Genomic DNA, 132,637 nt, shown 5'->3' on the forward strand with positions numbered 1-132,637 from the left:
AAATCTCTCGCCGGTAACTGCCCACTGAAATACCAACTCAAGTTCACACATTCTCACTAGCGGACAAATTGCAAAAAGCAGACTTTAAGGCTAAGAAAAAGATACTAAAAAGATACAAAGATACATTCGCTAGCGCTGGCCAAATGCAAATGTGTCAATTGCTTCAGCCGGACATTTATTTGGTATTTATGCATCTACTCGACTGCCAGCCGAAAGATGGGAAAATCCGACAGACTTTTTGGCCAACTCGTGAGCCGTATTTGGCATACAATATTTTGACAAACCAAAGGATTCTTCACCTTTTGCCGCAGCCGCCAAGCGGGGGAGATTGCTCGTGCAATGCACTGGGAAAAGAAAGTTTGTGGCTCCTTTACTTAGGAAGTTTTTAGAAGGTTCTTTAAGAAGGGGAAGTAAGATTTCTTTCCTAAGAAGGGTTTTTTGATATTTTACAAATCAAATTTAAATCTAAACTTTGTCTTTCATGAAGTTTCTCTCTGTGTACAATGCACCTTAAGTCTTAGATCAGTGGATCTGCTGTGAGTTGTGAAACCGATTTCGGCGAGAGGTGTTTAGTTTTTTTTCGGCAGTGACTGGCATAAAAAAATCCTTGCCATCGGTACCTTCTATTTTAAGAATTTTTGTCCAAAGAAAACCAAAAAAAAAAAAAAAAAAAACGAAAAGAAAAACAATTTGGCAACGATCTCTTACCTTGGCACAATAACGTCGCCATCATCCAGCACCATCATCATCATCATCATCATCATTATGGTTATTATGATCATCATTTTAGTCATCAGCGATCATCATCGAACATTCGACAGTTGCAACTTCACATTCAGATTCAGATTCAGATGCAACTTGTGGTCTTGCAGTTCGCATCGCCGCTCATTTACATGCACTCACTCGCACTCGCTTACCTCGCTGGCTTAAAAGCCGGGCCCAAAAGCAACTTGGCCGAAAGTTCGGCAACATCTTGGGCAGTCATGAATATATGGCACTGAGGGAAAAATCGAAGATAAATAAGAAAGTAAATGAGAAAATTATAGATAGTTAGGATAAGGTTTATTATATAATCTTCTGATATTCTTCTGATATTCAAAGTTTAAAAATATTTTTCAAAAGAAAGGCAACTTGTTGATACTTTTTCGTGCAGTGCATCTGCTCGACTCCAGCCGCCTAAAACACTCATCATCATGTCGGACAAACAACCTTGTTGCCTCTTGGCTGGAGTGTATATGGAGTGGGGTATGGCTTGGGCCATGGTCTCTAGTCTATGGTCTATACCATAGAGTACGTGTATCGCATGTTGGGCCATTCGGTTACCTTCTTTCCTCGTCTCCTGGTACTCGCCGCCCTCTCCCCTGGCTACCACTAAAGCTTCCTCATGGCGCTAATGTGGCCGTACTTGCTAAATCGTATAGCTGGGCATAGCTTGTGCACTGCTCCATTAAAGCTGCAAAACTAAAACCAAAACCAAACTTAAAGCCGAAAGTCGAAGTGGTGGCTGTAGCCGCGGCCCAAAACCAAAAAGCCTGCCGCTTATGACAGGCGATGCCGCCGCTCTTTGCCCCACCGACATGCAACTGAACCAGCTGGCAACAAGTGAGAATTGTGATCAGAGAATGTCAGATTGCTAGTCTAGGGAATACCCTGTAAAGAAGTTTTGAGTATAAAGTAGAGGTTTATAAACATTCGAAGATGTTCTAAAGATGATCTTGGCTGGGTAGGATACAATATGAAGGGCATATAGGATATGGAATACGGTTTCTTATTAAGAGTTTCAAGATTTATATTTTCCATATTGATACTTGACCTTATATACCCCTGAAGCTTATTTAAAATAATGGTTATAGAAGCGGTGCGCGAAATATCTCGACATGAATACAATCTTTTAATGATCGTGTGTGTAATTTACAAACATGTGGGGATGGGATGGCGATGCACGCTGCCACCGTCTAAATCGGATTTGGGATTCGAGTTGATCTCTCTCGTTTTGGATTTGGTTTTTGTATAGCTTAGAGTCGTCCATCATCTGACCTCCGTTCGACTCCAATACAATCACTCATTTAGCAGGGCCAAGTTGCGGTCGCTGCTGTTGTTGCTGTTGCTGCTGTTGCTGCCGTTGCAGTTGCAACTTTCGGTTGCAATGCACCTTGATTCTGGGCATCAGTCACCCACTAAAAGCGACTTGGATCCATCTCCATCTCGCAGTTCCACATCCCAAAATCCTGGTCGCATTTCGCAAGACGTTCGTTCACATGCCACTCAAGAAGTCGTGGCAGTGGATAAGTTTCCCCCCCCCCCTTGTTTACCCTCCTTGTTATCCCCCCAAAAAGTCATCAGAGAAAGAGAGAAACGGAGAGAAACAGAGAGACCCAAGATGGATTTGAACGTTTTGGGCAATTACAATAACTCAATTTGTACGGCCAGGCAGGCCAATCGTTTTGTCAATTGTTATTGCTGTCCCGCTCTAGAAGATTTCCCGGGGGATCCCCAAAAAAAAAAAAGAAAAAAAAACAACCTGAAAAGGGGGTTTAAAAAGCTGGAAAAATCTCAGCTCTGGGGAGTTTGTTTTTTCTTTTATTTTTTCCATATTATTTCAGTCTCTGTTTTCATTTTCAATTAGCCGCAGAGCAGAGCAGAGCAAAGAGAAAGGCAAAGAGAATGGTTGGACTTAATGGGGTCCGACTGTAGGCCAAGCGATTGATCAATCAGCCGAAAGATGGATGTAAATTCTACACAAGCTTAGTAATTGATTGATTTAGTTTTTTGGGTGTTTAGTTAATAGAATTAATTAATATTAATTTTATATTTTCTGCTTAATGAAAATGAACTTTCTTTGTCCATTTTCCTATAGCCTGGCTAATCTTACATCATAGCCAACTTTTAGATTTCTTGCTCATCCATTCAGTAGCTGTAACTGACCCCTTCTACCAAATCTCCGCCTCAGCTGAACTAATTTCATCGACATTCGCACGGCCTCTAGAGAGCTTTGAAGCTACCTCGAGGCGATCCTCGGACCTGATCTTCTGTTTGTTTCCCTGTCCAATATTGTTATTGCATTTGTATCCCAAATCCCAAATCTCAAACCCACAACCAAAGTCATATCTTTAGCTGTATCTGTATCTGTATCTGTATCGACATCGCGTATCTGTATCTATGACTGTAGCAGCGTTTAGGTCGAGTGTCTGGCGTTTAGCATTTTCAATTTACATATTACACGGCGAGTTAAACAAGCGAAAGATTTGTGGTTGCCCGTTCAGTCGATGGAGTGCACTGAAAGAAATGAAAAGGTTAATGAGAAAATGGGGAAAAATATTTAGGAAACTTAATGGGTTAAGGGTTAAGGTGATATTCTATCTTTTAATTAGGAAAACTTCAAAAAAGTTAAAGAATTTTCATCTTAAGTGGAGATTTTTATGTTTTGTTTTTTTGATAACTTTAACTTTTCCCTTGCCATTTTCCTTTTCACTTCCATCAAACTTCTTAAATATATTTTTTGATTTCTTAAATATTTAGTTTTATATTTATTTTGTGTGTGATTTGTTGGACTGATGATTCCGATTGGGCCACCGAAATAAAGCCGAAAACGTAACAATTTATTGTGACACAAGGTAATTGCCCCGGGGCAGATATTGCTCTGATGTTGCTGCTGTTGCTAGCTGTTGCTAGCTGTTAGCAACTTGCAACTTGCAACTCGATAAGGGCATTGTACTTAGTCCGGCAAATTCGAGCAGAGCATCACTGTCCCATGGAATTGGTGGAAGAAGGCCAGAAAAAAACAAAAGAAAAGAAGAAGTAGTAGTAGATGGGGTGGTGGACTCTCTCGAGTGGGCCAGAAACGGTCATCAGGGCCGAAGATAGATCATGGGGCCAGTTCAGAACCAGCACGATGGCTTCTACTTTAGCTAGAATGAAGAAAGAAGCAGAAGAAGCAGCATCAGCATCGAAGAAGAAGACATAGAAGAACTTATTTGGTGTAACAATTATTTCGTGATTTAATTTCGACCTTTAGCGACCAATTTAATCGATCCCCACACAGCCACATTGCTGCCATAGCACCATTGTTGGCTGCCCAACAGCGTTACCCGAGTTACCTTACCTCAGTTACCTGACTTACCGCAGTTGCAGTTTCAGTTTTGTGGCCATGTGGCCTGGCTATATGGCCAAGACTGGGAGTGGGCATTCGGCACTAGGCACTAGGCATTCGGCACTTGGCTTTTGGCGCTTTTAGAGGAGCTGCAAGTAGTAGGAGCTGCAGAAAAGTGGGAGCACAAGTTGGACGGCCCGCGTGGTTTGCCTTCATTGTGTTTCATTGCCCCGCAATTCGTGCGCGATATTCTGCGGCAAGCCTAGCAGCCCACGGCCAGTTATGCACTGTAAGAAAAGGGGGTTATGGGGGATATTACAAAAAACATTTTAAGTTTACGATCGATAAAGAACTTAACTTGATGTTCGAAAAGCTTTTACTCTTTAAAGTTAGATATGTTAGCTATGTTTTTCGCTTAGTGTAGCCTGCTCCCAGCAGCGTGCAACAGCGGCGGCAGTTGCAGTTGAAGTTGCCCACGGGGGCGGATTGAGGCCGGAAAGGGGGGCAGGGAATTTGGCTCGGACTGGCCTGGACTACAAGTAAGTAAGTTCCCACGTCTCCGCTCTATGGCAAGTGCCGTCTCCCTTACCCCATCTCGTACCCTCTCACTTGCTCCTTCCTTTTCTTCTGCTGGGCGACAATGTCCCCAGAAGCGTTTCGAGCGAAAAATTTAAATTTTTCGCACCGAGCGGCTCTTTGTTTTAGTTTGGTTTCTGCTTTTGATTTTGATTTTGATTTTGCTTTTGGCTCTTGGCCGTGACTTGGTGGGTCAGGTTTTGGTTTATTCTGGTCAGCCGATCTGGCCGCTAATAATTGCCATTGATTTGAATTCAGAATGTGAATGTGGATGTAGATCATGGGAGCAGGAGCCAGCAGAAGCCGACGTCCAATTTGTGAAATTACATAAATCAGCTTTTATTTATTTTGAGATCGGGAATGATGGGGTTTGGGGTGTCGTGTTTTTGGCTTCCTGCCATTGCCATTGCCATTGCCATTTCTATTTTCTATTACCATTCCCCTTGTGATTCTCCAAAAACCCAAAAGTGCAATTCCAAATACCCATTCCCCCTGATTTGCCCAGTTCCCGCCATTGATTACTTATTTTCCCAAATAAATATGCATAGTAAATTGGCCTCCTCGTCGTTTTGTGCACAAAACTCATTTGAGGCTCTCTGCGGCTTCTTTTTTTTTGTTTTAGCAGTTTTCCTATAGTTTTTCCTTTTGTTGGCAGCGGTTATCGAGCGGCCATCTCGGAGACAAGACAAACACACTGAAACGGTGGCTAAAAGTTAAGTCCCCTTTCTGAGATTCGGTTTCAGTCTGGGATCCATGATGATGCTGCCCGGCTCTGAGTTATCGTTAATCGATCGCCGGCCTACACTAAAACCAAATCGCATATAAATAATTGAAAAGCAATGGGCGTGAGTTCAGAGACCCAGAACTCTGAAGATTCTAGCAGATATTCCAGCAAGCTAGATAAGCCAAGGTAATTTTAAGTATAGTTCAGTGACATGTGTTCTGGTACAGAGGTTTAATTATTCTTGGTTAAATTGGAAGTAAGCTTATTGTTAATTAGTTTATAAAAAGGTTAGTTAATAATCCAATATTAAAGAAAGAAAGAAGATTAATTGCTATCTCCATTTCGATAACCTAATCGCTGGCCATTTGCAACAATTTATGGCCTTCATTTGTCTATTCTTCGCACATTTGTCGTTTTAAATCGCCTACATTTATCGATTAATCAACTCTCTGACTTCCATCGCTTTCAATTACCAATCCCACCGATGACCAGTTGTCTGTTGCCTGAAGTTTACCTGGGAAAATGCATTCCCATTTGTGTGCAGGTTGGTGGTGAAGGGGTGGAGGCCACAAGGATTTATGAACTCGTAGTCGGAAGTGATTAGAGATCCCCCCTAGAAAAAGTTTATATCTTATATATATTCAGAGAGATCTGTAGAGAGTGTGTATGTCCGAGTCCATGTCCATGTTTGTTTCGTGTTCGATTGACACGTTCCAAGACCGATTTCCCCCCCCCTGGATTTTCCCCCTAAGTTTTTCCACAACTGAAAGTTAACAAACACCACGCAGAATGGGAATGCCAATGCGAATGCGAATGTTGGCAATGCGCAGACGCCGAATTCATTCATTGAAGTGGATCTCAGATCCTCGTGGATGCAGTGAAGTTTGGAGTGATGGTGGTGGGATGGTGCAGGGGGGCAATCCGTTGGAGTCGTGTCTGTGCTGAAATTGAATGAGTTGTGCGCGTGAGCCACGATCGCTCTTCGTTTGCAGATGGGTCAAGAGTGGTGCGGTGGGAGTTAACGACACGGCAAGAAAAAGAAAAGTAAGAAAAAATATTTAAATATAAGGAAAAGTTCAAAGTAATAAGGAAAATATGGGAAGATAGCTTTTAATTCTTTCCTTAAAAGTTTAAAGAAAAACCCAAAACTTGATATTTTCCTTCCTCCTGCTTTTCTAGCAGTGCCCTCTCTTGGCAACTGTAACCTGCATTTCATCTGCGTGTCGGCCGGGGTCGCCGAAAATCGAGCACAGTAGTGATTCCAATGATTTGAAAACATTGCCTGTGGCAACAATGAACGCGTTTTGCGAGTGCTCACTGTCCCTAACCCCCCCCCATAGTAGAGCGTGTGGCGCATCGTTGTTTGCAAGCCGCTCGCTTGCTCGCCTTTTGGTAATGAAGAATTATTGTGGCTCATTGTAAATGTCTCTAATTATGGTTCATTAATCAATAAAATTGTTTGAGCCGTTCGCTAGGATCCATCTGAATCTGGTTTTTGGTAAGCACGGATATGGATCCACCTATATGGATGGATACTATGGATCTTAGGTGCCTCGAGGTACGCTGGTGTACGCTGTGTATGTTGTTCGCCTGGCGAAAATTATGTTTTGGCGCTGAGCACGCCGAGTGCTTGATGTTTGTAAAGTTGAACCAAAATATATATATATATATATATGTATATATATATTCCAGCATGTATCGACACATGTCTGCATGTTGGGCCAAATCGTGATGCTTTTCGTAGTGGACACACGTTGGTTAGAGTTAGTCTTCAAGAGAGTATAACTTCCCCTCCCAACACCCCCGCCCCCCACCTTGGCTAATATGCCATGTGTGGCAGGCTAAACTAAGCCTGAAATTGCTCGCTTCAGTTCCGCTGAACTTTCTTATCGCCCTGCATTTAATGGCCTAATATGAGTTCTACACACATTGACAATTGTGGGGCCGCCGCCGTGGCCAGCGCCAGTTGATAATGGCCAGGCCCTAACCCTAAGTTCTTGCCCCTTTTCGCTCCTCTCTCCTCTTAGTTACTTACCAGTACCCATTACCCATTACCCATTAACCATTACCTAGTACCAAGTCCAAAGTCGCACTCCTTCGCGCTCCACTGACTGACTCAAAAAAAAAAAAAAAAAAAAAACAGAAAATAGCCGGAGATCGGGGAAGCAAGAAACTCAAAGAGCTCGCTTATGTCGCAGTCCAACTGTCATTTCTAAGGTCTATTGTCTGCACTGAGAGAAATATCTTTTGGTTGTTTTTTAGTTAAGAATTTTATCCATAAGATTCAGGAAAGTTACCATATAAGGAAATCGATTGTCGAACTGCTTTTAAACTTGGAAAAGTACATTTCTGTTCATTTTCCACTACAGAAAATTATGGTTTGATTTCTTCTTATTTTCACTCCAAACTGAAAGTATTTATAGTACTTATAGCTAAGTCAGTAATAGTCCAAAAGTGAAATGTAATAACTTGTTGAGTTTGTTTTTCAAATTCCTATAAAACTGCCTTCAAGCCCTAAAAAGTACAATTTTTTGACATTTTTCTCAAAAAAAAGACGATTTTGGGCTTTAAAAAATCAGGTTTTTGGCCACAGCACAGCCAAAACTGGGCCAAATGAGGAATGTGATACCTCGTAGGGCTCGTAACTTGATTGCCATGATTCCCAATTGGTTGGCACTCAAATCTGGGAAACTTCATTTCGGGCCCATTTTTGAAAATTTTGATGATGGTACCCCTTATCAAAAATGCGAAATTTGGGCCAAAATTGACTTTCCCAAAATCGAAAATCGAGTGATAGGGGTAGTTAGTATTGGTCATTAGCAACACAAAACATTCGTTCTTTTGGCTGTGCGTCTTGTTTTGACCGAGCTAGAGCTAAAAAACCGAAAATAATATTTCAAATTTCTGTCAGAAATAGGTATTTCGATTTTTTAGCCATTAATTCAGAGCTCGCACAGAAAAAACAGAACAATAATGATAAAAGCAGGTATAGGGGTTTTAAGTTGCGGTATTTAGCTAAACAAGTCAGTCATTGCTTTAGCTCTGCGGCTGTTTTTGACAAAGTTAGAGCTAAGCAACTGCAACTATGACGGAAGCACTGCTGTCTAACGACGTACACTCGATTTTGGGCTGAAAAAATTCAGTTTTTTAGCCATAGCACAGCCAAAAATGGGCCAAATGAGGAATGTAATACCTCGTAGGGCTCGTAATTTGATTGCCATGATTCCCAATTCGTTTGCCTTTAAATCTGGAAACTTTTAATTTTTGGCCATTTTTCGAAAAAAAAGACGAAAACAAAAATGCGAAATTTTGTAAAATTTTGAATTTCCCAAAATATACCAGACAGTCACATGGATCGAAAGGTGAGGTCTTTAGCTGCTCAAAACAGTGATTCCTTTAGATGTGCGTCTTGATTTGACGAAGTTGTGAGTAAAAAACCTAAAAATATATTGCAAAATTTTTCTCAAAAGTCGAAATTCTACAAATCAGAAGTCCAGCCATTTTCGTTACCAGAAAAGGCAAAGGCTTTGTCTGTGTATTGAAAACCAAATTGGGGGCATTTTAATATGTATACCAGCCTTACTTTTCGTTCAGTGTAGTGCTAGTTTTAGTTCCATTCCGCCAGAGATCACGGCGCGTTGGCGTCATTCGCCATTCGGCGAGACCAAAAAGTGTACGTCATGCACATTTAGACAGTTCCGAGAGCACGGGGGCCACCACCTCGCCCAGTACAACCCAGCACAGGCCAGCACAGGCCAGCTCAACCCAGCTCAACCCAGCTCGCTCCATCTAAACTGGTCGGGTCTTCTTCCTTTGGATTCTTCTGGATGGCAGTTGGCATAAGGTAGATGACACCATCCGGGGTTGCAACGCTCTTGGCGCTTTACCGGCGTGAAATTGGTTTAACCCACTGGTCACAATTGCACGCACAGCCACAAAACAGATAGCCGAGAATACTTTGGAGCACATTAACATTAACTGAGCCGCGAAAGCGACAAGGGGCAGCCAGCCCAAACCGACCAGGCCAAGACCAGAGCTACCCCGTTCCCCCCCTATCACCACACATCTCCACATCTCCACCTTCACCTCCATCTCCCTCCTCCTCTAGCTCAATTTAGTGTTATCTCTGTCTCGGTATCTAAACATGTGTGTTTGCTTTCGGCCCGGCCAAAAACAACTTGGCGGCAACTGTCCAGGTTCCACTGTATGACAAAACTCAAGTGCGAGTGCCGAGTCGCATTTAAGTGGAGTCGCGGAAGTCATTGCACTTGCAATTAGCCCTACCTTACCTTACCTTACCTATACCCCAACTCCTTTCAAAAAGTTTGTTCAAAACCCCATCCCCGATCAAAATTAGATGGAGCAGTCATCATATGGGTGAAATGACGTCGGTTAATCGCTCTCCGAAAATCTAGAGAGTCCGATGAGTGGGCCAAATAATAATACTGGCCTGACTTTGAAGTTAGTTTTTGTGTTTTTTTGTTTTTGTTTTGGGAAAGGGCGGGTTCGTACTTAGCCAAATTGCCTTTAAAGTGTTTTACATATGCTGGTGGTCTGATTAAATAAAACAATTATATGAGGTAGAAAGATTAAGTGACCTATAAAAGGGTACAAGAAGTTAGCTTTAGGTCAGAATATAAAAAAAAAATAATATTTACTGAGAATTATATAAGAAAAGTTTGATAGTTTCCCCAAATGACAGAGAAATCGGCATAATTAAGACCACACTTTGGCCCAAACTTGGCTAAAAGATCACCTAGATATTAAGTTGACATTTTCATTTGGCTTTCCCTTTGAGCTTTTTGGTTTTTTTTTGCCTTTTTGCATTTCGCTTACCTCGATGTTTTTCCATATTTTCCATATTTTTTCGTATTACCCATTCCCCCATCTGGTTAGAAACTTCGGGGCCCACTTTATCGGGCCATGGGCATCTGGGCATTTCCAGTCAGCGCTTAGATGCGCTTAGCCTGGCTAGGAGTGATTTTTAATAATCGCCGCCGTCTTGGCATGGTCGTAGTCGTATGTAGACGCATCATCATCATCATCATCATCAAGGCTTTTGGGACCGATTAAACGAGGCAGCGTCACCTGCAAACACTAGGCAGTAAAAAGAGAGAAAAAACAAAACAAAATAAATATTTCTAAACAGTTAGTTACATTAAGAGCCGCAATGAAAACAGTAACTCACTTGTAAAAAAATAATTTGACTCGCACTTGGACTTTAATTTGCCGCAGAAGCCAAAAGGGTACACAGAGAGAAAGTTTTCCTACAAAAAATAATACAACTTAAAGGGTTTCTATTACAAATATTGTTAAGTTTTATGAAAAGTTCTTAAACTAAGTTTAGTTAACTTTCTTTTTTCTAATGAAACATTTTCTTGTTTTTCTAGAAAATCAACTCATTTTTTCTCTCTGCATTGCTTGTCTTTTTCTTGTTTTTGTTAGGAGTGTGGGTACAGGGCATAACGCTCTGCTTTCCAGGGGTGTGAGAGGGGGTGGATTGGTGGATCCGAAGCTGAATCTGAATCAGAGGAGAAGGTGGTGGTGCTAGTGCTAGTGGTGGCGACTTGGGCCTTCGAAAGGCGACAGTCAGCCAAGCGATGGGGCAACAACAAAGCTCGCTAGGCAGCCACTCACACGAGAAGCGTCTTCGCTTTTGTCTCTCCGCTCAGTTCCGATCTTTTGATGATAATCAGCGGCTGTCCTCAGCGGTCCCCCAAGCTGCCACAACCAACCGCCAAGCAGTAACCACTAGGTGAACCACTCCCCCTGCTGCTGCCGCTGCTGTTGCTGCTGCTGCACCACCACTGAACAAACATTTGCTTTTGGCTTTTCGGTGGGCAGCGAGCGTGGAAACAGTTTTGGGAAATCACATGCGACATTTGCTCAGGAAGAGGAGCAGGCAGCAGCAGCCGGCAATCTTCCACAGATACAGATACAGATGCTCCGCTGGGCAGGCACGATTTCCCCTGGGGGAACCCCTCCAATGAAAGAGGGAACCCTCCCTCCCCTTCTACCCTAACTGGGTAACATCAACCACCCGCCCTGTGGACCCCGTTACATGGCAGCCATACGGCGACAGTGGCACAGCTACTGAACTGCTGAAATTGTTGGATTGTTGGATTACTCGGCGACAATTTGCTTAAAAAATAAATCACGAAAAACGCCAGAACAAACCACGACGATCTGGGCAATAAAATGCCCAGCCATATTAATAATGGCTAGGCCGAAATGGCAACGATCCTGGCCAGATTGGGTTCAGTTTTTTCCAGTTTATAGTGAACTAGAAGTTAGATGGGACTTATAATATGAATATTAACTATCAATCATAGGGGTTATAGGGGATATGATTTTCCTACTTTTAGGCACCCAAAAACCTTAAGCTAAGAGGAAAAACGTAATCTGTTGCTCTACAAGTTTAGATATCTTAGTTAGGTCAGGGATAGTTTGAGCTCTTAAGCTTGGATCTAATTGAGTTTCTTCTAGAGTTTCCCTGATAATTTATCAATATCAATTAATTGCTAAGCCATGGTCTCGTTAGCCATCCATTGTCCGCCGCCCACTGATGGCTTACCGAAAAGTTTTAGGCTCTGGGAAATGTGAAGTGAAGGAAAACTGCGGAGGTGTCAACCATCCTTTCCTTCCCCCCCCCCAAACCCTGGAAACAGTAGCACCTGGAGAAAAAGTTAAAGTTAAAAAAAGAGGAAAAGATCTGAAAGACGTGGCACATAACGTCTGCGGAATTGTCAAATGATTTACATCCGACATATGTATGCTAAACTCACGAATCTATCTGCGGCACGATTAGGACACAAGCTCACAGGCTTCGGGGGCTCTCTTGGATTTAAGATTTTCCGATGGTGGTGGTGTGCAGCATGCTCGTGTCGCACCACTGACTATTCGGTGGTTACTTCTTCAACGGCTGTGCTGGCCAAAGAGTTTTAGAAAAAAAAGCCAAAAAAAACCACAAAAAATAGAAAAGAAAAGAAAAAAACTAAATCGTAATCGTGGTTATGACAAATTTCGATGCACCATTCGCGTAGTCAGTCAGTCTGTCAGTCGGTCGCCGGCAATGTGGGTGCTTTACTGTACCGCCAGCGGTAATACCTCTCTCCCACCCCCCACCTGCAGCCCCCTATCTAAGTAATTGGGACCTTTCTCACTTTCACGCGCACAAATTATACGGTCGCGCAATTTTTGGTGTCTGCCCGAAATAATGTACGAACTTTCTTATTTCAGTTGCTCGACGTCTCCGGGCCCCCTTCAGAAAATATAAAAACAAAAATCCCTGGCCCCTTAGTTCCTCCAACGATCCCTACCCCCATCTCCATCCCCATCCCCATCTCATTGCTTCGTGTTTGGCTAGTCATGACTTCCGCTCTGCACTTTGGCACACATCCAGACAGCCGGCGATGATGCCCCATTATGTGGCATGTAGAGCGATGCAGTTCCCTGCACAGGAAAAATATAAAGTCAGCAGTTTAAGGGCCTTATGAGATTTCTATGAATTTTTTATAACCTAAGAGAGAAATAAGGAGTAATCTTAATCTAAAAAGTTATCTTACAATTTAAGTAAGAATTTTGTAATATTGATCAAGAATCAGCTCATTTCTTGCAGTGTATTAACTGATTGTATTGCTGTGGCTGCTACCACAGTGGCAGTTGCAATGTTCTGCTGCCCACACAACAATCGCTAGCTAGACTAACGCGAGATGCCATCGATTGAAGTCCATTCGGGTGATTAAAAATTCCCCCCAAAAAGCCAAAAAAAAAAAAAAAAAAAAAGGTGAGGAAACCACCCACTCATCATCTTCTCAACCTACCTCCCCCACCACATCTCCCATATCACATACGTACATATCTCATCTCCGAAGAAGGGTCCGGCATTAATATTTTATACGGGGCCAGGTCGTCTTGGTCGACAGGAGGTCATCGTTATCTGGCCCCCAGCTCGCCTGCTTTCTTTTCACCTTTTCAAACTGGCCAAATTAAAAGTTTTGTTTGCGTTCGCATAACTTTTCAAAGACTCTTTGAATGTGGGCTACAAAAATGTGCTTCTGGGTTGGTGTGTTGGGGTTGGGGTTGGGGGTGTTCTGGTCATGTGTGTGTGGTGCGTGTCCTCCCTTTTAAATTTCCTTTCGTTTTAGGGGGGGGATAAACTTTTCAATTCTTTTACCTCAGTTTGTTTTTTTTTGTTTGGTGTTTTTTGGTATTTATTTATTCCTGTTGTGCTTTTGGCCTGCCGAAAAGAAAAGAATGCAGGAAGGCTTATCAGTTGGCCTGGCCAGGATGTATTTTAATTGCGGGCACTCGAGTGTGAACCACATGAAAAACCCGGCGTCAGGTACAGCAGCTACCCGCACAAGTGGCCAGCAGAGAAATCCTCCCTCAAAGTCCCCTCCCCCTAAGAAAAGTTTTTATTTTGAATGAAACAGAGAAAAGAAATTTGGTGAACTAAAAAGGAAATGATTTTCTTTTATCAGCAATGTGTTGACGCGGCACTCCAAAGCTATTCTCATCATCAAGCGCAAGCTCTCAGCAAGTTTAAAATGGAAAGAAAATATTCTCAGTGCATTGGGCAGTATTATGGGCTATATCTTTGGCTTTTGGTGTTTAATCGTCATGCACAGGAGTTGCACACACAAAAAACCCAAAATTGAGTTTGCACAACAAGTGGACATCGTAGTCCATTAGCTAATGGAGCACCCCCTTGTGAAAAATGAGATACGACCATACAGAAGCCAGATGCCAGATGCCCAATCTTTTACACTGAAATCTCGGCGACAATCTTGACTATGTGTGTGTGTGTGTGTGTTTGGCTTGGCTCTTCCTTAAAGGTTTGTCTTTTTTTTTTTTTCGTTTTGAGTTTCTTTAGCTGTGACTGCTCCCATCCGCCTGTGGCCTGCATATTGTGGGTGCGGTTCTTCATCTTTGGCTCATTGGAGAACTCAGTGCCACCCACTCGCATTTGCATGTGTGCGCGGCAATTGCCAAGCCCAGACCGGTGGTCAGCTAGCCTTTATTGATGACTTTTAGCAGCCAAAGCAGCGTCGTTTAAATAATGAGCCCATGGGTCGAGGCCACCAACTGGCAATATCATCATCTCTCTATTTCTAGCCTAACCATGCCCACACCTCCGCATCTGTCAGGGCAAGTCATCAATGTATCGGATCGTTTTGGATTGATCTTGAATCGATCCATCTCTATGGATCCTCCACCTTCTCCAACTCCAACTCCAACTCCTCTGAGATCAGCTGTCACATTGGGCAATTGCCAACCATATAGTCCATTGCCCAATCCTCCTTTGCCTTTTTGCCATGACTAATCCAGAATTTTCAACTAGTTACAATGCAAAGTGCGGCGTCATTGGGAGTTCGCCAGTTCATCAGTTCATCAGTTCGGTGGTTCAATTCAGCTCAATGTCCAGCTGATTTTGGCCCGGATTCACTACTCGATTTCAAGCTGGCCGCTTGCTTTACGTTTGTCAAAGTCGCTCAAGCGGGAAATTGCCATTAAAATACAAAAAGTAAGGCGACAGCTGAAATCGAAGAGGCGCTCAAAAATCATAAGTTTGAGGTCCGACTTTTGTGGGCCATTGAGGGTGAGGGCACTCGCAAAAATAAAGTAGAGAAAAAAAGGAAAGCGTTTTTTTTCAAAATGATTAAAATAAAAACTTAAAATTTTGAGACTAAAAGTCTTTGTCAACATATTTTATGGCCAACCAAAACTCGATCTCTTTTCAAGGCTTGCGTTTAGGAATTCAAAAAACTTCTTCTTCGAGGCAAAAAATGAAAAAATGGAAAAAAAAAATATGATAAATTAACATAAATGTAGAGATTTTGTCCAAGTGAAGCTCAAGTTTGGGTCTCTGGCGATGAGTCCACGCATATTGGTGCCATATGATTAGCGGAGCGTCGCCGATGCATGACAATCCATCAGATGGCGATGGCTATGTGAGCCCACACCAGCTCCTCGACTCCTCAATTCTGACTAAATCTTGGCCCAGGCCTGCCTGCCACCAAGCGAAATAACATCATCATCATCGTTGTTGTTTTTTTCAGATTTTTTTTCTTGGGCTTGTGCCATTGATGACCAGGAAAGCTGGGCGTGGCCGGCATGCCCCGTCAATTGCCCAACTTGGGCAGGGTTTTTTTTTTCTCTTTTCTTCTTCTTCTCTCCCATTTTTTGCTGAGGTGCAGAGGGGCAGGCACACCCAAAAAAAAGGTATAAAAAAAAAAACCGAAACAAAACCCAAAAACCAAAAAGTGCGATCGCTTACAAGTACAAAATTGTCCCAACCTACGCTCTTTTTTGGGCACCCCAATAGCCCCATCTCTCTTTACTGTATCGTTATCTTCCCTTCCCTTTGGATATCTCGCTCTAGTGCGTGCCGCTGCAGCAGCGAAGATATCTGGCCAAATGGGAGCATAAGACATAAGGCATACAAACTGGGATCCCGATCTCAATCCCGATCCCAATCCTGAAACCGATTCGAGTAGGCCCACAAGCTCATTTCATATTCATCGATGTGGGGCACGGCCAAGAGAGATCTTTTTGTGTGTGTGTGTGTGTGTGTGTGTAGGATCGAATCCAGCAGGAAGTGGGCTTAAAAAGGCGAGGAGCAGCACCACCCCTGGATATATATATATATATATTTAATCATCTCCGGCTAAATAGTTGGACTTGGCCCAGTAGTTGTGCGGTGGTGTCATGCGCCACCTTAACAGCATTTGCCAGCCAGTCAGCCAGTCAGCCAGTCAGCCAGCCATTTGTCATTGGAGTCGGGCTAGGCCACAAGTACAAAAAAATAGTAATAAAATAGCAGGCCCAAAGATTAAACACTGACAGAAAGTGAAAAGTAGATTTACTTAAGTTTATAAACTAGAAAAGATGATCAGGTTTGGTTTTCTAACTTTAATTTTAGAAGTCTTTAACTTTAATCTAAAACAGATTTTTTATTCCTTTCATATGATATTCAATTTCTGTTTGTTTGTTTTTTCTTGGTGTATCGACCAGGGACCGCGATTCATTCATTATGTGGAAGATCTGGCCGGGGCAAGTCATTCGAATTCATAGAGCAGACTGCGTGGGTTGTCGTCGCTTAAAAGCTAAAGAGCAAGGCGAAACAAAAGATTTTTGAGTTAATAAGCTTCAGGTGAACTGTGCATACCCTAACCTGCTCTCTCGTATAGAGATCGCAGCTCATTTGTCATATCTGTCCATCATTTGGTTGGGGTAGGGGGGTCCGCCAGACACACCCACAACAACAGCGACCCAGCGACAGATCACTAGATACTCTCCATATATATATATATATACTAAGTATAGACTTTAACCCACTGGGCCACCGATAAATTCGCATTGTCTGTGCACGCAGATTGCCATCGGTAGATATACCAGCGATATTGCAATTAAGATAAGCCGACTTTCGGCTAGAGAAATCCCAAAAAGCCAAAAAGCTACAAAAGCAAAGGCAAAAACCAATGCAGACCAGGCCGCACCCCCTTCTTCGTTCGTGACTGGGTCTTCTCTTTACGTTGTCTATGGTCTCCAGTCTACGAACTCTATTCGGTTGTCTTTTCTAAACCATTCTACAATCTTGTGTCCCCTTACCAGTTGCATCCTCATTCCCAGCACACGCAATGAGAGCCAGCTTCCGGAATTGACCAACTACTAGAGTTAAACACACTCATAAGATTAATGTCTGATTAGGTTAAATAGTGACATTAAACAAAAGTTAAGGGGAAAGAAATTGTATTTATAGTATGTTAGGTTCTATTAGCAGATTAAATCTTGTTGGCTTGATCTAAGTTTATGTTTATAAGCCTTTTAGATTTCAAAGAATAACCACAGAAATGAGAAATTTAAAGATGCTTCTCGGTTCTATCTTCGTCATGTTGCACTTCTCCTAACTAAAAATAATAAATGTGAAAATGTATAAAAATATCTCTCCAGCACATAACGATGAGATTTTCAAGTTCACCCCCTGCTATGAATGTGTTCTGATGTTACCGATTCCCGATTTACTCCATCTATCTATGCGATTTCTGTCCCTCTTTAGGATTTTCTCAATTCTGAACCAGGGGCTGGTCAAATGTGGAGCGTTGTGAGAGAGACAGAAGCTGGGAAAAAAACATTTAATGTTCCATTGCCATTGCCGATGTCGGTGTCAAGCCAACTGACAGGGCTTCCATCCAGCATATACTGGATATAATATGACTATATAGCAGCATTGGGCACCCCAAGTCCCTCGAGCATGATCATCTCATCCCCCTGATGAGAACTGTGATCTTCACGGCGGCATGGCTTAAAATAACAATACGCGGGGTCTTCTTCAGATCGGAGATCGGAGATCGGAGACCCGGGTCCGTTGTTTGGCCTGAGTTGAGTTCGGCTGCTGCTGCTCACAGACATGTGTCTGCCATATGTTTGTCCGTGGGACAAACGGCCAGACTGGCCGTGGGGCTGTACTACATATATATATATATATGGTATATATATACCCGATCTCCCCCGTATTTCCCCATGATCACCCCTATAAGATCTTAACTCTGCTACCAAAATGGCTGCCTTTTTGTCAACGTTCCATTTGTGGACACACTTGAGATTCCATTAATTCCCAAATATTTTCATTTTGTTGGGGAATTTCAAGACGGCAGGCAAAATCAAACTACAAACATAACATATCAAGTGCTGTTGTTGTCACTGGATTTTATTTATGGCCAAGCGCTACTGTTTCGTATCCCTTGCCCGAACTGGAAACTTGGACAGTGATCGCATCATGGCAACATGAAGAAACGGGACAGAGACAGCGCTGGCACTTGAAGCGGGGGCAAAAGAGTGATCCTCTGATTCATGATACGATTGCGGTTGGAACTATAGGATTGTAAAGGGAAGTTTATATCTTGGTTAAGTCAGATATATATCCTTAAAGGTTAGATATTTCCAAACTCCTTACAACTTTAACCTTACCATCTACCATTTTGTAATGTTATTAATCTAAATTCTCAGTTTTTTCCAATAATTAATATGTTTAATATAGAAAAAATAGAGTAAAATCATTCTAATTCTATTTTTCTGACCTCCAATGTACTGATTCTGAAGTGGGTGATTGGTTAACCGCACTGAAAATCGAAGCTAAATGTAGAATCCGAGTAACGGATTCCCAAAAAAGAAAAAAAAAACCCAGATTAGAAAGGATCTCGAGTGGGATCTCCGATTACTGACAGGACTCCGGGACATCGAGAACTGTCAGGACTTTTTTTTCAAGTAGACTCTCAAGTGCTCCTTGCACTTGTCTTTGGAATTTGGAATTTCAATTAACTATTTTTACCCAAAGAAGTGCCGACGCTTCGAAGGGGGTAATGTTCCCAGGCCTGGGAAAACCAAAATGCATTTTTAAAACATCTTCTTCTGGAATAAGTTATAAGTCAAGTACTTTACAAGATTCAGTTTAACTCTATAAGATCCTGTAAGGACATCTAATGCCTTTTGCCTTCTTCAAACCAAATACAACCTCATTTCTAGTGGTATTCCTCCCATTCACCTAGTTGGCCCTACTCCCACTTTAATGGCCCGAAAACAAGGTCCGCCAGTGCAACCACCGCAGGCAATGAGGACAGCCGGTGGTTTTTGCGGGCCAAAAGGACGACAAAAAGGGAGGTTGCTGTTGTTAGCCTTCATGGCCATCGAATGTATAATCGATCACTTGGGTGGCCAGGACACAGGCCGAGTTTGTTGGGTCATCTAAACAAAGCCGACAGAGCCTTTCGCCCCGTTTTTGGGGGCAGAGTAACTCCGAGACGCGGACGGAAGACTCGAAATGTGGCACTCGTTCGCTCTCTTTCTCTGGCCGATGTTAAATTTGTTAAATCGATAAACTTTGTTTAGTGCGCGGAAACAACAAGAAGTAGTCAGCCAACCAGCCAGCCAGTCAGTCAGCCGGGCGGTCGAAAGAGCGGCCAACCTGGAGATTGTGATTGCGACCCCAGCCCAAAACCACAAAGGCACCTAAAGAAGACCGACTACCCAAACATCTAGGCACTTGGGGAAAAAGTTAGATCTTTTTTTAGATCTTTTTTAAGGGGAGTTTTGACTTTTACAAGTTTTGGTTAAATATTTTTAGGAATTTTCTTAAATCAGATATTTTTCCTTGTTAATTTTAACCAAAAAATAGAAATTTCGTATATGGATTAAAAGCAATTTTGTGATATATTTTTCTTAGTGCACATATAGTAAGCCATCTGAACTCTCACCGAAAAAATGCCATCAGTTCCTTGGATACGCGGCCTTCTTTTCATATATATATTCATCTATATATATATATGTATATATATATATGCCTGGATTGCGTGAATCAACAATTTGTCAACTTGGCAAGCGGACGGCGACTTCTCCTTGGTGTGACATTAACTCATTGGAGACCAGGTACCCAAGAGTCCACCCACTACTCATCCACACCCCTCCCACCCAATTCACCTCTCACCTTTTAGCAGGTCGTTTAATCGATCAACGGATGGCCGCTGGCATTGAGAATTGGTTGGGGGTATCGGTGCCACCGAATTTGGTGGTTCAGATTGGTTGGGTGGGACGCCTTGAGTGGGTGGTTCCAGTGGTTGACATAGCGGTAGCCAACTGGTGTGCCTGACCCCCAAATCGATCTAACAAAGCTGTTCACGCGACAATTAATAGTCGAGAAAAAGAAATGTGTGGGGGGAGAGATATGTTGGAATAATAAAGGGAAGAGTGGCTACACCCCCCCTCTACCCAAAAATAAAGAATAATATTAAAAAAAAGAAAGGGGGGTAACGTAGGGTTATAAACTTCTCTTTATCGCAGATAGCGACGAATCCAGAACCGGTAGCTGTGATAATGGTCAGCCGTTGGCCAAAACGATTTATGGCCATCCAACGTTGGTCGTTGATGCACTGAGAAAAGATTTAAGGGAAAAGATGTAAGAGGGGCGATTCATGGAAAGAAAATGTTAGGTTTTTGACCATTTGAAAAGTTTGTAAGCTTTCCTTTTTTGTGATTTTAAAAAAGACTTCATATTTTCCTTCCTGTGTAACTAGCCACTTGGCTAGATGGCCACTTAGCCGAGCGGCAATCACGGAGCTAATGGAGCTGGCCAAGAACTAAGAACTGGCCATTGGCAATTGGCCAACCTGGACTGGCTGGTGGATAGCCACGTCGATGATGGATCGCAGTTTGAGGGGCTTTCTGGGGGCAATTTGTCGACACTTCTTCTGGTCTTCTTGAGACGATCAAGTCTTCTGGTATTCTTTTTTTTTTTTTTTTTTTGGTGGCGAGGAGATGGCAGCCGCAGGACCTCCAGCTGACATAATGATGCAGCAGTTGTGGCTGGCGGGCGGGTTCCTGCTGCAGCAGCAACTTCCAGTTGCAACTGCACTTTCGGAGTGCACTCTAAATCTCAAGTCTCGCTCTTGCTTCCTCTCCTGCGTTTCATATTTAATTTTTGTGCTTTGGTTTTACTTTCCCGCGTTGCATATGTCACATGCAATTTTGAAAGACGCCTGCCTTCGCCCCCCTCGCCCCCCTTCTCAGCTGAAATCGCCACCACCCCCTTGTAATTGTCGGCAATTTTCGTTATTGTTAATGGCGGTTTTTGTGTGTGTTTTTTTTTTCGCAGTTTTTGTGTTTTTTGTCGCAGTTTTTGTTTTCATTTTGTAGTTTTCGGTTTTGTTATTCGCCGAAGAAATAACAAAAATGGAAGCGAAAATCTCTCATCTCGCCGACAATGGATCGGTTCGGTTCGGATCGTATCGGATCGGTTAGAGCAGGCGTCCATCGATAGCTGACGGAGCCGGGCCTCCATCTGCATATATTAAAGGTATGAATATGCACTGAGAAAAGTTAAGCTAACATTTAAGAAGTTTCTTAAGAAGCTTATTACAAGTTAGCAGGTTATAACCCATCAAAGTTTGCTAACTAAACTAGAGTTCTTAAGTAGATATACATATATGGTATATCTAATCTTATAGTTATTTTTTCTCAGTGCATTTATGTGAAATGCATATGTAACCCCGATGATTGCGTACGTTGCAATTGCGAAGGTTCCTCTCAACTCGCGAATCGCTAGTCTGACAAATTCGCACTCGCCTTTCGGAATCGCGGTAATTGCTCGACTCTCCACCTTCTTCACCTCTCATAACCATCAACTCGATCCCTTTGATCTCACCGAATCGGAATTGGAATCGGAATCCCTCATCCGCATAACTGCCTTTCAAGTGCCAGAGCTTGCCACCCCCACAAGGTTTTTGTTTTCTTTTTTTTGTACCTTAAGTGTTAATATGCATTTATGTCGAATGAGGTCAGTAAAGCTATAGTATTGGTTGAACTTTCTGCGGGAAAACCTAGAGGAAAAGTCTAAGAAATTCTTAAGTTTAGTACTTAGTGAAGTGGTTTAGATAAAGTCTAATGTTAAAGAAGAAAAATTCTTAACTAGAAAGCTAAAGTTGTTAATATAAGAAGGTATCTTAAACAAATTGGACTATTATTTATTTTTTATTATTATTATTCTTTATCTTTCTCTCAAATTTCTCTTTTGATTTCACTTAATACAAATAGAGCTTATCATATAAGCTTTCCTTTCCAAACCATTTCATTCCGCTAACCGACTATTCCATGTGAGCGGTTAACGTTCGACTGATAAGAGTTATTGCGATGCCCGGCGACCCCTATACCAGCGCCACCTCCGCCCCCTTTTGTCACCCACTAGCCCTCACCTTGGAACTTTGTGGCACACATTGTTGAAACCCCCTTCCCCCTTCGCCATCTCCTGTGGGGTGGCTCTCTCTCTCATTCTAAGAAATCTCTCTGTTTGAATCGCTCTTTCCTTTCACCCTTTCCCAAACTCCTTGGCTCTCTGCTACCTGTGTGCAACCAAAGAGAAGGAAAGAAAGATGCAGAGTGAGAGAGCGGCAGGTGCCTGGGTGGGGGATTGGGATGTGGATGGGTTAAGGCAAAGAGGGGATGGCTGACAAGGGGGGGGTTGGGGGAGGTGGAGTGTCAAACAAATGTGCGAGAGCCAATCGATGACGAACGCGCGTGTGCGACGCCACATATGTATGCGTGTGTGGTCGTTGGTGTGGCTGTGTGTGTGTGTGGGAAAATGCGTCTAAGTGTGTTTGTTTGCATGCATGTGTGTGTATATCTGTGTGTGTGTGTGTGCGTGTATGGCCAGAGCGCCAATATGTATGCTATATATAGAGAAAACTTAGGAGATCTTGAAGGACCACTTGCAAGATCATCATGATGTGGTTATAAATCCCATTGGAAAGAATTGGATTGCAAAAGTTGTTAAGTTGTCTCTTAACTCCTTTCTCTTTTAACTGACAACTAAAAGCCAAACTTAACGATCAATATTATAAAGGAGTAAGCTTATATATTACCAATTTATAGAAGTTCCCTACAAAAAAAAACAGATAATGAATGCTTCTCGATAAACAACTATATCTCCATATCTTATATCTTAAGAGCAGTGGCTAAGGGGGGGAGGACTATAAGTCAAAAAGAGAAGCTTGGACCCTACAATACTCCTTTCTACCCTTAGCCACCACCATACACCCCCTTCAACCCGCACTTCACCAAACAATTAACAACAAAAACAATTCCTACACACATACGCATACAAAAAACCACACACACACATACACTGGCGCACAATTGGAGCTCTCATATGTGAGAGTGCGCTGATTCTCATATCAAAGAGCCTGACATTAATGGCAGCAGCGATGCCGACAGCGGCAGCGACGACGGCAGAGAGCGTCCAGTTTTTTGTATTGTTTGTTTTTTTTTTTTTATTTTCTAGAGTGGGTGGAAGAGGGGGAAGAAGGGTGTTGTTTGGTGGTCCAGTGGGCAAACATGTTCGATGTTGCAGTGTGACTTGAGAGAGGGTGTGTTGAGGATGGGACCAAACGAAAAAGGGGAGGAAGGGGGGACGATCATTCATTCAGGGATGCACCTTAACCCATGGCTGATACTAGAAAATACCACCGCCAAAACAGCCCCCCACACCACCCTCATGACCTTTGAAGATCTCCGAGAGCTTGCAACGTGTTGGAAGTTGCAAGTTCGCCGGCTCGGCTGGCTAAATGCGATAAATCCGAAGCTATGGCGCTCCGTCAGACGCTTTTGGACAGTCGAATGAGGTGGATGTGCTCCAAAAAAGCGGAAAAATAATTTATGGTTTTTTATTTATAGTTTAAAAAATTGATGATTGGCAAACTTCAAGGTCTTCTCTTAGCAAAAATGTAATAGGAAATGGATTTTAGAGTCTTAAAACTATTGTGTATTTATGATTAACTTTTAAAATCAGGAAAATATTCAAAAACAATATGCGATTTTCTAGATAAATTTGAAAGAAAATGTTATAAAGTTTATTTATTTTTAAGAGAAAAGTTTTTAACAGAAAAATAAATCACTTCTTCACTTTAAGTATACGTTCTAGTCCCTAGTTACTGAGTTAAAAACATTTAACATTACGAATTTAAACTTTATTTGCAAAGAACCAACTCAGTTCAGAGGGTCTCGTCACCTACATGATCCTTTCTCGAGTTATTTTTTTTTTGTTTGATTTTTCGCGCGAAAGGTGCGCGCGCGCCTTAAACGCTTGTGGTTGTTATCCTTGTTTGGTGTGCTACCGGCGAGAGGGTTGCAAATGCTGGTTTCTCCCAAAGCAAAGCGTAGATATCTGTATGTAAATCGGAATCCGAATGCGAAACCGTCGATTGACCAGAGTGACCAGTTTGAAAGGGCGAATCGGCACCACCCCTTGTGCTTTGAATGTGTTGTCCTGCTCTAACACGTTAGCGGCTGTTTGATGTCCACCCCCACATACGCATACACATAGAGACACACGCACACACACACAGACGACGCACACATGACCGGCGGCAAATAAACAAACGCCCGGTTGCCACCCAACCAGCCAGCCAGCCAGCCAGCTAGCGAACCAACCAACCACCCACCACCGCACCACCACCCGATAAAAACACCGTTAAGAAAGGGCTGCGTTGGCGTTGACGTTAGCGTCGACGTTGCGTCGGCGTTAACGTCGACCGAAAATCAAATTGCCAGATTGGCATTAAAGTGCAAAAGCCTGAAATAAAATTGAATTATCTGCAGTCGCTCGCAGGACATCGTCGCGTTCGGACATGTTCGCCTAAAGAAGCTTCGCTCTGGAGTTGGCACACTCTCTCTGTTTAGCTCTCTCTGTCTGTCTGTCTGTCTTTCTCTCCCCGTTGTGTTGGCAAAGCTTTCGTCTCGCTTGCAACGCGTTCGTTCGTGTTCGTTCGTGTTCGCTAGCGTTCGCTTGTGTGGGTACGTTGTTGTAGTGAATGTGCTTGCGTGTGTGTGTGTGTGTGTGTGCTTTGTCGCACACTGTTTGTTGTTGCTCGCTGGACAAAAGCTGACGCTCTGCCGCAGCGACGCCAACGAGAGCAGCGGCAGCGAAGACGCGCTCGCCGCTAAAACGTCCCAAGTAGTCGCGTACTTCCGCCGTTACCGTTAGCACCACACACAAAACGGAGCTGCTAACCGCTCGCTAGACTACAAACGCCGCCAAAAACATAAAAAAAAAAAAATAAAACACCGCTTTTTACCGTTATTAGCCGTCGCGGCCATTCTAACTAACTTCGAAAAAACAACAAAAACAAATACAACAAAAAATATCAAGAAATACAAAACAAAACAAAATCAAAAATATATATATATATATATATATATATACACACTTTGTGCAATTTTTTTCAAGTGTCTCGGCGTGTGTTATCTATAAAAAAAAAGAAAAACAAAAAATTATAATAATAATATAAAATCCAATTGGTAACACATACAGCAGCCCGCAAAAAGAAAGAAAAACCAATTGGATTTCCTCTTTTCTATATACAAATGAAGCCGCGTGCGTTTGTGACAGCAAAAGCAACAACAACAACAACAGAAACAACAACAACAACAACAAAACTGCCAAACAAACAAAAAATCCTTTAAGCCGAAAGAAGAGCCCTTGCGTGGAAAAGGTTCCTATACTCTAAAAAAGATTTCAAATCGCAGATCACAAAAGTCATAAAGTAAAATAAAAACAAAGTGACAAGTGTATCATACTTACTAATACATACTTACAACATTTTTTTTTTTATCGAAAATGGCAGCCCTAGAGAAGCCCCGAAAAACCAAACTCAAGCTGTCCGATTAGAAAAAGTTCGAAAAGCTAAAGATTTCCATTAGTGAATGTGTGATTTTTTTTTTTAAAACCAAAAAACAAGACCCGTGCAATATTAATAAATATATATATATAGAGAAAGAGAGAGAGAGAAAGGTGTAGACCTAAATCGAAACAAAAAAAAAGAAAAAACAATAACTTAGAAAACTTTAAAAAAGAAACAAAGCTTTCCAATTGGAAGTTGACATCCCAGTTGGAATCGGGAGATCGGCAGGACATTGCCCTTCGCTGGGTTTGTGTGCCTGTGTCTGCGAAGTTTTGAAACACCTTCGGAAACTGGAAACAAAAATGAGAATTAAAATGCCCGCGGTTCGAATTGCACAAGGTAAGAGAGCGCGATTGTGAATTGGGGATTGTTATTGGTGGTGTGCGAGGGGGAGTTAAAAACTTTTCCAGCTGGGATATCCCAATTGGGTTGCGTTTTTTTTTTTTTTTTTATTCCGGTAAAAACAGCAAACACCTGATGGAAGTTTTTGTCAGGTGCTGATGAAATTTTTATGGACTAAAGAACGTGGGAAATGGATTATATTTTTAGGGGGCTCTTAAAACTGAGTTTTTATAACTTCATGGTGTTTACTAATAAAACGGAGTTTAGCTAGTATTAGCTAGCTAAGTTAAGTTATTTGAACTTCATTTATGTTGGCAATTTAAAGATAATTTATAAAAATCCTTAAGAGTATAAGATATTATGAGTGATTTGTCACATTTCGAGGTCACTTTCTTAGGCTAAGCTAAGTTTTTTAGTGAAAAGATAATACTAAATATTAGTTATCAATATTGGGGTCACCACATCTATCCATACATATCGCTTGCCAGACAATTAGGATGTGTTAGCCTAGCCGTATGCCATGTGGTCAGGCTATCATATCAGTAGACCATGTCACACCTCTGCCGTAAGTCCGCACCCCTCGTTTTCATCATGTGGAAGGTCTCCTTCGACTCTGTTTTTTTATTGTTGTTGTTGTTGTTTCTAGTCGAGTTATCGCTGCGATATCGCCATGCCTAAATCAGAGCCCGCCTAGGTGTGTTTGCAATGATTTTTCAGATTTCTTTTATTTTTTATTTTTTTATTTTTACTTTAGTACAATCGTTATTTAGTGGTTATATTAATTAACTTGGTCATTCTGTGGAATAATATTTGGCAAACAATTTTTGGCGATTTTTTTTGGACGCTGGTCGAGTGACGAGTCGGAAAACGGCTCAGTTCAAAGGGAAATCAGGGCCGTAAAGCCATAAAGCTTGTATAGCGGGGCCGCATTCATATGCCTTGGCCATATCATTGTCATAATATGGATTGTCCCCAGCCATAAAGTCATAACTTATTTCTTTTTTTTTTCTTTTTCGCTCGTTTTTTTCGGGGCCCGGTTGGCTTGTTTCCTTTTTTCTTTTTTGTTTTCAGTTTTTTGCACAGATTTTCCATTTGCCGAGTGAGCAAGCAGTGTTATCAATCTTATCTAGATAGCGACACCGAGCGAGTGGACAATGACGCACTTGACTCGGCCAGTTGCCCACCACTCCCACTCATATATGGGTAACTACGTTTTCTGGAACCCCTCACGATCCCAGCCATCATCCTCACATGTCGTCGTCAAACAATTTTAATTGCTAGCAAAGTTGTTTGCAGTTCTGGGGTTTTTTTTTTTATTTTTTTTTACTCTTCGTTTCGGGTCTATTTGTCTTACAAATCAAAATCAACAAAGCGGGGTGGCTCTGCCGCTGCCGCCCTTTTCGTTTTCCAGGTAATATAACGAGTATATTGTGATAAGAAGAGGCCTAATTGCTGACGATCGAAGCTTGGACTTGTTCGTTTCATTTTTTTGTTTCAGATGGGAGAGCATCGGACATGAAATGGTAGTAGGAATAGTAGTAGTAGTAGTAGGAATAGTAGTATTAGTAGTAGTAACCATCCTCATCGATATCTCTTGTCCCCAAAATTGCTGTTGTTAGACCCCCCCCCTCCTACTCTTTCGATATCCATTCTATCATAATTAATTGCTACAATTTCAATTTTCGATTTCGATTTCGATTTTACCCCAACCATACACCGCCTGTTGACATTTTTCTTGTTGTGGGAATCTTTTTGATCTCCGTAAAGAGCAACAAAAAAAGCAAAAAATAAAAAAAAAACAATATGAGTTTTACAGCATTTCGTCATGCCGCCCATGGGTGCTCTCTCGTCTTATCACGGAAACATGGGTTCAAAATGGGTGGAGGATGTGGGGACTTGGGCCTGATACAATGGGCCTGATGAGTAATTTCCGAGAACAAGTCGCAATGTTCATGTACGACAAGTTATTGAGAGTGCCTAAAATGAATGGGGAGAATGCGTAAAACAGAAGGGGGGTAGGGCGAGGGCCAATCGAAGGGGAGATCTTCAGAACTTGTCGCTCTAATTGGAGTTGGTTTTTGGACAGATCATGTTCATATATATACTAATTTACAACAATGAATCGATTGCCAATTAAAATATTCGATTAAACAATACAATTTCAGCTGTCGTCCGACAGCTATGTTAATTCCTGCATATCCTGGCTAGCCGTTGAGCTTGGGTGAACAAACTTCCTGATCGGGGGGGGCTTATGAATGGGGTTAAATTCTCTTTCTATATGGTCAGCGTTAATCGAGCGGCACGCTTTTTAGGTCTATCGATTGCACCTGCCCACGTGCCCACACTTAACCCACTGGTAAACTGTTAACCCTTAACCCTTAACCCTTAACTGACTGACCGGGGCTTTGGGTGGACATCTCATGGTCGTCCTGGCGCCTGTTCTTGTTTTTCTTGGCTCTTCTTTAGTTTTTTTTTTTAGTTTTCTTTTTATGATTTTTAGCTTTTGCTTTATTTCGTACCTTGGTTTTCTTTTAATTTGATTATCGACCAAACAGTGTCCATTAAATGAGCGACCGAGGGACGGACCGACCAGGCGACCGCTGCCTCCTTTTTTTTGTTATCCTGCTCCTGTTTGCCATGGCAACGTCCTCCTCGCGTTTTCAGTCGTTTGCAATTGTTATAACAAATAACAGAGGTGCCCCTTCCTCCACACACACACACACACAATATTCCATTCCATATACCATAAACCACCACCCACTCCCCGAGGGTGTCCTGCACCCGCAGTGTCAACGTGTCGTCATGTGGACGTCAAACTTTTGTCCAGCTGCGGCCACAGTTTTCGATGTTGGCTCCCAAAACATAGATGCGGGAAGGGGGAAGGATCTCCTTCAGGCTAAAGGCGAACTCCCCGTATTTGCGTTTAATTAAACGGCTCAAAGATATGGCTAACCGATAGGGAAAAATGTGCTTAAATCTATTGATTAAAAATAGCATTTTCAAGATTAATTCTTAAAGTTATAGTTAAGGAATATTTCAGGATTACTTTTGAGCTTTATTTTTAATAGCCTTTTCTTCTGTTTTCGTTCTGTGTAAAAGGGAAAACTGCTGCTGCATTTGAATGCTGGCGGGGGGCAAGGACATGGCGGATATAAATTGAAACTGGCCCGTTCTGGGTTGTTGCTCAGCGGGAGAGACGCCAGCGTAGCTCACATGGTCCAGACACCGGTTCTCCACTCCATCGTTCTTTAACCAATCTAACCTCCAGTTGAAAACCCATTCCTTGTGGAACAAAAAACCCCCCCTTTTTTTGCTACTGCCACTGGCAGCATAATCAGCCACAACAGCGCTCAGCGAGTTACTTCCGCTGCGGCGAGTCTGATTCTCAGACGGCGACTGAATCTAGAGCTAAAAACTCCGATCCGCGGGATTTCACTTGGTCCAAACTGTCTCTAGCTAGGTGCATCCGTTTTGGCCAGCCCTGCATGTCCTGTGTGTCCTGGGAGTAGTCCTGGTAGTCCTGCCTCTTACCCGCTTTCCATATTATTTCACTGAATTGTTTGTAGCCAGCCCCAGCCAGGCCTTTGTTTTCCACTCGCTGCACGAGTTTTGTTTCGCGTTTGTTTTTTTGTTGTTGTTTGCCGACTTTTTTAATTTTTAAAGTTTAAAGAGAATAAATGTGAAGGCTTTTTGGTATTTTTCGCTGAATTTTATTAACCAGCTTGGCTTTTCTGATTTGCTTTTTCGCATTTTACGTTTATGCAAAATCACAAAGGTGTGAAAGAAGTTCAAAAACTTAGACGAAAGTCCCAACGCCGCCTTCTTTTTCATTCATAGATAATTTCTTAATTCAAAACCTTTAAGCTAAAAAACTTCTACAAAGATTTCTTTAACAACCAACTAATGAGAAAGGCTTCTATTTATGGTAAAAATATCTTTCTTAATCATGACATTGCTATGCAAACAGCCATAGACAGCCAGTATTTACCCTAATTCACTTGCTATTAAATATTATTTGAACAGCCAACTTGGCGTATACTTAACCTCTGCCAAGAATAAACAAGCAGAAAACGAAAAAAAAACACCAACTGGGGGAATCCCAGAAAATGACCTGAAACAGAACAGCTAACAAGTTAATGAATCTTTTACTCTTTTGCCTGCGTTTTGTTTTGATGCGCATTTTCTTCGGGGGGTTTTCCTTGCTGTTTTTTTTTTCGCGTTTTCTTTTATTTTTTATATATTTTTTTTTCCCCATTTTTTTTATGACATTCCGCCCCGCACTTTGGCAAACTTTTCACTTTCAACGAACGACTGGGGATGGGGTGGTGGGGGTTTTCTGGGCAGTGCAGCAGAACTTGGCACCTTTGTCATAGTTAGAGCACCACCCCCCGCTCAATTTCCACCCCTCACAATTTGTGTCTCTGCAAACACAATTTCTTTTCCTCGCTTTTCTTTTTCTTTTTCTGTTTCTTTTCATTTTCCAGTTTTCTTTTTGTTTCTGTTTTTTTTGCCACTTTTTTTTTAACGCGTAGCCGGCGAGCAAAACAAACCGCAAAAGTGTTCGAAGGCGAACATCTGACTGTGAGTGATGATGGGTGGAGTATCCTGCCACGCCCCCAACGCCCACTGCCACCCACTTTTTAGCCCGCGCACGCGCTACAAAAATTTGCCTAGGCGCGAACGAAAATTTCAATGGGTTTTTCCATGGCTTGTTTTTATATTTTTTTGCCTTGGTTTTTTTTTGTTTACAATTTCCAGCACATCTGCTTGCCCATCCCCTTAAAGCACGTGCCAAAAGCGAACCGGAAATGCGGAAGATCCTTAGGTTAAAGGCAAAGCAGCAAAACAAAAAATGGGAAAAAAATCAAGAAATTATGATTGCGAGAGAAATAATAATTATTTTGCATAAATTAGGCCAAGATCAAATAACTCAGCTGCGCTTGAGATGGGCGGGTTTGGCAGCTCGAAGAAGAGAAGCTGTTGCAAGCGTGATTAGTTTCGGGTTGTGGCAGTCATTCATTAAGATCCACAGGCTTGGCAGCGCCTACGCAGTGTCAAAAAGAAAATCCCAGAGATCTAAAAAGGCGATCCAAAGAGACCTGAAGAGACTTCAAGAAATCTAAAGAAATCGAGAAGAAAATCCAGAAGAAATCCATAAGAAACCTAAAGAAACCAGAAGAAACCAGAAGAAACCTAAAGAAACTTAAAGAAACCCAAAAGACCACAAGAGGAAGGAAGCGAGAAGAAGCCTCCAAAGCTCTGTCTTTTGTCTTTGGTTGTCTTCTTCTTGTTCTTGTTTTTGTTTTTCCTTAAAGCTAGGTTCGGCATGGGGTCTTGGGGTTTCGTCTTTGGGTTTCTTTGTTTTTAATTGAGCCAAGCAATTATTATTATTTTGCTGGCTCAGCGCACTCGCTCATTCATTGATCCGTTTGCTCATTCATTGCGTTTATAAATAGCTCGGTCGGACCAAAGAGCCGATTGGAAATGCAAAGCCCACGCAATCCGTCGGTTTGCTGGACCTCCAAAACCACCGATCCAAGCTGATCCCCCCGAGAAGTCTCGAAACCAAACGCTGCACACACCCAGCTAACCATAAGTCTGGGTACAGTGTGTCTCGTTGTTGTGGGTCTTGGTAAAAAAGGTTAACAAAAGTAAAATTCATTTTCTTTGTCATTTAAAAAATCCTTAAAAATATAGTAAAAATATTTATAGAAATTGTTGATTAAGAATCCAAATATTAATAATATCATAACGCACTGTAGCTTCTCATAAATTGGTTACAATTTTTTGGATTTGGTTTTGGGATCTGGGGATCTGGGGGATTTTTGGATTCTCTACCGTGGCCCATGTGGGTGTCTTTGGCAGTGAATTCAATAAAAACTTCACAGCCAATGAGCTGATGATGGTGGATGGAGATGGCTGGCTGGTCTGGCTGTTGTTGTTTCTGTTTCTGGATGATTTTGGCATGTGACCAACTCCTTCTCGATGATTGCTGTCGTACTCTCCAGGTTGTGGGTGTGGGTGCGGCCAAAAGGCTTGGACGAATATATGTGAGTGGTGCTATGTATGTATGTATGTACCTTTAGATGGATGGATCTTGGTCTTCAACCATCGCCCCGGCATAATTTAATTCAATGATTACCGATTTTAAACGAATCCAAGATGCGAAGCCAAATCAAAAATTCGTATATGCGTTGCATTGCCTGCGCCGCACAAAAAATAAATAAATCAATCAAAGGCTGGTGGAACGTTAAGATTGAGGTCTCTGGAGGGAGGGATTTTGAGCGGGAGGGAGAGGTCCCCCTTTCAGTGGGGCGAAGTCGGGGAACCCCACCTCAAATGCATGCGATGGTTCTTTTGGGTCCACACGGCACTCCCCATTTCCGTTTGCCAGCGATTTATATCAGCGCTTGGATGGATGCCCCAATCCCCGACCCTTCAATCCCGATTCCCCCATCAGTTTTACTCTCCCAGAGCCCCACGCATCTTATCAGCATAATTATTATCATTAAGATGCCATTGTCACATTACATTGCACACCTTAAAGTGGAGCTGGAGCTGGAGCTGGGATGCCAGATCCCAGTGTCATCGATGAGGATATGCAGCTGCGATGCGTTGGATGATGTTTGCTGGATGATATTCCTTTCTCGGGAATGGAAAGGAAAGGAAAGGAAAGGCAGAAAAAAAAAAATATATATAAAATGGGAAGAAATGTTTAAGAAGAAGGAGGGTGTATCGACTTTTTTCCTGTGGGAGGATGTGGGTGATGCGGAGATTTCTTTATAAAAAGCTCACTTCATTTCGCTGCATATTAAAGGTGGAGTCTTTATAAATATTTTAATTGAAATTGGAGTTTCCCTTTGAGAACTTGGCAGCTTGGAGCTAAGATTAAATGAAGAACAGGATTAATTAAGATATATTTTATACAAATTTCTTACAAATTATTATTTAGTTTAATTTCTGTTCTTAGCTTGGCTTCTGAGATGCTTAACTTATAAGTTTGTAGCTTAAATCTAGACTCCTGAGTTTAGTAAGTTCAATCTCTATCATAAGATCTGTAAACTTCCATCTTCTTGCTATCATAATCTTCAGCTATAGTTTCTTCTTCTTCTCTTTATATAGCTATATATCATAGTATATAGTTTTATATCTGATTTTTGCCCATCCCTATAATCCCATATAATATATAAATGCGTCTTGGCTTCATTTTTTTTTCGATGGGCACGCGTTCATTTATGCTGCGTTTCGATTGCCTCGTTTCTCGATTCGCTTGCTCGCCATTCGCTGCGCTTCTCCACCTCTTCTCCGGGTCCCACTAAACCCACATCTTCTCCCAGCCCACTCTGTATTGGTGTGCGTAAGTGCTGTCTCTCTGCAGTCTCCAGTCTACAGGCTACACGGAAAACAATTTTCTAGATCTCTTTTACTTGAGTTTGAGAATTAAATAACTCTTTTTGAATTTTATATAAAAATTTTATACTGATTTTTGATTCTTCTCTCGCTCTTTCTCTCTCTCTGTAGATTCTCTCAAGACGCGCTCTGTCTGTCCGCTTTGGCCTGCTTCGCTTTGCTGGCTTTTGCTTTTGTTGACGCCTCCCCTTTTTTTATTTATTCATTCAGTTTCCAGTTACAATTCCGCTGATAACTTATTTACTCCGTTGGCTTTGGGGTTTTAGCTTTGGCTTCGTACGTTTTTTTTTTCTTTTTGGCCCTGCCCTGGACCGTTTCGGCCCCGTTTCATACCCGATTCATGCCTTCGTGTCGATCGGTGGCGTCTTCGTTTGGCGATCGGCTGTGCGAGTGAGACAGGGAGCAAAGTATATCGTTTGGGGGGAACAACAACAACAACAACAACAACAGGTTTTTTGTAGCACCCTAACCCCCCGCTCCCTTGTCTTTTCTCTATATAAGCCCTCGGACTGCCTGCCTTATCTGCAACTGTATTACGATATTTGTTATTGTCTCGACTGCAAAAAGCTAAAACTGCTTCACACCTGTCTGTTTGTCGATCGCCGCAGTTTTTACTCAACCCCCCTCCCGCCCGCCTTTGGCTCTTCCGTTCTCTCGCCCCATCTCTTTTCTTCGATGTATATACCTCTCTCTGTCTGTTGATCTGCCCACTCTTTCTCCATTTGGCGTGTGCGTCTGTGTCGTTGGACTTTTTGATTGGCCAGACCTTGATAAAGCCAACGTAAAATGGGAAAAAAAATATACAAAAAAAAACAACTCGGGCCAAACCCAGCGGTCTCTGGTCCTCTGTCCCGCTTGCACCCACTTAATGCCCGGGTCGCTACATCTCTTTCTGGGCTTGGCCACAGCATCGTCATCGTCTGCGATTTCCGATTCAGATTTTGCGATCTGCGACTGCGCAGCTTGCTATGCTCTGTGCGAGACACACACTTAAGCACAAACACACACACACAAAACGCCATTTTGGAATGCCTATAAGAAATTCATATTTACGACAAAATCCAGAAATTACATCTTAAGGTTCCAGTCACAGCTTGAAGTCTGCAAAGGCCTTCGTTGGCTAAAAACTTAAGGGGTTAAAAAGTTTGACTGGTCAGGATCGGAGCCTGGGTGGGTTTGTCCTCAAAAAGATCGCTAAGAACTCGACTCGAACTTCCCTATTTTCAGAGTTTAAGTTTTTAGTTTAAGTTTTGTTCCTCAGAAAAGACTTTGCTGTGTATAATGAGAATCCTTAAGACTAAGACCGTAAAACAAAAAAGAAAGATGAATAGTGCTGACCTCGGGAAGTCGAGAGAGGTTCCTAATTGAATTCCCAGTTGGACTTGGCTAACAGTTGCCAACTTAGCCGCCGGTTCTGGCCAGTTTCCAAGTGAGCTGGGCTTGGGGCCACAAAGTGCAAAGGCCTCTCCTTATTCTGTGAAAATTGTACATGGGAAACTTCCTTGCAGGACGAACGAACACATACATCTCTCGTATTCTCAATGTGTTCGTATGCTATGCGAGTATGCGTGTGCGTATGAGTGATGTGGCTGCATATGTGGAAGGAATTTATGCATCAACAAACACACAGACAGCTACAGATACAGATAGAGATGCTGGAGATGCTGGATATGCAGAGAAAGCAGAGATGGAAAGCCAAGGGAAAAGAAGGTGGGATATCCTTTTGGTCTCTTGGTCCTTTTACAGCCTCATTTGAAGGGGAGAAGCGGCAAAGGCAAGGCAGCGTCATTGTTGGGCGCAAGTTGCGCATAATTGAAACATAAAACGCTTGGACACCAATTCACAAAAGGCCAAAAGCTTACCCACCCATCATGCCCTGCCCACCACCACTCAGTGCCACCCACTTTTTGCATTGTGCGAGGCCAAAGAAAAGAGACAATTGTGTGTAAGAAAATGCAAGCAGAGGATCCCCAACTCACTGTATTTACATACACACATATGCATTTATTCTCATATATAAATGTATATATGTATATGTATGTGTATATTTGTATATGTATGTGTATATATATGTATGTATGCCTTATTGTACATATATATTTGTGTGATTTATGGCTTTGTTGCTGTTGTTTTGAACGATTTGTTGTAAATTGAAGAGTGCCAAACCGCATATTTGAATATGGCAGCTGTGACTGGCTTAAAAGGCAAGACCTGCGGGGGCTTAAGTGCCGGCCAAGTGAGGGTTTAAGGATAGGAATGATAGAATGAAGGGCAAAATAGCTAATGGCCCACAAGAGTAGCGAAGAACGGGAAAAGCTTTAAGGTCTTAAGACAGTCTAGCATATGGTTTCAGGTAATATTAACTAAAATAAGAAAAGAAATCTGAAAATAATATTGAAAATAGAACTTTTTTCACCTCTTCCTTTTAACTCTTTGGAATATCATTAAAGTGAAAATGACTCCTTAAAGCAAAATATCCCTAAATACACCCACTACCCTGGCAATGAACAGGGGGACCAGACCAGAGGATGCGTCAGCAGATTGGTGGAATTCATGGCTCACAGTGCTCTCTTGACCTCCAGTTAAACTGCCAAAAAAAAAAAAAAAAAAAACAAAGCTCGATGATGGCAGAAGATTGAAAATGGGAGGCGAAGGCGGAAGTTGAAGGCAGCTTGAAACTGCAACTGAAACTGAAACAGGAGCAGGGCTAAGACCCAGGGCATAAGAACACATGTACAATGCAAAAAATCTCTGAAAGGAATTTATTAATTTATCAAATTATTAAAAAATATTACAAATATTTAAAGGTAATAATAGAAATATTAAGTGCTTTTTAAGCTTAAAAATATTTCTTAAAAACCATCTTCACATTTTACAAATCTTCTCAAAAGTTTAAAGAGAATTTTCTTAACCATTTCTTACTGTGCAGCGGATGGATTCGCCGCTCCAGTCAAACGTTTTCGCTACTTTCATTTGTTCGCAATTTGTGTCCTGCCCTGCGGTGTCCTGCTCCTCCAGATGTCCCTACCCCTCTTTCAGCTGCCAGTTGCGGTTAAGTTCTCCAAATTGCAGTCAGCAGTCTGGCTATGAATCCCCCGTTTTTCGGGTTGAAAACTCAGTTGGGGTAACATGGCCAGCAAATACATAACGTTCTCGATGGGTGCTGGGGCAATGGACGGGGGGGGAGGTGAGGACAGTGAGAAGTCTGGTCTTGAGTCTGGTCGGATCCTGGATCCCGGATCCAGGATACTGGAGACTGTCCAATAAGTGGCAAAAACGACGCGTGCTATCTAGTCATCTGCAGATGGAGTTGGGCGTTCTCGATGGGCGATGTTTTTCGAAATGGGAATGAGAATGGGAATGGGAATGAGAATGGAAATGGAGTTCTAGAGTTCTGGAGTTCTGGAGTCCTGCTGTCCGTAGCCATAGCCGATGTCTCTCCGCCAGACAACGTCCAAGGTCCACTTTTGTGTGGATATAAGTTTGGGTAGCAAAAGAGGAGACTCGACTCGACTCGACTCCAACACGAATCACTCAGCCGCAGCGCATAAAGTTCAAGTTGGGCGATTCCCGGAGAACCGTTGCCGTGGCAGCAAGGAATAAGGAGAAGAGAATAAGTAGGATAGGGATGTGGAGCTGTGTGTCCTACGTAGCTGGATACCAAAAACTCCTAGCCGGCAAATAAAATCAACAAAATTCAAGTTTTTATTGTTGCCTTGGGGAGGAAGGAAGGATTCGCCTGCAGTTTCTAGCCAGCACATATGTATCTGTATCTTTCGAGGGTAAAGAGGAGCAGCACCAGCAAGATATAGAAATCTATATATATATATATATATATATATGTTTGTATGTGCAACTGGAACGTGTACTATCAACGTCATCGGCCACATTTGGTCGGCGTCTGTCCCTGGCGGGTTTTCTTGGTTTCACCAGGAGGAGTTATAGAACCACCCAATGCCACCCACTTTGGCCTCATCTTCATCGGCATTGCTGCACATCGTTTAAGTGTCGCATCCGGCTGTCCGAGTTCGACTTCAACTTCCACTTGGAGTTCGAGTCCGAACGAAAGGACCTGCGCTGCTTCATCTAAAGTAAGGAAGCAAGCCACCCTTCCACAGCTGAAAAACCCCCAACTTCCCCCCCACCATTTTCGAAGCAAACATAACCCGACATTGGGGCGCTATTGATTTTGGCTGGAGTTGAGTGTTGTCCACAAGGGATGCGAAGAACGCCCCCCGGGGGTTGGGATCCAAAAAACCAGGGACTCGTGGCGATGGAGTTGGAACTGAAACTGGACGAATGGGCGTGTGCGGTCAGTGGGGATGCATATGTATATGTATGAAAACCTACATGTAGATACCAACATATATATATATATATATGTATATGCGTATGTGGGTCCGGTTTGGTAGTTGGGACTCCGCCCATTTTGCAATTTCGGTAAATGAGAGTACCACATCTCGAGTGAAGTTTTTGGCAAAAGAGAGAAAGTTCTAAGGAATTTCTTAGTCTTAAGACAATAAACATATTTCAGATAGCCAAGATTTTACGATATTAACTTAGAAGCTTTAACAAAGAGTATTCAGACAGATTGTCAAATAATTTCCAAGTCGATTTAATCAATTACAATGATTTAGTAAAGATTTTTACTATAAATACCATTACCCGTTGGTCAGATTGTAACCGCAATGCATCCTATAAAGATAAAGGGATACCCCTCACCTGTACCCGTGGCATCGAGCCCGTGCCCTGAAGCCATTTAATTGCCGGCAGACGGAACTCCTCTGACCATTCGACCTGTGGCTGGCGAAGATTAGCTCTTCCTAAGCATAGCCGGCTAATAGCCAAGCCATAAAAAACAATACCAGAAGGCAAATCTTTGGCGAGGAGGGATCGTGTAACCAAAATGTAACTGAGACCCTGGACCACGGGCCACATTCGAGCACATTTTACCAATATATATATATATATATATTGGCAATACTTCGAAAGAGCTACCTACCATGTTGCAATGTTGCAACTTGCAAGGGAGTTGAGACAACTTTGACTTATTGCTGCGACAGATACAATTACAAACGATGGGCTATATGCCCTGGCCTGCGGGTCTTGCGGTCAATGAATGAATGGCTGAATGGCTGGATGAATGAATGAATGAATGGTCCACGCTCCATGCTCCATGCTCCACTCCCGAGACTCTAGCTATATATTCCAGACTACAGACTACAGACTATAGTCTTCAGACTTGAGACCTGAGACTTGAGACTTGAGACTTCAGACCTCAGGGCCAAAGTTTTCTCACCTTTGTCTGTGCGATCGATCGGAAGCGATGCCAATCGCGATTTGTTATCACGGCTAACGATGGACTGCACATACAGGAGAAAACAGAATGAGAAACCCTATATATATATATATATATTTATGATCATATGTGTATATATCCGAGTTGTAGGATCATCGAACTCTTTTTGCGGTGAGGATGCGGAATCTTCAGCTCCAGCCATTGTCTCACCTGGAGTCTGGGCCTGACTTATTGCGGTTAACCGAAAGTTGTCTATAAATTATTAAAATTGTCTCATTATTCATATGGAATACAATAGATTTCATTTACGTTTCATTTTATTGCAACAAACAAACAAACAAACAAACAGCGAGCGAAGAGCAACGAGAGCCGCAAGAACCGCAGAACCGGTCCCTGAGAGACTCAGAGACTCAGAACTCTAAGGTGAACTAAAATCTGAAAACCAAACCAAAGCGATCTCAACCCAGACCAGGTCCAATTGCCTTTGTTTTGTGAGGTTTTTGTTTTTGGTTTTTTTAGGGGCCAACTGGGGGCTTGAGATCTTGGCCAGGCGGCCACTTCAGACCTGACACTGAATGCGTGGGAGAATCTTAATGACACACACCTGAGCGCTCTGTGCCCTCCAAAGATGCCAAAGGCTTTCATGCCCTGTGGTCTGACTTGAAGTTTGCATAGTTGTTCTAACTTATTTTTTTTTTGAAAAGAAATTATATTTAGAATAAGAAAGTTGTGATTATTCAGAAGATATAAAGTTGGTTCTTTGGTTCTTTGTGAAAAAAAATTAAACTAAAAACTAAAACTAATTAAGAATATTTAAGTAATCCCTCTAATCCATTTTCTTTTCCTCTGTTTCTTTACAGGTGAGTTGCTCTTTGATGAAAATCTCCACCCAGTTTCCCAGCATTTTCATGGATGGGCTGAGTATTAAGTGTATTAAGATGGGGTCCTTGGCCCCCAGCCAGTGGCTGTGTCAGTTGTTTGCTTTTGGCATTTCAATCAGATGGGCCACGAACATGGCCCCATTACATGGCCAGCGCGTGTAATCGTCTGGTCTGGACAAACTCTAAGGCTTTTTCGGTACCCCTGACTTGTTGCCTCTAATTATGTATGTCCAAAAACCGAAAGCCAAAAGCTAGGGACTCGTCGTTAGCTTCGGTTGGGCCATCGGTCGGTGTGTTTGAATCCCGATGACATCTCAATACCCAGCAGCAATGGAGCAGCCATGTCAAAACCTCAGAGGGCGCATTGTCAATGTCCGAGAGTTGGATGTCAGGTAGTTTAGTTTGTTCGTGTTCCTGATGATACTGATTCTGGTTTCGGGTTTTGCTTTTGCTTTTCCTGCTACTGCTCCTGCTGCTGCTGCTGGGAACCGATTGGAATTTTCGTGCAGCGAAACGCAGGATTTTCCAGAACAACTTTGATGCATCGTCGCTTAATTAGCATCGGAAAAGTTGTGGCCAGTGGGCGGGATGGGCGGTGATGGGCTTTGGTTTGGAATGGGAGTTGGGGGGGTTACTACACCTAATTAGTGGCCTTGACTGCCTGCCGCCTGACTGATAGGTGGATGGATGGATGGGTTGCAGCCCCAGATGGACGTTGAGCATTGGAATGGTATTCAACCTGCCCCAAAAATCCAAAATGCCAACAAACTGAAAGTTCTCTTCTTTCCACACGGAAAGAAAAAAGGTGTATAGAATTAGATTTTTATTTTGTAGAATTTTTTATAAAGTTTTTTTCATAATTTTTTGTGAAATTTTAAAACATTTTTTATTTGTAAATTTCAAATTACTCAGAAATATCATCCTCAAGATGCTTTCTTTTTTTTTTTACTGTGCACTTTTGTTTGTCATCGACTGACTTACACGACTGACATCCAAGCAGCTGGAAAAAGCCAGGAAAATCATTGGGAAAATCGAGGGAAATGGGCGGGAGTTGTGGTAATGTTGCGTGCATGTCTTACACAATCCAAATCCCAGCGACGCCGTACGCAAATTTTGGCCAACGACAAGGGGGCAAAACTAAGTGAAACAAATCGCAGCTGCATCGCAGCTACCTGCATGCCACACACACACACACACACCACCACCACCCACTGCATCATCTAACCAACGACTCCCCTTCCGAAATTATTGAAAGGTGTCAATGCAGGGCGAGAAGTTGTCAGCCATCTGAAATGGGGGGGCTGCCAGGGGTTAAGCTTGTGCGGCTGGCGGTTGGTTGTGGAGTTTTGCAAATTCGCAAAATAGTAGATAAACGAATATGTGTGCAAAATTGTTAGTAGGTGTGTGTGTGTATGTAGATGTGTGTGTGTGTTCATGATGAAAAGCCCCATAAATACTCGGTTCAGTTTATTGTTGGCCAATAATTTATGCTGACTGGGCTTAAGTTTGGCTAAATATGTAATATCCGTGTGAGGCTGGCAAATCGATATAAAATTCAATTATTCATTGCCTGTCAATTAACCTGTAAGGTTACTTAATCAATAAATACATCAAATTATGAATATTAAATCAGAATTAAGAGCTCAACTAGGCTTATCAGGGAAATATTTCATAGTTGGAGTATCAATACTACATATCCCTTGCCCTTCCCACAAATTCAAGCCTCTTTCAATGTACAATGGTTACCGTGGGACGACTTAACCCACTCACCCTGCCATTTGAACCATTGTCCTTTGGTCGCTTTCAGAGCTTAAATCCGATTGATACCCGCGGCGAGGATGAGCCACAAGCTCTTTTGTCCTCTTGGTCCTGTGGGTGTGGGTGGATGGATGTGTGTGTGTGTGCTTGTGGACTGCGGCATGTCCAACTTGCGGCAAGTGCGTGTAAATGCAAATGTTGCCAATGCTCAGCCGAAAATTGGATTGACAGTGTAGGAGAAGGAGGGGGGTGTAGGAGAAGGGGAGCAGAGAGCAGGGAGCAGGAAACAGGGAACAGGGAGTAGGAAATCCTCCGCCGACTTAGTTAAATGTGCTATGTTCGTCCAGACCGCAGACGTGTCCCTATTTGCTGTCCCTGCCCCATTCAACTGCAAATCCTTAATACAAATTGCAAAAGTAACCGCGACCAGAGGGCTCAGCGTTTGGTCTGTTCAACATTGGTTGATGTTTAGCTGTTGTAACTATTGCCTCTGCGGTTGACTCTCAAGTCGGTTGGTCGGTTGGTCGGTCGGGCATTCAATGAATTCAATTGCCGGCACAGACCGCAGACGGCAGAAGTCGTCGTCGTCGTCGTCTTCGTTGTCGTCAACGAACCTGGACCTGGACCCAAAGCAAATGGCACTAAGTAAAAATAAAATAAAATGAAAAAAAAAGTAAAAAATAAAATAAAATAAAATAGAGGTAACCCATGAAGAAGCACTGCAGACAAAACCAAAACAACAAACTAAACTAACACGACGCCATCGAAGCTGCACTTTCAATGTTACCTTTAGCAATCTGCCAGTTTATGGGGCACTGAAACAAAAAAGGTTAACTTTTCAAGGCACTTTATTCATTTATTTAGTAGTAAAGCTTAGAAAACTAAAGGTTATACTAGATAGATAGTTAAACTATCTTTCAAAAAACCTACAAAGTCTAGATTTTTCCTACTAAGCTAGCCAAATTTTTCTCTCAGTGCCGCCTGATCGCTGCTTTGTTTATTCTATAATGCAGTCCCGTCTTGCATTGCGTCACAGGCCGACAAGCAACGCACTGGGCGACTCTAAGATGCATCTGAATCTGAATCTGAATCTAAAACCGAGTTGCATCTGCACTTGTGCCTGGGCTCATGATGCAGTCTCTCTCTCTCTCTTAATCGTGCACCTCGAGACGTCACATTTTATTTTCGGCCACATTGATATGCAAGTGACGACAGCGGCAGCGCGATGGTAACGGCAAACAGCAATGTTGCAGCAACAGCAACACTGCAACAGCAACAGCAACAGCAACAGCAACGTCGGCGGGTGGCAGCAGGTGCCCGAAGATATGCAGATGTACGAAAAGTATCTGCAACATGACTTTCAAACGTAATACAAACAGTTCATCCATATGGATGGATGCCCTATGCCTGGCACCTAGGTCGCTCTGTCCGCTCTGCCAGCGGTTGTCCGGGCGGTTGTCCATTTGTCCGCCAGTTTTTTTTTGGTTTTTGTAGTAAAAACCATTCGACAGTCGGTCGATCACGCAGAGCAGAGTGCGCATCGTTTCAAGTACGAGTATCTTTCAGTTACAAGGCTTTCGGCTGGCTGGCTCAAGTGTCGACTTCAACTTCGACTTCAACTTTCAACTTTGCCTTTGCCTTCCATGCGAATTTATTTGCGTTTGTTTATTTATTTATTCCCTTTTTCGGGGTGACGGCTGGCTTGCTGGCTGTCTCTGTTTCTATATATTTGTATGATTTGTAGGTTAGACTGCTTAAGTTCGCAATAATCCGTTAGTGTGCCGCCTGTTGAATGTTGCATGTAGCATATATATAGCATGTAGCTTGTGGCAGCCTGCTGTTGCAGGTTGCTCGTGGGTCGCACGTCACTTGGGCTTTTGTTTGCTGCCGTTCGAAATTGAAGGAATTGAAGGTTTCGAGTGGTGCTCTTTGGGCCAGAAGCTGGGCAAACAACACTAAGAGATGAGAGAGTGTGCCACATTTTTTTGTTTTTCTTGATTCTCACGTTGGGTGACCTTCAGGCTTCAGTGTTTAGTACGCTCCGTACACCCCCACACCTCCCATTCCTTCCACCCAACAGGTTCCCATGACACCTGCCCTGCCCTGCCCTGCTCTCACACTTTCGGCTGACATTCATCAATCAGCTCACAAAAATAAAGAAGAAAAAAAAAAAAAGGAGAAAAATACAGAAACACTCTGGCTTCTTTTCATTCATGGACACAATGGCCTGTGAGTTGTCAACGGCTGGTTGTTGCTGATGCTGCTGATGTTGCTGCTGCTGCTGCTGGCTAGAAGTTGCTCTTGGGCTGGAGATGTTGCTGCTGGCCGAGTACCGAGTACCGAGTACCGTTGCCTCGCCGACTGTGGGAATCTGTTACCCTTTCTCTCAGCGCGACTAAGCAAATACGAAATGGCTTTCTGCAACAACAATGAGCGACGACCAACCACAGAGCCACCGAGCTGACATCCAAACACTTTCCAGTATGCACACTGAAAGAAAAGAAGAGTTTCAAATTAATATTCTTATTAGAATATATTTTAGTTTGAGATAACAGCAAGAGTAGAATGTGAATTTAACTTTAGTTTTATGTCTAGTTTTCTCTATTTTGATATTTGGAAACATATTTTCTTGTATATATTTTCGCTCAGTGTATCAGTGCAGCCTCCCCCTCGGCCGCAGTTGACGTCGCTGCCCGGACAGAGCGACCGTCAGGTGCATTTGAGTTGAGTTTGCCATTGTTTCAGCCGGGTTTTTCGAGGCGCCCCCGCACTGTCAATGCCTTTTGGCCGTCCCAAAAGGGTGAGACCCCATCACCTGCCCACCGCCCACCCGAGACCCCCCGCCGCCCCCTCTACTATATTCTCCACCCACGGCGGAATCCGCTCGAGAAACGGCAGCTCAAGAAAGAAATAAAAAAAAAAAAACAGAATACAGCTAGCAAACGAAACGAAAAGCAGATGAAAAGAGAGGAAAAGCTGGTGGAAAAAAGTTTGAACGTGTTGTTCGGATTATCCGTGAGATAATTTCTTTTTCTCTTCGACTGGGTAACCAAACTAAAAACAAAAAAACTGTCTTGTTCGCATTTGCTGCCTGTCAACGCCTCCCTTTTGACCCCCCCCCAATCCTCCTTTTATTCGCCCAGTGTATAAGTGTATAAGTGTAAGAGTGTGTGAGTGTGTGAGTGTGTGAGTGTGTGTATGTTTTTCATGTGCAGGCCATAGCCATTATTCCTAATTTCGTTTTAAATCAGATCTAGCAACATGCTCTCAACGAACTCTCCACCAATGCCGCCTACCGAAATGCCGTCTGACATTCCCCAAAAATCCCAAAAGCCTGGCGCTTGCCACCAGCAACCACTTGCAACTTGCAACTAGGAACTTGCAACCAGCAACCAAACAGTCTTGGATGGCAGCTCTTAGGGCCATTGCATTGTCCGTTGTCCATTGTCCGATTCAATGTTGCTGCTTTGCTCTTGATGTTGCTGCTGTGGCAGGGACTTCTGCTAATGTTGCTGCCGTTTCCATTTAGTATTTGTTATGGCTTTTCACTTAATTTGATGTCGTGAGAATCATGGCTAATTAATTGTCCAAAACGAAAGCCAATACATATATGCAAAGGCAAATTGGATATTCGTATGTGTCGGTTTGCCATTTGTCGGTTTATGTTGGCTGTTGTGTGTTGGCAAGGACTTCCCATTGATAACTTTATGAGAATGGCAAAGTTTTAGTCTTTTGAATAAGGATTCTTGGTGTATGGCAATGTTGGAAGTTTGAGGTTTAAGTTGGGATTTGAAGTAAATGATTTTGTATTCAGTTTTTTTGAGTTAGAAGACACACTTTTACGACTTGGTTTTGAGTATCCTTTGAGATATCTCCTCTCCTTTTTGAATTTACGGATATAGCTTATTGCTGTTTTCCCAATGTTGCTGTTGCTGCTGTTGCTGCTGCTGATGTTGCATTTGCTGCTGCTGTTGCTGTTGCTGCTGCTGTTGCTGTTGCTCATGTTGATGGCGTGTTATTTAAATATATTTAAAATAGGTAGGGAGCCCGACACAAAATTACAGTTAGACGAATTGGAGGAAATTCCTCAGCCAAAATCAGCAGCAGCAGCAGCAACAGCAACAACAACAACAACAACAACAACATGGGTAAAACAAAGTAGCTGCTGCTGTGCTTTTGATGTTGCTGCAGTGCCCTTTCTGTGTTGCTGCTTCCGCATCGATTTTCACATTGGCCACTGTTGCTGCTGCTGCTGCTGCTGCTGCTTCTTCTGCAGTCTCTTCCTTTAGTTCATTACAATTTATTTTTATGTGTAATGCAATTATTGTTGTTGCTGCCGCTGCTTGAATGTTTATTCGCGCTACTTTGGCGGGGGCGTTTTAGAGAGGGGGCGGCGGGCGGCAGGCGGTAGGCGGGGTCTCTCCGTCGAGGTCTTTGTTACACTCTCGGACATGACAACAAAGACACGACCACGACACGTTGCGAATTTACCATGAACATTGCAGTTGCTGCTGTTGCTGCTGCTGCGGGGAAGCTGCTTGCTGCAGCAAGTGGGAGGAGGCAGTAGATGGCTGGGCGGTGGGTTGCCGGTTGGTGGCTGTTGGGTGTTGTACTGACCTGGCGTTGCACTAAATACAAACACACACTTACGGACACGGACACATCTGGCGCTGAAGATCGCGCGATTTCTTAATATGAGAATATTCCCACCATTGTCTCTTTCGCTGATGAGGCTTCCAGAGCTCCTCTATTTCTTCTGTGCTTTTTTTTTTTTTATTTCGGGGTGACTGACTTGCCAGCTGGAGTGGGTTGTCCACTTCGATTGCATGTGAGGATCGGTAGTTTTTAGAGCGGTTCAGAGAGAGGCGAAGGAGGATAATGTTATGGCCCTCCCCCATGGCTCCCTGGCCCCCTTCTTCTTAACCCATTTAGCACTAGCAACAGCAGCAGCAGCAGCTACCCACGAGCTGCTGTTTACCGCTGGCGCTGCTTTAATTCCAGTTATGCGAACTTCTTTTGTCTTTTCCCAAGTGCAGTGTGAAAAGATTCCGCATTTGGTGGCATTCACATGGAATCGGTGGCGGCCCTTTTACTCTGGAGGTCATTACTGGTCACCAGTTGTTTTCGTTGTTTCCCTGTTGACTGGTGGGTGAAAGAACGGTTCTTGCGTGCACCACACGTGGCCGTTCCCATCACTGTTACTAATTTATTTGCACTGGAATCCGGCTGCTAAAATATACACATGTACTTGTACCTGTACCTATATATATATATATATCACCTTCCCCCACTTCTTAATTAATAATTTATGCTTGGCTTTTCTTTCTTTGCAGGTGAGTCTAACGGTAATGATAGCAGCACTGGCACCACCAGCTCGACATGCACCACATTGTGCGTCTGGCAGAGGCGGTTCCCAGGCAACATGATCACTCTTAAGTCCCAAGGAACCAGTGAGTAATGAGCAAGTGCTTCAAATTGGCAGTGATTTAAATGCAGGGCAATACAGAACAGGAATCAATTGACCATGTTTAAGTCTTTTTTTTTATCATAAACGTTTTATTACCTTGAAATTTATGCATTTTTTGCATTAAATCAGTGCTAGCACCAAAAAGTTAGAACAATAATGATAAATGCAAGTATAGGGGTGTTAAGTTGTGTTAGTTAGCTGCACAAAACAGTCATTGTTTTAGCTTTATGGCTTGTTTTGACAAAGATAGAGTTAAGAAACTGTGAAGAGTCACTGCTTTCTGCTGTCAACAGACGTATACGTGATTTTGGACGCAAAAATTTCAGTTTTTGGCCCATAGCACAACCAAAAATGGTCCAAATGAGGAATGTAATACCTCGTAGGGCTCGTAACTTGATTGCCATGATTCCCAATTGGTTGGCATTCAAATCTGGGAAACTTCATTTTTGGCCCATTTTTGAAAATTTTGATGATGGTACCCCTTATCAAAAATGCGAAATTTGGGCCAAAATTGACTTTCCCAAAATCGAAAATCGAGTGATAGGGGTACTTAGTGCTGGTCGTTAGCAGCACAAAACAGTCGTTCTTTTGGCTCTACGGCTTGTTTTGGCCCAGCAAGAGCTAAGAAACCGAAAATAATATTGCAAATTTCTGTCAGAAATAGGTATTTCGATTTTTTAGGCATTAATTCAGAGCTCGCACAGAAAAACCAGAACAATAATGATAAAAGCAAGTATAGAGGTCTTAAGTTGCGGTGTTTAGCTGCACAAAACAGTCATTGCTTTAGCTGTGCGGCTCCTTTTGACAAAGTTAGAGCTAAGCAACGGCAACTAAACCGGAAGCACTGCTGTCTAACGACGTATACTCGATTTTGGGCTGAAAAAAATCAGTTTTTAAGCCATAGCACAGCCAAAAATGGGTCAAATTAGGAATTCAATACCTCGTAAAGATCGTAATTTGATTCTTATGATTCCCAATTGGTTTGCCTTCAAATCTGGGAAACTTTCATTTTTGGCCATTTTTCGAAGAAAAAGATGATGGTACCCCTTATCAAAAATGCGAAATTTTGTAAAATTTTTAATTTCCCAAAATTAGCCAGACAGTCACATGGATCGAAAGGTGAGGTCGTTAGCTGCTCAAAACAGTGATTCCTTTAGATGTGCGTCTTGATTTGACGAAGTTGTGGCTTAAAAACTAAGAAAAATATTGCAAAATTTTTGAAATTGCTAACATTTTGTATAGTGATCAAGCCCGTTTTTCTAAATAAGAACATCCGATCCTTGGTGAGAAACTTATTTAATTTGTTTCCTATCGAACCGCCAAAGAATCTCGATGGTTGATCGCTGATCGTTGATAGCTGAGCGGCGATCAGCAATTGTGCAAATCGAGACCAGAAACCCCAGCTAAGCTCTCACACCAGCGGCCTGATCTCGTTTTTGCGATCTCACAATGGGGATGCACCTGCAATCGATCGAACAATTCATCAGGCTGGGGATTAACAAAGATTTTCCCACAATTTCCCAGCAAAGTACCATCGAAATGCCCAGTGGCAGTGGAACAAGTATAAAATTTCATTATCGCGCACTTGCAAGACGGCAGGAGAATGGAATGGAAATAAAATAAAGAGCGGACCTTCAGCTTATCCCATTACACTAAGCGCATATGCAGGAGTCCTGTGTCGGGTCCCGGGGTTTTCTTTTCTCATTCCTGAAGACCGGATTCTAGATACTCAATTCTCAATTTTATATTCTGTGTCCTCCTCTATCCTGAGACCCCGAGCAAAAAAAAAAAACACTTGTTGGCCGCCTCATGTTTCAGCAGAAAAGACGCAGACAATGCAGCGCCGGTGGAAAATGCGAAAAGATCCTGTGGGACAATGTCCTTTGCGTAGCTACGCTGCCACTTGATTAGCCACTACAGAGAAAGAAAATTGTGTGGATTTTTAGAAAGAATTCATGGGTTGGAATATACCTTTAGGAAGGTATTAGGAAAGATTTCCTTAGTAAAGGTAAACAGAAATGACTAAGTTCGAATATCTAAAAAAAGAGTTAAATTATGAGATTTCTGCCAGTGCAGATTGTCCGCGAGTTGTAGCGGAAAAGTTGCAAAAATGGAAACCAAAAAAATAAAACGCAAAACATTATTTGTCATGGGAAATGCGAGCAGGTGACGTGGCTCCTCTTGCGATCCGTGCACAGATCCTGGGAGATCCTACTGCTTGGGGAGTTGGTAATTGAATTGATCGTGATTCGGATTTGTGGCTATTGTCGATCGATGAGGATGCAGATGCAGCCGCGATCATTATGATAGGTCGCTACCTGAAGGTAAATGCCGGGGGAACAAGGGCTGAGGACCCTGAATTCAGCACTCAGAATGCAGGAATCAGGATACAGGGGCAGTTGTAGCGAAATCGCCAGGACAATGAGTGCGCATTTTGCAGGCTGTCCAATATTTGCGACGTGTCATCGAGATCGAAGGATGCTTGAGAACCTAGAACCTCGATGCTCTCTCTTTTTATTGAATGTTTTTTGGTGCGTGAGAAAAAGGATTAAGAAGGACATACACATACAGGACTGTCATCATCATCATGTGAAAGAGGTAGATAGATAGGTGTGTGCAAAAATAGTGGAAAATAGCAGAGTGAGAGAGAGAGGAGGGGTTTTATTTCGGGTCTTTGGCGAGGAAAAGAAAAGAAAAGGGCTAGAAGCCAGCTGGCGACTGTGGGAAATATTCTGGAAGCGAGCATCGGTGTCTGATTTTGATCCATTTCAGGCTAATCAAAGCGTTCGCTAGCTAAACCCCTTTACCCCCTTGGATTTTCCTGGCCAATTTCCCGACTGGATCCCGCTGCCCACTGCAGCGGCATTGTCTGCAAGTTCAGTTCGATAAGCATCAAGTTCTCACGAACTTTTATTGTCCTCAAAGACGGCGACGGCGAAGACGCTGGCTGGCAACCTGGTATTGAAACTGGCAAGCTGCACGAGCACCACCACCAGTACTCCCCACACTTTTGTCCACTTACCAGCATCGCCCGCACCACCACCACCCACCCATTTACCTCCCCTCCATTTTTCCAGGCAGAGCGACATTTTCCAAGCAATTAATGCCAAATTTAGACAAGCCTGTGCTCTTTCTTTTCCACCAAACACACAGCCATGCTCAAAATAATATTAGCAGATGCTTTTCGAAAGGCTAAGCTAAGCTAAGCCTGAGTTTCATTGCCTAAGAAACAGATTTTCTTTGTATTTTCTTTATTAGTTTTTCTTTTTAAATAATATTAGTTAGTATATAAACATAAAATTTAGCAAAAAAACATCGCATTCAATCCTGATCAAGATTGAAGAACTCATAATCCTCAATGGTGTTTGAGGTCTGGTCCTTCAGTTTCTTAGATTCCTCTTTCAAAAAGCCAACATCTGCCAGACGAGCCAAGCCCATTAAGCCAAAGGCAGTGGCCAAGCTTTTGATTCCATAATTATCCAATCGTTTTGGGCATTTCTTTGATTGAACCAAAAGAAAGGCGCCGATGCCAATGAGACCAATACCATTGGTCAGTCGACAATTCAAACAGCCAAATTCGTTTCTCAACCAAGTAGAAAGATTTTCAATCATTTTCAGATAATGTTCGATGGATTTGAAATCTTTGGAATGGATGGTCAAAGCCAACTTTTGGTTTATTTTTAAATACAACTACTAGGGATTGCTATTATTTGGCAAAGAACTGTAGGTAGAAGCTTCCCATCGGGGAAGACTGTCTTTCAATTTATAGAGCGAGGTTCTCGGCTAAATTTTCCACCTCAATCAGCCGTGAAATATGAGTAAAAACCTATAAGAAAAAGGCCGGAAGTGAGTACGCCCCACTCACGCATGACAACAGTCTGGTTTGGTGTTTTTCGGTTTGTATAAACATTTCTTGGAGTCTTTATTTTTTGGGGCCCAGTTTTTTGTTATTTTCTTTTTTTTTTTTTTTTTTGGTGACTCCCTGACCCAATTGCTGGCCGCCTTACCTTGACTGAATCATCCAGCCGGAGACGGCGATAAGACCCCGGACCTTCGGCCAAGCCCAAAAAATACTGAAAACTGAAAAAAACCGAAAAACCGAAAAACGAAAAAGGGGGCGAGACGCATGCGCAGAGCCCGTTGCTAATAAATTCGGTTGTATGCGGGACATGTGGAAATTCAAACTAATTAAATTGTAAAACGAAATTAGCTTAGATAATTTGTAGAGTGCGATACGGCTTAACCCTTTGCCGCCCGCATTTCCAACTGACATAATAATGCATCAGATTAGGCTAAGGCAGGCAATTCGATATGCCATTGCACTCGATCTATAGTCGATTATCGATTGCAAATAATTTGATTAATGATTTAGGTTATGGGCATAGATTTTAAAGGGTTAACGCTGAGGCAGAAGATCAATTAAAAACTCTTTTTGATTATAAAAAAAAAATATTATAATACGAAATATAGTTTTTCCCCTTCATAAGCTTAGCCTTAGCCTAGATTTCCAAGGCGCCACTTGTCCTGGGATTATCCCACTGCGTTAACACCCAACTGCCCCGTCGGCATTTACTGTTTGATGATGGTCGCAGTGTGGTCTTAACCCTGTGCAATTTATTTACGATTACGACTGGGCATGCCAGTGAGTGCCTGTTGTTGTGACTGCTGGACAACACATCCTTTATAAATATCCATCTCTGCTGCTGCTACTGTGGGCGTTCTCCTGTTATTCTGCCACTCTATTGTCCTCTCTAAGGCAAACCTGAAATGGTCAGCAACTCGCCAGGTTGCCTGTGTGTTTAGCCCCGAAAACATTTACTCCTGTTGTCCTCGATTTTATTGCGGATAAATCATCTCGTTGAACGAAGTATATTTTTGTGGGTGTTGTAGGCAATGACACGCCCATTAGTCCATTAGGAGATGCGGCAATGGGATAAAGGCTAACTAGGATCAACAGGACCGGACCTCCAGATGTTCTACTTTTCGATTTGGATCATTGCAATCGAATTGTTAGATCACTTTCTAGTTAGCCAAGGCTATAGGCTATCTATATTTATTTAAATGGAAAACTACCATATGATAGAGAGCCCTTCGTTGACTGTCAAAAACAGTCGGTATTATAGCTGTGGGTCTTCCTCTGACAAAGAAAGTTGCTCCTTACTTCCCCCCAAAATTACAGTATTCTGCTCATAACTTAGCCAATATTGGTCCAAATGAGGAATGTAATACCTCGTAGGGCTCGTAACTTGATTGCCATGATTCCCAAATGGTTTGCATTCAAATCTGGGAAACTTCATTTCGGGCCCATTTTTGAAAATTTTGATGATGGTACCCCTTATCAAAAATGCGAAATTGGGGCCAAAATCGATTTTCTCAAAATCGAAAATCGAGTGATAGGGGTACTTAGTGCTGGTCGTTGGCAGCACAAAACAGTCGCTCTTTTGGCTCTGCGGCTTGTTTTGGCCGAGCAAGAGCTGAAAAACCGAAAATAATATTACAAATTTCTGTCAGAAATAGGTATTTCGATTTTTTAGCCATTAATTCAAAGCTCGCTCAGAAAAACCAGATCAATAATGATAAAAGCAAGTATAGGGGTTTTAAGTTGCGGTATTAAGCTGCACAAAACAGTCATTGCTTTAGCTATGCGGCTCTTTTTGACAAAGTTAGAGCTAAGCCACGGCAACTAAACCGGAAGCACTGCTGTCTAACGACGTATACTCGATTTTGAGCTGAAAAAATTCAGTTTTTTGGCCATAGCACAGCTAAAAATGGGCCAAATGAGGAATGTAATACCTCGTAGGGCTCGTAATTTGATTCTTATGATCCCCAATTGGTTTTCCTTTAAATCTGGAAACTTTTAATTTTTGGCCATTTTTCGAAAAAAAAGATGATGGTACCCCTTACAAAAAATGCGAAAATTTGTAAAATTTTGAATTTCCCAAAATTAGCCAGACAGTCACATGGATCGAAAGGTGAGGTCGTTAGCTGCTCAAAACAGTCTCTCTTTTTGCTGTGCCTCTTCATTTAACGAAATTATAGATAAGAAACCGCTGAAAACATTGCAATTTGTGTCAAACTTGGACCATTTTTGGTCTTGTTTCGAACAAGTTAATCTCGATCAATGCTTTCCTTAGGTCTTGACTGTATTGATAGCTGGCCTAAGGAATATAAAAATAAAACTTATAGCCAGTTTATTTTAGAGTTCTTGAGCTGCCTCAACGGAATCTCAGCACCTTGGCCTGACTTTGAGCCGCATCGCATAAATCGAACTCTCTGATTACTCCATAAATATCGATTTCGTAGACCATTCACCATTCGCCATATAGCCAACACATTCCTCGTTTACTGAGGCCTTTGGTCGCTGCTTTCTTTCAACTGGGTGGATATATAGTTATGGTCGTCTCGTTCAATATGCGAGACACGTACACGGGGACACAGCCGCATTGAGGCTGCGGTTCAGTCTGTAAATCCGAAATGGGGCAACATCAACACCAACAGCTACACCAACAATCATTCAGCGAAAGACCCCTTTTGACCAGGTCCAAAAAGTCGAGGCCAAAAAAAAGATGGGCACGTCCACGTTCACGTCCATCCGCGTGGCGACCAAAAGATCTCCGTTCGCTGATGGAGATGTCACTTGAGTAATTGTCGTCATACGCTAGCCGCCGCCACCGCCGCCGCCGCTTAGCTTATTTTCCTATTTTCATTACCTGCCACACAAAAGCCGTCAGCGAAGAAAGTTTTCAATGTGTGGGTTTACAGAGAGAGAAAAAGATTATGAAAAATCATATTTCCTGTAATTCCAAGTTTTGTTTTTCATAATTTGTTCACAAACATTTATTCAGGGTTTAAATTTGTGTTTTTCCTTTTTAGTTCTTTATTTTTGTATAGTATTTCTCCCTGTGTAGTTTCACCCTGGCCCTTGGACATTGGCTGGTCTGAAATTCTCCTTTGTAGTTGCACAATCTGCGTGTCAATGATGACGCTGCTCCCCAGAGAAACCCCAGAAAGTCCCAGTTTCCTCAGTTGCAGGCCCTCAACCTCCGCCAATGCCTCTCTCTTCTCTATCCACATCTTCCCTTCAACGATCTCCAATCGTTTGGCATGTCCAAGATGCGAGTCTGTCCAACGTGCAGCTATTTAGTGGCTTTGTCCCTCGCCCCCGCAACTCATATCTGGGCATTCGCATCTGGGCAGCGCCTTTGTATATCAGATCTGTATCTGTATCTGTATCTGTGTGTGTGTATGGGTCTGAGCGGTCTTTTGGGACCGAAGCGACCTGTGTCCACGTCCGCCGACAACATTTCATCATCGTGATGATGATCGTGAAAGGAGCACCTCGAACAATAATTGTCACTGGCACAGAAATATAATCATAATTTCGGAGTTTCTCTTTCTCTCTCTCTCTCTCTCTGTCTATATCTTTCACCTTTTTTTTCTGTCTTTTTTTGGGGTCCATTATGCAGAGTGACGTGTTTCACCTTATTTTTGGGAATTAGCAAATGTCTCACAGGGCCACTCAACCGTTTCCCAAACAAAGGTTTGAAAATATTGGAAAATATATATATATATTTTTGGGAGATGCCGAGAAACTGATTGATTTGACCGACCGACACGATGCGTGAAGATGACAAATCCAATCACAACAACAATAGAGTCCTGTGAGTTTTTCAAGGTGGACATCAGCAGGTTGAGGGTCAAGAATCTAACGCAAAGATTACAAACGGTTGCAGCCAAAACTGATTTAGGGAACTGGTTGTGGGACAAAGGCAGTGGAAGTTTTCTAGGAAGGATTCTAGAGAATAATTTGTCAAAGAAAAAATTATTAAAAATTGAAAAGATTTACAAAAAATATTTTTTAAAATTTAAAGAAAGTTTCCAAAGTAGAAAAAGAGTAGAAAAAAACAAACTAGTTTTCCGCCTAACAGCCTGAGACTTTTTTTCCAGCTTCCTTAGTTTTTTTTTTAATTTTGAAAAAAACTTCTTCGTTTTCCAACTTATCTTGGAAACCGTTACAAACCGATCAAATTTCCATACACTTTTTGCTTAAAATATTCGAAAATCCTTGCCGCAGGATTTCTATCTGCAACACGCAGAAACCAGCCAACCCAGAAAACCAAGAAATCTTAAAAAAAAAAAAAATAATAATGAAACGAAAAAAACTAAAAAGCAGCCATAGCCCCGAAAACCGGTCACCCTTCCTGTGGGCCATAAATTTTCCGTTAAAAACGAATGCATTTCCAGTGAGTTTTGCTCATTTAAACCGTAGCTGGCCTCAGGAAAACGTGAATATCAAGGGAAAATTATCAAAAAAAAAAAAGGAATGACAGCCAGCCAAGAGAAAAAAATGTAAAGGTAAAAAAAAAAGGAAGGAATCCAAGGGGAGACGACAATTGCCCGTCTTAGGGTGAGACACACACGGAACCCAAGACCATCTTCGTTTTTATCATTGTTTGAATTGAATTAAAAAAGCGACGGTAATCAATGCGAAGCTGCGCCGGCTGTTTCGTCCTTGTCCTCGTCCAGGACCCTCTATCTAAATAAGGCGAAAAGAAAAAAAAACGACCTCTCCTGCCTGCCGCCTCACATGTGACACAAACGCCACCCCACACCCCGTGCGATTCATATCTTGGGAAAATCTTGGCCACCACCCAAAAAATGAAAAAGAAAAAAAAAAACAACGGAAGAAAGGGGAAGGGGATGGAAACCCAAGGCGCGCACACACACACGGAAAAAATCGGGAGGACAGGGAGAAGGGTAAAAAAAAAAAAAAAAAAAAAACAATAAGGACACGCACGAGGGGCAAATAAAAAATTAATATCGGGGAAGGAAGGAAAAAATTTGCATAGAACAAAAAATGCCGTTACACACACACACACACACACACACACAGGGAGGCTACCTGGACTCAAGAAGAACTCGCAGGAGAATTTGCACAGCTCCTTGCAGATCCTTCGGGGGTTGCAAAAAAAAGGACCGAAAAAAAATCACACTACCCCCCAGGACAAAGGGAAAAACGAAAGAAATACAAAAGGAAACTTTAAGAAGAAAAGCAGGCGGCGGCGATCGCTAAAAATTGCATAAAAAATAATTGCAAGGCGACAGGACGCGGGCTGGATGTCCTGTGCATGGCTCCTGTCCTCCTGCCCTCCTCCCAATCCGACCTACCCCCAGCGCCCCTGCTGCCCCTTTTGCGTTTGATTAAAGGACGCACAAAGGACGGAGTTTTTTTTTTCCTGCTTCTTAACGTTCCAGGACATTAGCAGCATCCTTTTACAAGGCAACAACTAGCATCTGCGCAGGCGCCGCTGCGTCTTCGTCCTGTGCCGAGGGGTAAATCAAATGCGCGCGCAAAAAAAAAAGCAGGGTTCGTGATGGCATGGTAGGGTATAGGGTATAGGGCATAGTTAAGTAAAAAAACAACACACATCGGGAACACAAAAAAAAAAAAAAGAAATCCGTTTACCCCCTGACAAAGGGAAAGGATTAAGCAACGAGGCAGAAGAAGAAAATCTTAGAAAATGTTACGCATCCGCCTGTCCATCTCCATCTCCATCTCCATCTCCATGTTCATCTCCTTCCCCGAATCCCCTCTATTATTAGATATATGTATGGTATGTATCCCGAAGGAAGAAGATTGTGAGATCGGGGCTGGTCGCCACACTTATTGCGCAGCTTCCGCGATGGGAATTTGTTGAGAGGAAACTGCGCAAAACCCATGCTGAGGCAGTGAGATTCTAAGATTCTAAAAGAGAGAGAGAGGGGAAAGGAATGAGTATTGGAGAGAGTTCAAGGAACTTCGACATTGACAGGATCTAAGGTGGAGCATTGTCTCCATAAATAGCTCTCTCTCAACTGAAATTTAGATCAAGCATCCCGCTTAAGATGCTTGCTGGAGAACCCCCTCTCAGAAATGATCTCAATGTCGTCTCCCTGCTTAAGTTGATCTACAGAAAGTAAGCTTGTATTCTAAGCTTATATCATCTTTGGATGGTTTTGGTAACTTTTTCTAATATCAGGAAACTAAAGGCTAAATTTGTATGTAAATATAATTGATATTAAGTACTGGGAAAACTTATGACACATAAGAAATGACAGATAAGAAAGATAAGATGAGGGTTTAATAGCAATCTCAGTAAGATCAAAATCTCTCGCTGGTTAGAAAACTATCTCTCAGGTAATAGGGTTAAATGGTATGCACAAAATGATATAAATTATAACCTAATTTCGTAGATATTACACCCCTTTAAAGTGATAAATACAAGAATTACCAATAAGGAGTTTTCTTTTTGTAATCAATCAATAAATTAGACTACGTTTAGAAGCTCTTCTGTTAGCTTTTTAAGTTAGAAAACTAAGACAAGTTTAGCTTCCTTGGGATATCTCTCAAGTCAGGATCCCTCGAGTGGCCAACCCCAAGTGATGTGTCCTGCCATTGGTCAGTCGGTCACTGCCTCTAGAACTTGTTCTAACAGTCTAACCACCCCCTCTCCCCCATCCCCCAATTAGTTACCCTTTCCCAAACATTATAGCCATGACACAGTTATAGTTTTACTCCTTCGTCGGCGTTTTAACCCTCTGCTGCTGCTGTCTAACAACTCAATTTGGGCAGCGATTAGCGGCGGACAGTCGACGGGTTTTCTATTTTCCATGTGAGATGGAGAGATTTTCCTCTAACGAAGGCGGATTTGGTGGGGGGGAAGGGGGGAGGTTAGAAGACGCTGTCGCCGTCGCTGCCACTGTCGACGTTGGCGCCGGCAGCGACGGACAGTAGTCCGCAGATGAATTCATCCCCCTATTTCCCAAACTCACATATATTCCTTTGGTCCACTCGCAACTCGAACATGTGCGAGACAGAGAGAGAGAGAGGGTGAGAGTGAGAGTGAGAGAGAGGCGAAGGGAGGCCAGCAACCCCTGGCCGTGTGTGTGTGTGTGTGTAGTGGTGACTACACACGTTTTTTTTCCTATATGGTTTTTTTTTTTTTTTTGTCGTAGCCCCGACCCTTGAGGGTCAAAGGGAAGACGACTGAGCGTTCGGTGTGTGTGAGTAAAAAAATGCTGCCTCTGTCGACGTCAACGGCAGCGGCAACGGCGACCGCACAGCCTCAGCGTCAGGATTGAGCGACCGACGACGACGACCGTCGACGACCCTCGAGCGTCCCAGGAAGCCAACTAGCTGTCAGTCCACGTGAAGCCTCCGAGGGGTCAACAACATACTGCACACGACCTGAGATCAAATCAAATTCTGATTCAGATCCTTCGGCCGACAAACACGTCGATTTTTTTTTTATATATCATTTACAAAACCAAACCAAATTACCTCGCAATCACTCGAAACGGTTTAACCGATACGCCAGAGAATACAACAAACCGTTGCCGCTTCGTGTCTTGTGAAAGTGCTAAAAAAAAAAACATAAAACATAAAAAACAAACAAGTAAAAAACCAAACAAACATTCTTGGACAACCACACACGCAGGACAATTGGATTACCTACGATCGTGTGTGTCTGTCAACAAAATCTTTTCGTGCCTTTCGCCTTTTTTTTTATTGTCAACAAAAACTATTTTTTTTTTTTTTGAAACCAAAAACCACAAAAACCAACTAAAACTTGTGATGTGTTAAGAGAGTTCGAAACGTTAAACAAAACGAAAACACAAAATCCCAAAACAACTTTTTTTTTAAACACAAGCCAAGATGTACAACAAAATGCTGTCGATCAGTGAGGATCATGGATTCCGTTCGCTGAGCCGTAAGTTTTCTCAAAACTTTCCAAAAACTACTTTCCAATAGGCAGAATGGATAGGATCCCATTCTAAAGTGTTTCTTTAGGGTTTTAACTTTAAAATCTTTCAAATGACTAGCCCCAAAAATCTTTATAATATTTTGAAAGACAAGAAGAAAAAATAAAACCCGAAAAGTGTGTTTCCCAATAAGCAATTGGCCAGACCAGAGGCGTGTATCTTGGACGGAGATAACCGCAGCATTTCTTGGAACTTCCCAGAAATTCCTATAGCAGCTCTTCCTGTTCTGCTCTGCTCTGCGGTGCGTTGCGGTGCGGTACTTCTTTTTACCATGGGTGTCTTTTTCATGGGTGTCTCTTTAATCATTCGCCGTTGTCGCTCTATGTTGTCCCCCAAATAGATAAAAAAAAAAAAAATAAAAAACAGGCAAATGTGCATACAATTTTTGATAAGCGCTCGTTGTACTGGGGAAGAAAAAGCAGAACAACAACAATAACAATAAGCCAACGCCCGCACCCACACCACACACACACACACACACACACACACACACACACACAGAAACACTTACTTAGTGGTATAGAAGGTATAAGAGGGGGGCGGGGGCAACCTACTTACCTACCTATATGGATCGCAGCTATATTTACATATGTCCGTCGTGGCTGTCGTTGACTTTCGGGAAATAAAACAAACTTCTCTCTATATATATATATCGCCTCTCTGCACCTTGCTCACAATACAAATATAAATATTTTAGCGACAAAAAGACAAAAACAACAGGCCAGAGGAAAACAACGACCTGAAAATGAAAAGTAAAACTTACAAGCCAACACACGAGAGTCTAGGTCTTATCAAAAGAACCGAGAGAACAGAGAACAACAATGGTAACATTTCATTGGCTCTAAGCAAACAGAGCGGGTCTTTTGCCCATCGGGTCCACCTTAAACTTACATTTCGATTACAAACGGATGTTCAAACAACGCACAACTTCAAAAGGCCAATTCGACTAGCCGGAACTTAAACTTCTAATTAAATGTTCTAGATAGGTGGATGTCAAGTTACAAGTTACAGATTAATCATAGTTATTAGTACTACCTTAATGAGGCTTTCAGTTTTTTGAAATAAAGTTCTAGGAAAAGTCTTAACTTATAGCAAAAGTTAAGTCAAACCTTCTTAACTAAAAGATATTTATGTTTCCATCTGACTATAATTATTAATTGCTGGTTGAATGTTCTTCTTGTTGCTGTTGCTGTTAATGTTTTCATACCTTGTGCCCATTTCCTTTTGGCTTATCAGTCGCCATGTGTGTCCAGCTTTAACACACAGACAAACGCACACGTGGACTATATGTTAATGCCCGATTTCAGGCCGTGGCCATATTTGCATATGGCTCATTCACTCAACCTGGCGGCGGGGGTAACTGTGGGTACGTATCGTCCGTCTACGGGTCTGTGGTCTCTCTGGTCTCTGGTCTGTGGTCTCTGGTCTCTGGTTTACGGTCGGGGGTTCCATTTGTTTGCTCATTTGTTTGTCCAGATATCCAGTCGCTTACCTTGCCGCCATATGCGGGTGTTATCAGCAGTCAGCGCTAGCTTTTGGCTAACTCTTCGCTTCTTCTTTTTTGTTGTTGTTGTTCGCCCCTAAAAAACCCCCCGGGAACTCATGAATCCCTGGAACCATCAGAAACCACCAGAAAACGAGCTCTATTGGGTGACATTAGGCAGAGGCAAATAAAACCAAATTTTGTATGCTAAAACACTTTGCAAAGGCCAAAGCGGAGCGGAGTGATAAGGCTTCGTTCGGGGCTTCGATACTCGCATTGTTGCGCCCCCGCACAACAGAAATCATTGTGATTCCAGGCATTGCTACATACACTATATCACCCATATATATATATATATATATGGGTGATATATATATTTAAGCATACCGCTCTGTTTGTTATAGTTTCAGCTGCTAAACACCTTTCCATGTATCCGTATCGCTGTGTTATCCACACGTAATTTGTTTAAACAAATTAAGTCCGGGGGCCGCTTGACTCCAAGTTGATTTTCAGTTTTTCAGCTGCTGACGTCGCTTTGTCACTGTCAGCCAAAAAAAAACAGAAAAAAACCGCCTGTTGGACACAACCTTTATATATATTTACTACTACTACTAGTAGTACGCCCACGTTGACTGTTATCGCCTGCCACAAAAAGAATTTCGAATTTGCTTAACCCTTTTTTTTTCCGTTGTTAAACTTTTAAATGAGTTGGCCAAAAAAAAAGCAACAACAAGTCGAAGAGAAAAAAAGAGTTCGGCGCGTTCGGTGTTGTCTTTAAATATTTACTCAGCATTTTCGGGGCGTTCGTTATTATTATTATTATTTCTACTCTGTTTTTTATTTAACCACCCGTCAACGAAGTGGAGCACTTGGAGTCATTATAATTCGATATTGGATAGCCATACCAGCTGTCTTAGGGTTACGATTTGAAGGGAAATATTGAAAGGAAAGTTAATAAAAGTTATTGGATTAGTTAGTTAGTTTTTCCTCTTTAAAATTGTAAACCAATTGTGGGAGGCCTTAAAGAGGCCTAAGAGAGGTCTTAACATTCTTTTTTCATACTTTCCCAAAACGATAGTTGGTCCAGTTTTTCGTGGCTGACGCCATTTTTCATCGGTGTTCTACGTCCTTCGTTCGGCAAAGCTGCGAGCACCTAAAAACAGTCGACGCGGACGACGACCATGTGGCGCTCTCTGCCTGGTTTTTATGGCAACCCCAAAGATAGAGCAGCCACCCATAACCTTTGGGCCATAAAACCGAATCCTTCGAATCCTTCGACTCTTTGGTGGTACTTCTGGTGTATGTGTATGTGTATTTGTGTGTGTGTTCCAGCCATGTATAGGGGGGGCATAAATTAGCACAATCAACGTATTGTTTTCGGCCTGCCACACGCCACACGCCCCCATCTCAAACCCTGGGCAGTCAATAACACAAGAACGTTATAAATAACAAAAATACAAGGAGCCAAACGAATTTCATATTTTCTTGTCCTGATAATTTGCGCAAAACTTCTATTAATATGTTAATTCTTAATTGTCCTACTTGGCTAACCCACCGCCCCCCCTCCTAAAAGATATATACATATGGGAGTCTGTCTTCCTTTCGGGGGGGATATTAATAGCCGCAGGCATGCATTAAATGGCCAGGAGTGCTTTAGGCCAAAGTCGCAGCTCGTAAATATTTGACTTAAGCTGCGCGTTTAACAAATCGACGCACTTCAATTTATTATATTCCTGGGGTGGAAAATGTCTGAATTAATTACGCATATATGAAAGGGGGAGGGGGAGGTAGTGGGAGATACCAATGACATCACACAGGCCAATAAATTCAGATTTCTCTAAAGGCAGGCCAGGCAATGTAGCACTTAATCAGGGCATGGCGAAATGCATAGAGAATTATGGGCTAATTGTATGGAAATGTGGCCAAAAGGAAATCAAAATCTTGGAATAAAGGCAGTAAATGTCCTCTCTCTCTCTCACTTTCTCTCTCTCTCTCTCTCTCTTACTATATATATTGACTATCTGAGCTAACTAAATCGCATTCGATTTGGTCACTCCCGAAAGGGTTAATGCAATTTATGACTTTTCGGTCTCGATAAGCTGGCACTTTTATGAAATCTATTTGGCAAGGACTTTGTTGACACTTGTCAGGCGAACTGACACATTTGACAGCCAACCTTTCACACCCTTTCACCTTTCTCCCTGCCTGCCTGCCTGCTACCTTAACCTTCTTACCCCTTCGATAGTATTAACCCTCTTCATCTGGCGCAATATTGTGCATGCTGTCAATAAGTTTCTCCTTTATTTTTTCGTTAATAAATAAGCATAACTTGCAGTCAGTCTGCTATCTTTTGCTAATCTCTAAGCAAACATTTAATCTAATCGGTTAGTCAAATATCATCGGGCAACGCCCCCGGCCATTTTACCAGCTCAACCACGCCCCCTATTTATGGTTTTAAGCAAGACAGAAGACAGCAGGTACCAGAAAGCAGCTCACCTTTACTTGGCTTTACCTGCTCTTCGTTTTCGTTTTCGTTTTTTTTTTGGGTCTGGCCAATGGCATGACCGACCAATCAATAAATAAAACACTAATAATCAGCCGGAAAATGTCCGGAAAAAGATCAACTCGTAGAGGAAAAAACATATTTTTTTTTTGGGAGGGAAAACAGCAAAAAAATGAAGCGAAAATTGGGCATAGCCCACCCAGGCAATCAGCAGAAATTACAGACGACATCGTATGTGTGTGTGTATAAATATATCACCCTCATCCTTGCAGGACAATCAATTGATAAAAAAAAAGCATAGCTCCTGGCAGGAGCAGGACAATTGGAAGGGCGGGCGAAATATCCCCGCTTAGGGCGCATTAGTTATTGTTTGGACCCGGGCAAGCCGCAAATTGCTTCAACTGCCCCCGGAATGGACATAAAAAACGAATGTATACGAGAATAGAAGACAAGTGGCAAAGCGACAGGGAGTCAATAATTCATAGATCTATTTCCTAATTGACAACCATGGGTTTGGGTGTGTGTGTGTGTTTGGGGAGATGTCCTGTAATTGAGGATGATGTCTTCGATTAAAGTCAGAGGGATAAAAAATAAGGTCTATAACGTCTAGTGATTATAGTTTTTAGAACCCTAAAGAAGGTGGTGATATAAATATGTGATTTTAGTTTTAGAAAGGCAGCGATGTGAAAGAAATAAAAGAAAAAAAACGAATGACAAAGAAGTTTCGCTTGACCGAAAACTTTTGCATTTTCGATTTCAACTTTTTTTCTCTTCCCCCCGAGTCTCCTGCGGCTACAAAAAGAGTCCTCCCCTTGTTCTATATCTTAAACCCCCGCCTTCGCCCTCCCTGAACTGAGGAAAAACCATTCTGGTCAATCAAGTCCTGTCGATGGAATCGAAAACAAAAGTTCTACTGCCTTCGGGGCGCTTAAGTTTCGTTCGGTTCTTCTGTTCTGTTCCTCTGCTCCATATTTCCACTGGTGTTGCTAATTTTCTGGGCCAGATAAGCCATGACAACCGCAGATACTATACTCGGTATGTATGGCAAAAAGCTCTTGAATTAATTGCCGAGCTACTGGAATTTATGGTCATGCACACACAATCAATCCACCACCGAAAAACCAAAAACCAAAAGCGAAAATCCTGAATTCTGAGCTTGGGGGGGAATCTCCTTTACCATCACCACACCCACCCATATATGCAAATACTGGCGGTTGTTGGGCTATTTTTATTATTGCTGTTGTTATTGTATTCCCCGGCATTTCGGCAAATAAATTAAAGTGCACAGAGATTGGCATTCGCGGCATGAGACTCACTCCTCTCTCTCTGCCATCTCACTCTATATATTTGTTTATCTGGCCATATGTAAATAGCAGAGGGGAGGGGAGGGATTTTCACTTGCACTGAGAACAATTAATGAAGCCCAACACGCCTTTGGTATGCCCATAAAACAAGGTCTTAAATAAGCCTTGGGAATGGAGAATATTTATGAACCGAACTGAGCTCTAACTAACTAACTTTCTTTATCATTCTTTCAGATTCCGACTCCACAGAGAACGATGCCGTGGCCACACAGGACATCCTCACGTGCGGCGCCTGCCAGAAGGCGTTCGCCCTATCGGACATTGTCAAGTTCATCCAGCACAAGGTGCTGCAGTGCAACAAGGAGAACTATGGTCAGTGTGCCACTCAGAATCCACAAATGGATCGCGATGCGGAGGAAGGACGTCCGCTTAGCCTTGTCAATCGCCGCCCCTCGATCTCCGCCCCAATTTCCGGTCGCAAATCTGCACCAGCGTCAGCAGCAGCAGCAGCCGTTGCAGCAGCAGCGGCAGCAGCAGCAGCGGCGGCGGCGGCAGCAGCCAGTAGCACGGCTAGCGGTTCGAGGATACACACACCACCACCGAGTCCGGCGGACCTTTTGGCCGACGGAGCCAGCAGTACGCCGAAGCGTTTAGTAGATGGTAAGTTTTCTGGCTTTTTAGTTTTTCGTTTTAGTAATAAAATGACCGACCCAACTTTTTCCTCTGTGTACTAATAACCAAACTCCTTGATCGCCCTCCTCTACCCTGTTAGAAAACGACAATACCACGCCCAAGGACAGTGAGACGGGCGCCACCACCCTCGATTCAAATGCCGCCCCCTCCAGCCCGGCTGCCATTGAGCGCCAATCCTCGGGCGACAGTAGCTGTGAAATGGAGGAGCAGGATCAGCGGGAGGATCAGCAGGCCAAGGTTAAGCAAGAGCCCTACGAGGAGGAAGGTGTAAATCACCATCATCGTCAGGATGATGATGATGATGAGGAGGAGCACGAGGAGGAGAGGTCACTGGCCAAGCGGCCCAAAATGGAGCTGGTCGATGCCGAGGCCAATACAGTCCACACAGGTGAGTCCGTCCATCCATCCTGGCCCATTCTGCCCAAATAACATGGCGCATATTTGGGTGGCAAAATTAAAATTCCCACCAAAGCAGCCAGCGTTGAATAAAAAATGTGTTTGATGTTATGATCGGGCCGCGGGCAGCTCGCCGATAAGCTGCAGCTGCATTAAATCAAAAACAAAAAGAGTAAAATCAAACCCCTGGTTCATCTTCGGGAGAGGCGGGCGGTGGGGGAAGGGGGAGCTAAGAAAAAAGTACACAAAAATCATAATACGGGGAAAAAAGCGCGGACACTGCGGGCTGTGAACTGTGGACTTACGGACATACGGAATATGGACTGCAGGCTGCGGACTGCGGACAGCGGACTGTGGACTTCAAAGCGAAGCTCTCAATGCTGATAAACTGCAGTGGCAATGGCAGCAGGACGAAAAAGGACACTCGGACAGCGCGACAATCGAGCCCACTCTCTCTCTCTCTCTGTCATTTTGGCCTTTGACTTTGACATTTCAATGCAAATGATGATGAAAAGCCAAAGACAGCAATACAAAAAACATAGCAAAAACAAAGTAGGAATATGGCAACGGTTAAGGAGGGTAACCAGGCAGGACAATAAAGCCGGAGCCAGAGATCCGGAGCTCACTCTAAAAGCTCGGAAGCTGCCCTCGAGGGTAATTTGAATGCCTCAAAAACAGCTAAGGAATGCCAAAGGGGGTGAAAGGCCACTTGACTGGACAAAGGACATCGCACTGGACTTGACACACGCACAAAAGGCGACCAAAAAAAACAAAAACAAGGGAAATTTTGCAAAGAACAAAAAACAAAAAAAAATATGAAATACAAAATATAAGTACAAGAATTCCTTCGTCATGAAAGTGCTGGCCATTGTTTTGTTTTTATTTCTTTCTATTATTATTATTGTTGTCCAGAGAGGTCAGCATATAGGTAAACTGAAGGTCGCGTGTCAGCTGAAAAGCGATTGACTCACAACATCAAATTGGCCTTAAAAACTTGGAATATCAGCGAGATAGAGAGGGAGCCGAGTCAAGGGATAGAAGAAGTTACCAGCTACACATATGTACGCCACGTTTAACCCTTGAACTTTTGCGCTTTTTGACACGAACAGCGAAACAACAAAAGTCACTGACAATACGGCGAGAAAAAAAAAGTTGTTTGATTCCCGACAATGCCAACTGACAAGTCACAGATCCACAGATGTGTATTGTATATATAGATACAGATACAGATACAGATACAGATACATTTACAGATACAGATACAGATACATCTGGAGATACAGATACAGACACATCGCAAAGAGCTGCGTTAATTACGTATTGTTCTGGCTTTTTTTCCCCCGTTTTTTTCTGCTGCTTTTTTCTCCGTACTTTACTTTACTGGGCTGTCCAACCTAACTCCTTCCTTTTGGGCCATTGTTGGCCATTTGGTAATTATAAATACGCCATGGCAACCAGCCAGTCAGGCAGTCAGTCAGTCAGCCGCTGTTCGTTGAATAAAAGAAAGCCAACTGTCAACAAAATGGATATTTGTTGCAAAAATGTAAATGCAACATGTCCTTGCCACAGGACTTTTCACCTGTCAGCGCGTCGTGTTAATTATCAATTTCGAGGCTCAGCATGTCGCGACCGCAGCGACAATGAAACCCCATCAGTAGTTAAGGGCCAAGGGTTAAGGGTTAAGGGGGCTAAAGGGTTTAAGGAGGTTAAGGGTCACGGTTCAGGTGCGGCATTAAGGGGGGTTTCTTTTTCTATTTTTTTTTTTCTTTCTTTGGTAGGTTAAAGCTCAGACCGCAATTATTGACTCATGCTGGCTGGCACTAAGCCAGAATAAAAAGAAACGAGAAACGAGTGTAAAAACCTCAAAGCGAATGGTCGAATGGTCGAAATCAATGGCTAATGCCTTTGGTTCATGCCAGTCCACGTCCTGCAAAGGATTAGATGTCGCCGGGTGGTGTCCCCTTTTCCCTTTGTCCTTTGTGCAGTGCAAAAAATGCCCGGAAAAAGGATACACACACAGGACAGACATAGACTTTTTTGGCTTAGGATGTTGACAGTTGGCGAAGCTGCAACAATTATCCCATTACGCGCACACAACCCTTTTGTGTGTGTGTTTTACCGCCCACCCGCTGGCTAAAATCTCTCATACGCACTGTGTGACGACTGCACTTCCTGGCGGTCAATTTGCCATTTCCGGTGACAGCACATCCGCCTTTTGTCTTTCACAGAAAGAAATCAAAGTGCAGAGAGGAAAAAAATGTATACAAAAAAAATGATGAAAATTTTGGATATTTACATAAAATGGAAAATTATTAAATTAGGGAAACCTATTTTCATGCAGCTTCAAGTTTTCTTTTCAAGTTTTAAACGCTTTAAAGGGAAAACCCTTTCCTTTTTTTTTAGTATTTTTAAAGAGCAGCTGAAAGTAAGTTTTGCTACATGACATGAATATCTTTTTGTTGTGAATATTCTGCAGCCTAATAACCATTTTCCTAATTCCTAATTCCCTAAAAAAAAAGTCTATTAATGAGTCCCTTTTTATTTTTTTTGGAGAAGTCCCAATAATATTTAAATTTATTTTCCGTGCCGGATCTTCCCGCATTCGACAGCTGACAGAATCAGAACGTGCCAAGCCCGCGCCTTTTGTGTTTTACCTCTTCCTTGTTGTGTTTTTTTTTTTTCTATCTTAATAATTATTTTGAAGCGCGTGCGCATCGCGAGCTGTGTGATCAAGGATCAGACAAATAATGCCCGATGTTTTTCGACAACTTTTACCTCTTTTTTTTCTCGATCGTACAACCCTTTCCGCGTGCAGGATTCAAGGGTTGCTTCTTGTGTGTTTTCTGTAAAAAAGTAGTAAAGGGAAAGGGAAAAGGGAAAGGGATGAGGCATTGAAAACGTATTATCTGTCAGATTCATTTGCATTTCCTGTGGCATGCGGGCCAGCGATCCCTGATCTCAGGATCTCGATCCTGATCCCGAACGTGAACCCAAAACCCCGCTGCCAAAGGGGTCGCGCGATGAAATCATGTTAAACACGACTCACCTTTGACAGCGCCAGGAAGCTGTTTCAGTTTTACTCCCCTTCCCCTTCCCTCTTTTTGGCCAGCCAGCACAAGTTTAATGTAGATTCACATAAAAAAATAAAAAAGAGAGAAAAAAAAAAAAGGAAAAGTGTGGAGAATGCGTGTCCTGTCTCGTGCCTTTCCATTTCCATTCATTTTTATGGATAATTTTCGGGAAATTTTCATTTCGTGCGTTTTAAAGGCGTCATTTAAATGCAGAGTGCGTCCTCATCTCGGGGGTAGTTCGTTCGCCATAGTTTCGATGACATTAACACCTTGTTGTCCTCGGTGGCGACATGTGGCCAGATCCTTGCCTCCTTCTTTGCCTTGGCTTTCAATTTTTATTTATTAGAAAATTTTCGGTTTTTAGTGGTGACGCAAAAAAGAGAAACATATCGAAAAACGAAAAAACCGAACAGGAAAAGTCTCTTCTTCTGCACATTTTTCATAAATTTTCCAATTTTACATCTGTTGCGCGGGGCGGCACATGTGTCGCAGGACCATGGGACATGGCAAACAGGACGCAGGACGCAGGACATTCGGTGGGTGGTTTTTAGGGCTGCCATTTCCGCCATGGCAAATTAACAAATGTCGCGACAAAACCGCAACAAACTAAACGACACACATGTGTGTTTGCTTGTGTGTTTGTGATTTTGCATGGGCCAATATCCTTCGCTATATTGGCAATCTCCGTCCGAGTCCGGAGTTTCATGCGTGTCCTGGCGCATTTTGGCATGCCAACCGCTCTGCAAAATCAATAAATAAATAAATACTGGCTAGGATCCGCGCCTCCGCAAAATGCTCATTAATAATTAATAACGAAAATTGCCAGGCAACCAGAATTTACACCGCCAAAATTTGCTAGCTAAGCTGGTAATGCAATTTAAAGATTAAATTGTTACTTTAATAGTTGCAAATGCTTGTTTGTTTAGAGGGGGGAAAAGTGTGTTAATTAATCATAATAATAATTTTCTTTCTTTTAACGATATACTAAAATCAATATTCCACTCTCTTCTCTTCCAGAACCCAGCAACTACACATGCTCCACGTGCAAAACCCGCTACACCTCCGCTTGGCGCCTCATCCAGCACGTCCAGCATTCGCATGGAGTGAAAATCTATGTGGAGAGTCCCGGTGGTGGTGCCACTTTAACAGTGGCCACACCCGCTGCCCTTAACAACAGTGCTCTGGCCTTGGCTGCCGCTGCCGCCGCTGCAGCTTCCGCTTCTGGCTTGGCAAGTCCACAGCCAGCGGTTAGCCCAAATCCCACAGCAACGACGGCGGGCAAGAGAAGCAGTCCGGTGGCAGCCGGTACGGCCATTCTGTCCACATCGGTTAGCTCAGTTTGCTCCAATTCGCTGGTGAATACCAGCGGTGGCAGCATTAGCAACAGCAGCAGCATTGGCTCACCGCAACAGCAGCAGCAGCAACAGTTGCAGCTGCAACAGCAACAACAGCAGGCACAGCAGCAACAGCAACGCGTACAGCAGCAACAGCGAGAGAATCTGGCTTCGGCCATGGCCGCTGGCATGCGTCATCATCCATTGCTGCCGCCGCCAGAGGCGATGCATGCCAATCCCTTCCAGCTGCTGCGAATGCCACTACCACCAGCTTTGGCCCAGGCCGGAAATGTAGTTCCTACCGTGGCGCCACTCTTTGGACGCCCCTCGCCCGCCGATCACTACCGCATGGAGCAGCTGGTCAGCGAGCAGTTCCGCCACCATGGCTTTAATCTGGCTGCCGCCGCTGCCGCTGCTCAGGCCCAATTCAATGCCAATGGTCAGGTTGTGGGTGGAGTCGTCCCTGGATCGGGTGAGCAACGTCCCCCGTCTTCTAGTAGCAGTAGCAGCCAAAGGGGCTCGGTACCTCCGGCTGCACTGCCGCCACCATCTCTCAGCTCTCAGCAGCAACAACAGCAGCAGCAACAGCAACAACAAGCTGTGCAACAGCAGCAACAGCAACAGGCTGCACAGCAGCAACATCAGACAGCACAACAGCAACAGCAATCGGTGCAGCAATCCCAACAGCAACAGCAGATCACTACCGGTCTGGTTGGAGGAGCTGGTGGATCCCTGAAGCTGGAACCACAGCAGATGGATTTTTACTCGCAGCGATTGCGTCAGCTTGCGGGCACAACAAGCCCTGGAGCTGGCAGCACTGTTAACTCGAGCTCGCCGAGTCCTCGACAGAAGCAATCGCCGCATTTCGCGAGCCCATCGCCCTCGCAGCAGCAACAGCAGCAGCAACAGCAACTGGCAACAATCCCGCGACCCCATTCTCTAACACCCCCAGAGAAACTGGGTGATGGTAGCTCCGAAAATGGCAGCTTGGGCTTAATCCTGGCCAGCACACCACGTTCGGCGAGCACACCACCATCGAAAACGGGCGATGTGCTGTTGCAGGAACCGGCAAATTGCTTCGCTTGCAGTTACTGTGACAAGAAGTTCCGATTCGAGAACAACCTGATCATTCACCAGAGAACACACACTGGTGAGAAGCCCTACAAGTGCACAGCCTGCGATTTTGAGTGCTCGCACATCCAGAAGCTGATGAAGCACATGCGAGTGCACCGCAGTCCGGCGGATGAGCAGGATAACCAGGACAATCAGGACGATGGCAGCAATGCCGATTCGCTGGAAACCAATGAGGCCGACAACGACGAGGATCCCAATCCTGATGAGTCGGAAGAGGAGTTGGGCGATGGCGATAACGATCCTGATGGCGATGGTGATCTCGATGGTGAGGATGAGGACGAGGATGAGCTGGAGGAGTGCGAAGATATGGACTACAAGGCGGAGGATCTCAGTGTGAGCAATCGCATCGACGGCAAAAGCCAGAGTCCTAAGACAACAAGCTCGGGAGCTACTTCGCTGGTGGGTGAACTGATGGATAAGTTCGGTCTGTCCAACATTGCCCAGTACAGTGAGGCCTATAAGCAGGCACTGCAGGAATCTGGACGCAAGGAGGCAGCCGCCGCCGCCGCAGCAGCTGCTGCAGCAGCGGACAATAATAATCGGGGAGCTGGTGCTCCTTTGGGTGACAAGCTAAATGGTCTGCCCGTGGCCGCACTACGCCTAAGGGATGAGTTTGCGAAGAACTGCAACATGTTCCAGCAGCCTCAGGATGGTGGTGCACCCTCGCAGGTCCCACTATTCAATCCCTTCCCCAATCCCTTCGAACTGAGTAAGCGCATGAAGATGGACGGTGGCGATTGGTGGGGAATGTCACAAGCACTCCACCGTAATGAGGCATTGTTTGAGAACCTCAAGCTGAAGCCTCTGGGCTTGGGAGGTGCCAACTCGCTGATCCAAGGACCGCTGCTCAAGAAGGAGAGTCGCCAGCGCAACGACACCTGCGAATTCTGCGGCAAGGTGTTCAAGAACTGTTCGAATCTTACGGTTCACCGAAGAAGTCACACCGGCGAAAAGCCTTACAAGTGTGAACTCTGCTCCTACGCCTGCGCCCAGAGCTCCAAGCTGACGCGTCACATGAAGACCCATGGACGAACTGGCAAGGATGTGTACCGTTGCCGTTTCTGTGACATGCCCTTCAGTGTTCCCTCGACGCTAGAGAAGCATATGCGCAAGTGTGTGGTCAATCAGGGTAAGGCGGCGGCAGCTGCGAATGCAGTGGCGGCCGCTCAGGCTGCCCAGGCTGCCGCCCAGCATATCCAGGCTGCTGCCCAGCAGGCGCAAGCGGTACAGGCTCAGGCGGTACAAGCGCAAGCGGTACAACAGTCCCAGCAGCAGCAACAACAACTGTCGCCGATGGGTGTTGTTGGCTATCCACCGCAGTTCGTCAGCGGTCACAATCTCTCACTGCCGGGCAGCGTGAGTGGCGATAATGACTCCAATGCCTCCTCTAGCATGACCGGCATCCATCCCATATCGCTTAAGGAGGAGGCATGACTTTTCAGTGGTTTTCCCGTGCCGCTGGCGCCACCACCGCCACTGCAGCAGCAACCGCATCAGCATCAGCAGCCGCAGCCGCAGCAACAGCAGCAGCAGCAGCAGCAGACCAGTCGCAGTCGCATAATGTCGCGCATCTTCTAAAGGTGTCAAAAAAGAAACAAAAACAACAAAAAAAAACCAAGGCCCCCTTTGTAAATATGACTTTTTTGAAAAAAGAACCCCATCCAGCTCCTTCCAGGCGACGAAAAAAAAACGACCAGAGGCATTTAATACCAAAGCAATAACCGTTATGTAATATAATTTTAAAGATTCGAACTTTTTTTTTTTTTATTGAAACAAAAACACACACAAACAACACATTTTTTTCCAACTTTTTTTCATGCTTGTAATTTATACATATATATAAATATCTATATATATATATATATATATATATAAATATAGTATAAAAATATACGTAAATGTAATAATATAATCGCTTAGAGAGTAATTGTGTGGACACACGTTTTCCAGTGTATTTTCTAGGACTAAGTAAGGGAAGAAAAAAAAAACCGAAAAGGATTTGTAAAAATTGATAAAGAAACCTACTACAACTAAACGTAAAACAAAACAAACAAACAAACAAAAAAATATGAAAAATTCTGCTCCCCAGTGAGCCACAAAAATAAGCAAAATTATACTCTAAACTTAAATGCATTACTATATGAATATATATATACCATATTATCGATATGGGGCGAGTGAATGAATATTTTTTTCATCGATGTACATTTTTTAGAAAATCTAGATCCCTAGCACTAAAGACGAACACTTGTAAAAATCCTCTTACTCTAATTCTAATTATGATTATCGTATATATGTATTCGATTTTCCCATTGATTTATTTCCTTTCCTCTTCCCCATCACCTTCTCCTTTCCTTTTTTTTTTTTGCCTAGACATAATTCTATTATTAAATGTAATTTAAATTAAAACAAAAAACGAAAAATAATCAAATTTTTTTACATACATAAATAAATATAAATGTAAAACACAAATTTTTTTTAAACAATTTTAGTCTAAGCTGAAATGGAAAAGCATGCATAAAAATTGAGGCAGAATGCAAATTGAAAAAAAAAAACGAAGACGAAGATGCAAATTTGTACGTAAAACTTCAAGTGAAATATAAGAAAACGTAAGAAAGCAATTAACGAGAAAATACCGAAACAACAACAACAAACAAACAAACAAAACGACAAAAAACTAGATTTAGAAGACTGAAGAACTGAGAACGAAAATTGTTTTCTTGCTCCAAACAAACAAACAAACAAAAAAAAAAACAAAAAAAGACAGAAGGATAAAAAAGACGATAGAAGGCAGGAAAGCGGACAATGAAAAGGACGAAGAAAGGAAGGACACGAACGAGTACATTTTTTTAAGAATTGTTTTTTTGCTGTTGATTTTCGTTATTTGATTGAAACTAAAACAAAAGATTGAGATCCAAAATTTTTAATAATTAAATATTGTTTGTTTTTGTAGTAAAAATACCATTTTTATGAGCAAAATTCAAAGGCGCAACATTAGTTTACACCTTGTTTTGTTTTGAGTCCCCTTAAAAAAACCCACCTGGAAATCGGGAAATCCCCCTACTAAAGCAGTTAATTACCAAGGCAATTGCCTTAATACGGGCGATTTCCCCAGTTTTTTATCGACGAAGTTTATCGTGCATAATTTATGAAATTCGACAAGTACTAAATTTAAGAATGAGGTTTTAATGCATTGTGTTTCACATACATATATAAAACATACATATAAAGCAAAAACTGAATAAACAAAAATTTATGAAAATTAAAAAATCCATCACACGAGTTATATATTATTTGGCAAATTTTTTGGTTACCAATTAACAATATTTATTTCTTCCAACAAAAGCAGCAGAGCAGAGGCGAATGGAAACCGAAACGAAACGAAGCAAACTAAAACTATCATTAAATCTTAGAAAATTAATTGTAGCTATAAAAACGAAAGAAAAACTTTATACTAAAAAACAAAAAAAGTAAACCAGGACATTGTCTCATTTGTCCGAGAGCAATAGCAAAGAAAGGCGAATTCAGAAAAACAAAAAACAAATAAAACCGAAAAAACAAAAAATATTTTTCAAATGTGTGTAATTTTTTGAAAGTAACAATAACGAAAATACGAAAAGTAAAACAAAAAACCACAAATTTAAAAATTAATATTTAAAAGATAGTTGTCTGTGTTACGAAAATACAAAAAATATAAAAATACAATTGAAAAACTGTAAGCCAGCCAGCAAGCGACTTTTATTTGCCATAAAGGAATTTTATAGCAACCGACGCAGCAGCCTAAGAGTAGGCAACCATAAACCCAGAACCGAAAACGATCGTGAGACGAAAAACGGATGCCTTTATTGATGTGGTGGCGATACCAAACACCAGGTGTCGCCCTTGCATTCATTTTGCCGAAACATGTGGAAAAGGGGAGAAAGAGAAAGAGCGACAGAAGAAAAGAGAGTGCACTAGTGAGCTACCTCCATTGGTCACCCTCCGGCGTCCGCTGCTCCACCACCTTGTGACCACTCGACCAGCCAGTGACCAATCCAAACGCCACTGGCCGCCCCAATTGTCATGTGCGAAAACTTCAATTGGCATCTGGCATCTGAAACCGAAACCAAGCTAAACCGAACCGAACCTCACACATGCCACGCCGACAGCGCTGTCGCTGTCGCCGTCAACTGCGGCAGAGACGCTCTACCCCCAACAAAAACACCACCCACCAACTGGCCATTTCGAACCTCGCTGTCGAACAAGTCGAGCCTTCTGCTCTTCGGTGGTTGCAAACGGACATCAAACGGATGGTAAGTTAATTCCTGGCGGGGTGAGAGAACTTACCAGACGGCAGACGGAAAACGTAGGTTTCTATATGTATCTCAAAAACGCAAAGGTTTGGTGATGCTTATTTCTAAATTTTCAAAATCTGGCTATATTTTTTTTTTTTTTTTTTTTTTTTTTTTTTTTTTTACATATTTACATTTTTATTTCGCCGGAATCGTTCAGGCATTTGAACATAACCGGGCGTTTATCAGGAAATTAGTTATGGTACTATGGGTGTACCTAGGGTATATGTACAAATATTTACAAAACTAAAATAAAACTATTTACAAAATATTAAAAGTTTAAGAAATTAAGCGGGATGGCAAGTCGCTGGGGTGGAATCTACTAAGTCTTCTAGTAGATTGCGGGTCGGCAAGCCTGCTAGCCAGAGGATTTGGGTGACCTATTAGCCTGTCCGAGTATCGGCTGCTGTGTTGGTTTAAGAGATCGCCCACGGGAACAAGCCGTAAGTCGTTCTGGATGGCCTGGTTGGTTACCTACCACGGAAGCCCGGAAGCCCGTCTAGCAGCTCGTGCCTGAACTACCCTCAGCCTGTTTAGCTGGTGCTTAGACGCGGTGCCCCAAACTTGTATCGCATACGTCCAGGTTGGCGTGAGAATTGCATTTATTATCAGAACCTTTGTCGAAAGCTGGAGACTTTTCGCGCTCAGGAGCCAATCGAGCTTCTTAAGTTTGCGGTCGCACTTAGCTCTGATTGCCGTGATGTGGGTGTTCCATATGAGCCGCTGGTCTAGGTGTACACCCAAGTAGCACTGCGATGTGGCGTTCCGGATGGTGTCTCCGTTAAAATTTAAGACGATGTCGATCGTAAGCCTTAGTGTAAATGTTACGCTTGCCGACTTGCTGCAGTTTATGGCTATATTCCATTGCTTGGTCCAGCGCTCCATCGCACGCAGCCAGTCCTGAACTGCAGCCGAAGCCGTCAGCTGAGATGTGTGGGACGCAAGCAACGCCGTGTCGTCAGCATATGTAGCCAAAAGCATACGGGCGTCTGTAGTGGGCGACGGAACTGGCATGTCACTTGTGTATATGGTGTAAAGAAATGGACCAAGCACACTTCCTTGGGGCACTCCTGCGTGGATGTGAGCCAAGCTGGATCTTGCGTCCCTTACTGCTACTACAAAGGTTCGATCGGCAAGAAAGGACCTCAGGATGACGAAGTAGGGAGCAGGGAGAAGTTCCTTGATTTTATACAGGAGGCCCTCAAAACTTAAAACCCTTATACTTGCTTTTATCATGCGAGCTTTGAATTAATGGCTAAAAAGTCGGAATACCAATTTCTGACAGAAATTTGCAATAATATTTCCGGCTTTTTAGCTCTTGCTCAGCCAAAACAAGCCGTAGAGCCAAAAGAGCGACTGTTTTGTGCAGCTTACGACCAACACTAAGTACCCCTATCACTCGATTTTCGATTTTGAGAAAATCGATTTTGGCCCCAATTTCGCATTTTTGATAAGGGGTACCATCATCAAAATTTTCAAAAATGGGCCCAAAATGAAGTTTCCCAGATTTGAATGCCAACCAATTGGGAATCAAGGCAATCAAGTTACGAACCCTACGAGGTATCACATTCCTCATTTGGCCCAGTTTTGGCTGTGCTATGGCTGAAAAACTGAATTTTTGTGCCCAAAGTTATGCTACGTCTTTTGACAGCAGAGAGCATGGCCTTGCTGCCGTTGCTTAGCTCTAACTTTGTCAAAAAAGCCGCATAGCTAAAACAATGACTGTTTTGTGCAGCTAAATACCGCAACTTAAAACCCCTATACTTGCTTTTATCAATATTGTTCTGGTTTTTCTGTGCGAGCTCTGAATTAATGGCTAAAAAAACGAAATACCTATTTCTGACAGAAATTTGCAATAATATTTCCGGCTTTTTAGCTCTTGCTCAGCCAAAACAAGCCGTAGAGCCAAAAGAGCGACTGTTTTGTGCAGCTTACGACCAGCACTAAGTACCCCTATCACTCGATTTTCGATTTTGAGAAAATCGATTTTGGCCCCAATTTCGCATTTTTGATAAGGGGTACCATCATCAAAATTTTCAAAAATGGGCCCGAAATGAAGTTTCCCAGATTTGAATGCAAACCATTTGGGAATCATGGCAATCAAGTTACGAGCCCTACGAGGTATCACATTCCTCATTTGGCCCAGTTTTGGCTGTGCTATGGCTGAAAAACTGAATTTTTGTGCCCAAAGTTATGCTACGTCTTTTGACAGTAGAGAGCATGGCCTTGCTGCCGTTGCTTAGCTCTAACTTTGTCAAAAAAAGCCGCATAGCTAAAGCAATGACTGTTTTGTGCAGCTAAATACCGCAACTTAAAACCCTTATACTTGCTTTTATCATGCGAGCTTTGAATTAATGGCTAAAAAGTCGGAATACCAATTTCTGACAGAAATTTGCAATAATATTTCCGGCTTTTTAGCTCTTGCTCAGCCAAAACAAGCCGTAGAGCCAAAAGAGCGACTGTTTTGTGCAGCTTACGACCAACACTAAGTACCCCTATCACTCGATTTTCGATTTTGAGAAAATCGATTTTGGCCCCAATTTCGCATTTTTGATAAGGGTACCATCATCAAAATTTTCAAAAATGGGCCCAAAATGAAGTTTCCCAGATTTAAATGCCAACCAATTGGGAATCAAGGCAATCAAGTTACGAACCCTACGAGGTATCACATTCCTCATTTGGCCCAGTTTTGGCTGTGCTATGGCTGAAAAACTGAATTTTTGTGCCCAAAGTTATGCTACGTCTTTTGACAGCAGAGAGCATGGCCTTGCTGCCGTTGCTTAGCTCTAACTTTGTCAAAAAAGCCGCATAGCTAAAACAATGACTGTTTTGTGCAGCTAAATACCGCAACTTAAAACCCCTATACTTGCTTTTATCAATATTGTTCTGGTTTTTCTGTGCGAGCTCTGAATTAATGGCTAAAAAAACGAAATACCTATTTCTGACAGAAATTTGCAATAATATTTCCGGCTTTTTAGCTCTTGCTCAGCCAAAACAAGCCGTAGAGCCAAAAGAGCGACTGTTTTTGTGCAGCTTACGACCAGCACTAAGTACCCCTATCACTCGATTTTCGATTTTGAGAAAATCGATTTTGGCCCCAATTTCGCATTTTTGATAAGGGGTACCATCATCAAAATTTTCAAAAATGGGCCCAAAATGAAGTTTCCCAGATTTGAATGCAAACCATTTGGGAATCATGGCAATCAAGTTACGAGCCCTACGAGGTATCACATTCCTCATTTGGCCCAGTTTTGGCTGTGCTATGGCTGAAAAACTGAATTTTTGTGCCCAAAGTTAAGCTACGTCTTTTGACAGTAGAGAGCATGGCCTTGCTGCCGTTGCTTAGCTCTAACTTTGTCAAAAAAAGCCGCATAGCTAAAACAATGACTGTTTTGTGCAGCTAAATACCGCAACTTAAAACCCTTATACTTGCTTTTATCATGCGAGCTTTGAATTAATGGCTAAAAAGTCGGAATACCAATTTCTGACAGAAATTTGCAATAATATTTCCGGCTTTTTAGCTCTTGCTCAGCCAAAACAAGCCGTAGAGCCAAAAGAGCGACTGTTTTGTGCAGCTTACGACCAGCACTAAGTACCCCTATCACTCGATTTTCGATTTTGAGAAAATCGATTTTGGCCCCAATTTCGCATTTTTGATAAGGGGTACCATCATCAAAATTTTCAAAAATGGGCCCGAAATGAAGTTTCCCAGATTTGAATGCAAACCATTTGGGAATCATGGCAATCAAGTTACGAGCCCTACGAGGTATCACATTCCTCATTTGGCCCAGTTTTGGCTGTGCTATGGCTGAAAAACTGAATTTTTGTGCCCAAAGTTAAGCTACGTCTTTTGACAGTAGAGAGCATGGCCTTGCTGCCGTTGCTTAGCTCTAACTTTGTCAAAAAAAGCCGCATAGCTAAAACAATGACTGTTTTGTGCAGCTAAATACCGCAACTTAAAACCCCTATACTTGCTTTTATCAATATTGTTCTGGTTTTTCTGTGCGAGCTCTGAATTAATGGCTAAAAAAACGAAATACCTATTTCTGACAGAAATTTGCAATAATATTTCCGGCTTTTTAGCTCTTGCTCAGCCAAAACAAGCCGTAGAGCCAAAAGAGCGACTGTTTTGTGCAGCTTACGACCAGCACTAAGTACCCCTATCACTCGATTTTCGATTTTGAGAAAATCGATTTTGGCCCCAATTTCGGTGGTTGCAAACGGACATCAAACGGATGGTAAGTTAATTCCTGGCGGGGTGAGAGAACTTACCAGACGGCAGACGGAAAACGTAGGTTTCTATATGTATCTCAAAAACGCAAAGGTTTGGTGATGCTTATTTCTAAATTTTCAAAATCTGGCTATATTTTTTTTTTTTTTTTTTTTTTTTTTTTTTTTTTTTTTTTTTACATATTTACATTTTTATTTCGCCGGAATCGTTCAGGCATTTGAACATAACCGGGCGTTTATCAGGAAATTAGTTATGGTACTATGGGTGTACCTAGGGTATATGTACAAATATTTACAAAACTAAAATAAAACTATTTACAAAATATTAAAAGTTTAAGAAATTAAGCGGGATGGCAAGTCGCTGGGGTGGAATCTACTAAGTCTTCTAGTAGATTGCGGGTCGGCAAGCCTGCTAGCCAGAGGATTTGGGTGACCTATTAGCCTGTCCGAGTATCGGCTGCTGTGTTGGTTTAAGAGATCGCCCACGGGAACAAGCCGTAAGTCGTTCTGGATGGCCTGGTTGGTTACGTACCACGGAAGCCCGGAAGCCCGTCTAGCAGCTCGTGCCTGAACTACCCTCAGCCTGTTTAGCTGGTGCTTAGACGCGGTGCCCCAAACTTGTATCGCATACGTCCAGGTTGGCGTGAGAATTGCATTTATTATCAGAACCTTTGTCGAAAGCTGGAGACTTTTCGCGCTCAGGAGCCAATCGAGCTTCTTAAGTTTGCGGTCGCACTTAGCTCTGATTGCCGTGATGTGGGTGTTCCATATGAGCCGCTGGTCTAGGTGTACACCCAAGTAGCACTGCGATGTGGCGTTCCGGATGGTGTCTCCGTTAAAATTTAAGACGATGTCGATCGTAAGCCTTAGTGTAAATGTTACGCTTGCCGACTTGCTGCAGTTTATGGCTATATTCCATTGCTTGGTCCAGCGCTCCATCGCACGCAGCCAGTCCTGAACTGCAGCCGAAGCCGTCAGCTGAGATGTGTGGGACGCAAGCAACGCCGTGTCGTCAGCATATGTAGCCAAAAGCATACGGGCGTCTGTAGTGGGCGACGGAACTGGCATGTCACTTGTGTATATGGTGTAAAGAAATGGACCAAGCACACTTCCTTGGGGCACTCCTGCGTGGATGTGAGCCAAGCTGGATCTTGCGTCCCTTACTGCTACTACAAAGGTTCGATCGGCAAGAAAGGACCTCAGGATGACGAAGTAGGGAGCAGGGGAGAAGTTCCTTGATTTTATACAGGAGGCCCTCAAAACTTAAAACCCTTATACTTGCTTTTATCATGCGAGCTTTGAATTAATGGCTAAAAGTCGGAATACCAATTTCTGACAGAAATTTGCAATAATATTTCCGGCTTTTTAGCTCTTGCTCAGCCAAAACAAGCCGTAGAGCCAAAAGAGCGACTGTTTTGTGCAGCTTACGACCAACACTAAGTACCCCTATCACTCGATTTTCGATTTTGAGAAAATCGATTTTGGCCCCAATTTCGCATTTTTGATAAGGGGTACCATCATCAAAATTTTCAAAAATGGGCCCAAAATGAAGTTTCCCAGATTTGAATGCCAACCAATTGGGAATCAAGGCAATCAAGTTACGAACCCTACGAGGTATCACATTCCTCATTTGGCCCAGTTTTGGCTGTGCTATGGCTGAAAAACTGAATTTTTTGTGCCCAAAGTTATGCTACGTCTTTTGACAGCAGAGAGCATGGCCTTGCTGCCGTTGCTTAGCTCTAACTTTGTCAAAAAAGCCGCATAGCTAAAACAATGACTGTTTTGTGCAGCTAAATACCGCAACTTAAAACCCCTATACTTGCTTTTATCAATATTGTTCTGGTTTTTCTGTGCGAGCTCTGAATTAATGGCTAAAAAAACGAAATACCTATTTCTGACAGAAATTTGCAATAATATTTCCGGCTTTTTAGCTCTTGCTCAGCCAAAACAAGCCGTAGAGCCAAAAGAGCGACTGTTTTGTGCAGCTTACGACCAGCACTAAGTACCCCTATCACTCGATTTTCGATTTTGAGAAAATCGATTTTGGCCCCAATTTCGCATTTTTGATAAGGGGTACCATCATCAAAATTTTCAAAAATGGGCCCAAAATGAAGTTTCCCAGATTTGAATGCAAACCATTTGGGAATCATGGCAATCAAGTTACGAGCCCTACGAGGTATCACATTCCTCATTTGGCCCAGTTTTGGCTGTGCTATGGCTGAAAAACTGAATTTTTGTGCCCAAAGTTAAGCTACGTCTTTTGACAGTAGAGAGCATGGCCTTGCTGCCGTTGCTTAGCTCTAACTTTGTCAAAAAAAGCCGCATAGCTAAAACAATGACTGTTTTGTGCAGCTAAATACCGCAACTTAAAACCCTTATACTTGCTTTTATCATGCGAGCTTTGAATTAATGGCTAAAAAGTCGGAATACCAATTTCTGACAGAAATTTGCAATAATATTTCCGGCTTTTTAGCTCTTTGCTCAGCCAAAACAAGCCGTAGAGCCAAAAGAGCGACTGTTTTGTGCAGCTTACGACCAACACTAAGTACCCCTATCACTCGATTTTCGATTTTGAGAAAATCGATTTTGGGCCTAATTTCGCATTTTTGATAAGGGGTACCATCATCAAAATTTTCAAAAATGGGCCCGAAATGAAGTTTCCCAGATTTGAATGCAAACCATTTGGGAATCATGGCAATCAAGTTACGAGCCCTACGAGGTATCACATTCCTCATTTGGCCCAGTTTTGGCTGTGCTATGGCTGAAAAACTGAATTTTTGTGCCCAAAGTTAAGCTACGTCTTTTGACAGTAGAGAGCATGGCATGCTGCTGTTGCTTAGCTCTAACTTTGTCAAAAAAAGCCGCATAGCTAAAACAATGACTGTTTTGTGCAGCTAAATACCGCAACTTAAAACCCCTATACTTGCTTTTATCAATATTGTTCTGGTTTTTCTGTGCGAGCTTTGAATTAATGGCTAAAAAGTCGGAATACCAATTTCTGACAGAAATTTGCAATAATATTTCCGGCTTTTTAGCTCTTGCTCAGCCAAAACAAGCCGTAGAGCCAAAAGAGCGACTGTTTTGTGCAGCTTACGACCAACACTAAGTACCCCTATCACTCGATTTTCGATTTTGAGAAAATCGATTTTGGCCCCAATTTCGCATTTTTGATAAGGGGTACCATCATCAAAATTTTCAAAAATGGGCCCGAAATGAAGTTTCCCAGATTTGAATGCAAACCATTTGGGAATCATGGCAATCAAGTTACGAGCCCTACGAGGTATCACATTCCTCATTTGGCCCAGTTTTGGCTGTGCTATGGCTGAAAAACTGAATTTTTGTGCCCAAAGTTAAGCTACGTCTTTTGACAGTAGAGAGCATGGCCTTGCTGCCGTTGCTTAGCTCTAACTTTGTCAAAAAAGCCGCATAGCTAAAACAATGACTGTTTTGTGCAGCTAAATACCGCAACTTAAAACCCCTATACTTGCTTTTATCAATATTGTTCTGGTTTTTCTGTGCGAGCTCTGAATTAATGGCTAAAAAAACGAAATACCTATTTCTGACAGAAATTTGCAATAATATTTCCGGCTTTTTAGCTCTTGCTCAGCCAAAACAAGCCGTAGAGCCAAAAGAGCGACTGTTTTGTGCAGCTTACGACCAACACTAAGTACCCCTATCACTCGATTTTCGATTTTGAGAAAATCGATTTTGGCCCCAATTTCGCATTTTTGATAAGGGGTACCATCATCAAAATTTTCAAAAATGGGCCCGAAATGAAGTTTCCCAGATTTGAATGCAAACCATTTGGGAATCATGGCAATCAAGTTACGAGCCCTACGAGGTATCACATTCCTCATTTGGCCCAGTTTTGGCTGTGCTATGGCTGAAAAACTGAATTTTTGTGCCCAAAGTTAAGCTACGTCTTTTGACAGTAGAGAGCATGGCCTTGCTGCCGTTGCTTAGCTCTAACTTTGTCAAAAAAGCCGCATAGCTAAAGCAATGACTGTTTTGTGCAGCTAAATACCGCAACTTAAAACCCCTATACTTGCTTTTATCAATATTGTTCTGGTTTTTCTGTGCGAGCTTTGAATTAATGGCTAAAAAGTCGGAATACCAATTTCTGACAGAAATTTGCAATATTATTTTCGGTTTTTTAGCTCTTGCTCGGCCAAAACAAGCCGCAGAGCCAAAAGAGCGACTGTTTTGTGCAGCTTACGACCAGCACTAAGTACCCCTATCACTCGATTTTCGATTTTGAGAAAATCGATTTTGGCCCCAATTTCGCATTTTTGATAAGGGGTACCATCATCAAAATTTTCAAAAATGGGCCCAAAATGAAGTTTCCCAGATTTGAATGCAAACCATTTGGGAATCATGGCAATCAAGTTACGAACCCTACGAGGTATCACATTCCTCATTTGGCCCAGTTTTGGCTGTGCTATGGCTGAAAAACTGAATTTTTGTGCCCAAAGTTATGCTACGTCTTTTGACAGCAGAGAGCATGGCCTTGCTGCCGTTGCTTAGCTCTAACTTTGTCAAAAAAAGCCGCATAGCTAAAACAATGACTGTTTTGTGCAGCTAAATACCGCAACTTAAAACCCCTATACTTGCTTTTATCAATATTGTTCTGGTTTTTCTGTGCGAGCTCTGAATTAATGGCTAAAAAAACGAAATACCTATTTCTGACAGAAATTTGCAATAATATTTCCGGCTTTTTAGCTCTTGCTCAGCCAAAACAAGCCGTAGAGCCAAAAGAGCGACTGTTTTGTGCAGCTTACGACCAACACTAAGTACCCCTATCACTCGATTTTCGATTTTGAGAAAATCGATTTTGGCCCCAATTTCGCATTTTTGATAAGGGGTACCATCATCAAAATTTTCAAAAATGGGCCCGAAATGAAGTTTCCCAGATTTGAATGCAAACCATTTGGGAATCATGGCAATCAAGTTACGAGCCCTACGAGGTATCACATTCCTCATTTGGCCCAGTTTTGGCTGTGCTATGGCTGAAAAACTGAATTTTTGTGCCCAAAGTTAAGCTACGTCTTTTGACAGTAGAGAGCATGGCCTTGCTGCCGTTGCTTAGCTCTAACTTTGTCAAAAAAGCCGCATAGCTAAAGCAATGACTGTTTTGTGCAGCTAAATACCGCAACTTAAAACCCTTATACTTGCTTTTATCATGCGAGCTTTGAATTAATGGCTAAAAAGTCGGAATACCAATTTCTGACAGAAATTTGCAATAATATTTCCGGCTTTTTAGCTCTTGCTCAGCCAAAACAAGCCGTAGAGCCAAAAGAGCGACTGTTTTGTGCAGCTTACGACCAACACTAAGTACCCCTATCACTCGATTTTCGATTTTGAGAAAATCGATTTTGGCCCCAATTTCGCATTTTTGATAAGGGGTACCATCATCAAAATTTTCAAAAATGGGCCCGAAATGAAGTTTCCCAGATTTGAATGCAAACCATTTGGGAATCATGGCAATCAAGTTACGAGCCCTACGAGGTATCACATTCCTCATTTGGCCCAGTTTTGGCTGTGCTATGGCTGAAAAACTGAATTTTTGTGCCCAAAGTTAAGCTACGTCTTTTGACAGTAGAGAGCATGGCCTTGCTGCCGTTGCTTAGCTCTAACTTTGTCAAAAAAAGCCGCATAGCTAAAACAATGACTGTTTTGTGCACCTAAATACCGCAACTTAAAACCCCTATACTTGCTTTTATCAATATTGTTCTGGTTTTTCTGTGCGAGCTTTGAATTAATGGCTAAAAAGTCGGAATACCAATTTCTGACAGAAATTTGCAATATTATTTTCGGTTTTTTAGCTCTTGCTCGGCCAAAACAAGCCGCAGAGCCAAAAGAGCGACTGTTTTGTGCAGCTTACGACCAGCACTAAGTACCCCTATCACTCGATTTTCGATTTTGAGAAAATCGATTTTGGCCCCAATTTCGCATTTTTGATAAGGGGTACCATCATCAAAATTTTCAAAAATGGGCCCAAAATGAAGTTTCCCAGATTTGAATGCCAACCAATTGGGAATCAAGGCAATCAAGTTACGAACCCTACGAGGTATCACATTCCTCATTTGGCCCAGTTTTGGCTGTGCTATGGCTGAAAAACTGAATTTTTGTGCCCAAAGTTATGCTACGTCTTTTGACAGCAGAGAGCATGGCCTTGCTGCCGTTGCTTAGCTCTAACTTTGTCAAAAAAAGCCGCATAGCTAAAGCAATGACTGTTTTGTGCAGCTAAATACCGCAACTTAAAACCCTTATACTTGCTTTTATCATGCGAGCTTTGAATTAATGGCTAAAAAGTCGGAATACCAATTTCTGAAAGAAATTTGCAATAATATTTCCGGCTTTTTAGCTCTTGCTCAGCCAAAACAAGCCGCAGAGCCAAAAGAGCGACTGTTTTGTGCAGCTTACGACCAGCACTAAGTACCCCTATCACTCGATTTTCGATTTTGAGAAAATCGATTTTGGATTAATTTCGCATTTTTGATAAGGGGTACCATCATCAAAATTTTCAAAAATGGGCCCAAAATGAAGTTTCCCAGATTTGAATGCCAACCAATTGGGAATCAAGGCAATCAAGTTACGAACCCTACGAGGTATCACATTCCTCATTTGGCCCAGTTTTGGCTGTGCTATGGCTGAAAAACTGAATTTTTGTGCCCAAAGTTATGTTACGTCTTTTGACAGTAGAGAGCATGGCCTTGCTGCCGTTGCTTAGCTCTAACTTTGTCAAAAAAAGCCGCATAGCTAAAGCAATGACTGTTTTGTGCAGCTAAATACCGCAACTTAAAACCCTTATACTTGCTTTTATCATGCGAGCTTTGAATTAATGGCTAAAAAGTCGGAATACCAATTTCTGACAGAAATTTGCAATAATATTTCCGGCTTTTTAGCTCTTGCTCAGCCAAAACAAGCCGCAGAGCCAAAAGAGCGACTGTTTTGTGCAGCTTACGACCAACACTAAGTACCCCTATCACTCGATTTTCGATTTTGAGAAAATCGATTTTGGCCCAATTTCGCATTTTTGATAAGGGGTACCATCATCAAAATTTTCAAAAATGGGCCCGAAATGAAGTTTCCCAGATTTGAATGCAAACCATTTGGGAATCATGGCAATCAAGTTACGAGCCCTACGAGGTATCACATTCCTCATTTGGCCCAGTTTTGGCTGTGCTATGGCTGAAAAACTGAATTTTTGTGCCCAAAGTTATGTTACGTCTTTTGACAGTAGAGAGCATGGCCTTGCTGCCGTTGCTTAGCTCTAACTTTGTCAAAAAAAGCCGCATAGCTAAAGCAATGACTGTTTTGTGCAGCTAAATACCGCAACTTAAAACCCTTATACTTGCTTTTATCATGCGAGCTTTGAATTAATGGCTAAAAAGTCGGAATACCAATTTCTGACAGAAATTTGCAATAATATTTCCGGCTTTTTTAGCTCTTGCTCAGCCAAAACAAGCCGTAGAGCCAAAAGAGCGACTGTTTTGTGCAGCTTACGACCAACACTAAGTACCCCTATCACTCGATTTTCGATTTTGAGAAAATCGATTTTATTAATTTCGCATTTTTGATAAGGGGTACCATCATCAAAATTTTCAAAAATGGGCCCGAAATGAAGTTTCCCAGATTTGAATGCAAACCATTTGGGAATCATGGCAATCAAGTTACGAGCCCTACGAGGTATCACATTCCTCATTTGGCCCAGTTTTGGCTGTGCTATGGCTGAAAAACTGAATTTTTGTGCCCAAAGTTAAGCTACGTCTTTTGACAGTAGAGAGCATGGCCTTGCTGCCGTTGCTTAGCTCTAACTTTGTCAAAAAAAGCCGCATAGCTAAAGCAATGACTGTTTTGTGCAGCTAAATACCGCAACTTAAAACCCCTATACTTGCTTTTATCAATATTGTTCTGGTTTTTCTGTGCGAGCTTTGAATTAATGGCTAAAAAGTCGGAATACCAATTTCTGACAGAAATTTGCAATATTATTTTCGGTTTTTTAGCTCTTGCTCGGCCAAAACAAGCCGCAGAGCCAAAAGAGCGACTGTTTTGTGCAGCTTACGACCAGCACTAAGTACCCCTATCACTCGATTTTCGATTTTGAGAAAATCGATTTTGGCCCCAATTTCGCATTTTTGATAAGGGGTACCATCATCAAAATTTTCAAAAATGGGCCCGAAATGAAGTTTCCCAGATTTGAATGCAAACCATTTGGGAATCATGGCAATCAAGTTACGAGCCCTACGAGGTATCACATTCCTCATTTGGCCCAGTTTTGGCTGTGCTATGGCTGAAAAACTGAATTTTTGTGCCCAAAGTTAAGCTACGTCTTTTGACAGTAGAGAGCATGGCCTTGCTGCCGTTGCTTAGCTCTAACTTTGTCAAAAAAAGCCGCATAGCTAAAGCAATGACTGTTTTGTGCAGCTAAATACCGCAACTTAAAACCCCTATACTTGCTTTTATCAATATTGTTCTGGTTTTTCTGTGCGAGCTTTGAATTAATGGCTAAAAAGTCGGAATACCAATTTCTGACAGAAATTTGCAATATTATTTTCGGTTTTTTAGCTCTTGCTCGGCCAAAACAAGCCGCAGAGCCAAAAGAGCGACTGTTTTGTGCAGCTTACGACCAGCACTAAGTACCCCTATCACTCGATTTTCGATTTTGAGAAAATCGATTTTGGCCCCAATTTCGCATTTTTGATAAGGGGTACCATCATCAAAATTTTCAAAAATGGGCCCGAAATGAAGTTTCCCAGATTTGAATGCAAACCATTTGGGAATCATGGCAATCAAGTTACGAGCCCTACGAGGTATCACATTCCTCATTTGGCCCAGTTTTGGCTGTGCTATGGCTGAAAAACTGAATTTTTGTGCCCAAAGTTAAGCTACGTCTTTTGACAGTAGAGAGCATGGCCTTGCTGCCGTTGCTTAGCTCTAACTTTGTCAAAAAAAGCCGCATAGCTAAAGCAATGACTGTTTTGTGCAGCTAAATACCGCAACTTAAAACCCCTATACTTGCTTTTATCAATATTGTTCTGGTTTTTCTGTGCGAGCTTTGAATTAATGGCTAAAAAGTCGGAATACCAATTTCTGACAGAAATTTGCAATATTATTTTCGGTTTTTTAGCTCTTGCTCGGCCAAAACAAGCCGCAGAGCCAAAAGAGCGACTGTTTTGTGCAGCTTACGACCAGCACTAAGTACCCCTATCACTCGATTTTCGATTTTGAGAAAATCGATTTTGGCCCCAATTTCGCATTTTTGATAAGGGGTACCATCATCAAAATTTTCAAAAATGGGCCCAAAATGAAGTTTCCCAGATTTGAATGCCAACCAATTGGGAATCAAGGCAATCAAGTTACGAACCCTACGAGGTATCACATTCCTCATTTGGCCCAGTTTTGGCTGTGCTATGGCTGAAAAACTGAATTTTTGTGCCCAAAGTTAAGCTACGTCTTTTGACAGTAGAGAGCATGGCCTTGCTGCCGTTGCTTAGCTCTAACTTTGTCAAAAAAAGCCGCATAGCTAAAGCAATGACTGTTTTGTGCAGCTAAATACCGCAACTTAAAACCCCTATACTTGCTTTTATCAATATTGTTCTGGTTTTTCTGTGCGAGCTTTGAATTAATGGCTAAAAAGTCGGAATACCAATTTCTGACAGAAATTTGCAATATTATTTTCGGTTTTTTAGCTCTTGCTCGGCCAAAACAAGCCGCAGAGCCAAAAGAGCGACTGTTTTGTGCAGCTTACGACCAGCACTAAGTACCCCTATCACTCGATTTTCGATTTTGAGAAAATCGATTTTGGCCCCAATTTCGCATTTTTGATAAGGGGTACCATCATCAAAATTTTCAAAAATGGGCCCGAAATGAAGTTTCCCAGATTTGAATGCAAACCATTTGGGAATCATGGCAATCAAGTTACGAGCCCTACGAGGTATCACATTCCTCATTTGGCCCAGTTTTGGCTGTGCTATGGCTGAAAAACTGAATTTTTGTGCCCAAAGTTATGCTACGTCTTTTGACAGCAGAGAGCATGGCCTTGCTGCCGTTGCTTAGCTCTAACTTTGTCAAAAAAAGCCGCATAGCTAAAACAATGACTGTTTTGTGCAGCTAAATACCGCAACTTAAAACCCCTATACTTGCTTTTATCAATATTGTTCTGGTTTTTCTGTGCGAGCTTTGAATTAATGGCTAAAAAGTCGGAATACCAATTTCTGACAGAAATTTGCAATATTATTTTCGGTTTTTTTAGCTCTTGCTCGGCCAAAACAAGCCGCAGAGCCAAAAGAGCGACTGTTTTGTGCAGCTTACGACCAGCACTAAGTACCCCCTATCACTCGATTTTCGATTTTGAGAAAATCGATTTTGGCCCCAATTTCGCATTTTTGATAAGGGGTACCATCATCAAAATTTTCAAAAATGGGCCCGAAATGAAGTTTCCCAGATTTGAATGCAAACCATTTGGGAATCATGGCAATCAAGTTACGAGCCCTACGAGGTATCACATTCCTCATTTGGCCCAGTTTTGGCTGTGCTATGGCTGAAAAACTGAATTTTTGTGCCCAAAGTTAAGCTACGTCTTTTGACAGTAGAGAGCATGGCCTTGCTGCCGTTGCTTAGCTCTAACTTTGTCAAAAAAGCCGCATAGCTAAAGCAATGACTGTTTTGTGCAGCTAAATACCGCAACTTAAAACCCCTATACTTGCTTTTATCAATATTGTTCTGGTTTTTCTGTGCGAGCTTTGAATTAATGGCTAAAAAGTCGGAATACCAATTTCTGACAGAAATTTGCAATATTATTTTCGGTTTTTTAGCTCTTGCTCGGCCAAAACAAGCCGCAGAGCCAAAAGAGCGACTGTTTTGTGCAGCTTACGACCAGCACTAAGTATCCCTATCACTCGATTTTCGATTTTGAGAAAATCGATTTTGGCCCCAATTTCGCATTTTTGATAAGGGGTACCATCATCAAAATTTTCAAAAATGGGCCCAAAATGAAGTTTCCCAGATTTGAATGCCAACCAATTGGGAATCAAGGCAATCAAGTTACGAACCCTACGAGGTATCACATTCCTCATTTGGCCCAGTTTTGGCTGTGCTATGGCTGAAAAACTGAATTTTTGTGCCCAAAGTTATGCTACGTCTTTTGACAGCAGAGAGCATGGCCTTGCTGCCGTTGCTTAGCTCTAACTTTGTCAAAAAAAGCCGCATAGCTAAAACAATGACTGTTTTGTGCAGCTAAATACCGCAACTTAAAACCCCTATACTTGCTTTTATCAATATTGTTCTGGTTTTTCTGTGCGAGCTCTGAATTAATGGCTAAAAAAACGAAATACCTATTTCTGACAGAAATTTGCAATATTATTTTCGGTTTTTTAGCTCTTGCTCAGCCAAAACAAGCCGTAGAGCCAAAAGAGCGACTGTTTTGTGCAGCTTACGACCAGCACTAAGTACCCCTATCACTCGATTTTCGATTTTGAGAAAATCGATTTTGGCCCCAATTTCGCATTTTTGATAAGGGGTACCATCATCAAAATTTTCAAAAATGGGCCCAAAATGAAGTTTCCCAGATTTGAATGCAAACCATTTGGGAATCATGGCAATCAAGTTACGAGCCCTACGAGGTATCACATTCCTCATTTGGCCCAGTTTTGGCTGTGCTATGGCTGAAAAACTGAATTTTTGTGCCCAAAGTTATGTTACGTCTTTTGACAGTAGAGAGCATGGCCTTGCTGCCGTTGCTTAGCTCTAACTTTGTCAAAAAAAGCCGCATAGCTAAAGCAATGACTGTTTTGTGCAGCTAAATACCGCAACTTAAAACCCCTATACTTGCTTTTATCAATATTGTTCTGGTTTTTCTGTGCGAGCTTTGAATTAATGGCTAAAAAGTCGGAATACCAATTTCTGACAGAAATTTGCAATATTATTTTCGGTTTTTTAGCTCTTGCTCGGCCAAAACAAGCCGCAGAGCCAAAAGAGCGACTGTTTTGTGCAGCTTACGACCAGCACTAAGTACCCCTATCACTCGATTTTCGATTTTGAGAAAATCGATTTTGGCCTCAATTTCGCATTTTTGATAAGGGGTACCATCATCAAAATTTTCAAAAATGGGCCCAAAATGAAGTTTCCCAGATTTGAATGCCAACCAATTGGGAATCAAGGCAATCAAGTTACGAACCCTACGAGGTATCACATTCCTCATTTGGCCCAGTTTTGGCTGTGCTATGGCTGAAAAACTGAATTTTTGTGCCCAAAGTTATGCTACGTCTTTTGACAGCAGAGAGCATGGCCTTGCTGCCGTTGCTTAGCTCTAACTTTGTCAAAAAAGCCGCATAGCTAAAACAATGACTGTTTTGTGCAGCTAAATACCGCAACTTAAAACCCCTATACTTGCTTTTATCAATATTGTTCTGGTTTTTCTGTGCGAGCTTTGAATTAATGGCTAAAAGTCGGAATACCAATTTCTGACAGAAATTTGCAATATTATTTTCGGTTTTTTAGCTCTTGCTCGGCCAAAACAAGCCGCAGAGCCAAAAGAGCGACTGTTTTGTGCAGCTTACGACCAGCACTAAGTACCCCTATCACTCGATTTTCGATTTTGAGAAAATCGATTTTGGCCCCAATTTCGCATTTTTGATAAGGGGTACCATCATCAAAATTTTCAAAAATGGGCCCAAAATGAAGTTTCCCAGATTTGAATGCCAACCAATTGGGAATCAAGGCAATCAAGTTACGAACCCTACGAGGTATCACATTCCTCATTTGGCCCAGTTTTGGCTGTGCTATGGCTGAAAAACTGAATTTTTGTGCCCAAAGTTATGTTACGTCTTTTGACAGTAGAGAGCATGGCCTTGCTGCCGTTGCTTAGCTCTAACTTTGTCAAAAAAAGCCGCATAGCTAAAGCAATGACTGTTTTGTGCAGCTAAATACCGCAACTTAAAACCCTTATACTTGCTTTTATCATGCGAGCTTTGAATTAATGGCTAAAAAGTCGGAATACCAATTTCTGACAGAAATTTGCAATAATATTTCCGGCTTTTTAGCTCTTGCTCAGCCAAAACAAGCCGTAGAGCCAAAAGAGCGACTGTTTTGTGCAGCTTACGACCAACACTAAGTACCCCTATCACTCGATTTTCGATTTTGAGAAAATCGATTTTGGCCCCAATTTCGCATTTTTGATAAGGGGTACCATCATCAAAATTTTCAAAAATGGGCCCAAAATGAAGTTTCCCAGATTTGAATGCAAACCATTTGGGAATCATGGCAATCAAGTTACGAGCCCTACGAGGTATCACATTCCTCATTTGGCCCAGTTTTGGCTGTGCTATGGCTGAAAAACTGAATTTTTGTGCCCAAAGTTATGTTACGTCTTTTGACAGTAGAGAGCATGGCCTTGCTGCCGTTGCTTAGCTCTAACTTTGTCAAAAAAGCCGCATAGCTAAAGCAATGACTGTTTTGTGCAGCTAAATACCGCAACTTAAAACCCTTATACTTGCTTTTATCATGCGAGCTTTGAATTAATGGCTAAAAAGTCGGAATACCAATTTCTGACAGAAATTTGCAATAATATTTCCGGCTTTTTAGCTCTTGCTCAGCCAAAACAAGCCGTAGAGCCAAAAGAGCGACTGTTTTGTGCAGCTTACGACCAACACTAAGTACCCCTATCACTCGATTTTCGATTTTGAGAAAATCGATTTTGGCCTCAATTTCGCATTTTTGATAAGGGGTACCATCATCAAAATTTTCAAAAATGGGCCCTGAAATGAAGTTTCCCAGATTTGAATGCAAACCATTTGGGAATCATGGCAATCAAGTTACGAGCCCTACGAGGTATCACATTCCTCATTTGGCCCAGTTTTGGCTGTGCTATGGCTGAAAAACTGAATTTTTGTGCCCAAAGTTAAGCTACGTCTTTTGACAGTAGAGAGCATGGCCTTGCTGCCGTTGCTTAGCTCTAACTTTGTCAAAAAAAGCCGCATAGCTAAAGCAATGACTGTTTTGTGCAGCTAAATACCGCAACTTAAAACCCCTATACTTGCTTTTATCAATATTGTTCTGGTTTTTCTGTGCGAGCTTTGAATTAATGGCTAAAAAGTCGGAATACCAATTTCTGACAGAAATTTGCAATATTATTTTCGGTTTTTTAGCTCTTGCTCGGCCAAAACAAGCCGCAGAGCCAAAAGAGCGACTGTTTTGTGCAGCTTACGACCAGCACTAAGTACCCCTATCACTCGATTTTCGATTTTGAGAAAATCGATTTTGGCCCCAATTTCGCATTTTTGATAAGGGGTACCATCATCAAAATTTTCAAAAATGGGCCCGAAATGAAGTTTCCCAGATTTGAATGCAAACCATTTGGGAATCATGGCAATCAAGTTACGAGCCCTACGAGGTATCACATTCCTCATTTGGCCCAGTTTTGGCTGTGCTATGGCTGAAAAACTGAATTTTTGTGCCCAAAGTTATGTTACGTCTTTTGACAGTAGAGAGCATGGCCTTGCTGCCGTTGCTTAGCTCTAACTTTGTCAAAAAAGCCGCATAGCTAAAGCAATGACTGTTTTGTGCAGCTAAATACCGCAACTTAAAACCCTTATACTTGCTTTTATCATGCGAGCTTTGAATTAATGGCTAAAAAGTCGGAATACCAATTTCTGACAGAAATTTGCAATAATATTTCCGGCTTTTTAGCTCTTGCTCAGCCAAAACAAGCCGTAGAGCCAAAAGAGCGACTGTTTTGTGCAGCTTACGACCAACACTAAGTACCCCTATCACTCGATTTTCGATTTTGAGAAAATCGATTTTGGCCCCAATTTCGCATTTTTGATAAGGGGTACCATCATCAAAATTTTCAAAAATGGGCCCGAAATGAAGTTTCCCAGATTTGAATGCAAACCATTTGGGAATCATGGCAATCAAGTTACGAGCCCTACGAGGTATCACATTCCTCATTTGGCCCAGTTTTGGCTGTGCTATGGCTGAAAAACTGAATTTTTGTGCCCAAAATTAAGCTACGTCTTTTGACAGTAGAGAGCATGGCCTTGCTGCCGTTGCTTAGCTCTAACTTTGTCAAAAAAAGCCGCATAGCTAAAGCAATGACTGTTTTGTGCAGCTAAATACCGCAACTTAAAACCCCTATACTTGCTTTTATCAATATTGTTCTGGTTTTTCTGTGCGAGCTTTGAATTAATGGCTAAAAAGTCGGAATACCAATTTCTGACAGAAATTTGCAATATTATTTTCGGTTTTTTAGCTCTTGCTCGGCCAAAACAAGCCGCAGAGCCAAAAGAGCGACTGTTTTGTGCAGCTTACGACCAGCACTAAGTACCCCTATCACTCGATTTTCGATTTTGAGAAAATCGATTTTGGCCTAATTTCGCATTTTTGATAAGGGGTACCATCATCAAAATTTTCAAAAATGGGCCCAAAATGAAGTTTCCCAGATTTGAATGCCAACCAATTGGGAATCAAGGCAATCAAGTTACGAACCCTACGAGGTATCACATTCCTCATTTGGCCCAGTTTTGGCTGTGCTATGGCTGAAAAACTGAATTTTTGTGCCCAAAGTTAAGCTACGTCTTTTGACAGTAGAGAGCATGGCCTTGCTGCCGTTGCTTAGCTCTAACTTTGTCAAAAAAGCCGCATAGCTAAAGCAATGACTGTTTTGTGCAGCTAAATACCGCAACTTAAAACCCCTATACTTGCTTTTATCAATATTGTTCTGGTTTTTCTGTGCGAGCTTTGAATTAATGGCTAAAAAGTCGGAATACCAATTTCTGACAGAAATTTGCAATATTATTTTCGGTTTTTTAGCTCTTGCTCGGCCAAAACAAGCCGCAGAGCCAAAAGAGCGACTGTTTTGTGCAGCTTACGACCAGCACTAAGTACCCCTATCACTCGATTTTCGATTTTGAGAAAATCGATTTTGGGCCTAATTTCGCATTTTTGATAAAGGGTACCATCATCAAAATTTTCAAAAATGGGCCCGAAATGAAGTTTCCCAGATTTGAATGCAAACCATTTGGGAATCATGGCAATCAAGTTACGAGCCCTACGAGGTATCACATTCCTCATTTGGCCCAGTTTTGGCTGTGCTATGGCTGAAAAACTGAATTTTTGTGCCCAAAGTTAAGCTACGTCTTTTGACAGTAGAGAGCATGGCCTTGCTGCCGTTGCTTAGCTCTAACTTTGTCAAAAAAAGCCGCATAGCTAAAGCAATGACTGTTTTGTGCAGCTAAATACCGCAACTTAAAACCCCTATACTTGCTTTTATCAATATTGTTCTGGTTTTTCTGTGCGAGCTTTGAATTAATGGCTAAAAAGTCGGAATACCAATTTCTGACAGAAATTTGCAATATTATTTTCGGTTTTTTAGCTCTTGCTCGGCCAAAACAAGCCGCAGAGCCAAAAGAGCGACTGTTTTGTGCAGCTTACGACCAGCACTAAGTACCCCTATCACTCGATTTTCGATTTTGAGAAAATCGATTTTGGCCTTCAATTTCGCATTTTTGATAAGGGGTACCATCATCAAAATTTTCAAAAAATGGGCCCAAAATGAAGTTTCCCAGATTTGAATGCCAACCAATTGGGAATCAAGGCAATCAAGTTACGAACCCTACGAGGTATCACATTCCTCATTTGGCCCAGTTTTGGCTGTGCTATGGCTGAAAAACTGAATTTTTGTGCCCAAAGTTAAGCTACGTCTTTTGACAGTAGAGAGCATGGCCTTGCTGCCGTTGCTTAGCTCCTAACTTTGTCAAAAAAGCCGCATAGCTAAAGCAATGACTGTTTTGTGCAGCTAAATACCGCAACTTAAAACCCCTATACTTGCTTTTATCAATATTGTTCTGGTTTTTCTGTGCGAGCTTTGAATTAATGGCTAAAAGTCGGAATACCAATTTCTGACAGAAATTTGCAATATTATTTTCGGTTTTTTTAGCTCTTGCTCGGCCAAAACAAGCCGCAGAGCCAAAAGAGCGACTGTTTTGTGCAGCTTACGACCAGCACTAAGTACCCCTATCACTCGATTTTCGATTTTGAGAAAATCGATTTTGGACTAATTTCGCATTTTTGATAAGGGGTACCATCATCAAAATTTTCAAAAATGGGCCCAAAATGAAGTTTCCCAGATTTGAATGCCAACCAATTGGGAATCAAGGCAATCAAGTTACGAACCCTACGAGGTATCACATTCCTCATTTGGCCCAGTTTTGGCTGTGCTATGGCTGAAAAACTGAATTTTTGTGCCCAAAGTGCCCAGAGAGCACGGCCTTGCTGCCGTTGCTTAGCTCTAACTTTGTCAAAAAAAGCCGCATAGCTAAAGCAATGACTGTTTTGTGCAGCTAAATACCGCAACTTAAAACCCCTATACTTGCTTTTATCATTATTGGTCTGGTTTTTCTGTGCGAGCTCTGAATTAATGGCTAAAAAAAACGAAATACCTATTTCTGATAGAAATTTGCAATAATATTTCCGGCTTTTTAGCTCTTGCTCGGCCAAAACAAGCCGTAGAGCCAAAAGAGCGACTGTTTTATGCTGCTACCGACCAGCACTAAGTACCCCTATCACTCGATTTTCGATTTTGAGAAAATCGATTTTGGCCCCAATTTCGCATTTTTGATAAGGGGTACCATCATCAAAATTTTCAAAAATGGGCCCGAAATGAAGTTTCCCAGATTTGAATGCAAACCATTTGGGAATCATGGCAATCAAGTTACGAGCCCTACGAGGTATCACATTCCTCATTTGGCCCAGTTTTGGCTGTGCTATGGCTGAAAAACTGAATTTTTGTGCCCAAAGTGCAGAGAGCACGGCCTTGCTGCCGTTGCTTAGCTCTAACTTTGTCAAAAAAAGCCGCATAGCTAAAGCAATGACTGTTTTGTGCAGCTAAATACCGCAACTTAAAACCCCTATACTTGCTTTTATCAATATTGTTCTGGTTTTTCTGTGCGAGCTCTGAATTAATGGCTAAAAAAAACGAAATACCTATTTCTGATAGAAATTTGCAATAATATTTCCGGCTTTTTAGCTCTTGCTCGGCCAAAACAAGCCGTAGAGCCAAAAGAGCGACTGTTTTATGCTGCTACCGACCAGCACTAAGTACCCCTATCACTCGATTTTCGATTTTGAGAAAATCGATTTTGGCCTAATTTCGCATTTTTGATAAGGGGTACCATCATCAAAATTTTCAAAAATGGGCCCGAAATGAAGTTTCCCAGATTTGAATGCAAACCATTTGGGAATCATGGCAATCAAGTTACGAGCCCTACGAGGTATCACATTCCTCATTTGGCCCAGTTTTGGCTGTGCTATGGCTGAAAAACTGAATTTTTGTGCCCAAAGTTAAGCTACGTCTTTTGACAGTAGAGAGCATGGCCTTGCTGCCGTTGCTTAGCTCTAACTTTGTCAAAAAAAGCCGCATAGCTAAAACAATGACTGTTTTGTGCAGCTAAATACCGCAACTTAAAACCCCTATACTTGCTTTTATCAATATTGTTCTGGTTTTTCTGTGCGAGCTCTGAATTAATGGCTAAAAAAACGAAATACCTATTTCTGACAGAAATTTGCAATAATATTTCCGGCTTTTTAGCTCTTGCTCAGCCAAAACAAGCCGTAGAGCCAAAAGAGCGACTGTTTTGTGCAGCTTACGACCAGCACTAAGTACCCCTATCACTCGATTTTCGATTTTGAGAAAATCGATTTTGGCCTAATTTCGCATTTTTGATAAGGGGTACCATCATCAAAATTTTCAAAAATGGGCCCAAAATGAAGTTTCCCAGATTTGAATGCAAACCATTTGGGAATCATGGCAATCAAGTTACGAGCCCTACGAGGTATCACATTCCTCATTTGGCCCAGTTTTGGCTGTGCTATGGCTGAAAAACTGAATTTTTGTGCCCAAAGTTATGTTACGTCTTTTGACAGTAGAGAGCATGGCCTTGCTGCCGTTGCTTAGCTCTAACTTTGTCAAAAAAGCCGCATAGCTAAAGCAATGACTGTTTTGTGCAGCTAAATACCGCAACTTAAAACCCCCTATACTTGCTTTTATCAATATTGTTCTGGTTTTTCTGTGCGAGCTTTGAATTAATGGCTAAAAAGTCGGAATACCAATTTCTGACAGAAATTTGCAATATTATTTTCGGTTTTTTAGCTCTTGCTCGGCCAAAACAAGCCGCAGAGCCAAAAGAGCGACTGTTTTTGTGCAGCTTACGACCAGCACTAAGTACCCCTATCACTCGATTTTCGATTTTGAGAAAATCGATTTTGGCTTTAATTTCGCATTTTTGATAAAGGGGTACCATCATCAAAATTTTCAAAAATGGGCCCAAAATGAAGTTTCCCAGATTTGAATGCCAACCAATTGGGAATCAAGGCAATCAAGTTACGAACCCTACGAGGTATCACATTCCTCATTTGGCCCAGTTTTGGCTGTGCTATGGCTGAAAAACTGAATTTTTGTGCCCAAAGTTATGCTACGTCTTTTGACAGCAGAGAGCATGGCCTTGCTGCCGTTGCTTAGCTCTAACTTTGTCAAAAAAAGCCGCATAGCTAAAACAATGACTGTTTTGTGCAGCTAAATACCGCAACTTAAAACCCCTATACTTGCTTTTATCAATATTGTTCTGGTTTTTCTGTGCGAGCTCTGAATTAATGGCTAAAAAAACGAAATACCTATTTCTGACAGAAATTTGCAATAATATTTCCGGCTTTTTAGCTCTTGCTCAGCCAAAACAAGCCGTAAAGAGCGACTGTTTTGTGCAGCTTACGACCAGCACTAAGTACCCCTATCACTCGATTTTCGATTTTGAGAAAATCGATTTTGGACCTAATTTCGCATTTTTGATAAGGGGTACCATCATCAAAATTTTCAAAAATGGGCCCAAAATGAAGTTTCCCAGATTTGAATGCAAACCATTTGGGAATCATGGCAATCAAGTTACGAGCCCTACGAGGTATCACATTCCTCATTTGGCCCAGTTTTGGCTGTGCTATGGCTGAAAAACTGAATTTTTGTGCCCAAAGTTATGCTACGTCTTTTGACAGCAGAGAGCATGGCCTTGCTGCCGTTGCTTAGCTCTAACTTTGTCAAAAAAAGCCGCATAGCTAAAACAATGACTGTTTTGTGCAGCTAAATACCGCAACTTAAAACCCCTATACTTGCTTTTATCAATATTGTTCTGGTTTTTCTGTGCGAGCTTTGAATTAATGGCTAAAAAGTCGGAATACCAATTTCTGACAGAAATTTGCAATATTATTTTCGGTTTTTTAGCTCTTGCTCGGCCAAAACAAGCCGCAGAGCCAAAAGAGCGACTGTTTTGTGCAGCTTACGACCAGCACTAAGTACCCCTATCACTCGATTTTCGATTTTGAGAAAATCGATTTTGGCACTAATTTCGCATTTTTGATAAGGGGTACCATCATCAAAATTTTCAAAAATGGGCCCAAAATGAAGTTTCCCAGATTTGAATGCCAACCAATTGGGAATCAAGGCAATCAAGTTACGAACCCTACGAGGTATCACATTCCTCATTTGGCCCAGTTTTGGCTGTGCTATGGCTGAAAAACTGAATTTTTGTGCCCAAAGTTATGCTACGTCTTTTGACAGCAGAGAGCTGCCGTTGCTTAGCTCTAACTTTGTCAAAAAAAGCCGCATAGCTAAAGCAATGACTGTTTTGTGCAGCTAAATACCGCAACTTAAAACCCCTATACTTGCTTTTATCAATATTGTTCTGGTTTTTCTGTGCGAGCTTTGAATTAATGGCTAAAAAGTCGGAATACCAATTTCTGACAGAAATTTGCAATATTATTTTCGGTTTTTTAGCTCTTGCTCGGCCAAAACAAGCCGCAGAGCCAAAAGAGCGACTGTTTTTGTGCAGCTTACGACCAGCACTAAGTACCCCTATCACTCGATTTTCGATTTTGAGAAAATCGATTTTGGCCCTAATTTCGCATTTTTGATAAGGGGTACCATCATCAAAATTTTCAAAAATGGGCCCAAAATGAAGTTTCCCAGATTTGAATGCCAACCAATTGGGAATCAAGGCAATCAAGTTACGAACCCTACGAGGTATCACATTCCTCATTTGGCCCAGTTTTGGCTGTGCTATGGCTGAAAAACTGAATTTTTGTGCCCAAAGTTATGCTACGTCTTTTGACAGCAGAGAGCTGCCGTTGCTTAGCTCTAACTTTGTCAAAAAAAGCCGCATAGCTAAAACAATGACTGTTTTGTGCAGCTAAATACCGCAACTTAAAACCCCTATACTTGCTTTTATCAATATTGTTCTGGTTTTTCTGTGCGAGCTCTGAATTAATGGCTAAAAAAACGAAATACCTATTTCTGACAGAAATTTGCAATAATATTTCCGGCTTTTTAGCTCTTGCTCAGCCAAAACAAGCCGTAGAGCCAAAAGAGCGACTGTTTTGTGCAGCTTACGACCAACACTAAGTACCCCTATCACTCGATTTTCGATTTTGAGAAAATCGATTTTGGCCTCAATTTCGCATTTTTGATAAGGGGTACCATCATCAAAATTTTCAAAAATGGGCCCAAAATGAAGTTTCCCAGATTTGAATGCCAACCAATTGGGAATCAAGGCAATCAAGTTACGAACCCTACGAGGTATCACATTCCTCATTTGGCCCAGTTTTGGCTGTGCTATGGCTGAAAAACTGAATTTTTGTGCCCAAAGTTATGTTACGCCTTTTGACAGTAGAGAGCATGGCCTTGCTGCCGTTGCTTAGCTCTAACTTTGTCAAAAAAAGCCGCATAGCTAAAACAATGACTGTTTTGTGCAGCTAAATACCGCAACTTAAAACCCCTATACTTGCTTTTATCAATATTGTTCTGGTTTTTCTGTGCGAGCTTTGAATTAATGGCTAAAAAGTCGGAATACCAATTTCTGACAGAAATTTGCAATATTATTTTCGGTTTTTTAGCTCTTGCTCGGCCAAAACAAGCCGCAGAGCCAAAAGAGCGACTGTTTTTGTGCAGCTTACGACCAACACTAAGTACCCCTATCACTCGATTTTCGATTTTGAGAAAATCGATTTTTCTTAATTTCGCATTTTTGATAAGGGGTACCATCATCAAAATTTTCAAAAATGGGCCCAAAATGAAGTTTCCCAGATTTGAATGCCAACCAATTGGGAATCAAGGCAATCAAGTTACGAACCCTACGAGGTATCACATTCCTCATTTGGCCCAGTTTTGGCTGTGCTATGGCTGAAAAACTGAATTTTTGTGCCCAAAGTTATGCTACGTCTTTTGACAGCAGAGAGCATGGCCTTGCTGCCGTTGCTTAGCTCTAACTTTGTCAAAAAAAGCCGCATAGCTAAAGCAATGACTGTTTTGTGCAGCTAAATACCGCAACTTAAAACCCTTATACTTGCTTTTATCATGCGAGCTTTGAATTAATGGCTAAAAAGTCGGAATACCAATTTCTGACAGAAATTTGCAATAATATTTCCGGCTTTTTAGCTCTTGCTCAGCCAAAACAAGCCGTAGAGCCAAAAGAGCGACTGTTTTGTGCAGCTTACGACCAACACTAAGTACCCCTATCACTCGATTTTCGATTTTGAGAAAATCGATTTTGGCCCCAATTTCGCATTTTTGATAAGGGGTACCATCATCAAAATTTTCAAAAATGGGCCCGAAATGAAGTTTCCCAGATTTGAATGCAAACCATTTGGGAATCATGGCAATCAAGTTACGAGCCCTACGAGGTATCACATTCCTCATTTGGCCCAGTTTTTGGCTGTGCTATGGCTGAAAAACTGAATTTTTGTGCCCAAAGTTATGCTACGTCTTTTGACAGCAGAGAGCATGGCCTTGCTGCCGTTGCTTAGCTCTAACTTTGTCAAAAAAAGCCGCATAGCTAAAGCAATGACTGTTTTGTGCAGCTAAATACCGCAACTTAAAACCCTTATACTTGCTTTTATCATGCGAGCTTTGAATTAATGGCTAAAAAGTCGGAATACCAATTTCTGACAGAAATTTGCAATAATATTTCCGGCTTTTTAGCTCTTGCTCAGCCAAAACAAGCCGTAGAGCCAAAAGAGCGACTGTTTTGTGCAGCTTACGACCAACACTAAGTACCCCTATCACTCGATTTTCGATTTTGAGAAAATCGATTTTGGCCCCAATTTCGCATTTTTGATAAGGGGTACCATCATCAAAATTTTCAAAAATGGGGCCCGAAATGAAGTTTCCCAGATTTGAATGCAAACCATTTGGGAATCATGGCAATCAAGTTACGAGCCCTACGAGGTATCACATTCCTCATTTGGCCCAGTTTTGGCTGTGCTATGGCTGAAAAACTGAATTTTTGTGCCCAAAGTTATGCTACGTCTTTTGACAGCAGAGAGCATGGCCTTGCTGCCGTTGCTTAGCTCTAACTTTGTCAAAAAAAGCCGCATAGCTAAAACAATGACTGTTTTGTGCAGCTAAATACCGCAACTTAAAACCCCTATACTTGCTTTTATCAATATTGTTCTGGTTTTTCTGTGCGAGCTTTGAATTAATGGCTAAAAGTCGGAATACCAATTTCTGACAGAAATTTGCAATATTATTTTCGGTTTTTTAGCTCTTGCTCGGCCAAAACAAGCCGCAGAGCCAAAAGAGCGACTGTTTTGTGCAGCTTACGACCAGCACTAAGTACCCCTATCACTCGATTTTCGATTTTGAGAAAATCGATTTTGGCCCCAATTTCGCATTTTTGATAAGGGGTACCATCATCAAAATTTTCAAAAATGGGCCCAAAATGAAGTTTCCCAGATTTGAATGCCAACCAATTGGGAATCAAGGCAATCAAGTTACGAACCCTACGAGGTATCACATTCCTCATTTGGCCCAGTTTTGGCTGTGCTATGGCTGAAAAACTGAATTTTTGTGCCCAAAGTTATGCTACGTCTTTTGACAGCAGAGAGCTGCCGTTGCTTAGCTCTAACTTTGTCAAAAAAAGCCGCATAGCTAAAACAATGACTGTTTTGTGCAGCTAAATACCGCAACTTAAAACCCCTATACTTGCTTTTATCAATATTGTTCTGGTTTTTCTGTGCGAGCTCTGAATTAATGGCTAAAAAAACGAAATACCTATTTCTGACAGAAATTTGCAATAATATTTCCGGCTTTTTAGCTCTTGCTCAGCCAAAACAAGCCGTAGAGCCAAAAGAGCGACTGTTTTGTGCAGCTTACGACCAACACTAAGTACCCCTATCACTCGATTTTCGATTTTGAGAAAATCGATTTTGACTAATTTCGCATTTTTGATAAGGGGTACCATCATCAAAATTTTCAAAAATGGGCCCGAAATGAAGTTTCCCAGATTTGAATGCAAACCATTTGGGAATCATGGCAATCAAGTTACGAACCCTACGAGGTATCACATTCCTCATTTGGCCCAGTTTTGGCTGTGCTATGGCTGAAAAACTAAATTTTTGTGCCCAAAGTTATGTTACGCCTTTTGACAGTAGAGAGCATGGCCTTGCTGCCGTTGCTTAGCTCTAACTTTGTCAAAAAAGCCGCATAGCTAAAGCAATGACTGTTTTGTGCAGCTAAATACCGCAACTTAAAACCCTTATACTTGCTTTTATCATGCGAGCTTTGAATTAATGGCTAAAAAAGTCGGAATACCAATTTCTGACAGAAATTTGCAATAATATTTCCGGCTTTTTTAGCTCTTGCTCAGCCAAAACAAGCCGTAGAGCCAAAAGAGCGACTGTTTTGTGCAGCTTACGACCAACACTAAGTACCCCTATCACTCGATTTTCGATTTTGAGAAAATCGATTTTGGCCCCAATTTCGCATTTTTGATAAGGGGTACCATCATCAAAATTTTCAAAAATGGGCCCGAAATGAAGTTTCCCAGATTTGAATGCAAACCATTTGGGAATCATGGCAATCAAGTTACGAGCCCTACGAGGTATCACATTCCTCATTTGGCCCAGTTTTGGCTGTGCTATGGCTGAAAAACTGAATTTTTGTGCCCAAAGTTAAGCTACGTCTTTTGACAGTAGAGAGCATGGCCTTGCTGCCGTTGCTTAGCTCTAACTTTGTCAAAAAAGCCGCATAGCTAAAGCAATGACTGTTTTGTGCAGCTAAATACCGCAACTTAAAACCCCTATACTTGCTTTTATCAATATTGTTCTGGTTTTTCTGTGCGAGCTTTGAATTAATGGCTAAAAAGTCGGAATACCAATTTCTGACAGAAATTTGCAATATTATTTTCGGTTTTTTAGCTCTTGCTCGGCCAAAACAAGCCGCAGAGCCAAAAGAGCGACTGTTTTGTGCAGCTTACGACCAGCACTAAGTACCCCTATCACTCGATTTTCGATTTTGAGAAAATCGATTTTGGCCTTAATTTCGCATTTTTGATAAGGGGTACCATCATCAAAATTTTCAAAAATGGGCCCAAAATGAAGTTTCCCAGATTTGAATGCCAACCAATTGGGAATCAAGGCAATCAAGTTACGAACCCTACGAGGTATCACATTCCTCATTTGGCCCAGTTTTGGCTGTGCTATGGCTGAAAAACTGAATTTTTGTGCCCAAAGTTATGCTACGTCTTTTGACAGCAGAGAGCATGGCCTTGCTGCCGTTGCTTAGCTCTAACTTTGTCAAAAAAAGCCGCATAGCTAAAACAATGACTGTTTTGTGCAGCTAAATACCGCAACTTAAAACCCCTATACTTGCTTTTATCAATATTGTTCTGGTTTTTCTGTGCGAGCTCTGAATTAATGGCTAAAAAAACGAAATACCAATTTCTGACAGAAATTTGCAATATTATTTTCGGTTTTTTAGCTCTTGCTCGGCCAAAACAAGCCGTAGAGCCAAAAGAGCGACTGTTTTGTGCAGCTTACGACCAGCACTAAGTACCCCTATCACTCGATTTTCGATTTTGAGAAAATCGATTTTGGCCCCAATTTCGCATTTTTGATAAGGGGTACCATCATCAAAATTTTCAAAAATGGGCCCGAAATGAAGTTTCCCAGATTTGAATGCAAACCATTTGGGAATCATGGCAATCAAGTTACGAGCCCTACGAGGTATCACATTCCTCATTTGGCCCAGTTTTGGCTGTGCTATGGCTGAAAAACTGAATTTTTGTGCCCAAAGTTATGCTACGTCTTTTGACAGCAGAGAGCTGCCGTTGCTTAGCTCTAACTTTGTCAAAAAAGCCGCATAGCTAAAACAATGACTGTTTTGTGCAGCTAAATACCGCAACTTAAAACCCCTATACTTGCTTTTATCAATATTGTTCTGGTTTTTCTGTGCGAGCTCTGAATTAATGGCTAAAAAAACGAAATACCTATTTCTGACAGAAATTTGCAATAATATTTCCGGCTTTTTAGCTCTTGCTCAGCCAAAACAAGCCGTAGAGCCAAAAGAGCGACTGTTTTGTGCAGCTTACGACCAACACTAAGTACCCCTATCACTCGATTTTCGATTTTGAGAAAATCGATTTTGGCCCCAATTTCGCATTTTTGATAAGGGGTACCATCATCAAAATTTTCAAAAATGGGCCCGAAATGAAGTTTCCCAGATTTGAATGCAAACCATTTGGGAATCATGGCAATCAAGTTACGAACCCTACGAGGTATCACATTCCTCATTTGGCCCAGTTTTGGCTGTGCTATGGCTGAAAAACTAAATTTTTGTGCCCAAAGTTATGTTACGCCTTTTGACAGTAGAGAGCATGGCCTTGCTGCCGTTGCTTAGCTCTAACTTTGTCAAAAAAAGCCGCATAGCTAAAGCAATGACTGTTTTGTGCAGCTAAATACCGCAACTTAAAACCCTTATACTTGCTTTTATCATGCGAGCTCTGAATTAATGGCTAAAAAAACGAAATACCTATTTCTGACAGAAATTTGCAATAATATTTCCGGCTTTTTAGCTCTTGCTCAGCCAAAACAAGCCGTAGAGCCAAAAGAGCGACTGTTTTGTGCAGCTTACGACCAGCACTAAGTACCCCTATCACTCGATTTTCGATTTTGAGAAAATCGATTTTGGCCCCAATTTCGCATTTTTGATAAGGGGTACCATCATCAAAATTTTCAAAAATGGGCCCGAAATGAAGTTTCCCAGATTTGAATGCAAACCATTTGGGAATCATGGCAATCAAGTTACGAGCCCTACGAGGTATCACATTCCTCATTTGGCCCAGTTTTGGCTGTGCTATGGCTGAAAAACTGAATTTTTGTGCCCAAAGTTATGCTACGTCTTTTGACAGCAGAGAGCTGCCGTTGCTTAGCTCTAACTTTGTCAAAAAAAGCCGCATAGCTAAAACAATGACTGTTTTGTGCAGCTAAATACCGCAACTTAAAACCCCTATACTTGCTTTTATCAATATTGTTCTGGTTTTTCTGTGCGAGCTCTGAATTAATGGCTAAAAAAACGAAATACCTATTTCTGACAGAAATTTGCAATAATATTTCCGGCTTTTTAGCTCTTGCTCAGCCAAAACAAGCCGTAGAGCCAAAAGAGCGACTGTTTTGTGCAGCTTACGACCAACACTAAGTACCCCTATCACTCGATTTTCGATTTTGAGAAAATCGATTTTGGCCCCAATTTCGCATTTTTGATAAGGGGTACCATCATCAAAATTTTCAAAAATGGGCCCGAAATGAAGTTTCCCAGATTTGAATGCAAACCATTTGGGAATCATGGCAATCAAGTTACGAACCCTACGAGGTATCACATTCCTCATTTGGCCCAGTTTTGGCTGTGCTATGGCTGAAAAACTAAATTTTTGTGCCCAAAGTTATGTTACGCCTTTTGACAGTAGAGAGCATGGCCTTGCTCCCGTTGCTTAGCTCTAACTTTGTCAAAAAAAGCCGCATAGCTAAAGCAATGACTGTTTTGTGCAGCTAAATACCGCAACTTAAAACCCTTATACTTGCTTTTATCATGCGAGCTTTGAATTAATGGCTAAAAAGTCGGAATACCAATTTCTGACAGAAATTTGCAATAATATTTCCGGCTTTTTAGCTCTTGCTCAGCCAAAACAAGCCGTAGAGCCAAAAGAGCGACTGTTTTGTGCAGCTTACGACCAACACTAAGTACCCCTATCACTCGATTTTCGATTTTGAGAAAATCGATTTTGGCCCCAATTTCGCATTTTTGATAAGGGGTACGTACCATCATCAAAATTTTCAAAAATGGGCCCGAAATGAAGTTTCCCAGATTTGAATGCAAACCATTTGGGAATCATGGCAATCAAGTTACGAGCCCTACGAGGTATCACATTCCTCATTTGGCCCAGTTTTGGCTGTGCTATGGCTGAAAAACTGAATTTTTGTGCCCAAAGTTAAGCTACGTCTTTTGACAGTAGAGAGCATGGCCTTGCTGCCGTTGCTTAGCTCTAACTTTGTCAAAAAAAGCCGCATAGCTAAAGCAATGACTGTTTTGTGCAGCTAAATACCGCAACTTAAAACCCCTATACTTGCTTTTATCAATATTGTTCTGGTTTTTCTGTGCGAGCTTTGAATTAATGGCTAAAAAGTCGGAATACCAATTTCTGACAGAAATTTGCAATAATATTTCCGGCTTTTTAGCTCTTGCTCAGCCAAAACAAGCCGTAGAGCCAAAAGAGCGACTGTTTTGTGCAGCTTACGACCAGCACTAAGTACCCCTATCACTCGATTTTCGATTTTGAGAAAATCGATTTTGCCTTAATTTCGCATTTTTGATAAGGGGTACCATCATCAAAATTTTCAAAAATGGGCCCAAAATGAAGTTTCCCAGATTTGAATGCCAACCAATTGGGAATCAAGGCAATCAAGTTACGAACCCTACGAGGTATCACATTCCTCATTTGGCCCAGTTTTGGCTGTGCTATGGCTGAAAAACTGAATTTTTGTGCCCAAAGTTATGCTACGTCTTTTGACAGCAGAGAGCATGGCCTTGCTGCCGTTGCTTAGCTCTAACTTTGTCAAAAAAGCCGCATAGCTAAAACAATGACTGTTTTGTGCAGCTAAATACCGCAACTTAAAACCCCTATACTTGCTTTTATCAATATTGTTCTGGTTTTTCTGTGCGAGCTTTGAATTAATGGCTAAAAAGTCGGAATACCAATTTCTGACAGAAATTTGCAATAATATTTCCGGCTTTTTAGCTCTTGCTCAGCCAAAACAAGCCGTAGAGCCAAAAGAGCGACTGTTTTGTGCAGCTTACGACCAGCACTAAGTACCCCTATCACTCGATTTTCGATTTTGAGAAAATCGATTTTGCCCCAATTTCGCATTTTTGATAAGGGGTACCATCATCAAAATTTTCAAAAAATGGGCCCAAAATGAAGTTTCCCAGATTTGAATGCAAACCATTTGGGAATCATGGCAATCAAGTTACGAGCCCTACGAGGTATCACATTCCTCATTTGGCCCAGTTTTGGCTGTGCTATGGCTGAAAAACTGAATTTTTGTGCCCAAAGTTATGCTACGTCTTTTGACAGCAGAGAGCTGCCGTTGCTTAGCTCTAACTTTGTCAAAAAAAGCCGCATAGCTAAAACAATGACTGTTTTGTGCAGCTAAATACCGCAACTTAAAACCCCTATACTTGCTTTTATCAATATTGTTCTGGTTTTTCTGTGCGAGCTCTGAATTAATGGCTAAAAAAACGAAATACCTATTTCTGACAGAAATTTGCAATAATATTTCCGGCTTTTTAGCTCTTGCTCAGCCAAAACAAGCCGTAGAGCCAAAAGAGCGACTGTTTTGTGCAGCTTACGACCAGCACTAAGTACCCCTATCACTCGATTTTCGATTTTGAGAAAATCGATTTTGGCCCCAATTTCGCATTTTTGATAAGGGGTACCATCATCAAAATTTTCAAAAATGGGCCCAAAATGAAGTTTCCCAGATTTGAATGCAAACCATTTGGGAATCATGGCAATCAAGTTACGAGCCCTACGAGGTATCACATTCCTCATTTGGCCCAGTTTTGGCTGTGCTATGGCTGAAAAACTGAATTTTTGTGCCCAAAGTTATGCTACGTCTTTTGACAGCAGAGAGCATGGCCTTGCTGCCGTTGCTTAGCTCTAACTTTGTCAAAAAAGCCGCATAGCTAAAGCAATGACTGTTTTGTGCAGCTAAATACCGCAACTTAAAACCCCTATACTTGCTTTTATCAATATTGTTCTGGTTTTTCTGTGCGAGCTTTGAATTAATGGCTAAAAAGTCGGAATACCAATTTCTGACAGAAATTTGCAATATTATTTTCGGTTTTTTAGCTCTTGCTCGGCCAAAACAAGCCGCAGAGCCAAAAGAGCGACTGTTTTGTGCAGCTTACGACCAGCACTAAGTACCCCTATCACTCGATTTTCGATTTTGAGAAAATCGATTTTGGCCCCAATTTCGCATTTTTGATAAGGGGTACCATCATCAAAATTTTCAAAAAATGGGCCCAAAATGAAGTTTCCCAGATTTGAATGCCAACCAATTGGGAATCAAGGCAATCAAGTTACGAACCCTACGAGGTATCACATTCCTCATTTGGCCCAGTTTTGGCTGTGCTATGGCTGAAAAACTGAATTTTTGTGCCCAAAGTTATGCTACGTCTTTTGACAGCAGAGAGCATGGCCTTGCTGCCGTGGCTTAGCTCTAACTTTGTCAAAAACAGCCGCATAGCTAAAACAATGACTGTTTTGTGCAGCTAAATACCGCAACTTAAAACCCCTATACTTGCTTTTATCAATATTGTTCTGGTTTTTCTGTGCGAGCTCTGAATTAATGGCTAAAAAAACGAAATACCTATTTCTGACAGAAATTTGCAATAATATTTCCGGCTTTTTAGCTCTTGCTCAGCCAAAACAAGCCGTAGAGCCAAAAGAGCGACTGTTTTGTGCAGCTTACGACCAGCACTAAGTACCCCTATCACTCGATTTTCGATTTTGAGAAAATCGATTTTGGCCCCAATTTCGCATTTTTGATAAGGGGTACCATCATCAAAATTTTCAAAAATGGGCCCGAAATGAAGTTTCCCAGATTTGAATGCAAACCATTTGGGAATCATGGCAATCAAGTTACGAGCCCTACGAGGTATCACATTCCTCATTTGGCCCAGTTTTGGCTGTGCTATGGCTGAAAAACTGAATTTTGTGCCCAAAGTTATGCTACGTCTTTTGACAGCAGAGAGCTGCCGTTGCTTAGCTCTAACTTTGTCAAAAAAAAGCCGCATAGCTAAAACAATGACTGTTTTGTGCAGCTAAATACCGCAACTTAAAACCCCTATACTTGCTTTTATCAATATTGTTCTGGTTTTTCTGTGCGAGCTCTGAATTAATGGCTAAAAAAACGAAATACCTATTTCTGACAGAAATTTGCAATAATATTTCCGGCTTTTTAGCTCTTGCTCAGCCAAAACAAGCCGTAGAGCCAAAAGAGCGACTGTTTTGTGCAGCTTACGACCAACACTAAGTACCCCTATCACTCGATTTTCGATTTTGAGAAAATCGATTTTGGCTCAATTTCGCATTTTTGATAAGGGGTACCATCATCAAAATTTTCAAAAATGGGCCCAAAATGAAGTTTCCCAGATTTGAATGCCAACCAATTGGGAATCAAGGCAATCAAGTTACGAACCCTACGAGGTATCACATTCCTCATTTGGCCCAGTTTTGGCTGTGCTATGGCTGAAAAACTGAATTTTTGTGCCCAAAGTTATGCTACGTCTTTTGACAGCAGAGAGCATGGCCTTGCTGCCGTTGCTTAGCTCTAACTTTGTCAAAAAAAGCCGCATAGCTAAAGCAATGACTGTTTTGTGCAGCTAAATACCGCAACTTAAAACCCCTATACTTGCTTTTATCAATATTGTTCTGGTTTTTCTGTGCGAGCTTTGAATTAATGGCTAAAAGTCGGAATACCAATTTCTGACAGAAATTTGCAATATTATTTTCGGTTTTTTAGCTCTTGCTCGGCCAAAACAAGCCGCAGAGCCAAAAGAGCGACTGTTTTGTGCAGCTTACGACCAGCACTAAGTACCCCTATCACTCGATTTTCGATTTTGAGAAAATCGATTTTGGCCCCAATTTCGCATTTTTGATAAGGGGTACCATCATCAAAATTTTCAAAAATGGGCCCAAAATGAAGTTTCCCAGATTTGAATGCCAACCAATTGGGAATCAAGGCAATCAAGTTACGAACCCTACGAGGTATCACATTCCTCATTTGGCCCAGTTTTGGCTGTGCTATGGCTGAAAAACTGAATTTTTGTGCCCAAAGTTATGCTACGTCTTTTGACAGCAGAGAGCATGGCCTTGCTGCCGTGGCTTAGCTCTAACTTTGTCAAAAACAGCCGCATAGCTAAAACAATGACTGTTTTGTGCAGCTAAATACCGCAACTTAAAACCCCTATACTTGCTTTTATCAATATTGTTCTGGTTTTTCTGTGCGAGCTCTGAATTAATGGCTAAAAAAACGAAATACCTATTTCTGACAGAAATTTGCAATAATATTTCCGGCTTTTTAGCTCTTGCTCAGCCAAAACAAGCCGAAGAGCCAAAAGAGCGACTGTTTTGTGCAGCTTACGACCAGCACTAAGTACCCCTATCACTCGATTTTCGATTTTGAGAAAATCGATTTTGGCCCCAATTTCGCATTTTTGATAAGGGGTACCATCATCAAAATTTTCAAAAATGGGCCCAAAATGAAGTTTCCCAGATTTGAATGCCAACCAATTGGGAATCAAGGCAATCAAGTTACGAGCCCTACGAGGTATCACATTCCTCATTTGGCCCAGTTTTGGCTGTGCTATGGCTGAAAAACTGAATTTTTGTGCCCAAAGTTAAGCTACGTCTTTTGACAGTAGAGAGCATGGCCTTGCTGCCGTTGCTTAGCTCTAACTTTGTCAAAAAAGCCGCATAGCTAAAACAATGACTGTTTTGTGCAGCTAAATACCGCAACTTAAAACCCCTATACTTGCTTTTATCAATATTGTTCTGGTTTTTCTGTGCGAGCTCTGAATTAATGGCTAAAAAAACGAAATACCTATTTCTGACAGAAATTTGCAATAATATTTCCGGCTTTTTTAGCTCTTGCTCAGCCAAAACAAGCCGTAGAGCCAAAAGAGCGACTGTTTTGTGCAGCTTACGACCAGCACTAAGTACCCCTATCACTCGATTTTCGATTTTGAGAAAATCGATTTTGGCCCCAATTTCGCATTTTTGATAAGGGGTACCATCATCAAAATTTTCAAAAATGGGCCCAAAATGAAGTTTCCCAGATTTGAATGCCAACCAATTGGGAATCAAGGCAATCAAGTTACGAACCCTACGAGGTATCACATTCCTCATTTGGCCCAGTTTTGGCTGTGCTATGGCTGAAAAACTGAATTTTTGTGCCCAAAGTTATGCTACGTCTTTTGACAGCAGAGAGCATGGCCTTGCTGCCGTGGCTTAGCTCTAACTTTGTCAAAAACAGCCGCATAGCTAAAACAATGACTGTTTTGTGCAGCTAAATACCGCAACTTAAAACCCCTATACTTGCTTTTATCAATATTGTTCTGGTTTTTCTGTGCGAGCTCTGAATTAATGGCTAAAAAAACGAAATACCTATTTCTGACAGAAATTTGCAATAATATTTCCGGCTTTTTAGCTCTTGCTCAGCCAAAACAAGCCGTAGAGCCAAAAGAGCGACTGTTTTGTGCAGCTTACGACCAACACTAAGTACCCCTATCACTCGATTTTCGATTTTGAGAAAATCGATTTTGGCCCCAATTTCGCATTTTTGATAAGGGGTACCATCATCAAAATTTTCAAAAATGGGCCCGAAATGAAGTTTCCCAGATTTGAATGCAAACCATTTGGGAATCATGGCAATCAAGTTACGAACCCTACGAGGTATCACATTCCTCATTTGGCCCAGTTTTGGCTGTGCTATGGCTGAAAAACTAAATTTTTGTGCCCAAAGTTATGTTACGCCTTTTGACAGTAGAGAGCATGGCCTTGCTGCCGTTGCTTAGCTCTAACTTTGTCAAAAAAGCCGCATAGCTAAAGCAATGACTGTTTTGTGCAGCTAAATACCGCAACTTAAAACCCCTATACTTGCTTTTATCATGCGAGCTCTGAATTAATGGCTAAAAAAACGAAATACCTATTTCTGACAGAAATTTGCAATAATATTTCCGGCTTTTTAGCTCTTGCTCAGCCAAAACAAGCCGTAGAGCCAAAAGAGCGACTGTTTTGTGCAGCTTACGACCAGCACTAAGTACCCCTATCACTCGATTTTCGATTTTGAGAAAATCGATTTTGGCCCCAATTTCGCATTTTTGATAAGGGGTACCATCATCAAAATTTTCAAAAATGGGCCCGAAATGAAGTTTCCCAGATTTGAATGCAAACCATTTGGGAATCATGGCAATCAAGTTACGAGCCCTACGAGGTATCACATTCCTCATTTGGCCCAGTTTTGGCTGTGCTATGGCTGAAAAACTGAATTTTTGTGCCCAAAGTTATGCTACGTCTTTTGACAGCAGAGAGCACGGCCTTGCTGCCGTTGCTTAGCTCTAACTTTGTCAAAAAAAGCCGCATAGCTAAAACAATGACTGTTTTGTGCAGCTAAATACCGCAACTTAAAACCCCTATACTTGCTTTTATCAATATTGTTCTGGTTTTTCTGTGCGAGCTCTGAATTAATGGCTAAAAAAACGAAATACCTATTTCTGACAGAAATTTGCAATAATATTTCCGGCTTTTTAGCTCTTGCTCAGCCAAAACAAGCCGTAGAGCCAAAAGAGCGACTGTTTTGTGCAGCTTACGACCAACACTAAGTACCCCTATCACTCGATTTTCGATTTTGAGAAAATCGATTTTGGCCCCAATTTCGCATTTTTGATAAGGGGTACCATCATCAAAATTTTCAAAAATGGGCCCAAAATGAAGTTTCCCAGATTTGAATGCAAACCATTTGGGAATCATGGCAATCAAGTTACGAACCCTACGAGGTATCACATTCCTCATTTGGCCCAGTTTTGGCTGTGCTATGACTTAAAAACTTATTTTTTTGTGACCAAAACTCTGTTGCGTCATTTGACATTTTGCCGAAGTATGAATTTCCCAAAGTATACTAGTCATTCATATCGACCAAAAGTTGAGGTTGTTAACTGCACAGAAAAGTATCTTTGTGCATCTTATTTTGACGAAGTTATGGTTTAAAAACTAAGACAATATTGTGACTTGCAAACATGACATCTAAATATTTTGAATTTGTTGATTATTTTACGTTTTTCAGTTAAAATGGTGTACTTCCAGTATCCACTCTATATGCTTAATAGTCTCTATCGGACCGCCTTTTTGCTGAATAAATGTTGTCCCGCGGTTGAAGGTGGGCAATTAATAACAGGGCCCTGCCGAATGTGCGGACCCCACTTGGTGAGCATTATTCATTCTCCATTTGCATGGGGTCCTTGGTCTTTGGTTTTGGTTCACCCCCATTCTATCCTTCTGAAAACTTGAAGCGGATACAAGGACTGCGATTCGGTCTGTGGCTTTACTTTCTGGGTGGTGGAGCGGGGGGGTATTTGGGGAAAATAAAGCTGGAACGATGTGTAGGCGACATTTGTTCGTGCAGCGACTAATTCAAGTATGCTAGTGTGTGTGTGTGTGTGTATAATACACATGGCGGGTAGCTTGCAAACATGCGTCCATCTCTCTCTCTCACTCTTTCTTTCTATAAGGGTGAAACTTTTACAGTTAGCTGGCAGAGATTCTTTTCTGATGATAAATTAATTTATTATGTTCGAATTGAAGCACTCGCACAGCTACCAATGTGAGCGGATGTAGAGTGTGCCTGTATGTATGCAGGATATGCCAGGATATGCACATACATACGTATAGATTATGCTTGTATATGTGTGTGCCTTTCAACCCCATCGAGTGTGCACAATTACAAAAACAACTACAGAAATAATGAACAACACCATCTGACCACTTGAATAATTTCAAAGTGGCGGGTGGCTGAGAGGGGGGGTTTCTGCCGGGTGATGTTTTAATTGAAACCCTGGCCGGGAATGGCTGCCACAGCCCACAGCTCACAGCCCAAAACCACCCACAACCACTCAACTGGGCACATAACGGCGATAACGTCAAAAAAGGGTTTTGCCCACCGTTAAGCAAACATGGCGTCTAGTCGTCCACGAAGTCTACGCAGATCTTCCGAGATCCCCAGGCCACCAGCTCTCATATATATATATATATATATATATATATAAAGTACAACTTTTACACTTCCTTACGCTTTGTTTTTTATCATTTAGAGGGTTATTCTTGTTTTTTCGTTAACAAAACAATAAAAAGACTCCGTCTCTGTTTCTGGCTTGCCAATGCCAATGGAATGATACCACAAACTTCTTGCACAGACGCGAAACCTGGGTGGGGAAATGGGGGCTCTTGGTCAGAGAACGGAATGAGTGGGTGCCTCACCCGGAAAGCAAAGAAAGTCAAAGAACAAATGTCTATGGCTCCAAAGTCAGAACACATTCATATTCACCACCTACTAACAAAACCTACTGATAAACTTTCTTAAAACCCTGTAAAATTATTTTAAAAATGAATTTAATGTAATGAAATATAATATTAATATGGTAACTTAACAAGGTGATTTAAGAAGAATTAAATACTGAGGAAGCAATAAAGATTTCAATGGTTTAAAGTTCGAAATTTCGCTTTTTAGGTTTAAACCTTTTCTTTTTAATATGTGTATATAAACTTTATGCAATAAATAAAAACAGTTTTCTGCTTCCTGTATGTTAATATTAATTTATGTAAATTTAATCTGTACAAATATACCCCTTATTGCAGGATATTTTGGACAAACCGTAAAGGATGCACGCGCATTGCCACCGCAAGCAAAAGGCAACCGAAGACGGGCACGAAAACCGAAACTGAATCCGAATCCGAATCTGAATCCAAAGCGCAGACTACGTCTCCTAGCAATTCCATTCGTTTCGTTTCCGCAGCTCCAATTTACACAGAAAAAATAGTTAAAGACTAACTATACAAGAAAGTTTGGAGATGATAAATAAGAATTTAATAAGTAAGATAAATAAGAATAAAAGTAAACAATAAACCTCTCATTCTTAAGAATATTTAATTTAACTAAAAATAAAATATTCATAATAAGAATTGTTTTTTAATTTAATAAAGAATATAAATATACGAGTATATTGTCTCTTGTCTTAGTGTATTACTTTGGCTTGGGCAGTGGGCAATGAAACCCCGACTCAGCCCCTGTGAAACCAGCAACACACACATGGGCACATTATGTACCCGTGCACATGCATGTGTGAGTGAGTGTCCTGGCGCTGGATATCGTGCTCTAGAGACCAAATGGAAACTTAAGCCTTTCTTTTGTGCCAGCTAAGGACTCTCATACTGTCCATGAACCTTTGTGGCGTCATAAAGAGAGGGGGCGACGGGGTGGAGTGGGAGAGCGGATGGTCGAGGTCCTTTCAATGCATCCTTTTTGGTGCGAGCGAATTTCGTGCCGTGGAAAGTACCGTTGTGTGACTGTGTCTATGTGTGTGGAGTGCAAGTGCACATTGTCTTTGCATGTGTGTGTGTGTGTGTGTGTGTGTCGGTGAGCCAGCGTATGTATGCGAGTTTGTGGACACACGGCAGGACACCAGGCACGCTCGCTCGCGCACTCGCTGGTTCGTTAATAAGACCCCCAAAGCGCAGCTCCGCCGGCATCCCCCAATGTCCTTAGGGGAAGCTCTGGCCCCCCAACATACAGAATCTTCCTATCCTTAGGGATGCACAGCCACGCCTCCTGTGACCGCCCTCCTGCGACAGACGCTGGCTAACTTGCGCCACTGCCCACACACACACACACACCTGCACGGAGAAAATGGATACTAAACATTGTACTTTGACAATTTGTCAACCCATCAATATTAAATAGTAAAATTTTACTAAAATTACAATTCTAAAGTATATTTAAATACTTCATAAATAAATTTATAAACTAATTTCGAAATCTCCAATTTAACATAATTAGCATATTAGTTAGTAGCCTCAATTTCCTAACGTGTATAAAAAACCAACAGCTCCGGAGTGAGTGTAAAAAAAGAGAAATAATGAATAAAAGAATCATTAAGCTGGCGTGTGTAAAAAAGAGATGGCTGGGGGTGGGGAGGGGGTTTCAGGAAACTCCCGTGGAAAACCTGGCCAGTGGAGAGTGCAACTTTTCCGCCTGCTCCTCATTGCCCGCTCTATTCTCCTCTTGCATGGCTGACATTCAATGACTTCTCTAACTTTTCACTCGGTTGTTTGCGTTCTTTTAGCCATCCCCTCTCCTATAGTCCACCAGGTACCCCCTTTTTGACCCATCTACCCGCAGCCACTGTTTTTTTTGTTGTTGTTCCTGGGACTCTTTCAAACAAAAACGCGAATGAGAATGCAATCCCGAGTTGGCTTTGCCTTTGTTGTCCGCCCATTTTCTCGCTTCTCTTATTTGGAAAATCCATGTGTCCACCAGGCCCAAACACACACACACACACACACGCCCCTCTATACACACACCTTTGCTAACACCTGAACCAAACTTTGTTGCACTATTATATAGCTGCGAAAGCCGAGATAGATAGGCAGGCAAATTAAAGAAATAAATAAAATGAAAAAGGTCTCTGTGAAAATGGTGGAAAAAGACACCTTTTTTAAGATCCTGGTTGTTTAATTAAACTGTAATTGCATGATTAGTGAGAATTTAGATGGTGCGTGCCTATGATAATTGCCCTCAGGTAAATAAAAAACCAACCCACCCATCCACTCATCCCTTTTGGGAACTCAGTACTCAAGCACATGCTGAAATTTTTATGACAACAAATGAGTTGAAATGCACTGAGATCTGAAAAGGGTTAGGGAAAGTATGTTAAATCGTTTTGGCTTAAAAAATGTAAATATATATGTTAAGTAATGATTAAATTTAAGAATTTCATCATTTAGTTGGGCAAATACTAAGCCAAATACTATATATATTAATTTCCATTTCCTATTTATTATTTTTCCTGTGTACAATTGGGATGGTTTCACGTTTATTTTGGTCTCACCTGACAGAAAAAATAAACCCAAACAGGGGCACTAATTAAATTCCACACTCGACTTAACCCCCTCATGTTTCTTGTTTTCAATGATGATGCTGTGTGTACGAGTAAATCTCTCTAAATTGCATGGTCAAAGGTCAACAAGTCAGCGGCCCAGCAAAATCGCCCTGAAAATGATGTCAAAAAATAACTAGTTTTCCAACTCATTTCAAGGATAGTGATCTGTTTGGCCCAGCTTCCGAGATCAGTGGGGTTAATTGCTGTGATCTCTGACCCAGCAGCTTCCCCTTTTGGTTGCAAATGAGATGAGGATGCTATAGGATATAAAACAAAATAAAAACCAGAAAATAGCTACGAAAATTTGCCATTTTGCCCCATGAAGAGTACATTCAAATGAGCCACACCAGCAGCCACCCCTCTGGCAAGATGAAGGACCAAAGTACCAAAAGGACCTACTACATGGACCGGTTCTCTGCTACTGCTACTGCTGCTGCTGCGGTTGGATGCCTTTTTGTGCTAATGTCGCACTATTTATTAGCCTTAGGATTAATAAATTTTATTTGGTCACCGTCTTAATGAAATCAGCAGGGCAAAAAGGGGGGATTTTTGCGGATTTCGGATTTCGGAAGCCATTTCAATCTGCTTTTTTGGGCTGCCCAGGGGGCATATATGCCCCATGTGTCTCCTGTTTTGTTTGTATTCCTCACGCAATCGCACTGCCCTGAGATATTGTATCTTTACACGCACACACACACACACACACACACACACTCCTATAGCCATACACAGTCATGAAAAACCGCACACCCACAAGCAGCGGCATAAGCAGGATGTCCTTCAAAAGGGGTCTTATTGGGGGTTTCAATTAAAAAATGATTTAAGTGGCTAAGTAAATTGATTAGCTGTTAGTTAATTTCATTTCAAACGATCTTTCTTCCTCTTAATGTCACATTTAAAATCTAATGTTTATATTAATTGACTATGCACTTTCTTTAACGAGCCCTTCGCATACGCCCCTGACCATAGGGAAAGAGCTCAGAAGTTGCCAATTTGCCTTTTTGAATTTACGCATAGCTAAAAGTATCCTTTCGGTAACCACAAATATTTACCCAGCTCAAGGCTCAGGTCCTGCGGTTGCCTCAACGCAAACCAGACGCGAATGCGGATGTGGATGCGGATAAGGATGCGGATGTGGAGATGTCCTGTTCCTTGGCCTCCGGGCAACTTGCAACTCGCCTGCCGGCTGCCTGGTAATTTTCAAAATCTGTCGGACCATCATTTTCAATCTCTCACCCGGCGTACAGCCCAAGAACTTATTTTTCCATCACCAAGTTTTTGGACCAATGCTCATATTTACACATCCTTGCCCCCTTCGAGTGTGTGTGTGTGTGTGTGTATGCGCGGGCGTGTATGTGTGTGTGTGTGTGGAAAGGACTTTTGAAATGAGATTAAAAACGGCAAATTCCTGGCTGAGGGCTGCCGGCTCCTGGCTAAGAGTAATGAATGCGGTTTCTGCCCAAGTCAAATTTTAGAAAGTGTTTTATTTGACTAGGTCTGCGATGCGCCCCTCGGCAAAAATACACAAGCACACACACACACACACACAAACTGCCAGACGACCAGACCAAAAACCCTTACATATATGCACTCACACTTGCCCACACGGGAAATTGGAAAATTTGGTAAAAGTTGAAAAAAAGATCTTCCATGACAGTGCGATTTTTATTAGTCTCTTTAAAATATAAGTTATCCTCGTAATTAGGTTCTAATATTTTATATTATTTTAAAATTACAAGGTATGAAATACAAATTGTCTTTACATCACAAGAGTTAATAGTCAATTTATTGTCTTCTTTCCTATTTAAATTTATTTCTAACAGAACTGTACAACTTGGTTGTTATTTAAAAACTAACTACTAAACTTTAGCTTTCAAACTAAATCCGAACTTATAGCCTAAATTGAAAGTTATGTCCACCAATTTAAAATATCTTTGAAATCCCAGCTGTCCCGAAGCGATCAAAGTTCATGAACCTCTTTAGCTTTAGATATCGAAATGTTTATCGGGCTGCGGCTGCCTATAATCGAAACATTGAAACATTTTGTAGACATTTATGCAGCTCATAATGATTTACGACACGACATTCGAGGCCTGGGCAACAAGCACGTACATGCCACAAGCTGCTTCCCTGATTTCGTGTTTTTTGCCCTCTATATACTCGTATATAAAATTTATATATTTTTTTTTTGTTTTTTAGGCAAGGTCGCGAGTGGTAACCTTTAATCTCTGCGTGCGTGCCTCCTAGTTTTTTGTTGGCCAAATCCAAGAGTTCCTGTTCCGATCGCGAGTCCTTTTCTATACCCATTTGTAGCCAGGCAGCTGAAGACGTGAAATGTTTTCGAAACAATCGAAAGTCCGCCATGACAGACCCACTACCCCCTTTGGGAACTTGGAAGTTCCGAATGGTTGGGGGAAGGAAAACAAGTTTCAGCCAGGGGGTTGCAAAAAGCATCGAATGTCCTGCCGTCGAACGCAATGGTGAAGCTCAACAAATTACCGAAAGGCCAACATGCCGGATGACCAACGGCCAGCCCACCATCCCCTGGAACACCTCGATGCCCCTCTGATATCCTGCCTTATACAGCCACTGGGAGTCGGACTACGGCCAGAGCAAGGACACCACCACAACACCCTACGCCCTAAGCTTCCTTGGCCCGTTGTGTGTAAATATTTTGAGGCACGCGTGTGTTCCTTGCTCTCATTATAAAGTTCGGCAATTCAACCCCGGCAACAATTGCGATTCAAAATGCAAACTACATCGTTTTCCCGATGCGTAGCATTTAATAATTTACAAATAGCCTAGCTATGAATTATTTGTTATCCTTTCCTTTATGTTAATGTTCATAAAACTAAATGCTTGCATATAAAAACTTTCATTTATAAATTGGATAAGACTTTTACTTATACTTGGGAATAATATTGGAATAACAAATAAATTCATTTATTAAACGACAATCAGCCCACTTAATGGCTATAATAGTTGAGAACAATAATGAACAAATAACATAAATACGTAGCAGTAAGGAATTAACAAATTTTTATAACTAGATAACTAGAGATCAATGCTAAATACTAATACTATTAATAATAATACTAGTTACTGCTTTAGGACTCGAGAAATTTGGCGACCTCTTGTCCAGAGATCGGCTGGATGTCTTTGCTTTAGACGACTTCTAATAGTTGCGTTAGCCAGCGAAGAAGCTAAGTGTTTGGTGTAAGCTGTGAGACGATCGTTGCACCGACTCGGGTGCCTGTTTATCTGTTCCCTAAAAGAGGGAATGTGGAGGTCATCTGCTAGACGTTGGAGTCCGAAGCTAAGGCCCATAGTTGTATGCAGTACATCATCGAGGGCACCACAATTGATTTATACAGCAGCACTTTGTTAGCTAGGCTAAGCTTGCTCGTTGGCTTAAGCAACCAGTTGAGTTTCCTAAGCTTGGAACGAAAAGTAGCTGCTATTTTCAAAGTATGCTGCCTCCATGTTAGTCGCTTATCCAAAATGAGGCCCAAGCACTGCGCCTGATGATGTCGACGTGAAGTTTAACCTTCGGAAGGGACTGCACTCTCCAATCGAAACAGCAGTGTTGTGACTATACTTGAGAAACTAGTAAATACTATATAACATAAATTATATTTTAATGTGAATTAAGAAAGAATGTTGAAAAAATATTATTATAATTTCTAAATAAAATTCTATAAACAAAACCAAACCCTCGTATAAAATGTTTTAGTTTTGAGTTAGGGCCAGGCATCTTTACAGCTAAAATAATGACATCTATTCATGGATTACCAGGAACAGGGGAAGGAAGGTCTATTAATTGATTATATAATCGGAACAATTGCATCTAAAGCTTAAATGAGATGCGTACATCGTCGGGCGACGGCTTGGCAAAGTCGCTTTCTAATTATTGGTAATCCCGAGGCCAACGGACATCTTGGAACCCGAATCCATTCAACTACTACGATGAATGGATATTGGGCGAAAGCGAGATGGAAAGCGGCAGAAATGGGCTAGAGTGAGCACAGCAGAGAATAATGGTGGCAGCGGGTGGATTTCTGGTCCACTGTCCGTATGTCCCAGTGGCCGTATATCCCTTTTGTCCATGCGTCCGTGTGTCCACAAAGGATGGCCATAGCCGGTGGTGCTTACTTGCCGGCAGCATTAACCCTTTCCCGACTCACAATCACACATACCACACCATGGAAGAAGTCGCTGCCTTTGTATGGGTCACCCACTCAGTGCGCCTGCCTGTCCGCCATCGCAGGCAGTCACGATGGTTAGAAGGGGGTTAAAATCCTGCCAAGGACCCATACTCATTAAAAGATTCTGACCATTTGAAAGCGAATTTAACCTTTTGTTTTCCCAGGCATGCTTTTTGCCTCTATGGCGTATACGATGTATGTCCTGCGCATCCTTTCATGTGTGCTCAGCTTTTTTGCCTTCTAATTGTCACTTGATGGTATGCGTGTGTGTGTATGAGTGTGCAGTGGGTGTAAATAAATTTGGGACTACTTGAAAAATATTTAAATAACGCATATGTATGTGTGTATACTCGTAATGGGAGGGAAAAAGTATCCAAACAAATCACAAACAGATATTTCAGCATTCATTGTTTTGGGTCTAGACAGCATTTGGCATTTCCTACTCCTTTCCCAGGACAACCCATCAACCCATTTCATCTGCCCCATCCAACTCACATCATTTCGATATCCTCCTTCAGGGATAGTCAAATATCGTGGCTCCTTTAAGGGATTTCAAAACTACTCTCTTCATTGACAGCAAATTCGGTTGGGCCCTAAAAAATAGGCAATGGTATTTTGCTTATCGAAAATAGTTAAACGCAAGGCAAAGTTAAAGTCAGAGAACGGAATAAAATCAAATGATCTGACTTTCATTAAAAAGAAATAAAATGTTGTTAAATAACAATCAATATTCTGAGAAATTGAATATTAGAAAGCTATTTTTCTTTGGCAGTATTATATAATAGAAAGGGCTTAAAATATAAAAATTGAAATAATTTCTTTGCAATTTTTGCTTATAATTCTATAGATAAAAATTCTGAATCCTTTGACGAAATCAACAAATAGAATGTTGTAACCATTTAAAATGTTAATTTAAGATTGTAACTGAGAATCTTTTGTTAGATTGATCTGTTTGTCAAGAAAAACTTGCTGAAACCTAATCCGATTATGTAAATAGATCAAGAAGCTCTCATTTCTTCTGTCTATAATTCAGATCTATAAGTTACCTGGCATCGACCGATATATTTTCCCTTTCCAACCCCTGAGACTATATAGTCATCTCGTTTGCTCTACCAGCTACCTATCCTTAGGTTCATAAAGTTAAGGGATGATCTGGCCCAACGATCGTTAGCAACCCCTACATTTTGGGCAAATACAAGCGATTGGCCGCTGGAAATTCTGATCAGATCGGGGAGTTAACTTCCGTGTGACCTTTAGGTCTGGGATAGGGAACAATATTCGGGACGTCACTGTTGAAAAGGATACGTGCAGGAATTCGGAATTCTTGGTTCCAACATCAGTTGAAAACATTCCCTCGAAGGACTAGGCGGCTGCATTCGAAGAGGTACGCGGTTAAGGTCTAACAAAATCAAATATTGGGCGATTCAATTTTTGAATATTATCTGGTTTTAGATTTTTTATTAATTAGCATGTTAACCTAGTATCCTATAGATGTCTTTTAATTTTAAAATCTCTAAAAAACAATCTCAGTCTGTTGCAAAAATGTTAAGTCCTTTTTAAAGGCACTCATTTATTTTTTCAAAACTTAAAAACACATTTTCATATAGTTAATAGTTATACAAATTTAAATCTTTCTCAAGAGTATTACTCAATGCCTTTAAGGTGTTCAATTTTGTCCAATTATATAAGAACTTTCTTATGTATATTTTTTAAAGTGAAAACTAGTTTTTGTTAAGATCGCACAAATTATTTTCTACAAGAGTCAACCCCGTGCGTAACCCCTACTGTCTTAACCCATCAACGCCTTAATCAATTTGAACTCTCTGTCAGGCTGCTAATCAAGATGACCAGAGATCAGAGTCAGAGATCTCGACCTGAGATCCTTGCCCAATGTCCAAGATGACCAGCGGCCAGCAGCAACCCTTGCCGTAAGGCGATGAAACGGGTTTTTTTCTAAGGTCCTTGAGAGTTTCTAAAAGGTCCTTGAGATGGCAGTCGACACACTTCGTCAGCTTGGCCAGTGGTCAAAATAACCGAGGCCAAGTGGCAAAACCCCAATTAGGCTTTTCATTAGTGTCGGAAAATGAAAAATGATTGATCTCATTTTGAGTTTAAAAAAAATACCAAAGACAACCGACAGCGAAATCAGCGCTGAAATTAATCATGTTTGTCCGTTAAAAAAAAAAAAAGTGGAAAACTTTCACAGCCATTGCGACCTTGTCAGGATGCGAAAGGACTTGCTAGGACTCGAAAAAGTGGTTGGAGTTGACGGTGTGCTACTGTCGGTGTCGGGTTTCCAATGCTGTCAGTGTTGTTATTGCTTTTTTATAAGTCATAAAAAGCATAAAAATTGTACATTCGCCGGCTGCCCATTTGCCAGATGGGCCACTTGACGTCCGCGGAATTCCCGACGGGAGTTCAATCCCCAAAAACTTTTCTGGGCCATAACTCTCCGAGTAATTGACAGATCGCAATTAGAAATCGATGCATAAAAGCCCAATGGCCAACGTAGCAAAAAGTATCGAGTTACATTTAGAAGAAAGTTGCAAAGAAATTTGCACCTTTTTTTTTGGTTTTATAAAGGGATGAACCAGTTTCGGCAGTGGACTCAACTGGAAAATAGTTGCAGAAAGTGGATTTGGCCTATGGATTCTGCTAAAAGCTGGGTCAGTTTAAGGATGTCAAAGAATGATCCCCGCGGGATTGGCAAAGTGTTGTTTGGACTTCAAACTACTAACATATTCAATAACAATTTCTGAGTAATCAATATGTAAATGTAAAATCAATAATATATTAAAATATATTTATTTAGCATAATATTTCCCTTTAGCCAACAATAGTAAAACTTTAACAAATTACAAAGAATGCTTTCTTACAAAATCAGCTTATAAAATTAAGCTGAAATTGAGAAGACCAAGCAAATCAAGACAATCTTTTGTAAAATTTTCAAAAAAAAAAAAAATAGAAGAAAATTCCACTCCCTGTATATCAATTCACTTTCGCTACATATGCTTGTTAGCCGGCCGAAATGCGTATATCGAATTTCAGTTAATCACAAAATGAGCCCAATATCCCGACTACCCCGTTAGGACATTCAATGGCCTGGAATCCCCCCGCAGACATATGCGGGAAAAAGACCCAAAAATTGGAAATGGACGTGGGGCAGAGACTATTCAAATAAGTGAATGATAGATTGGAAGGAGGATATACGTACGTACATATATGGCGATGGCATCAAAAGGCGAGAAGAGGGCTGGGGGAGTTGAAAAATGCTTGTTGCCGCAAAAAGCCTTAACAGTGGCCATAAAATACCCCATGTTCCAAAAGGAATCCCCCCCAAAAAGTGACAGACCAACCCTCTCTCTCTCTATATATATATATATATATATACAAATATAGTATGTAAGGGTCTATCCCTCGTCCAAAAATTTCGAAGTGACCGGCCGAATCGTAAAAATGTAAGACGAAAACGAGCTCAAGAATAAAAACACATTAGATACAAGCAAATATCCTTTCCACAGTCGTCGCATGTCCTTCCACAAACACAAGCGCACACCACATATACAAATTTATCTCCATTTGACCCTCTTCAAAGTGCTTTTTATAGTCATTTAGTGTTTTGGCCCTCCCGTCAAGTACTTTTATTATACACGTATAAATCCAATTCGGCATTCGGCGGCATATATGTAGGGTCCAAGGATTCAAGGACTCCAAGGATCCAACCCGGGTGGGTGGGTATATCTGGTCTAGTGTTTGTGTGTTTGAAAAGGTAGGACGATACGAAACGAGAGTCCGACTAATGAAACGGAACCGAGAGGAGTCGGAAAAAGGACCAAGGACCAAGGACCAGAAACCGGGGACCATAGAACCCAGGGACTACTCTCCTTGGACTGCGGCATCCAAAAGGACCACAAAACACATGCATACACAATGCCCCCGGCAACAACAACAAAAAACAGCAACAATTTGGTTGTCAAAACTACACCCGAAAAAGGCAACCCACACGCACACACATAGCGAAATTAGTCATTATTGTCATAATAAATCCGAAGCTTTGAATGAAAAATAAGTTACATTTTGAAAGAAACTTAAAATGTTTTCAATATCTTGTTAAATTTAAACAGCAATGCTTATGGAATTTGTTAATTTCTTAAGCCTTTTTCTGCCGGTGTACTTACGCAAAGTAGATGCCAAGGTCCTTTGCCAGTCGGCGAGAGCCCAACCCAGCGATTCCTTTTTAAAATTTTAAGACATGTAAATATAAAAGGTCCTGCATCGTCCTGCGCGACAGCGAGTTCGGCAGAGCCCAGCTCCCATCTTTCAGCCCCCAACTCCCAGTTGCCAGTTCCAACTTGCAACCCCCCGAAGGTCCAAGGATGGGCATCCGAATATGTATCGCCCGACAGGATCTATAGTCCTGAAGTCCTGTGTGTGTATGAGTGTGTGTGTGTGTGTGGTTGAGTTTATGGCCTTGTATGTTGCCAATGTTATGGTATTGGGGCTGGGATATCTGTGTTCATTCGTTTGTTTGTTAGTTTGCCTGTCGTTCGGTTGGCGTTTGTATGCGTGTGTCCTATGTCCTGTGTCCTGTGCTGTCCTGTCCGGCCTTTTCCGCCCTTTACCTCCCGCCACCACCCTCCACCCTCGCCATTTTTCCCCACACCCTGCAATGAGGACTTTTCCAACCCAACATCACCGCATCTGCAAATGTTGTTTTCCTTTGGGTTGTTATTATTTTAAATTTCTGTTTTCGGTTGTATTTCTTTTTTTTTTTTTGTATTTTTTTACTGTCCCTTGTTTATTTTTTTTGCCCTTTCCTTTTTGCATATGGTCTGTCCTTTCCTTTTTGCCGCTATCGCCATTTCGGTCTAACTTTTTGCCGGATAGCTTATGGTCCTATGCGGAGTTATTTTTCTAGTCATTTACTTGCCTTAAAATTTTTTAAAATTTTATTTAGCTTATAGCGAAAGTTTTATATTGATCACTAAATATAAATAAATAAAAAAAACTTTTGTAATCATTACATAGATTTTTTACAACTTATTGGATACACGTTAAAAGTGGTTAAACTAAAAAAAATCTCATTTAGCCATCAATAGTTTTCTTTTAAATCAAAATCATTTCCTTAAGCCAAGCAAAAGACAAATCAAAGAAGCCGCTTCCATGAAATGATTTACGCTGTCCACAAGAAAACCCATTTTCAAATGGAAGCCGCTGGAATGCAGCCCACCCAAAAATTTTCCAACCACTTTACACACAAAAAAGTTTCAAAAAAAAAAAAGAAAACCAGAACAGACAAAAAATGAAAACCCTTTAAAAAACAATACACGAGCTGTAACGGGGCCATTAATTTCCCAATTTACAGTCTATTCGCAAGCCGTTGCCAAAAATTTTTTTAAGGTTTTAAAACCAACACATACACAAGCGTATGAAGATACTGATAGATGTGTGTGGGTGTTGCGAAGGAGTGTGAGTGTGGGCCAGTGGCCATATGTCCATTTTGGATAGGAATTTCCCTCCAACGAGGTGTGCGGTGCGTGTGTATGTGTGTGTGTGGGTTGTGTGCGTTGTCTTCTTCAAGGACCGCCTGCGAATGGGGTGGTAAATGCTGCCCAAGGGACTTGTAGCTGGATACCAACAAAGTTTTTCAAAAAATAAACGAAACGCAGAAGAGTATACGAAGAAGATGCCGCCAGAAGCGCAGCAAGGACATTCGGCCAGGTGGAAACCAAAAGATGCTCTACGAAAAGTATGAAAAATCGCCAAAATATGGGAAATGAAATGCCCAAATCAGAAAAATACTTTTTTACTGGAACCAAATGTTCTGCTACATATTAAAAAATATGATTTTAAGCAGGATTTTACTGGCTTTCAAGATATCCTTTCAAAAGCAGGGCACTTTTAAGTCTGCCCAACTGACTCGCTTGGCCAAAGGCAGCTGAAACGCAAAAGAAACGCCACCACATGGTTTTATTATATTGTGAATGTGATTACCTTAAGGATATGCAATAAGCACACACACACAAACGCCCAAGAGGCAAGGATCCGGGAACTGGAAATGATGTGTGGAGATAACCAGCGTCAGCGGAGCAACCCATTTCGAGGCTGGACAGGCGACGACCCATCTACCATCGCCATTGCCATCTGCAGCCCATCCGGAACCCCATCCAGAGACCATTCTCCATCCTACTTGGTATCCTGGCCCATTGCATGCCCAGCAGTCAGTCGTAAAAGCCCAGCCCAGCCCAGCCCAGTCAAATGGATGGAGGCGGTTTGGTTGGTTAAATGGATGGTTGGGGGTTCTCTGAATGAAAAGCGGGAGCCACAAAGATACGCGAGATACGGATGCAGAAAAAGTATCTCACAGATACAGATACCGCGCTGAGCGCTGCATGAGCATTTTCAATTAGTGCAGACAACGCGGAGGCCGAACGAGGTTCATTTACACATTTCTGAAGATTTCTGATCAATCCAATAAAGTTGGCTACTTCTGAATAAAATTGGTTTAAAAATTATATATTGCGAAAATCTTTCGTTTTCATTTAAAGTCACCGAAGAATACTTAAAAGCAATAGATTTTTACCAACCAATTAAATGAGTATTTGCTCCTGAAAAAATGTCTTAAAATGTTAACTGATTTTTGCATAATTGAACATAATTTAATAAAGGAAAAACCTTTGATCTACCCTCGTTGGCGTCGAGTCATGTGCATGGAATGAGTTGCAGTTGATGCGGAATATGGAAAGAACAGCAAAAATAAAGGACGAGGATATGAGGGAAGATGTATGCAGATGTCATGTGGACCGTGTGCAGCACGTAGCATCTGCGGACCGTGGACCACCTTGGCGGGTCCTGCGAGTCCTGTCAACCGTTTTTACAGCCTTTCTGCACGTTCGTCCTGCCAAATGCAACTGTGCGAATATCTTCAAAATGGGTAATGGCGTTAGACCCCCGAAAAGGGGGTTGGGGGCTTAAAGGCCGAGGTAAACCAAAAAATCAAGGATAAGAACGGATAATCTAATGTACGCAAGGATTTGCCACTCACGGCAAGTCATCGTCAACCCAGCACACAGCCTATAAATAACTGCAAATAAATCAAAATCTATCAATGCGAACAATTCGATGTGTTACAATTGACTTCGCCGATCAAAGCCGTCCTGCCTCTGGCTGCGCTGCATTTTCGTCCTTCGTTCTTCGTCCTGTGCCCTGGGTCCTTTCTATTTCATTTCATTTTTTTTTGTGTCATACCTTTTGTGTGGAGTGCGCGACCAGAGAGTATCCTTTGTGTCAATATTATTAGCAGCAGCCGAAGCAAGCAATCGAAAGGATAATGGCCGAAAGGGTGACAGGGCACTGGGTTACGATATGCACTCGGAGAAAAATATTATATGATTTAATGATTCATCAATGAGTAATCTAAGTATGTTCTTTAAGATAATATCGTTCGTGTTTCATCTGCTTTATTTCCAGATCATTCAGTTAGTTTCCAGATGTTAGCTAAAGAGGTTCCCAACTAGACAAATTGTAGAATTTTCATAGAAGTTTTACAAAAATCGAGACCAACATTTTTATCGCTGTGCAGGATGCGTGGCTTTCGAATTTCCACCACTCCTCAGCCAGTGAGTGTGCGAAATTTTACAGTAATTTAAAAGAGAAAAAAAATGTTTCACCAATTTAATCAATATTACACAACCCATTCGAGAGATACACGCACACCAGGCGTATCTGATATGCGATGCGCTTCCTAATGGACACTGCGCTCTAATTTTATTTATGATCTAATGTGCCGAGGGAAAATTGGAAAAAATCTAGGGGGGAAATCGGCAAATCCGCGAGTTGAGGTGCAGGGATGCAGGATAGACTTTCGGGACGTGTACGATGGATGAGTGTGAAAGGGCATGTATCTGCGGACTGATATCCCGTTGTCTGTCGATTGAATTTACGCGCTCTGTTTACCATTTGGCCTGTGTCCTGTGTCCTTTTTCCCTTTCATCCTGTCACTGGGCGTTGGGCAATTTTTTAAAATAATTCTCTCCTCTTTTTTTTTTTTTGTTGGTTCAACTCACCGCAATACAAACGAAACTGAATCAACAGGGGCGGGGATGAGCAGGGGAAATGTTTTTATTTTTCAGCAAAGAAAATGAAGTGAAAGTGACGCTGAAATGATTTTGTTACTAATGAGATGATGGGTGGTATTCATATTTGGAATAAACTGCAGAATAGGAAAAATCAAAAAGATTATAAAATTATAAAATAAACTCCTTTAAAATCGAAAACTGGCAAATAAATGAAAGAGTTTCTAGTGCATTATTAACATAAGTTAAATTCCACAACCCTTTGCCTGATCCCATCTGCTAAAGAACCAAATCCAACTAAAGTGGATAACCCTCTTGGATGAATCAGCTCATATCCGCCCGTTTGACCGGCTAGACATTCCGCAAAATCATTTTACCTCCTGTGTCCTTAATCAGGAAACCCACAGGACACGGGGTTAGGCCAAGATCTCTAACTGCCAACCGAAAAGTGAAACCGAAACCGAGAAAACCGATGGAGAAGCAGCGAAAGAAAACCCAAAGGGGCCCCCGAGGGCCGTTTTGCACTAATTAATAACAGTAAATTCCCCCAGCGGAAGGACTTTACGTCTCCCTCTCTCACTGTCTCTCTATCTCTCCTCCTTTACTCTCGCATAGTCGTTTTTGGGTTCTTCTGGACGTTTGGGTAGAATCCTTTGGGTTACTGTACTGACAGCTAAAAAATGTTGCATAGTTTTTTACGTCTTAACGAGTGTCAACCACCGGAGTCAGGAACTCAGGAACTCAGGAGCTCAAAAGTCCTGCAGGATGTGTCTGCGCATGTGTATGTGTGTGTGGTTATGTGTGATATGTGTGTGCTGTGTGTCCACTGGCAGATTCTCCCTTTTAGCTAAATTGGCAAAAAAAAAAAAAAAACATACATCATCCATTCCACTCCATTCCGCTCCATTCAACGATGACCCACCCACCCACTCTACTCTTCATATGTATGTCTACTACGCAACAACGAAACGATGCTAATTCATATTCAAATGAATGCGAAATAAACCCCAATCACAATTATTATGAGACATGTTAAATGGACCAAAAGTCCTGACAACCAACAACAATGCCACGGCACGGCAAGGATGCTAGGAACTCACACTCATTCAGTTGGCCACATTTGTAGTGCAAGATGCGCATGTCCTGTCTCTGAAATCGTCTCGAAATCGTCGGACCAACGAGTGGACATGTGGAAGCTGAAGGCTGAAGGAGTGTGAATGTCCTGGGCTAACGGGGGCGGATGGAGAAAGGAGGAGGATGGGACTGGGCCAGGTCAACAAAAGAGAAGCCCCTGGAATTGTTCGTATTTCAGCTGTGAATGAGAGGTATTCATTTGCATACTGCATAGGAAACACACTCACACTTTGAATCATTTTCCCTGGCGTTGGCGAATCATCATAGGTGACAGAAGGTGACTTTTGGCTGTATTTAAATTTTAAACTAGGAAATACAACTTTAAAGATTTTTTAAAGATTTTTAACAGGCTAACATAAGATAAATTCATTAATTTCTCAACAATATAACATTTCCTGTAATGGGGATCAAGTATTCGAATAAAATCATGTGGACTTAAAATTTGGACAATGTGGATACTGGATTTTCTGGGTAGGAGTAAGGGTATGGATGTGGCTTTTCCTGGGCCGCTGCAAACAAATAAACATGCTGTCAACTGCCGTCTGACATCGCACGTTTGCTGCCACCCACCGCCCAGTGCCAACCCCTGACCACATCCACAGATATTCCATTCCTATCGCAGGACACAGCTACATTTGCATACGTGCGGCCAATGTCCCACGAAAAACACACACACACACACACACAGAGACATGCGTTAGATGAGAAAGGACCGTTGAAAGTTTTTGGGAAAGAACTTTCATTAAACAATGCGACTCAGCCACCGAAGGTCCAAAACTCGGAACATAGGACTCTAGGACACCACGACGCCAGCTCCGGCTCCCATTAAATTCCATGTCGTACTTCTCTACAGTTCTTAGGGTTTTACACTAGACAAAAATAAGTCCTTAGATTATGATTTCATATAGAAAAGAGTAGAGGCTGATCTATATGTTAAAATTCCTGTAATAAAATCATCTCAGAATTATGAAAAATCAAAGCATTTTGAATGAGATTCGTACGCCTAATTTCTTTCCGTGCTGGAATATCTAGCGGGTGAATGCGTGATTGTTGATTGTGCGTATGTGTGTGCTGTGTTTTGG

At 41.9% G+C, this 132,637-nt stretch overlaps 1 protein-coding gene across 2 annotated transcripts; it reads left to right on the forward strand.

Annotated features, from left to right (window-relative positions):
- Positions 1-24,524: 24,524 nt before the first annotated feature.
- On the forward strand, positions 24,525-72,289 carry LOC108103282. Of its 2 annotated transcripts, none has more exons than XM_017208693.2 (4): positions 24,525-25,957; positions 64,102-64,527; positions 64,640-64,948; positions 69,045-72,289. In XM_017208693.2, the coding sequence occupies exons 1-4, from the start codon at positions 25,921-25,923 to the stop codon at positions 71,927-71,929; spliced, it is 3,657 nt and encodes a 1,218-aa protein (XP_017064182.1). In that variant the 5' UTR covers positions 24,525-25,920; the 3' UTR covers positions 71,930-72,289. The 2 variants fall into 2 exon arrangements, with proteins under 2 accessions (XP_017064182.1, XP_017064181.1); XM_017208692.2 differs by lacking the exon at positions 24,525-25,957 and adding an exon at positions 57,865-58,525.
- Positions 72,290-132,637: the final 60,348 nt, after the last annotated feature.

This window comes from Drosophila eugracilis, unplaced genomic scaffold (genome assembly GCF_018153835.1).
Source record: "Drosophila eugracilis isolate 14026-0451.02 unplaced genomic scaffold, ASM1815383v1 contig_2147, whole genome shotgun sequence".
NCBI lineage: Eukaryota > Metazoa > Arthropoda > Insecta > Diptera > Drosophilidae > Drosophila > Drosophila eugracilis.

Bases quoted from the DNA above. Each gene is read 5' to 3' on its own strand.
- LOC108103282 (XM_017208692.2), top strand. From the start codon at position 58,471: ATGTACAACAAAATGCTGTCGATCAGTGAGGATCATGGATTCCGTTCG. The intron at 58,526-64,101 runs GTAAGTTTTCTC...TCATTCTTTCAG, and splicing joins TGGATTCCGTTCGCTGAGCC to ATTCCGACTCCACAGAGAAC. The intron at 64,949-69,044 runs GTGAGTCCGTCC...CTTCTCTTCCAG, and splicing joins GGCCAATACAGTCCACACAG to AACCCAGCAACTACACATGC.